Raw genomic sequence first — 144179 nt, forward strand, 5'->3', positions numbered from 1 at the left:
AGTGGAACAGAAAATTTCCATGTACCGTTTATCTAGTCTTCCCAGTGTGAACTTTCATCATCTTTGCTTTATCTCTCATTTTTCCTCCTGAACCATTTGAATGCAAGTTGCAGAACCAATGCCAAGTCACCACTAAATCCTCCGATGTTCTACAATTCGTATCCACTCTGCTGACTCGATGAGTCCCCACACCCTCCAAACCATTCAGGCTGAAGGGTTATAACTCCTCTCTCCCTGTGTTTTCACATCAACATTAGGCCCATGCTTCTACTGACTGAAATATCTCTGAGATGTTTCAGGAATTTAAAGCAGCTCCTGGAGTCCTCTGGCAAAGGTGGGGAGGCGGGGAGGGGAGGGGAGGGAAAAGGGCAATCCCTATTGTTTACTCTGTCAAGGTCTCGGTTTTCTAATGTGCTTCGATATCTGAAGCTGCTCCAGCATTAAAAAAAAAAAAAAAGACTGCTCCCCTACCACCTTAGCTGCTGACCTAATTTAGCTGAACATACTCTATTAAATATTCATTAAATATCAGTTCATGGAAGCACTATATCAAAATGGGTACACAAGGGCAATGCCCACTGGGCTGGTTTCCAGTAAATCAAAAAGCACAGTGCAGAATTAGGGTGGCTGGTGCTCTAAAGTGTAACATGAATTTGACTATTTGGAAAGATGGTTGTACACAATAGCAGGAACCAATTTTCTATGTTTTTGATGGGTTAGAAAGCAGAATCAGAAACATCATAAATACAGCATAAGAGAAGCAATGTTTCATCTTCCTATGTGGATATGGAAATAAATTTCCTTATTAAAGCTTAACATGTTCAGCTTTCATGTTTGCAGTTGTTCATTTCCTTGAGCATCAAGGGCAGATGCAAGTATTGTGGAGGCGGAAACTTTTACAATTTGGGGGTTTCTTGTTATGAAAATAAAACTTAAAATTATGAACATAGAGTGCAAAGATAAATACCTATAGTGAGAATTTAAATCTCAACAAATAAGACAAATTTTTAAAAGCTGACAAATATCATGTCATAAAATCAATAAATAACTTTTAATTAATATACCTCTATATTTTCCTGCATATTTTAGCTGCATGCTCTAGCCCTATGATGATATTTTAATGTTATTTTCTACATAGAGAATATAAAAATTATTCCGTCATACCTCTACCATGAGTGGATAAAATTTCTATCAAAAACAAGTAAACTGACTCCTTTATCAGGGCCAGCTATAAGCAGTGCTCTGCTCAGTCGTGTCTGACTCTGTGGCTCCATGGATTGTAAACTCCCAGGCTCCACTATCCATGAAATTTTCCAGGCAAGAATACTGAAGTGGGTTGCCATTCCTCCTCCAGGTGATCTTCCCAACCCAAGGATCAAACCGTAATCTCTTGAGTCTCCTTCATTGGCAGGCAGATTCTTTACCACTAGCAGCATCTGGGAAGCAGTAATTTAAATTACTCTTTATAAGGACATATAAGTATGTCCTTCACCCTCTAGTCAGTGTAGGCAAAATGTCCTGTGATAAGCAACACGGTGGGAGTGATATATTACCTCAAGCCTTCTCTTGGAGGAACTTTGATCAGTCTTCCTAAATATGAAGCCTTTTGCTAGAGTGAGGGTAGAAGAACAAGAAGACCTTGGGACATGGGGGAGGAGGAAGGATGATGAAAAGGGACAAGAGCATAAAGAAAGAAGCAGAAAACAGAGTTAGATGAGAGGATGCTGAGATCATCTTCCGGAACACTGACTCATAAGGCCTTTGGTAACATTTTCTCTTCTCCCATCACAACATGAATCTGAATGCCAAGGACCGGACACGCTCCCATTGTTGAGAAACAGATCTAAAAGTAAACACCAAGCAGACAAAAATGGGTGATAACCATGATGAGCACCACTTTTCAGCTAACTATAGAAAGATGTAAGCACAGATGGAGGAGGATAGTTTATCTTTACTGCTGCACTTGAAAAATAAACACCAGAAATATAAATGCCATCAAAATGTTGACTCTTCTCAAACCAAAAATTTTGGTTTCATATTCAAAGCCATGTCTATTTAGAAGAAAAGCACATTTATTTGGGTTTTGTGGTTTGGGGAAAGGACTGCCAGAGAGGAGTGGAAGCCACAGTGGAGCATTCCTGGACAATCCATTGCAGGCCTGCGGAGATCACCGTGCAGGCAGTTCCTGCTCCCCTAATAGTCAAAATAGCAACAGGACCACAAATAATTCAAAGCCTGAAACATTTTCTTCCCTCCAGTTCAAACTCTCCTGCTTCTATTAAATGGCTCCAGCAATCCTGCCTCCTCCACAAAGCCTTTCCCAACTGAAACCCTGGCAACTCCCTTTGAACTCTACTTTATATAAACACACAATTCCCATGGTTCCCTTATAACGCCGTTAAATGCACTTGCTCTGTGGTTGGAACGTAATGCAAATCCTTTTATGCTGCATTTGTTCAATGCTTTGGCTCTACAGCCTTCATATCCGGTAGGCCCTTCTGAAGTATTCTAAGTTCCACATCCAATTCACTGAGCATTTTGCTTAGCAAAGCCTCTTATACAGATAAGTATTTACTGTTAATGCTTTAGGGCAGATGAGAGACAAGAGGGCCATTTTAGGGACAATAAAATAATAGTAAACAAAAAGGACCCTCTTCATGACGTGTATTTCACCTCCACCACCACCCCCAACTCTTCACCATACTCACCCTCCTTCCTTCTTTACTTAACTATTTTTTCTTTTAATTAAAAAATGCTTCATAAATACAGAAGACTGTATGAAATATAAGTCTTCATTTTCAAGAAGAATGAACACCTGAGCACCCACCTTAAGAAATTCTGATGGAATGGACCTTAGACAGTCATTGTGTGTTCCCTCCCAATCACATTCTCAGTAAACACTGATTTTCATATCAGTCATTGACTTGCTATTCTTTAGATTTTTCACTATATGTGATTTCTAACAACACATACTTTAGGTTTTAAAAACTCAGTAACAATCACAAGCCTATCTGTGTAAGAAAAATATCAATATTGCTTCTGATAGAGGATATCTGCCCGCAGAAAATGAGCTGAAGAGGACTTCTGTCATAGCGTGCCTTCAGTTTCCCTGTGAACCTACAAATCTCACTAATCAGGAAGCAGAGCAAAACAGACCGGGAGGGAGGGAATGCCAGAGCTAGGGCATGTTTGGTGTGAGTCCAGGAGGTCTGCAGAAGAAGGGTCAGGAGGGGATGAGCTCTGCCTTCTCTGCTTCTAACTTCACTGTGGCCGACCTCTTCCTCTCAAGACTGGGTGAAAGATGCTCGAGTCACAGGGTAAATGCCAGGTTACTGAGGGATGCTGAAGGACAGTCAATCTGGCTAAATCTAGGTGGCCCTTCATATAAAGCTCCCGGAAATATCTTCCAGCAAAACTTCCCTGACACCCACACGTCCATTGTTGTGAACAGGGTCACCCTTCTACCTCCCTTTGCACTCTGTGCTAATCTCTATCCCCAACTTCTGCCTCAACTGTAATCATCTGATCAGTTGTCCACTTCCTCGCTGAAATGGACACTCCTTGAGGGAATAGATCACAGATCTTACTCGTTTTAATAAGTCACCTAATGTCTAACTTACTGATGTGTACAAATTTCTTTGAAACCAGATACCAAAACTTGATAAATATAAGGCAGAATATATAGTCTCACTATGCTGCCTCATCAAGAATAGGAGATTGGGCATCCCTCTTTGGTGAAAGTGCTTCTGTGAATTCTCTTTGCATTCTCACATTTAAGCAGGCATTTCATTACTGTCTTTTACAGGGGTAAGGAGACCTTTCCACAGTGATGTAAGTGAAATAAAGGTGTCACAAATTATTATTGCCTTCATTTGTGCCTAAACCAAACATGAGTGTGTTGTACTAAGTAAATAAAAGTATAATTTATCTTCTACTTTTCCTAAGACAACTAGTAGTTGTTTTTACTTTAATAATTAGAAGTGAAAAATGTACTAAGGATGACACTTTTATTTATTTATTTATTTTAATTGGAGGCTAATGACTTTACAATATTGTAGTGGTTTTTGCCATACATTCACATGAATCAGCCATGGGTGTACATGTGTTCCCCATCCTGAACCCCCTTCCCACCTCCCTCCCCATCCCATCCTTCAGGGTCAACCCAGTGCACCAGCCCTGAGCACCCTGCCTCATGCATCGAACATGGACTGGCAATCTGTTTCACATATAATAATATACATGTTTCAATGCTATTCTCTCAAATCCATCCCACCCTCACCTTCTCCCACAGAGTCCAACAGTCTGTTCTTTACAGCTGTGTCTCTTTTGCTGTCTCGCATATAGGATCATCGTTACTATCTTTCTAAATTCCATATATATACTGCATTGGTGTTTTTCTTTCTGACTTACTTCGCTGTGTATAATAGGCTCCAGTTTCATCCACCTCATTAGAACTGATTCAAATGCATTCTTTGTAATAGCTGAGTAATATTCCATTGTGTATATGTACCATAGCTTTCTTATCCATTCATCTGCCGATGGACGTCTAGGTTGCTTCCATGTCCTGGCTATTATAAACAGTGCTGTGATGAATATTGGGGAACATGTGTCTCTTTCAATTCTGGTTTCCTCGGTGGACACTACATTTTAAATAACCCTTTCTAACCATAGTTTTCTATGCAATAAGCACCTTTACTGATTTAACTAATCTATAAAATAAGTTAGTAAAAATAAGATATCTAGATTATCAGATATTACCCCACCACCCAGAATTAACCTAGTAACAATGTTGTATATCCTCCCAGATTTTTTTCCACAAATAATGAGATTATTCTGGATATGCAGTTTTCTAATTGGATTTTTAAAAATCCAGTATATCCTAAATATACTTCCCATCTAAATAAATTCACTTCAAAAGCAGTAATGTTTAATATTTATATATGTATCTATATATAGTATACTAAAATTGTAAACATATGTAATAGAATTATAATAAACAAAGGAAAATAAACCCAAAACTCAGAAAAGTGGATGTTTTTACAGGGTAGAGATTGGATTTGTGAAGGGTTTAGCCATGATTTTAAAGGTGCAAATATTTTTCATTATTTTTTACATGATATATATAAATTTATATATAAATATACTATTTCATAGTATAGATAAACAAAAATTTATTCACAATAATCTTCTTCAAATAAGCATTTAAAATTTTCTAATCTTTCACTAAACAAAATCCTAATGAATGTTCTTACAGTAAAAGTTAAAAAACATTGTTTTTTTTTTTAACTCTAGGACAAATTTCTAGAAATAGAATTGTTGAGTCAAAGGGTTTGCACAATTTTAAGGCAATTAACACACTGCTGAACTGCCATTTAGGAAGATTATGTCACTCCCAGCAACTTATGAGTGTCCTTTTTACTCAGCCCTCACCAACACTGAGAATAACTTCAACAGTACATGAACCGAGAACTTCCAGATGTACAAGTTGGATTTAGAAAAGGCAGATGAAACAGGGACCAAATTGCCAACATCCGCTGGATCATAGGAAAAGCAAGAGTATTCCAGGAAAACATCTACTTCTGCTTCATTGACTACACTAAAGCCCTTGGTTGTGTGGATCACAGCAAACTGTGGAAAATACTTAAAAGACAAGGGAATACCAGACCATCTTACCTGCCTCCTGAGAAAACTGTATGCAGCTCAAGAAGAAACAGAACTGGACATGGAACAACAGACTGGTTCCAAATTGGGGAAGGAATACAACGAGGCTGTGTACTGTCACCCTGCTTGTTTAATTTGTATGCAGAGTACATGCGAAATGCCAGGCTGAATGAAGCACAAGCTGGAATCAAGATTGCTGGGAGAAATATTAGTAACCTCAGGTAGGCAGGTGACACAATGGCAGAAAGGAAGAGGAGCTAAGGAACTTCTTTACAAAGGTAAAAGAGGAGAGTGAAAAATCTGGCTGAAAACTCAACATTCAAAAAACTAAGATCATGGCATCTGGTCCTATCACTTCATGGTAAATAGATAGGGAAAAATTGGAAACAATGACAGAGTAGTTTCTTCGGCTCCATGAACTGCAGCATACCAGGCTTCCCTGTCTTTCACAATCTCCCTGAGTTTACTCAAACTCATGTCCCTTGAGTCAGTAATGCCATCCAATCATCTCATCCTCTGTTGTCCCCTTCTCTTCTTGCCCTCAATTTTTCCCAGCATCAGGGTCTTTTCCAGTGAGTTGGCTCTTCACATCAGGTGGCCAAAGTATTGGAGTTTCAGCATCAGACCTTCTAATAAATTTTCAAGGTTGATTTCATTTAGGATTGACTGGTTTGATCTCCTTACAGTCCAAGGGACTCTCAAGAGTCTTCTCCAGCACAATTCAAAAGCACCAATTCTTTGGTGCTCAGCCTTCTTTATGGTCCAAATCTTATATCCACACATGATTACTGGAAAAACAATAGCTTTGACTATACACACTTTTGTCAGCAAAGTGATATCTCTGCTTCTTAATATGCTGTCTGTTTGTTACAGCTTTTCTTCCAAGGAGCAAGCGTCTTTTAATTTCATGGCTGCAGTTACTGTCTGCAGTGATTTTGGAGCTCAAGAAAATAAACTCTTGTCATTGTTTCCATTGTTTCCCCATCTATTTTGCCATGAAGTGATGGGACCAGATGCCATGATCTTCGTTTTTTGAATGTTAAGCCAGCTTTGTCACTCTCCTCTTTACCTACATCAAAAGGCTCTTTAGTTCCTCTTCACTTGCTGCCATTAGAGTGGTATCATCAGCATATCTGAGGTGGTTGAAATTTCTCCCAGGAATCTTGATTTCAGTTAGTGCTTCATCCAGCCTGGCATTTTGCATGATGAACTCTGCACAGAATTTAAATAAGCAGAGTGACAATATACAGCCTTTTCATACTCCAATCCCAATTTTGAACCAGTCCCTATTACATGTCTGGTTCTGACTGTTGTTTCTTGACCCACACACAGGTTTCTCAGGAGATAGGTAAGGTGGTCTGGTATTCCCATCTCTAAGCAATTTCCATAGTTTGTTGTGATTCCCAAAGTCCAAGGCTTTAGTGTAGTCAGTGAAGCAGATGTTTTTCTGGAATTCCTTTGCTTTCTCTATTATCCAGTGAATGTTGGCAATTTGATCTCTGGTTCCTCTGCCTTTTCCAAATTCAGCTTGTACATCTGGAAGTCCTCAGTTCATATACTGCCAAAGCCTAGCTTGAACGATTTTGAGCATAACCTTGCTAGCATGTGAAATGAGTGCAACTGTATGGTAGTTTGAACATTTCTTGGCATTGCCCTTCTTTGGCACTGGAATGAAAACTGACTTTTTCCAGTTTTCCAAATTTGCTGACATATTAACTGCAACACTTTAACAGCATCATTTTTTAGAATTTTAAATAGTTCAGCTGCAATTCTGTAACCTCCACTAGTTTTTTTTGTAGTAATGCTTCTTGAGGCCCACTTGACTTCTCAGTCCCAGCTGGTTTTAGGTGAGTAACCATACCATTGTGGTTATCCAGGTCATTTAAGATCTTTCTTGTATAGTACTGTGTTTTCTTGCAACCTCTTCTTAATTTCTTCTGCTTCTGTTAAGTCCTTACAATTTCTTTTCTTTATTGTGCTCATGCTTGCATGAAATGTTCCCTTGATATCTCCAATGTTCTTGAAGAAATCTCTAGTCTTTTCCATTTTATTGTTTTCCTCTATTTCTTTGCCTTTAAGAAGGCCTTATCTCTCCTTGCTATTTTTCTGGAACTCAGCATTCAGTTGGGTATATCTTTCCCTTTTCCCCTTGCCTTTTGCTTCTCTTCATTCCTCTGCTACTTGTGAAGTCTCCTCAGACAACCACTTTGCCCTCTTGCATTTCTTTATTTTGGGGATGATTTTGATCACTGCCTCCTGTACAATGTTATGAACCTCTGTCTATAGTTCTTCAGGCACTCTGTCTACTAGATCCAATCCCTTGAATCTATTAATATGTCTCCTCCACTGTATAATCATAAGGGATTTGATTTAGGTCATACCTGAATGGCTGGGTTGGGAAGATCTGCTTTAGAAGGATTAGGCTACCTACTCCAGTATTCCTGGGCTTCCCTTGTGGCTCAGTTGGTAAATAATCTTCCTGCAATGCAGGAGGCCAAGGTTTGATCCCTGGGTTGGGAAGATCCTCTGGAGAAGGGAAAGGTTACCCACTCCAGTATTCTGGCCTGGAGAATTCCATGGACAGAGGAGCCTGGTGGGCTGCAGTCCATGGGGTGGGAAAGAGTCAGACACGACTGAGCGATTTTCACTTTCACTTTTTTCCCTTTGAATGGCATAGTGGTTTTGCCTACTTTCTTTAATTTGAGGCTGAATTGTGCAATAAGAAGCTGATGATCTGAGCCACAGTGAGCTCCAGATCTTTTTTCTGCTGACTGAATAGAGGTGCTCCATCTTCGGCTGCAATCTCATTTAAGTATCAACCATCTGGTGATGTCCATGTGTAGAGTTGTCTCTTGGGTTGGTGGAAAAGGGTGTTTGCTATAACCAGCATGTTCTCTTGACTAGTTCATTTTGTACTCCAAGGCCAAATTGCCCACTATTCCAGGTATCTCTTGACTTCCTACTTTTGCATGCCAGTCCCCTATGAAGTAAAGGATATCTTTTTTGGGTGTTGGTTCTAGAAAGTGTAGTGCTTCCCCGATAGCTCAATTGGCAAAGATTCTGCCTGCAATCCAGGAGACCCCGATTCGATTCCTGGATTGGGAAGATCCTCTGGAGAAGGGATAGGCTACGCACTCCAGTATTCTTGGGCTTCCCTTGTGGCTCTGCTGGTAAAGAATCTGCCTGCAATGCAGGAGGTCTGGGTTTGATCACTGGGCTGGGAAGATTCCCTGGAGAAGGGAAAGGCTACCCACTCCAGTGTTCTGGCCTAGAGAATTCCATGGACTGTATAGTCCATGGGGTTGCAAAGAGTTGGACACGACTAAGTGACTTTCACTTTCTAGAAAGTGTCGTAGGTCTTTACTGAACCAGTCTACTTCCGCTTCTTCAGCATCAGTGGTTGGGGCATAGTGTTGGATTACTGTGACGTTGAATGGTTTGCCATGTAAATGAACCTAGATCATTCTGTCACTTTTGAGGTTGCACCCAAGTACTGTATTTCAGACTCTTGTTGACTGTGAAGGCTACTCCATTTCTTCTAAGGGATTCTTGTCCACAGTAGTAAATATAATGGTCATCTGATTTAAATTCACCCTTTCCTGTCCATTTAGTTCCCTCAGATGTTGATGTTTAATCTGATCATCTCCTGCTTGACCATGTCCAATTTACCTTGATTCATGGACCTATCATTCCATGTTCCTATGCAGTATTGTTCTTTTTAAAAAAATTATTTTTGTCTATACTGGGTCTTCAGTGCTGTGTGGGCTTTCTCTGATTGTGAGGAGTGAGGGCTTCTCTGCTGTGCTTCACTTGTTGCAGAGCGTGGGCTGCAGGGCACACGGGCTCAGTAGTTGCAGCTCTAGAGCATAGGCTCAATAGTTTTGGCCTATAAGCTTCATTGCTCCACAGCTTCTAGGATCTTTCTGGACCAGGGATTGAATCCTTGTCTCCTGCATTGGCAGGGGGATTCTTTACCACTGAGCCACCAGGGTGCCTTGCAGTTCTTTATAGCATCTGAATTTACTTTTTCCATCAGGCACATCCACAACTGAGCGTCGTTTCCACTTTGGCCCAGCCGCTTCATTCTTTCTGGATCTATTAGTAATTGCCCTCTGCTCTTCCCCAGTAGCATGTTAGACACCTTTTGATCTGGGGGGCTCATCTTCTGTTGTCATATCTTTTTGCCTTTTCATACTGTCATGGGGTTCTTAAGGCAAGAATACCAGAGTGGGTAGCCATTTCCTCCTCCAGTGGACTATGTATTGTCAGGACTCTTCACTGTGATCTGTCTGTCTTGGGTAGCCCTGCACGGCGAGGCTCATAGCTTCATTGAGTTACACAAGCCCCTTGGCCATAACAAGGCTGTGACCCATGAAGGGACAAGATAGTGTACTATGGCCATAAGGAAAGGCATGTAGATCTAGATAAAACAGACTAGAGAGCCCAGAAATAGATACATGCACAGAGTGCACTGATTACACAAGAGCAGTGCAATTCTTCGGGGAAAGTTCACAGATGATAGTGGAACAACTAGATATCCTTATGAAAATTAAACAAATAAATCTCAAATTTGTACATCACTCCCGACTCCAGTATTCTTGCCTGGAGAATCCCATGGATGGAGAAGCTTGGTGGCCTACAGTCCACGGGTCACAAAGAGTGAGACACGACCGAGCAATTTCACTTTTCCATATATAAAAAGTATTTCCAGATTATTCACCTAAAAGATAAGACAATAAAGTGTCTAGAAGAAATGGAAATACAATTTTACACCCGTGGAGCAGATAAAGATTTCTTAGAACATAGGAAACACTAAACAAAAGTGTGATGCATCACACTTCAATAAAAAGAAGTTCTGCACATTAAAACATACCATTAAGAAAACAAACAAATTCAGACTGGGGGAAAATATTTACCATACACATGTCTAACAAAGGATTTTTATTCATAATACACGAAGATCTTTCACAAATCAATAATAAAGAAATATAGCCAATAAACATGTACAAAAGATTGAAACACTTTACAAAAATGATATATGACTGTCTAACATGAACATGAAAAGGTGTTCAAAATAACTCTTCATGAGAGAAATAAACATTGAAACCATAAGATACCTTTCCACATTCATTAGAATGCCCACAATCATAAAGGTTAAAAATACTAAATGCTAGTGAAGACTCAGGGCCACTAAGAGCTCTCATATACTGCCTGTGGGAATAAAAACGATTACAACCATTTAAAAAACAACTACTTGGGGACTTCCCTGGTGATCCAGTGGTCAGGACTCTACACTTCCACTGCAGTGGGCCTGGGTTCAATTCTTGCTCAGGGAACTAAGATCCTGCAAGCCACACAGCATGGCCAAATAAATAAAATAATAAAAAACAATAGTATCTTGACTGTATCTTTTAAAGTTAAATGTACATCAAATCTATAAATCCATTCTTATGTATCGATCTAAAAGAAGTAAAACCATACATTCATAGAAATACTTGTACATGAATATTCATTGCACTGTTGTTCAAAACAACCAAAAAGTCAAAACAACTGAAATGTCCATCAATGGAAGATGGATAAACAAAGTGTGGTATATTCGTACATGGCATATTACTTGGTAATTAAAAGGCAAACCTACAGATACATAAAGTTCCACGGATGAATCTCAAAAATGTTATGATTAACAACAAAAGCTCCCTGAATTTTATTATATATAAATTGTATCTCAATAAAAAATTAACTTTATAGAACAAACTAAAAAATAATGCTGGTAGAAAACAAATTATTTAACTCTAATAACACAGACTTTTAAAAAATATAATATCCTTGACCTAATTTATAGGCAAGGAAAAGAGGACAGTGTGAAAATGCTCATATGATTAAGTGAAAACATTTTCATACATAATATATGTTGTTTACTCTTTAAATGGAAAGATAGCAAGGAAATAAATCATGTTATAGTTTACAAAACCTAGGATTTGTTCTGGAGAAGGCAATGGCACCCCACTCCAGTACTCTTGCCTGGAAAATCCCATGGACAGAGGAGCCTGGTGGGCTGCAGTCCATGGGGTCGCTAAGAGTCAGACACAACTGAGCGACTTCACTTTGACTTTTCACTTTCATGCATTGGAGAAGGAAATGGCAACCCACTCCAGTGTTCTTGCCTGGAGAATCTCAGGGACAGGGGAGCCTGGTGGGCTGCTGTCTACGGGGTCGCACAGAGTTGGACACGACTGAAGCGACTTAGCAGCAGCAGCAGCAGCAGCAGGATTTGTTCTAAAGTGATTTGTCTTTTTTTTTTTTTTTTTTAGCTCCTTGACATCTGGACTCCCTGCCTATTCCTGTGAAATTTCAGCCTTCTGCTTCAGAAGCCCCAAATTCAGATACCCACTTTCATAAATTCCATTGCTGGATACTGGTAATGGGAATTTACCCCAGCGACAGCTATGGCAGTAACTCCGGGAATTCATTCACAACTGTAGAAGGAGGGTGGTCTAGTAGCCAGTGTCAGCAGTGGGCAATGCCTGCCAGGTGACTAAGAGGGGCAAACCATTCGTTTGGCGTTTGGTAACAGTGGAAACAGTATTCCCACCAGCAACCTTCTGCAGGATACTGTTAGCTTCGAAGCTATATGCTTAGCTTTATTCTTCCCATTTTTCTAGAGTTTTCTCCAGTGTTATAAATGATTCTGTGAACTACTCAGTACCCTTTCAACAAATTTCTTTTCTACCAAAATCATCCAGAGTTAAGAACTTCAATGGAAAAATAAAATAATAAAAGCACTCTAATACAAGTAATGAAATAATGCTCCTTTCAGATAATAAAAATTTTACAAATAAGTAGAAATTATTTCTTCTTTAAAAAAAACTCACTAAAAGTACCTTTTTAAAAATACCTTGGATTCCTTTTATACTTTCAAAGAAAAATGTTTTTTACAATGTTGTTTTAAAAGGGATGACATTTTCAAAATATTCACTGGAAAAAAATTAAGACATCTTCCATAATAATGCACACAATGGATAGCTGAGATTCTAAAGGAATATCTTGAAATTAAGAAATTGTTAAACAGAAAAAAATACTTTCATAGCTAACGTTCAAAGAAGGAAGTGTCTGTGGCTGATGTACTTAAAGGATAAGTTTGATAAGACGCTGTCATCATTTGTGTCACTTTAGAAGCTTGGCAACATGCCAAACATCTTACCTTTCCTTATCAACTGTGAATTTATCAACCATCGATTTTGTTGACTTTTTTTATATCTACTAAAATCTCCACATATATAAACTATTTAGTTAATGAATTTCATAAATTTACTATTTGCTCTGTGAATTGGTACTTTTATTTTTTGAATAAATAAATCTATGTTTTCTGTAAAACATCTTTTGAAGAAATGATATATAGACCCATAATTTTCCTATCCAAAATTTTTTTTAATTTTGTATCTATTTTCATCAGTCCAAACAAAAAACTTTTTTTGTTTTTGTTGTTCTTTTTATTTTTGCCTATTAATCCTTTGCATCTTCCATTCTTATGTTTATAGCCCTCCCCCGACTGGCATCCCTTCTGTGCTTAAAATATTCTTTAAAAATACAGAGTTGTTTCACATAGAAGATGTACATATTCCCTAAAATGTAATGCAATTTCATTGTTTCTTATCTTACCCTCATGAAGCTGACATCTTAGTGAAGATAAATGACAAGTTCACACATAAAATAAGACAGTAAATTTCAGGTAATCATAAATGTAATAATGGAAAAACAGGGTGAGGCAGTCATGTCTGAGTTACTTTACAAAAGTAATCTCTTCTGAGAACATGTTATTTGATCTGAGACTTGAAGTATGTAAAAGATACTGCTGTGAAGAGCATGCAGATGAAGAAAGCACAGGCTCTGAGACAAGAACAAGCTCGACCTGAGACAGAAGAGACAGCTGCCGTGTCTGAAGCACAAGCAGCCAGAGAAACCTGGTCATGGCTGAGGCAAGAAAGAAGTACAGACTGGGTCAGAATGACAAAAAGTTAGGGAAATTAGTTAAGAGATCATCTCAGTCCATGTGAGATACAATGGTTTAGAAAAGAGCAATGGGACTACAGATATAAGCTTGTGGAGCCAGAGAAGCCCAGAGACAAAAAAGTTTCAAGAAATGTCAAAAATGAGGTTTCAGTCAATCATCTCAAATGTTACAGAGATACATGAGGACAGGAAAGGGGATATTGGGCTTGACAACTTGGAAGGTGTTAGTGACACAAGACGGACTGAGGTCATTGAAGAATGAATGCAAGTTTTTCGTTAAAAATACCAGATTGGATCCTCATTCTCTTTTGGTCCCTTCAAAAATCCCTTGAAAATGACATTAAAAAGACAGAGAAAATTCATAGAAAGAAAGAGAAGAGTTTCGAGGATGAAATTTTGGAGTTTGGAATGCAAGCCTGTTCATAGTAAGGGTCAGCCAAATGAAGGAAGATTAATTCAAAGCTAGCAGTGGAGAGAGAGCAGACCAGTAATCCATTTTGTACTGTGAGACCACTGAAATACTAATAAAGAAGCTGGTGGTACTTGATGCCTCTGGAAGTGAGGTTTAGAGAAAGCGGAGTTGAAAGCGGAAGACTAGCTAAAAGTCTGTCTGCCAGTCAGACCTCTGGATCCTCTCCTGGCCTCAAGCAGAAGCCTAGATATTCACTCACTGGAAAAGGTAAAAATCAGAGAGGGTCTCTCAAACAGGGAACACGAAGCACAGTTGAAGACAGGAGTCCTACATTGAAAATACAGCCCCAGCCTTCTTCTCCCAGTGACATTTCAGTCTATTCCCTCCAGGAAGGTGGCCAGAAGCTTCTTCTCTTGGGATCTAAATAGTCATTTTGTTTCACACTGCAAGAGCCCCAGTGCTGCTAAGTCGCTTCAGTCGTGTCCAACTCTGTGCAACCCCATAGATAGCAGCCCCCACCAGGCTCCCCCAGTCCTGGGATTCTCCAGGAAAGAACACTGGAGTGGGTTGCCATTTTCTTCTCCAATGCATAAAAGTGAAAAGTGAAAGTGAAGTCGCTCAGTCATGTCCAACTCTTCACGACCCCATGGACTGCAGCCTACCAGGCTCCTCCGTCCATGGGATTTTCCAGGCAAGAGTGCTGGAGTGGGGTGCCATTGCCTTCTCCAGGAGCCCCAATAAGGTCATCTAATAGGAAAGACTATAGCCAACAAGCCCTTTCCATACTGGCGAATTTTCCATTAAGTATTCAATGATCCTCTGTTAAAGAAGCATCAGACATTTAAGGAAAGTAGCCATTATGAAACACAGAAAGCAAAACAATATGGGAAAATATAGCTCAGAGGAAACTGTCAGTGCAGTAGATGTAAACACGAAAATTTTAAATCTATGAATATTCTTAGAAAAATAAATGAAAAATTATATTCAGGAATTAACAGAGTGATATACAAGAAACATTAAAAGAGTGTGAATTGGTTTATGAGAATTATGCAACATCTTTTCTGCATAACCACACTAAAAATGCACCATCTGAGGATATTTTGCTTTCTTTAGGTCAATTGTGATGCAATTTAATTTTTGTTTTCTCTTTTATAATTCTTATCCACACATAACTTGGCAGTGTTTTTTTTAAAAAATAATTTGACTTTTTCTAGTTTCTTCAAAGCATTCAACTTTATTGTCTCAAAAACTGAAGCTCCTATCTTTTTGTACTTATATTTTAATGGTGTACATTGTATTTAACTAAATTGTCTATCAAAAGTAAGGCCACATCTCTGTCAATGTAGGAACTTAAAACTTTATCGTCATCGTCAGTTATAGAAACAGGCACTTTTAGTGTACTGTTTATTTTCTACTTTGGTTAACTGTATGGTCATGCAATGGCTTTACGCCCCTCAGACTGACCTGAGCCGGTTTAGTACCTCTGAAATAAAGGCCACATACTGGGTCCTCTGCAGCCACTACATCATCTCCAAGGTAGTTTCAAGTTGACCAAAAGTTTCACAATTTCACACTTGAATGCATCCAAATCTATCAGATAGATGATAAGAAGTCTCCAGAAATAATTTCCTGCTAGCATTGTTTCAGAATTCAGATTTTAAAAGATACTATCCTCTCCCTTAAGGACAAATTCCTAATGAAATGAATTATAAGACACTTTGATACAATGAGCTCCAAGAGCAATCTGTGCTCCTGGATGTTTACTCTGGAGTTAACAGACTGAGAAACAAAAATAGCACATGTATGTGGGCTCTAGTGTATATTTCACAATACATATTAGTATTAGAAAAAGTCATAGTTTTTAAAGTATTTATTAAAGTATTACTTTTTATTACTTAAAGTCATACTTTTTAAAGTATTAAAGAACTATTTTAAAGTAAAATAAAGTAATATTTTAAAGTAAAGTACTTATTTAAGTAAAGAAATATTCACTATGAATAGTGAACTGTCATTTGCATCATAACATATAACATTATAATATCACGCACTGTGCTATTTCAAAATTATCTGTTTTTCTGCTGTATAAGACCTAGGCTTAAAGGCAATATGCCTACCGTAACTTCTGACGCAAAGTTAGGCCCGCAATAAATATCAGTTGAATTAAAATAAAAATTGGCATTGTAATAAAGAGTGCAGGTTTTTTTTTTTTTAATGTAAGTTCAAAGTACAATGAGCAGATGGGGCTAATAACTGTAAAATATTCTCTTATGCACAATTGAAGCCAGGTTAAAAAATGAACCCAATCATATTTTACTTCTTCAATAAGAATAGAAGGGCCTATATATAAAATTACCAAAAAGAAAAATTGTTAAGTCTTCCAAGTAAGCATCACACACCAAATAGTTATCATATACTCAAGGAAAGTTATCAGAAATTAGTAAAAATGTCTCTAAATATCTAACACAGAATCTTCTCCATTTCCCATTTTTATGCCATTGCTATTATTAAGGTTTTTTTTCCCTTAAGAATATCTGATGACTCTGCAATTGATGCTTAGAAATTCAGTATACAAAATTCATGCCTCCCCTATTATTAATTATATATTTTATCCAAAAAATAAATAAGTTGAAATCAAATCCTTTATAATATTGATAAAATTGGTTTTATTGTATTTTCCATAGATAGAAATAAGGTTTTTGGTGAAAATTTTCATTGCAAAGACAATCTACAATTGAATTGGTAACAAACAAAATTTAACTTTAAATGAGTCAAGTGTTCTACATCTGAAACTCAATTTCATAAACATTCAAGATTAGTGAATTTTGGTAGGAAAAAAAGACTAACAGAAAGGAAAAAGACACCTTTTTAACACAGAGCAACGTAGAGGTTTCTTTTTTTTTTTTAATTTCTTTGGGAAAACACACAGTATAGTTACTTTTTAAAAAGTCCTTTAAGGAAGACTTCAGTGTTTCAAGTCAAGTAGACTTCAGACTAAAAAATATTTTTAAGTTTGCCAAGAAATTGAAGCATTAAAAATAGTCTTATTTATTTAATTTCATGTTTAAGGAAACATTTGACAGATAAGTTAACAAAATGCAAAAAAAAAAAAAAGTTTACCTGCAGTTTTATATAATAAATTCTAGATCTATAAAAAATTTCCTGGTTTTACACAAAGGCCAACTTTTGACCTTCATTGATCCATTTCTATGTTAAAAAAATACAGTATCAAATCTTTCTCCCTCCCCCCCAAAAAACTAGAAGAAATATTTTAAATTCTGAGTGTGTGAATGTAACTATGCATATTCTCAAGTGTACAAAGCACACAAACATCACTTTACTGGAAAAATTATTTTCATCACACTGTAAACTTTTCTTCCTCTACATCTGGACATTTCAAAATAGTCTTTGGTATTACTAGTTATTGTGCTTTGAAATGGAAACTTAAGGGATTTCTGTAGCAGTGCTACATAGACATTTTAAGATATAAATAAGAAAAAAATGCACTTGGAATAAGTTACAATTAGCTGCTTTTGCATAATTTTCAAAAACTACAGTGTATGCCTAGTCACAGTTTTATGAGAAAGAATATCTCCTTTTTCAACTCCTTAATTTTAAGGAACACTTAATCATTTTGGTTAAAAATCCATTTTTGGAGTGAGTCTGATGGATTGCATGACACTAAGCTTGGATGCTCTCCACTTGCTGAAAGGCACATTTTAAAGAATGGATTATACAGAAGTTGGTCCTAGAATAAAAAGAAATAAAACAGACATTAAGTTTCAAGACTCAGAGTTAACTGAGAAATATAAAAAACACTTCAAGGTCTCAGGGAAGCTTAAGGTAGACTTAACAGAATAAATATATACCATTCTTAACTTTTAATCTTTCTAAGATCTACTATGTCTGATTAAATCTTGTTGGTTTTTGGTGTAGGCAATGCAATTTATGCCACCGATGTTTGATTCAAAGAAGGTGCTATATAAATGTTCTAATATTACACAAAACAATGCGCAGGTAAGAACCGCAAGATTCTAGCTAAGCTTTAAAACATATGCTTAAAAACAGGGGGGCAAAAAAACCACCTTTCACGTATTCCCTCAAATCTAGATTCATGAAAAAATACAAAAATTGGGAAGGAAAGTATCAGTTTAGGTATGAAAAGTATGACTGTCACAGGAAACATTATAAGAAACTCCAGAAAAACAAATACAACTATTATTAATAATCCATAGAAAGTTGATCTGCATAAATCATGCTCTAAGACATTTTACAACCAACCATTCTGCTCTAAGAGTATTTAATTCATTGATACCTTCTTTCTTAACATAAGGTAGAGATACATAGCAACAAAGTTAACAAAGACAGAGAAATTCTGGTGGATAACATTAATGTACTGTTTCGTATATTTTCCCAGACAAGCAATAGGGCTACTCAGAATAATTATATAAAGGGGTGAATTAACTGCACTGAGGTACCTTCTGGATCTCCCATATCTGTTCTCCAGTGGGAACTGTTTTGTGACCTTTGTAGGCACATGCCTTTAGCTGAACACCACCTTGTGCAGCATGCAGACACAATTCCTTTTGGATGTTATGCCGAATTTCATGTTGGGCAGAATACTCAAAGTACTGTGAAAGAAAGAATGCCGTTATTGACAGAAGCACCCTGTATCCTCAGTTGCAAAACTGTCAGCAAAAAAGAAAAAAAAATCAGCAACTCACTGAACAATAGGTATCATAATTACAAACTGAGTTTGGGGAACAGAAAAGATTATATACTTTCTCCAGCCTATCACCAATAGTTACTTAATTAAGAAGGTACTATCTTCCTCCCCATGTCAGAAATTGGATGCTATCAGGTAGGATGGAGGCTAGAACAGGTATGCCATAGACAAGAGCCTGGAAACTTTTAGCAAGCCCATCGTTCCTTTTTCTCCCCACAAGTGTTCCTTCCCTCTTATTCATCTCAATTAATACTACTTTCATTGAAACTAGTAGTATTTAAACATGGTACTCTTGGGAATTCACTGATGGTCCAGTGGAATTCCCTGATGGTCCAGTGGTTAGGCACTTTCACTGCAGTGGCCCAGGTTAAGTCCCTGGCTGGGGAATTAAGATCCTGCAACCCTCATGCCATGGACAAAAAAAAAAAGGAGAGGCAGTTTTTCATGCCTCAGTTCCCTTGCCTGTAAAAGGTAATTTAATAGCTCCTAGGTGGCACTAATGGCAAAGAACCCACCCGGCAGTGCAGGAGAGGTAAGAGACATGGCTCTGCCTCTGGATCTGGAAAGGGCACGGCAAGTATTCTTGCCTGGAGAATCCCACGGACAGAGGAGTCTGTCCCTAGGGTCATAAATAGTTGGACATGACTAAAACTGCTCAGCACACAAGTGCACACATAAGGTTATGACTATAAATGGGTTAATATGTGTAAAACATTTAGACCAGTAACTGGATGTGGTAAACATTCAATTCATGTTTAGCTATTGTTACTATTATTGATGCTTCTCTCTCTCCACACATCCAGTTAATTAGCTCCTTAGTCTTTCTGAATCTTCCTCTCAGATGCTACCATCCTACCCATCCTTACTTTCACACCCTCATTTCTCTTGTTCAGGCACTCAAAATCTCTGCTGCAACACCTCCACTTGTACCTCCAACTTCCACTCCTATAACACAATCCAATCTTGCTGCCAGTTTGTCTTTTGTAACATAGATTTGATCCCTTACGTTCCCTGCTTAAGTGAATCACTACTGTTGCTAAGATAAAGCCCTTACTTCTTAACTGGTATGTGAAATCTTCCACTTTCAGTCTTACATCAACCATTGTCCCGGTTATACACTGTTCCTGTCACCCAACCCTACTAAAGCAGGACATGTGTATCCATAACTCCAAGACTCTGCTTTACGGTGCTCTCCCTGGAACACCTCCCTGGATGCTTTTCTGTCTAGCTAACTCCCTTTGACGCTTCAAAAGTCAACTCCAATATTACCTTCCTTCTTTAGTTTTCCCTGAACTTGTCCTGTGCACAAACTTACACTCTCCTCAGGGTTCCCAGAGTCATCAGAGGCAACTTCCCCAGCACTCTATTAGAATTATGGTGTAGCTAGCTGACTTCACTGTAGACCAAAGTCAGGCAGTGTATCTAGTAATGACAACCATTATAAATCAAATATTTCATAATGTTGACATTCCAAAGAGAAAATGAGTGAACATAATTGATTTTCAATAGGGAAGTAATTAGTCTTAGCACTAATATTTATTGAGCCCTTATTATGTGCTAGGCAGGGACTGTTCTAAACCCTTTACGTGTATTAGAGTAGGCACTCCACAAACATTAGCTGAATTAATCTTGAGTTCCCCTGGCCTTAGCCTCATGCTTAATTTATCTCCTTCCACAAATATACTATCAGTCATTTTTATAACTGATAGCTCTTCAGATAGAGACTGAAAGCTCTTCAGATAGAGACTGAAAGCTCTTCAGATGGAAAGAAAGAAGACTTTCTTTCTTCAGATTGAAAGAAAATGGATTTAGATCAGGAAAACAACATTCTGTCTGTGCTTTAAAAAGGATAAACTTTAGGACCTCAAAGATGATGAGAAAGGCTGACCAGTACTTTACTTCACTAATAGTATTTTTTTAAAAAACATTAAAAGGGAAGTTATAAGGAATGGAAAATAGTTGAAGATACTTAGCCAAAGAGTATGTAATTAGCTAGCTGAGAACACTGGACAGACTTTAACTTAGAACCAGGACAAAACCGCAAGAAGAGAAAGGGGAAGAAGCAAGGCCTTGTGTAACACAGTGGTAATGGGTTATCCTACACTCTGCACTACACCAGTATTTAGTCAATTTAGTCACATAATCAAAATACTTATTTTTCACTTGGCATATTCAAATACCATTACAATGGAATTTTCTGCTACAAAAAAATATCATTATCTGTCAAGAGAGTAGAAGGAAGCCTGAGGAAATGACCGAGTTAGATGATATCTCAGAGACATCTACCACTCAAGGAACCACAATTCCTAAACTAGTTTAAATGCAGTGCTTGACTGAAAATAACATTTAAAGGAAATAAATCAAAATAAAATCAATGGCCATGTCAGGGCAATAGAAGCCAGAGTTATCTTCTTAAAATATAAACCAGAAAATATTATTCTTCCACTCAAAATCCTCAAGTGGCTTCTGTCACACTTGGGATTAAATCCATGATCTTAACATGACCAGCAAAGTCCTATATGACCAGCCCCCTAATCCATGTCTCTGACCTCATTTTCCACCCTCTTTTCCTGGACCACTCTACTCCAGCCACACTGGCTTTGTGCCTGCTTCATTTACCTGCCACTGGGCCGCTGGCTTTGGATCCCTCTGCCAAGATGCTCTCTTCCTAGGACACGGTTCCTCTCCTAACTCCTTCAGGCCTCCAGGCTGAGGTCACCTTCTCAAAGAGGTCTTCTTGAACCTCCAAAAATTACTAACCCCCCCCACACACATTATTTCCCTACCCTATTTTATTTTTATTTATACCGAAAATTACATATTTATTTTTTCCTTTCCTTTTAGAATACAAGCTTCACGAGACAGAGACTTGGTCTTCTTCACTACTATAAGGGTGTGAGTTACATTATAGACTGTCAAACAAACAAATACTTGTTGAAAGAATATGTGAATTATTTAACCATTCCAAAATTTCTAAAAGATGCCCCCATGATATTTGTAATTTAAAAATTGTTTTAGAGACAGAACTATAAAAATATCTTTATGGCAATGACAGGAGAAAAACAGAACAGCGTATAAAATATATCTTCAATTTTTATGGTAAAATAGATGTAATGCTATAGAAAGCCTGAAATAAATTTATAAATATTTACACTTAGTGGTAAAGAACCTGCCTACCAATGCAGGAGACTTAAGAGACGCGGGCTGATCACCAGATTGGGAAGGTACCCTGAAGAAGGAAATGGCAACCCACTTCAATATTCTTGCCTGGAAAATTCCATGGATACAGGAGCCTGGCAGCTGCAGTCCATGGGGTTGCAAAACAGTCAGACACAACTGAGCACGCACACACACATTTAATGGTAAGATTTTTACAAATGAGGAAATATTTCTCATTGCTCCAAACCCTAATTTTTACTTGGATAGTCCCGTGTTATTTCCAAAAGAAGGCAACTATTTGTATAATTATTTTTTCTTTTAAAATATGGTGTGTAGGGAAATTTCCAAATAGGAAGATATATACTCATATATCTGTGTATATGTATATACATGTAAGTCTGTATATATCTGTGTATCTCCATCCTATTTCAGAACTATATCTAACCATCAAGCAATGGATCCTATTCACTACCTATAGCTTTTGGGCATCAGCATCATCTACCTTCAGCAAGTAGACTGATTTGGATGAGTAAGCATTGGAACTGAATTAAACTGAGGCTGAGTAGAAAAAACATGGAAGTATATGGACCAGGAGATAAACTGGCCCTTTCTTCTTAAAACTGATATCATCAAAGTTCCATCCTGTTAACACAGGGCATCTTGAGTATTCATTAATAATACCATGAAAATCCGCTATGCACATCTTGGACTCTATACCAACACACTTGCAATCCTGCCCTCCCCCAAAAGACATACTAGCTCCTCCCCTTAGGACAATGTTCTCACTCCCACCAGCTATTTCACTAACCCTTATGTGTACCTTTCAAAAAATGTCCCCAAATGTCACCTTTCCCAGGCAAATGTATGGGCACCCTAATTCAGGTGCCCTCCTCCATACCCCCAGAGCACTCTGAAAGTTTTATCCCAGACCTTACCATCCTGACTGTAAATGCCAGTTTTGAAACAGCAATTTCCTGAAGGAGCTGAAATCTAAATTGCTTGAACCCTGCAGCGTACCTGGTATGCAGGGGTCACTTAGTGAATTTGTTGAATTAACAACGGAGAGAAAGAGTCTAATCTTCCAGGAATTAACTTGTAAAAGGCAAGAAAAGGAAGCTGAAACCTGGAAATAATATTTTAATATGTTCTCTATCCATAGTGACATATGACATTTTAGTCTTAATTAGTAAAACAGTAAAAGGGCAGTAACAAGCAAAGATGTCACCAATCAAGGAGAATCAAGAACATACATATTTTTTTAAAAATCTGTTGAGATAATATTGTGGCCCACAAAAGTACAGTATGAACATGATGTTCTTCGCTGTCTAATCCAGTTAAGTATAGCCTTTATGTATAATTTAGCAAAATCACCATGCTAACAGTCATGCAACCTTAAAGGTTCACACAGAAGATCCCGTTTTTGTTTTTATTTCAGATGGCATTATTCTATTATAGTCTCATTTGCCTTTCTACTGAATGGGTAAGCAACCTCAAACTGTTTCCAGAGGTAGAGTGAAAATCAAAATAAAGTACTCTGCAACTTCAATATTAACTATCTAACTTACTCTAAAAGTATTTCACATACCAGGTTACCTGAACATGAAATTGATATATGGGTTCTGAAAGCCATGCAAGAGCTTACTTGTGGTTGCAGGTACCAAAGAGGAGGCAGGATTTTGTGTGCAGTGCTCACCTGGTTTCCCCCAAGTCCGTGACACGTGTACAGAATCAATGGTTTGCCTCCTTGATTATTCTCTCCAACATCCAGACATAGAGGCTGACCAACACTTTTAATCTAAAGGGAAATTTTCAAGTTATAAAATTAAAAAATCTACGTGGTTTATATATTTTCTCAACTAATTTCTGAAAGTAATGTTAACGTAAAAATCTCAAAAGCAATAAACCAGAAAGGATTACAGCAATTTTTCTTGAACCACATAAATATTGGTGGCAAAGAGTACACCAAGTAAAAAGGAACAGGAAAATACTCACATATCCAGATATAACAGGATTAAGGTCTGGCACATACACTTCTGGATAAATATTGTTCAGATACCACGTAAAATTTTTACACTGAAGGCGGTGCTTTATTTCAAATCTTTTTGAAAGATCACCAAATGATTTCTGGAGGAAGATGAGAAGTGAAGGGGAATGCTTAATTAAAACAGCACTGATGAAGTACTTCAAATGCTACTATTTGTACTTACATTTAGGTCTTTAAAAAAAAAAATTCTGGGTCAAAATGTAATATGCAATTTAACGACAGTCACCATTCATTCAGGCAACAAGTATGCCTGGCTGCTCACTTCTGGCTTCAAAGAGAATCAAGGACCACTACAGTGCTGCCCTTGTGCTATTTTATTCTTCCTTTGTGCCACAAACCTCTTTCATGGGACAGAGATCCTAAATGAAATGCTGAAGGCAAAAAATGGTAGTGGGGACATTCGAAATGTATCCTAGTTTTATACACTAAAGTGGTCTATAAAGTGAGGTGTGAGAAACAGCGCCAATGTACCATGTAATTTATATCTCTTCTTCAGTCAAGACCACAAAGATAATAATAATTTTTATACTTTAGGAATATTTTTTCTAGTTTTAAGGGTGCTGCTTACTCCTAACAATATTTCCTAATAATATCCTAACAATAACAATGTTTTAGTAGAAAAAGTCAAGTTTTTAATATTTTATTTCCCTTTATCTTATTTAAAAAGGAATAAGAAAATATTTTTTTAAAAGCACTTCTAAGTTGAAAAGGTATTTGATATAGGCAAAATTTTAAAGAAAAATTATGAGTACCTAGATATGTGTAAAAGTAAATACTCCAGCTTATCAGTTCAACTAACAAAAATATTTTCTGTGCCAACTTCAATGTTTTGAACCCAGGGGTCTTAGCAAAAGGTAGGAAACTCTAAAGGATTTCTGGGTAGGTAGCTTATATATCTTATCATGTAGGTCTATTTGCCCTAGGTAAAAATGGGTTTTCTGGGTCACTTGCCACTTTGTGGGTGACAAGAAATCATAAGCTGTAGTAGTATCCACTCGCCTGCTTAGCCAAGTACCTTATACAGTATACAAACTACCCCATTTGTGTCGGTGGCCCTGGGTGAAGGGCTAGCAATTCAGTCCAGTAGTGCTCTGATTTTGCTTGGTACTGCATGTTATAGGGAGATACTAGAGACCAGAGAAAAAGACAAATGAGGTAACCAGACCTTTATGACATCCGAGGTGTTGATGCCCTTTAATCCCAATGTATACTTCCTTACAAACTTGCATGGTTTCTTACAAAGAATCGGATGCCATTTACCAAAGCATGTCCTTAAACTGTCTAGTTTAGTTACCACATCCAATATTGAAACTGTTGGGACTCAATTCTAAGGCAAGATGATTCTACAGAGCTTTTATCTAGGACAGGTCAATAACAACCACAGTGCCATGCATTTGTTAGTACTTATTTCACAGCTGTTTCGGGAGACAGGTAAGTATTTTATATCAAGACAGGGAAGGAGAGAGAAGAAATGTGGTGGAGCATACACTCCATGTCTGGCCAACCTGCCAATCACCCTATAAAGTACCATGAATGTTTTATAGTCTCAGGGGGCTTTGCCAAAGTCACCCTTCCGGAAAGTAGTGGAGCCAGAACTGGAAACAAAAAAGCTTGATATCTTGGTTCATTCTGTCACATCTGACACTGTCTCTCTAATTCAAAATGCCACTTGGCACCTTGATTCAGGAGTTAATCACATCACCTAAAACCAGCTGAAAGCAGTTCCACTTAATCTTATTTTCATTAAGTAAAATATTGAACCAAAGCAGTCACAAAAACTAAATATCTTTCACATTAAAAAAAAAATCAAGTAGAATGCCTCAATTTAAAAAATTATTCATTTTTAATTGGAAGAAATTGCTTTACAATATTGCATTGGTTTCTGCTGTATATTGCCTCAGGTTTTAAATTCAGTTTACTTGACTTTTTTTTAAAAAAAGAGAATAGAGAGAGAAAACTGGCATCAGTTAGTTATATATTTTTGAGTTAAAAAGACCAGCTTCAAAAATAATTTGTTAAAAAATGTTTTATCCTTGAGTTGACTCAAACAAGTCCAAGGACATGTGAACTTGCTGTGGATTTTTACTGTTAATTGTTAGTTCTAACTTACTTGTTTAACAATTTTTGCTGCATCTGTGTTTCTCCTATAAAATATTTCCTTGTATTCATCCATCCAGACTTCTGCAAGGCGAACTTGGTTGCGAGCAATCACCTGAGTGCCTTTTGGGAAGGTATGAGGGCTTTTGCTGCGAAAAACATGTCCAACAACAGAGCAAGGCATAATCTCCAACTGCCCACCACATTGCCATACCTGATAATTAATGATATTTGTTTAAATTTACAGTATTTTAGGAAAATCAAAGTGTTGCTTTTAAGTTCACCTTTAAGATACTAATAAAAACAAGAGATTTATTACAGCTTTACAACAGCTTTCTCTGTTCTCTCTCTTTACAGCTTTCTCTGTTCCCTGCCAATTCAACTTAAGTTCTTAAAGAACTATCGTTAGGCAGTACAGACACTAGAGACAAAAAAAGTAAACATATTTTCAGAAACTACCTCAATAGAATAGTGATTTCAGATCGCTCATAAAAATAAATTCTGAAATTTCTTTTTTTTTTTTTTGGTCAAAAATTATGCAAGTTCTCTAGTATTCACAGAAGACCAATGGCTCTTCTGCATTTGACTTCCACAGCAGATTTGGAGTAAGTGGGCCCAAACTCTACCTCTTGTACATTCAATTTTGTGATCAAGAAAACGATTCCAGACAGTCATTTTTCTAAAACACAACCTATTAAACTTTGTCATTATATATATTAAAAAATATCATGCCATTTAAGAGGGTCAAAAAAACTTATTTGCTTTAACTCTAAATAAACTGGCAAATCGCTAAATCAGTACCTGCTCACTTAGATGTCTTGACAATCTGTTCTGCTATAAATGAAAAATCTAAACATCATGTTTAATAGTATGTGCTAATATTAGGTCAGTGATCACCTTCTCTCTTTTAAGCAAGTGAGAAAGCTTAGCGATGTGTTCAGTTCAACTATGCTTGAGATTCAACATGTGCTAGGGGCTGGGAATACTCAAATGAATAAAACAAGACCCCTGCCCTTAGGCCGCTCAAACTTGGTAAGATAATCATTGCCATTGTATGATGAAACCAGAGCCAAAACTTAAAACTTCCAACTGTTAGTTCAGTTCTTTTTCTACTACATTCCAGCCTAAGTGATGAGAAATGAATGACAAAGCTATTGAAGAAAATGAACTCATGAAATCAAATACATACATGTAGAGAGCTAAAACCTTTCTCATATTAACTTTTAGTATGTATAGAAAAAAAGCTCATTTAATCCAAAGAGTTAAATTCAATGTTCTTTAAAATTATATGTAAATGTTTTTCCATTCTGACTCCCTTGATAGTCAACCAATTTCCTGAAGCACTAGATTTAATTATATTTATCTTGGCTGGAATTCAGTAGCTACAAGTGCATTAATTGGTGTTAGTGACTGGACACAAGCATTTAACTGATTCCTCTTGTTACACTGGCAGCAATGAATAAATATATTGCTACATTTTAAAAGAAAATATGTTGATTCTAAAATTTCTAACAATTTAAGAAAGCACAAAAGTAAAGACTACATACATCTATGATAATCTGTATCAGCCAACTAGAAATATATGTTCTATTGTTTAGTATGTGAACTATATTTATAAACTTACTCTGAAAGACATTTCTATATTTTCACCTCCCCAAATTTCCATTTCTTCATCATAAGTTCCAATATATTCAAAATAGTCTTTTGATATGGAAAAAAGGCCTCCTGCAAAAGTGGGTGTTCTGAAAAATAATCCATTGTCAAACTTTGTTATACAACCAAATAAGAAAAAAAGAACTATTTTAAGAGCAACTGAATCAAATTTACAAATAAAGAGAGATCACAATTTCAAGGCTTTATACAGATTAATAAAAACTAAAAATGCAATCTTCAAAGTCAAGTTCTGGGGGATGGGGAGGAACTATGTTAAGTATCCTTCCCTAGCAGAGCAAAATTATTTTGTCTTTTAACTAAACTTAAAGATTCTTAAGTAATGATTATAAGGAAGACATAGTTAGAGCTCACTTAATTTTACTTCTTACTAGGTAACATTGTGTATAAACAAGCCTATAAATAAAGTACTTTTTTATTCCTTCCATACAGAATATTCTTCATTTTTGTTAGTGTGAATCACCTTGGTGGAAATTACTGTAAAAAATACGAAGAAAGCATAGACATTCAAACAACTGACTATATATAAGACTTTGAGAACAATCGTCTTACTTGATTGGATATGTCTCATCCTTCCTTCTTTGCTTCTCATGATCAGGAAGTGTTTCCCAGCCAAATGAAAGGCTCCAGTCAAAATTCCCACGGTTATGGTTACTTCCATAAGGAGAAGGTTTGTTGAATTCAAATGTGTTCAGATCTATGGATGCAATATCTGGGCTCACGACAGCAGTGTAGTTCTCAGCTATTCTGGCCAACAAAGGTTCTAACCAACCATAGAAACACTCACCTGGAAAGAACACAACTTTAATTAATTTTAAAAAATCACTCCAGGTTTTTTTTTTTTTTTCTTTTTGTATTTTAGAAGAGAGTTTGCAGAGAAATGAGAATATCTAAGTCATTATTATTATTATTTTGAACATTTATATAAGGGAGATTTCTTAAAGGTTTCTTGTAATGAGATAAGGGTAGGATGAAAACAAAAAAAAACAGGCAAGATTAAGCATAGCTAAGGAGAGACATTATTTTGCCGACTAAGGTCCATCTAGTCAAGGCTATGGTTTTTCCAGTGGTCATGTATGGATGTGAGAGTTGGCCTGTGAAGAAGGCTGAGCGCCGAAGAATTGATGCTTTTGAACTGTGGTGTTGGAGAAGACTCTTGAGAGTCCCTTGGACAGCAAAGAGATCCAACCAGTCCATTCTGAAGGAGATCAGCCCTGGGATTTCTTTGGAAGGAATGATGCTAAAGCTGAAACTCCAGTACTTTGGCCACCTCATGCGAAGAGTTGACTCATTGGAAAAGACTTTGATGCTGGGAGGGACTGGGGGCAGGAGGAGAAGGGGACGACCGAGGATGAGATGGCTGGATGGCATCACGGACTCGATGGACGTGAATCTGAGTGAACTCCAGGAGTTGGTGATGGACAGGGAGGCCTGGCGTGCTGCAATTCATGGGTCGCAAAGAGTCGGACACGACTGAGCGACTGAACTGAACTGAAGAAGCGATTTTGGGGGAGAGGGAGTGACATTTTTTTAACTTAGAATAGAAGTAAAATAATACTGATATATTTAAGTTTCACACTGTGTATTTCTCTTTAAAATGTACTATGAATCAAGGGTGACTTTTTCCTACCACCTAGCTCCAAAAATATTCTGATATACTTAAAACTTGTCTCCCTGAGTAAGGTATAGAAATGGAAATCTTCATTTCTCTGACAAGGTTGTAGGAGAAAATAAGTAAAGGAATCAGAATATTCTGATTTTAGCAATTGGAAAAGAACCATTCAAACCAACTCAGCACTAAGGAAAGGGGATGAAGGAGTGGCACAAAAGGTCGGATTCTGGCCCCAGGCCAGGCTCTCACATCACACACAGACTTCAGGAGATGTGGCATGTGCAGTCCTACCCAGGACTTTTCATCATCCAGCCATCCGCAGTCACGGCCCAGGAGGACCCTCAGACAAATCTGCCTGGAGGGGAAGAATGCCCAGTCTGATATTACTGTAATTTTGGAACAGGAGAAGGAATACAGGAGAAGGGGCCATTTCCTTTTGAAAACACCTCTCTTGGATTACCTTTAGACTTTATTCTTAAATGCCTGGTATTGAGAGAATACCGGATGTGAAAGCTCTAAAGAGACTCAAGGAAATCCAAAAGCCCTTCTGTAACAATTAGTGTGTGCTCAAAACCATTTGCTTGGTCAAAGAGCACCTGAGGGCTGGCCAATCCAAAGCTAAACACTCATACAAAGAGTAAAACTCAGGAAGCTTGGAGCTCGAGGGGCTACGTGACATTTGAGTAATACCAATGGTGAACATTAGACATTGACTCTAAAAATAGTCTTCAAGTACTATATTTACAATCATTGACGCTGGAGAAAAAATTAAAATACAAAGAAAAAAACCCAGCAGCAATGAAAACAAACAAAAACTAACAACATTCATGGGAAACACACAGGAAGCTATGAAGGGACACCTCTCATTTGGCACAAGAAGGACTTTATGAATCTTTGAAGGGGAAAGAAAAAAACTGAAATATAAAAAGTAAAAGTGTGAGGACTGGGACAAAATTTATGACAGAGTTGACCACACACACAAACAAAATTTTCACTCACTTTAAAGTGCAATAATCAAGTATAATAAGGAAAAACACTTTTTTAAAAAATACAAAACAGGCATCTGAAAAACTGTCCCAGGCATGGATAACTCACTGGGGAAGCTGGTCACTGGAAGACATAAAGTTAAAGAACTTCAAATACAAAGGAGGTAAGATCTTTAAAAAGTGAAAGGAATTTCCTACCCAGAGCTATAATCTGCTTGCGCTATCATTGCTATAATCACCAGTTGGAAGAAAATGCTATTAGACATTTAAAGAAAAGGTTTCCTTACCTTTCGAATTAGAGGGAGGGAGAGGGAAAATGTTTCAACTGTGTTTCTCTATGCATACTTACAGTGAGCGTCTAAAAATGTGAGCGTTTCAGCTGTTGCTACTGTTGCTCCTAGCAACCTTGCAGTGATCAGACCTTTTCTCTCTTTTTGTCTGACTATTTTTACAATAGAAAATTGTTTTATATATTCCTCTAGTTTATCATGCAAGTACTCTGTAAAAGAAAAAAATCAAGATTAACTCATTTCTAAGTTTATTTTACATGTAACATGAAAGCTAACAAAGAAAGCACAAGGCAATGATTCCTCTATGTGTATAATCTTAACAGTTGTACACATCCACCCCTTAAGATAAAAAATATTATATCCTTAACTCTACTGAAAAAATTACATATACAAATCTTAACTTTTGGATGATTATAATGCATGACATTATAACACATAGTCATCCTGTCCATGTCATGTCAGTAAATACAATGTGTTTGGGAGGAGTGAGAGACTTCAAATGGAATAGACCCCAGGAGTTAAGAACACTCATTTAGAGGCCAGAGAAAAGAGACAAAGCAAAGAAAGAAACTGAATTTGGCCAAAAAGATATTTGATTCTCTTTTTAAAAATTTTTTAATTCTTTTTTAAATTGGTATTTAAATCTGGAAAATTATAGAAAAATGTGAAGTCTCAAAAAAATTCTCTGACATTTAACCAGTGGTCAAAATAACTTGAAGACCAAAATCTTGAGAAAAATACAAGTAGAAAAATGCAGGACTACAGTAGTTTGGGAATATTTCTACAAAGAGTCAGCAAAAAAATTTTGAAAGCTCTAGAGTCTCCTGACACAGATTTTTTCATGCAAATCAGTAATGGGGTTATAAGCAGGGAAAATCTGAGTTATGGGTGTGTAATTTAAGATCTCAGTATTCCTATTTGGATGACATACATACTAATCAAGAGTTAAAATAATATGTAAAAGAAACAAATGTCAGTCAAGTTACTCAAGTGTTGTCCATATTTTTAAACAACTTCTTAGGCCTGTTTTTTCACATTAAATGCTTGATTCTTTGTTGAATATATCATGTAGTTCTTCACGTGGCCTTCTTGGGCCATCACACAGACTCAAAAAGACTTGGGAATATTGAGAATGCCAGCAAGTCTCCTGGGTAGATGTTTGCTTCTGCCAGATTTCAGAAGCAATTGGAGGTGACTTTGACTTAATCTGTAATTATGCATATTTTTTAATTCTCCTGTGGTGCAGAAAGGATAGTTGCTTATTTAAAGCTTAAACATTCATGAAGGAGGTAAGAGTCCAGGAATAATATTCGGGGAAAAGTAAGTGCTATCTAAACGTTACTATCTCAGAGTAACAGATTAACTCTTTTAACACCTTCTAAGTACCTCAAAATTAATTCTCTGAAAGACAAGTAGGATTGTAATTTGTCTTAAAAAAATATAACCATAGATATTTCTGCTTTAATGATAAATTCACAAAGCAGAAACTTATAAAATAGAAACATTTCAAATATCTTTACGGGAATCAATTTTTTAAATGGAGTCACTACAGATTCCTTCAATAAACCCTCTCACTGTTCACAAGTTAAGAAATTTTATTCACCCACAACTTTTGAATTTCCTGTAAATTCTTACCTGCCTTTTAAATTTAACCCCCATCCACACTCCCAATTTTATGAATTTAAAAACACAAAACCATGAAGTCAAATTTCCTGGGTCTGATTTATAGCACCATTACTTTTAGCTACGTGAACTTAGGCAAGTTATTTTACCTTTCTCTACCTCGCTTTCTTTACCTATAAAATGAGAATAATAGGATTTACCCTCATAGGGGATTGTTGGGAGGATACAATGAAAGATTAGTTATACAAATAAAATATTTAAGACAGGGACTAACTAGCACATTGGGCTTTCCTGGTGGCTCAGATAGTAAGGAATTCACCTACGATGAAGGAGACCCGGGTTTTGTCCCTGGGTCAGGAAGATCCCCTAGAGAAGGAAATGGCAATCCACTCTAGTATTCTTGCCTGGGAAATCCCATGAACAGAGAGAAGCCTGGTGGCCAATAGCTGATGGGGTCACAAAGAGTTGGACACAACTTAGCAACTAAATAACAACAAAACTAGCACATGGTCTATGCTCTGGAAATGTTCATTATATTTTGTTTGGTATCACTGGGTTTTAGCTATCTGTTAATTAATAACCCACATATTCATGCTTTTTCGTCAAGCAAATTGAAGTCAGGGACTATGGTTTCTACTTCACAAGCTCCTTTACAGTAACTAGGTATACATTTTCCACAGTGGGTACTCCTTGGATAGTTCTCTGACTGAATCAAATAAGACAATTACACTACTATGCAAAGATAGCCCTTTGTCAAGAAAATATTTCCAAATCTATTGTTGACTGCTATAAAGAATTAAAAAAAAAAAAATATTCAGACACTTTAACCAAATAGCCCTGCCGTTCCAGACTAAAGATATAATTCAAAAAAAGGAAAATAACATAAGTACAAGGGTATCTATTGCAATATCATGTTATAGTAAGACTAAGGGATGCACAAATTATATGGTTAAGCAAAACGTATCTGGTTCATTACTGCCATTAAAAGTAACTTTTGAAGGTAACAGAAACAGGCTAATAACAATGTGATGTGAAAACGTCAGATTTCAAAACTGGATTTCTTTCATGGGTATAATTATATAAACATTATATATTTATTTAGATAGTGATTAGGAAAGAAAAGATTAAAATGGTTGAAACAGAAAGATTATAAATGGATATCATCCTTTATTCTGATTTCCTTTCATTCTATTAATCTTGCTGTGCAATTAAATAATATGTTACTTTCAACTGAAGGCTAGCTAGATGTAGCCTTACTGTGTCCCTGTTGTCCCACTTCTTTAAAAATCAACAAAATAAAAATTATCTGAGAAAAGAGCTCAAGAAACCAAAGCAAAAGATTTCTAAAATAAAGTTCTGGGTTTTTCTTTTTTTTACATAAAACACACAAGAGAACTTAATCAGATATCACTTAAAAATCCATGGACTTTGGTCCAAATAGATACAAAGAATTAGAAAAATACAGAACAAATCAAGCAATAAATAAATCAACTGATTACAATTGGATGGTGAAGCAACCTGGCTCAGAGGTTTAAAGATTCAAATCAGAAATCTGGACGTAATGTAACTTGAATCCAGGGAACTTGAATAATAAAGCTTCTCTATTTGGTGGATAGGTTTTATAGCTAAGTCAAAGATCTCTGATTATGAGCAATCTTATTCCATCTGGATGTTAATTTAGCTCAATAATATAACCTCTATTCACTTGGGCTATTTTATTTTGAAACCATAGGGATGTCTAGAATTGTATGTAGAAATATTTAAATAAACCAAGTTAATAATTTTGTGCTTTATTCACTTACTATCATGTCTAAAATCTGGATATATCCTATAATTAATTGATGACATATGACATAATAGGCAACTTTTCCCCCCCTCATGGTCTACAGCAATGGGAAAAAAGTGAAAGTGTTCGCGGCTCAGTCATGTCCAGCTCTTCAACACCATGGACTGTAGCCCACCAGGCTCCTCTGTCCATTGAGTTCTCCAGGCAAGAATACTGGAGTGGGTGGGTAACCATTCCTTTCTCGAGGGGATCTTCCCAACCCAGGGGTCAAATCCAGGCCTCCTGAATTGCAGGCAGATTCTTTACCATCTGCACCACCAGGGTAAGCCCTATAAAGTAATGATTTACCTAATGATAGATGGTGCTTGGAATTTGATGGAAGAATGTCATCATTTTACAGATAAGGAAACTGCTCACTGGTGTTTCCAAAAAGCTGGAATTTGAGTTTAAGAAATCTAGTTCCAAACTTGGGCTCATTCAGGAATAAATTTTGCATTCATTGAAATAATCTGTACCTGTTTGATACCTAAAATATTTGTAATGTTTGAAAATTCAGCAAATTAGAGTATTTGTCCAATTATCCTGTGAGTCCAACTGACAATGTGTAACTTGGCAACTGACTATTGACTTGTAAACTGAAGTGAAAATTCATTAACGATTTTACCTAGCTTTGTAAGTGGTATTAGAATATTTAAAAGAACCAAAAATAAAACAGGATAACTCCTCAGTAATTTTTAACTACTCTTATATTATTTATTAATATATTATTTATATTAATTCATCTAATCTTTAAAACAACCCTAGGAGTTATATATGCTGACTTCCCTGGTGGCTCAGAGGTTAAAGCGTCTGCCTGGAATGCAGGAGACCAGGGTTCGATCCCTGGGTTGGGAGATCCCCTGGAGAAGGAAATGGCAACCCACTCCAGTACTCTTGCCTGGAGAATCCCATGGAGGGAGGAGCCTGGTAGGCTACAGTCCATGGGGTCGAAAAGAGTCGGACACGACTGAGTGACTTCACTTTCAGATCTCCCTGGTGGCTCAGACGGGTAAAGCATCTGCCTGCCGTGCAGGAGACCCGGGTTCGATCCCTGGGTTGGAAAGATCCGCTGGAGAAGGAAATGGCAACCCACTCCAGTAATCTTGGAGAAGGAAATGGCAACCCACTCCAGTAATCTTGCCTGGAAAATTCCATGGACTGAGAAGCCTGGTGGGCTACAGTCTATGGGTCACAAAGAGTCAGACACGACTGAGCAACTTCACTTCACTTCACTTAGGAGTTATATACTAATATATTTCTTCAATTCTAAACCATATAATATATACTTTTTATAATCAATGATATGTTAGTTTAGTTGACTGTAAGGGTCTTTTTTTCTAATGATACATAAACTAATAATGTATCTTACAATACATTTGATGAAATATGACATTTTCCCCATTTTACAGACAGAAAAACTGAGTATAAGGGGGTTAAATAACTTGCCCAAGTTGCATAGCTTGTTAGGACCAGAAATGGTATTCAAACCAAGGCAGCCTGACTCAAGGCTTAAGTATGTGCTCCTAGTCATGTCTTTAAAAGAAACTATAAATAATGGCGTTTCACACATTTATAAACTCCAAAATATCTGAATATGGACATCTTTGGATTCTCCTTCTACCCATCATACACAGCATCCAAGACACTATATTCAGGCTCTGCGGTGGCATACAGAGAGTAAATACAACCAAAAAGACTTTGGACAGCACCACATGGATTTACTCAGGAAATAATCTAATTTGCATGTGCTTTCTTACCATCTACACTAGCATCATCCACCAAAATGATCTCCTTCAGCAGTATGGCAGGTGAAGAATATAGCACACTGTAGACAGTTCTAAGCAGCGTGGACCACGCTTCATTATGAAAAACTATTATGACACTGGTGGTAGGCAGGGGAGGACAGCGCTTAAATTTTTGTTCAATACATCTAGAAAAAGTCAAAGTAGAAGAACGATAATGAATTTTATTACATTATTTCACAGCTATACCATTGCTAAAATTATCAGTTTTAATCTTTAACACAGTAGAAATGCTGGTGCATAGTTTATTTCTATGTAAGGTGATCTTCAGTTCAGTTCAGTCGCTCAGTCGTGTCCGACTCTTTGCGACCCCATGAATCGCAGCACGTAATGCTATATAAAGGCAAACAGATTGAAACAAAAGTTTTACAAATAGACCACTCACCTAGAGATCATGTCCACTGATATTGACCACATGTCATGGATTAAAACATGCTTTTGTAAGCTTTCTCAATAATATAACTTTAAATATAAATAACATTTTAGATAAGAAAAATAACCTAGAAGTGAGCCAAACTGTAAAACGGCAAATAATTGTAACTGCTCAAATTTAAAAAAAAAATTTTTTTTCTTTCATTGTAAAAATGATGCCTTTCTCTTAATATTTGCAAATTTTAACAATGCAACTTTATTAAATTAATACTCATCTTTATAGAGACTATCTTAAATTAGATATTTGCTAAGTATGTAATATTTTCTGTTTAATCAATTTCCTTAACCTGTACCTGACCAAAAGGGAAAAAAAATTCGCTTTCGACAAAGACTACTTTCTTATAATGATCATCAGAAGCAAAAAGTTAAGTACCTACCATATATCACATGACTTGCTGTGTTAAAGATTTTGCTCCAGTAAGGAGAGAGACCCTAGGTGGCTTATGACTGATCTGCTAAAAAACATTAGTTATAAATAGATCTTGAAAAAATAAATAAATAAATAAATAAATAGATCTTGAATTCCTTTTTATAGCAATGTCACCCTCAAGGAAAATAATCTTCATCTGAACCCCTTGGGATGTGGGTGGGTCTGTACAATCTCCAGCCTTTGAGACTAGAGATGACCACAGTCCCTCCAGCTGAGGTGAGTGAGGATCAAACGAAATAACATATAGGAGAGGCCTCAAAACACAGTAAAATCAGACAGAGTGAACCTGGGACATAAAATATGTGTGGTTTATGGTAAAGATAAAAACAACTGGATCTTTGATAACCATAAACGATTGTACACTTTTGGAAAATGGACTATGAAATCCTCCCACACAGTCAAATACCACTATAAACAGTGTGTGAACAATCAGTGATGGTCAAATCCAAAGGTAGGGAAGTAAATCATTGTCACTCGTGGAAATAAGAGCCCAGCACACTTCCATTGCTTTGCCAGGGCCGATGGAGAAACCAGAGCCCCCACGATGGTACTAGAGGCCTGGGAAAGCAGCCACCCTAAAAGAGATATTCTACAAACTCTCACTAATTACTACTTTTATAGCCATATATCAGTATGAATGTGTTTCAGATCCTTTTCTGAGAGATCGTTAGGTTGAAATATTTGTAGTGATGAAGGAATTAGATTAGGTGTAAACTATTGAGAGGGTGTCAATATCACTGAGTAGGAAAAGAGGAGGAAGGTTATGCAGGAAATTGATTTTGCTCTCTAGGACGGTCGTGATTTTAAAGTGTGACATATATGTACGCTGCTGCTGCTAAGTCACTTCAGTCGTGTCCGACTCTGTGCGACCCCATTGACGGCAGCCCACCAGGCTCCCCCGTCCCTGGGATTCTCCAGGCAAGAACACTGGAGTGGGTTGCCATTTCCTTCTCCAATGCATGAAAGTGAAAAGTCAAAGTGAAGTCGCTCAGTCGTGTCTGACTCTTCGCGACCCCGTGGACTGCAGCCTACCAGGCTCCTCCGTCCATGGGATTTTCCAGGCAAGAATACTGGAGTGGGGTGCCATTGCCTTCTCCTGACATATCTGTATAGCCAGAAGAAAATAATCACATTCATACACACTGGTAGATGAAAACAAATGATTTGTTCTAAAGTGAATTTTGGATAAACTACTCATCTACTCATTAAAAATAAAGTCCAAACACAACCAACCAATTTATCTATCCTTGAGTTAAAATTACACAGAAACAAATAGCGAAATGTAAGTTTGTATTTTTAATACATGAAGTTTTATAAAACAACAAAGTATAAGTAAAAATTATCAAAAACTTCATACTATAGTATTCTTTTAAGGAAAGAGAAAACCTTGTTTGTTGTCTTATAAGCATTTGGGGGAGGAAGCTTTGAGATTAAAAAAAAATTCCCTATATTTATTTGCCATGTGACTAACTAATATAGTATTAGTTAAGAAATATAAAGTTTTTGATGATTTAAAGTAGGAAACTTTACAAAAATTCACACTAGTTAAATGTTATCTCTTTAATTTCGCAAGACTTTCAGTTTAAACTAGGGTTTATTTGCCTAACTGATAAGTACTAATATCAAGTAAAAGTGTCATTAATGCAAGTGATAATAAAATTTCACAATATGATTCATAAACCTCATTTATTTTGAAACAATTAGCATGCTCAATTTATGCTTTAAAAGTTGTTTCACATGTCATTTAAAATAGTGAAATTAAAATAACTTGCCAAAGTAATTACAGATTCCCACTCAAACCATTTGAAAAAGTTGGCATATAGAAATGTGCTTAAGTTATCAGTCACAAGACCATCTGGCTTTGGGAGATCCATATTTCTAATGAGCATGTAAAAGGTTAGCAATTCTTCAGAAAATGTTTTTATTGCTGATATAAGTTAAAACTGTGGAAATATTAAATCTTCAGCTCTTCACAGTTCTAAGTATGCATTACTTTCCAAAAATTTTTTCTTTGTCTGTTTAGCTATTTTGCACTTACTTATTAACATTATCGAGTATTACTATAGATTCTCAATGCTATATTGGGGAAAAGGCTTATCCTAAGCTCATTTTGTCATGTCAAAGAACAAAAAGCATGCTTCTTGATTTGTGATGGGGATTACTTTTCAATCAACACTTCTTCCAAAATCAGTAAAGTGCCATAGTGCATTTTAACCTATCAGCATAAAAAAGGAATTATACAGTGCCCCGTTAGAAGAGGTAGAATATTTTCCACTCATTTGTTTTTTCACACATTCATTTAAAATAATAAGCAATTTAACAGTGAATCATATACATTAGAATAGAGCAACAGAAATCTAATTTACACAGCTTCAGTATGAGGGACTCATAGTTGGACCAGGTATTCATGATAACAGATCCAGAAAAATATGAAGAAAGCAATAGACCTAAGTCTACCAAAGTACATTTCTTCAGCCACACTTATAAATTTAATTCTCTTATAACTAGAAAGCAAAATATGCAGGCACTGTTTACAGTCTGTCTATCTTGCACTTTTAACAAACCTACAGATTGCCTGAAAGTGCTAAAATTCGTTTTCACCATTTCAGTTCAAATAGAGTATTTGAATACTACCTCAAAGATAACAAAACAGTTAACTAAGAACAAAGAGTCAGCACAGAAGAATCTGGGGTGGGGGAATGTTAAGCAAAATATATTTGAGATAAACATGTAAACAAAGTAACAATAAAAAGCAATTCTGGCCTTTCAGAAGCTAAAGGGAGAAAACTCAATAAATACAAGAACTTGTTCAACAATATCCCAGAGAAAGAATTGCAGTTGAATTAGTAATAATGACAATATTGGCTCTTAAAAGAAAGGTTACAAAACACAGGGCATTCTGAAATATAATTATAGCACTAAAAGTAGCCACCGAGTCTGTGATTTAGCTCATAAAGTATCATTATCTAATAGCTACAAAATCTTGGCACATTTTTAATATTTCTATTCTATAGCAACAAAGAGAAGAACAGAAATAACTCTTCTACCTCCCATATTTCCCATAAAATCCACCCCATATTTCCTGCTTAATAGATGAGAAAACTAAAGCTTTTAAGTATAAAGGATTTCCTTATGTTTCTATAGAGTTCAGATCTAGAATTCTGTTTCCTAATTTCTAAGATGGTAATTTTTCATGTATGCAATACCTCACCAATCATAGATACAGAAATCTACCCTCAATAATTATAAGCAAAAAATCACTGAAACAGATTAAACAATTGGTATTTGCTAATTCTTTGCTTCAAAGTGGCTAAAGAACAAGTATCACCTTAACTAATGCCCCTTCCAGGCAAACCCTAGAGATAAATGCTAAACAATTAATATACTTCAACCTACTCAGGAGGTCGAGTGTCTGGTCCAAGATCTCGGTGTAAAGAAATCCTGTCACTTGCAAAAGCATTAAAACAGTGTTTTGCTTCTCCGCGTTCTTTTTCCTTCTGCTCTTCAGCACTTAAATTGGTTGTTTTGAACGCTTTACCAGAAGCACCAGGTGCGTTAGAATCCTGAGGTGGGCGGTCAAGAACAGGTTTCAATTCGGCTGCTGTATAATATCCTTGCAAACAGGGTCTCTCACCAGCATCAATGTTTTGCCTGACAGGTGCTCCTATTTGCATTTTTGGCATGGCATCTTTAATATTGTTTACAGCTTCTATCATTAAATCAAACATCTTGTTTTTGTTTTTCATGTTTCTTTCCATCCTTGATTCCTCTTTGGAATACTGAACACTTACTTCTCTTTGCATTAAAATCAAAAATATTATAAAGAAAAAAACTACTGCACCAAGCTTCCAGAATTTTTTATGGTAATGTCTTTTAAGATGTAGTTTCACTAATCGTTTTAGGTGAGCCATTCTGACATGAAAAGCTTGTCACTTGACAAACAATAGTTACAGTTTCCTCTGTTATGTATATTTTTTATCATAGATTTGCTGGCAAGAAGGTTTCCTTAAATTATAATACCTGTAAACAGAAATGATAGATGGTATTAGTAGCTATTCATTCCTATAGGCATGGTTCACTTCACTCACTCAGACAACAACTGAACATAAGCTGTAAACAATATACTCTTAATGGTTAATAACAGTCAAAGGTATCTTGGCCTCAAAAAATTACACTTTTTGGAGACAACTGCTATCGTTAACTATAATCTATTGGGGGTTATAAAATATTAGAGATTTCACTCCGGTAAAAAAATACCTTATGTGTTAACTCTGGCTACTATCTACCATATAATATGCATAGGTTTTATAAATATATTTTGAGTTTAAAAAGAATTTTAGGTCAATAACTGAGAGGCCAAAGGACTTCATTAAATTGATTGTAAAGAAAGGGGTAATCCAGAAGAAAACAAAAGTACAGTGACAGGTACTGTCAGATACACATCTAAAATAGTGGTTTTTAAGATGTTCACCAACAATCTGAAGTTCAACTAAATCAATTAAAATGATAAAGCAGCTTCACCACCAAGTAAACCGGCATCCTCCCAAATTTGCGAACCTGATAGTGCTTGTGAATTTGACATAACCAATAAAGACTGGAAAATTAAGATAATGTTATATAACGGCTATTTTTCATAGCTCACACAAACACAAAATCTAGTAGCCAAAAAAAAAAAAAGACAGTAAGTTTCATTTGAAGTGTCTCTAAAGAGGTGATAGAAATCATTGAATTATACAACCAGTATTTGGTGTGATAAAATCCTGCCTGTAGATGATCCTAAGAACAAAGCAGTATGTTTATCAAATCCTAATACAGGCCACCAGAAGCAGAAGAAACAAAATGTAAAAGAGGACATTGACTACAGCCTGAATCACAGTGAAGATGGACTTTCTTCACAATGCTTAAAAAGTTGTAATGTGAAGGGTTCAGTACGTGATTATACACCATGCACCATTCTAGTCAGTCAAGTAATAAGCAGGGGCAAAGGGGCAAGGAAAATGCCAGTGCTCCCTAATCCTAAACATATTTTAAGGAAAATGTCATTTATAGAAATAAAAGCTAGCACTTGATTTAATTAAATTCTTTTCCAAAGTTATCACTAGATTTAAAATAAGAAAACCAAATTCTAAGATGGATTTTCCAGTCTTTAACAAGAAATTTTAAGCTGGATAAACAAAATAGGCAGAACCTGCAAACTCAGTTTGATATACTGTTTCTCACTGGACTGCTCTATATGTTTTCAGTATAGAATGAACACTTTGGTTCCAAAAGGTACCTCAGTTATGATGTTTATTGCCCATAAAAATGAGATTCCAATATTTCTCAGCTTGGTTGCTTCAATGGTATCATGTAAAAATTAAAATGATCTCTTAAGCTTTTGACTTCCCTGGTGGCTCAGACCGTAAAGCATCTATCTACAATGCGGGAGAGCCGGGTTCGAGCCCTGGGTTGGGAGATACCCTGGAGAAGGAAATAGCAATCCACTCCAGTACTATTGCCTGGAAAATCCCATGGACAGAGGAGCCTGGTAGGCTACAGTCTGTAGGGTCGCAAAGGGTCGGACACGACTGAGCGACTTCACTTTCTTTCCTTCTTAAGCTTTTAACATCACTTTAAGATATAAGGAGTTTCAGAACCACCCAACTGTGGTTATATCATTTTTACTCTATCAAATGTTGTGCTAGGCTACGGCTATGAAAGGAAAGATACCTTAAAGGTAAGCTTCAAGGAGCAGAGGCCAATAAGAATGATGGCACTTCAACAGGCAATGAAGCAGTGTGATATGATGGAGACTATGAAAGCACATGGAAGATAAGGAGAAATGTTAGGTAGAATTTCCCAGAGATATCACCCAGCCATAAGCAATTTTTAGGCTGGTGGACAAAAGAGAGAGGAGAGGGAATGGCAGGTGCAAAGGTCTAAGAGCAAGAAAAGATGTGATCAGTCCTTGAGTACAGCAGAAATGGAAGCCACAAGCAGGAAAGGGCAAGAGGTAAGGCCAGAAGGTCAGTTAAAGATCAGCTCACACAGTAAATTTGGACTCCACCAATTTTGTCCTGAATGAATGGAATGGAAAGTATTGCATGACTTTAAGGAAGGACCATAATCATATTTATATTTTTGAAAAATCACAAGTTCCTCAGCACCAGCAAAGGTAATGTGTACCAAATCATTGAGGGGAACAGGAAGAACGAAGAGGGCTGACTCAAGAGACTCAAGGAACTGAGATCAAATAGGACTTTGTGAACGAAAGGGAAAAAGAGGAGGTGGATGGGTAAAGTGATGCCTATAACAGAAGCAGGAAATATAGGAAGATAGATAGATTGGAGATGGGATGTTCCGTTTTGGCCATGACAAATTTGAGATGCTAGTAGGATTTCCAAGGTGAGTTCTCATGAGTAAAAAGATATATGGTGGTGGTGGTTTAGTTGCTAAGTCATGTCCTACTTTGGAACCCTGTGGACTGCAGCCTGCCAGGCTCCCCTGACCATGGGATTCTCCAGTCAAGAATACTGGAGTGGGTTGCCATTTCCTTCTCCAGGGAAAAAGATACATAGGACTGAAAATTAGGGAAAGCTCTGTGCTAGAGATGAACGTTTGACAGTCTTGGGGTACAAAAGAGTTCACCTACAGTGAAGTAAAGAAGGCCAGAGAAAAAGCTACATTTAAGGGTTGGGGGAAATAGTGTAAACAGTGTCAGACTTTATTTTTGGGGGCTCCAAAATCACTGCAGATGGTGAGTGCAGCCATGAAATTAAAAGACGCTTACTCCTTGGAAGGAAAGTTATGACCAACCTAGACAGCATTTTAAAAAGCAGAGACATTACTTTGTCAACAAAGGTCCGTCTAGTCTAGTTTTTTTTTTCCAGTGGTCATGTATGGATGTGAGAGTTGGACTATAAAGAAAGCTGAGCGCAGAAGAATTGATGCTTTTGAACTGTGGTGTTGGAGAAGACTCTTGAGAGTCCCTTGGACGGCAAGGAGATCCAACCAGTCCATCCTAAAGGAGATCGGTCCTGGGTGTTCATTGGAAGGACTGATGTTAAAGCTGAAACTCCAATACTTTGGCCACCTGATGCGAAGAACTGACTCATTTGAAAAGACCCTGATGCTGGGAAAGATTGAGGGCAGGAGGAGAAGGGGATGACGGTGGATGAGATGGTTGGATGGCATCACCGACTCTATGGACATGGGTTTGGGTGGACTCCAGGAGTTGGTGATGGACAGGGAGGCCTGGTTCATGGGGTTGCAAAGTCAGACACAACTGAGTAACTGAACTGAACTGAAGGGTTGGGGGAGGAAAAGGAGAAACTGGAAGGAAAGAGCAAGGAATATGAAAAAAGGAGAAACAAGGAAGAACAGACTGACATAATGTGTCCACATCAAGTGGATACAATCTGCATACTACCCTTGAGAGATGTTAATTGTTTGACAGTGGTTGATCTTTAAAAGTAAATGTCATGAGACCTGGTCTAATGGACTTCAGTGCAAAACCAGAAATGAACTTTTCGCAGAGAATCCAATAGGTGAGTTATAGTCATGCCCCTAACATCTTTGAGCTTAGGATCTAGGACACATTCAAACAGGGCAACAATGATCCACGAAGTTCCAGGGAGATAAGGATAGGAAAAATTCTGAGTTTTCACAGGATAATGGTCTCCAACCTACAAAATACAACCTGATCACCCTTCTTTCTTCTAATGGCCTCCTTAGTTCCATTCTTCTAATTCTCCATCCTACTCATAAACATGTTTTCTGGCATAGTGTTCACGCTTGACAATAGATGTAAATTAACCTATGTTCATCCTCCTTTCTGTCTGAGACAATCACCAAAAATCCCTTCCTCTAGAGCTACATAGTGAGCCTAGATTTCTTCCATAGCCAGAATAGGCTTGATTAGGAATTTGAGAAGGAATGAGCTGGTCTCATTCCTTAGAATGTTTTAACACAATGTAGAACAAGAAAGAGTGCTGGGAGAGTAGAGAGTAGAGGGAGATGACATTACTAGATCTTTCTATAATAGTGATGGTTTTTTTCTAAAAAGTTTTATGCCAGCAGTTATATCTGTGGATAGGGTGGGGAATTAGAAAAAAGGATAGAATTAATGAGGCCATTGGAAGTGAGTTCTTTTTTAAGGATAAACTATAAACTAGAGGAGTTCATCAATAGCGCAGTAATCCTCCGCAGTCCATGCGTTTATCTACCTAAGGGAGTCACTCAGTTAGGATTTAGTGTAGGATATCTCTACTAGGAGGGTCGAGAAAAGCATGTAAAGGACATGAGTTTACTCCCTTACTCATGGTTGTTTTTTTGACATTTACCCAATATTGGTGACATAATGGGTACCCAATAAGTGTTCGTTGACTAGAGAAGGGATGAAAGTAGACCAAGATTTCATTTATTATCATAAATAATAGAAATAGTTAGCTTTTGTTAAACGTCAAGTCCCACATACTTTGACACTTACTACACAAGTGTACATACCTTCATTTCACTGACAAACATTGAAAGTCAAATAATTAAGTGGCTTGGCCAAGGTCATTCAAGCAGCATTTCCCCCAACTGATGTAAAAGCCTGAGATTTTCATTGAATTGTCTGAAATAAGGTCGCTAGGGTCAAGAATTGATGTTATAAATGTAAGGAAATAGGGGAAAAATCTAGGGGGGAAAAACTACAAATAGTCTCTTAACAACTCAAATGAGGTTTTCTGGACAAATGAAATTTTAAAGAAAAAACTATTTTCAGAGCATATTTTTGGAAATAAAGATTGAGGAGGATGAGACTAGATTTTTACAACAGAGGGTTAAGAAACTGAGACTGCTTAGTGGTAGAGTCTACTAAAGTAGGAAGATGATGGTTTGCTTTTCTCAGATTTCTAAGCGAATAGATTTTTTTATCGATTGCTGATCAGCTGAAGATTCCAACATAGTTCCCTCAGGACTGTGTATACTGTGCTCTTCTTTGCTGCTAATGTACAGTATCAAGCTTCCATTAATGATAAATTACACTCGACATGAAGCATCTCCACCACTGATCTTCAACTCTGGACACACATGAGGAGAAAGCTCTTTAAAACTGCAGTGCCTTAGGCACCATCTCTACAGAGTCTGATTTTATTTTACTTATTTTTATTATTTATTTATTCATTTATTTTTGACACTGTGGCTTTTATGGAGAGGAACTCCAGCTGTTTGGATCACTGTGTACTATTACAAAGAGACTTTTAAGGACTTTTTTATAGCTTTACTGAAATGTACATGATACACAATATGTTGTACATATTTAAAGTATATAATTTTTTATTGTTCTTGTGGTGGAGCCTAGGCCCTGTTTTTGTTGTTATTTTAAACTCTCCAGATAATTCTAAAAGGCAGCAAAGGTTAAGAATCACTCATTTAGGTAACAAGACTTTGGGCAAAACTAGCGCCTGATAAGGAAGCGACTGCACCTAACCAAAGACAACCACATTATTAATTTCTAATACTCTAAAGACAGGTTTTCAAAATAGACTCTTGATATAAATTAGGCAGGTTATTTTGACACAGAAAGATAAGATAAAATCCAAAGCAAGAATGACCCAAAGTTTCCTGGAAAGGCTAAGGGATTAATTGCTGATATAAATGAGGCATTGAAGTTATATTCCAAATTATGATGCTGTAAAACCATTTTTAAAATAATATTTTATTCCCATAATAACGATGGAAAAACTGAGACTGTGAACAATAAAAGACATAATCCTAATTAATTAATGAGTAAGATGAAACTGGTGGGAGGGAGGGGGTCTTAATTCCTATTCCTGGGAATAATACCATGTCCTTAGACCATACTACCTGCCAACCTTGATGATCAGTGTAAAAACAGCCAATGAACCAAAACAAATCTCTCCTAGAACCAACTTCTAATTGGATTATTAAGTCTGAGAATTAAAAACAAAAACTCAGCACAACAGCAAGCTCAGGATATTTGCACATTAGAAATGATTAGCAGACAAAGGCTTTGTTCTTGTTCTCTTTCTAAAATCTTTAAACATACCTATCCAAAATGGTCACTTGCTAATTATAAAAGATCACATTCACAGAAGAGAAGGGAATACCATAAAATAGTTTTTCAAAACTAGAATAAAGTAATTAAAATTCAGATTTTCTAAATTCTAAATCCTTATAAATGTCTAAAGTTAGAAAAAAATTAAAATTCAGAGAAGTTCTGGTCTTAAAAAATTAATCTATATCTTAATATATATGTAAACATTACAAAAAGGTATTAATAATAAATAAAGATACCTATAAATGATACTTTGAAAGGTTAAAATAATATTCACAATTCTAACAGTCTGTGAGACTGGCTTAAAATCAATGAATTGTACTCAAGAGTAACAATATGCTTCCATCTGAACAGAAAAGAAAACAAAATCTCGTAAGTTAAAATAATCTAACTACAAAGTTGTGCTTCCAAGTATTTAGACCATGGCTTCTTAAACTATAATGTGACAATAAATCATCTGGGGATATTGTTTAAATGCAGATTCAGACAGGAAAATATCAAAATAAGATCCATCATTACAGTCATTATAGTCATTATTGTCCCTCCAAGTGAAAAAGCACAAATTGTAAGAATATTAGTTGTTAGTTTAATTTTAAAATTTCAACTAAAACAATCTTCTAAAGCAGTGGAATGCAGAACTTCATAACTGTATATAAGAGTAACATTTAACAAAATAAGCAAACAGTGGTTCTTTCCATATCTTGCTTCTGTATTTGTCACAGTAAACTTTTACAATTTTAGGGATTCAAGGTCTGGTTTCAGTTGAACTTAGTTGGTGCAAAGCCTAATTGGTATATAAAACTTGCTTACAACTTGAGTTAAAGCATGCTATAAAGAGTTAAGAATAACTACACAAAGCAAGAAATTACAAAACTACATCTTCAAATCATAGCCTAGATTGTAGATTAGCAAAAGTACACTATTGTGAATTAATACTCATTGGAGCTTTTCCATGCATTATATCTAGATTTCCTCATTGAATTTAAACACAAAATTCGCCCTGATAATAAAGCCTTAAGCCCTGATAGCTCAGTTGGCAAATGCAGGAGACCCCGGTTCTGTTTCTGGGTTGGGAAGATCTGCTGGAGAAGGGATAGGCTACCCACTCCAATATTTTTGGGCATCCCTTGTGGCTCAGTTAGAATCTGCCTGCAATGTGGGGGACCTGGGTTCAATCACTGGGTTGGGAAGATCCCCTGGAGAAGGGAACTATCCACTCCAGCATCCTGGCCTGGAGAAATCCATGGCCTGTATAGTCCATGGGGTTGCAAAGAGTCGGAAACAACTGAGCAACTTTCACTTAAGTCGTGGGCAGAAATTTTAAGTGCCTGTCATCTGCTGTTGAAAATGTTAATGAACAGAGGAATGATAGGAAGTCATTTCTGTTTGTCTTTATTGGTGGAATAAAATTTCATGATGATTTGCTACTTATAGTTTCTTAGTTCTGATTATGTTTAAGTCCACATTCACATCCTTGTCAACGATTCTGAGCAGGAAGTAACTTCCGGATGGATGACAAGTGACAGACACTAATACAAAGCAAACTACATGGAGACAGCCACACACAGCAGACAAACCCCAAGGATCCCAGCTAAACACCAAGTAAAACTGTGCTGGGTGACTGGAAAATGCCACCAGCAGACAACAAAATGCATGAAATTGTCATAAAGTAGGATGACTTTTGTCATAAAGCAGGATGGCTTCTGAACCAAGTTATCTACAGGTTGAGACAAAAGCCTAGTGATAGGTTTGACTTCCAGTGACTGTGAAGCACAGGCTTTAGTAAGGAAAAGAGCATGGTCAGACATTCAACTTCTAAACCATATCTGGTCAGATAAACATCTCCATTAACGTACATTAGGTGAAAGGTTGTAGATCTTGATTTGTGGACCAGCCAACCTATCTTTATAGTTTGGAACAAAAAAGTAATAACGGAGTTACACTTACCCATGAGGGTAACCAGGTAGGGAGGCTCAAATACTACCTCCTGCCACAGCTGCACCTATGAATGAATTTCACATAACACATGAAAGTTATACTAAGTTGATTATTTGTGGCATAAGAATCCTCCTGCAATGCAGGAGACCCAGGTTCAATCCCTGGGGCAGGAAGATCCCTTGGAGAAGGAAATGGCAACTCACTCCACTATTCTTGCCTGGGAAATCCCATGGACAGAGGAGTTTGGTGGGCTACAGTCCATGAGGTTGCAAGAGTGGGACATGACTTAGCTAGTGAACCACCACAGCTAATGGCTTTGGGATTAGCAAGGAAACAGAAAGTAGATTCTCATTTGAACAAGGAAAGGTTAATCTATTATTAAAAGAGAACAGGAGTAACAGGGAATTGACTAGTAGGAGTTAACAAGAATTGTAAAGAACACAGATATGGTAGATATAAGGGGCAACCACCACCCCTAAGCTGAGCTGAAGGCCCAAGAACTATCCCATCACAAGGGCTGAGATCCAGAGATCTTAATGGAGATGGGAGAGCCCTGGCTCCCTAATACTGAAAGAGTCATGGGGTGCCCTAGTGGAGACACTCCCTCTGGGGTCCTGAAAGAAGTCATTCCTAGCAAGGTATCAAACCCCGGAATTTGCTAGTTGCTCAGGGAAACTTCTGGCTGCCGATGGAGCTGAAGAGCTGTCCTCGGCAGGAGTCTAGTGTATTTTCATGTGCACCTTGGGCCAGTGTAGCTCCAAGCTAGTGCCTGAGATAAAAGTTGAACAGCCAGATCTCTCGTGGGTTTCCAGTATATACACGGTAGGGCTATTGAAAAGTATAGCACAAGAGCAAAATAACTATATTCCACCAAACAAGATGCACCCTTCTCACAAGCGAAGGGGAAACCTCAAAACGAGGAGACACAGAGTGCCAGTAGCCATTGTATCCACTGTTAGGACCCTGTGAATTACTTCTCTAATTCGGTCACAGTCCCACCTAACGTTCAGTCACCTAAAGACTAAATTATAACCTTAACTTCTAACAACTTCTAGTGTGATATTAGAAAAAAAATGGGAAGGAAAGAAGAAAACCGGTAGCAGATACAAACACACACATACATACAAAAAGCAACAGAAACGTGCAAAGCTACTACAATCCTCACTTATCTCATTGGCCACAAGACCATAACTGATCTTCACGGCTTCCTTCTTCCACTATTCATTATGAGTGAACTCTGTCTGCAAGCATTCTGTGCTGTTAATGCTGGCAGATAAAGCAAATCCATATCCTGAATATTTGTCTATTTTAATGAGGATAAATCTCTGCTCCCTCAGTGATGGAAAGTCAGATGTAATCAACCTGTCACCCAGTGGCTTGCTGGTGCCCCTAGGCACTCACTGTTGATTTCTCATTGACTAAGAACTCAGCAGTAGTACTAGCCAGGCAGCTTTAGAAAGAAGTCCATATAGCCTCCGTTTCTGCCACCATGGCTGCTATGCATGGGCCCTCTGCATATGCACTAGGGGAGACAGGAGAAAGGCTACCTGACATCCAGAGTGTATAATTCTGCCCACTTCATTATTAAGAGAAATAGGTGCTCTATGGTGGGCATTCAGATGGGACATGAGTTTCTTCAGGATCTCCCCTTTTTTGAAAAGTCCGTCCTTATACCACTCCCTCAAAATTCCTTGTCACCAATCTTCCAATCTTGTTTCTCCTAAGTCCCTGACCATACAGTTGAACCATGAGCAACTGCCCATGGCGCACTATATACCTTTAGTGCTGACATCTCTCATTTCAGATACACTATATAAATCACATCTACTATTCAAAATTCTGCCTACTGGGAGAATTTTCCTTCTCCACTGCCCTTTACAATGAGGAGAGTTGTAGTGCTATAGCTAACCACTCTTGAATTTGCTGTTTAGTTGCTCAGTCATGTCTGACCTTTGTGACCCCACGGACTGCAGTATGGCAGACTTCGCTGTCCTTCACTGTCTCCCAGTTTGCTCAAACTCATGTTCATTGAATCTATGATGCCATCCAACCATCTCATCCTCTGCCACCTCCTTCTCTTCTTGCTCTCAGTCTTTCCCAGCATCAAGGTCTTTTCTAATGAGTCAGCTCATCACATGAGGTGGCCAAAGTATTTGAACTTCAGCTTCAGAATCAGTCCTTCCAATGAATATTCAGGACTGATTTCCTTTAGGATGGACTGGTTGGATCTCTTTGCGGTCCAAGGGACTCTCAAGAGTCTTCTCCAACTCCACAGTTCAAAAGCATCAATTCTTCAGCACTCAACTTTCTTTATGGTCCAACTCTCACATCCATACATGACTACTAGATGGACCTTTGTTAGCAAGTAATGTCTCTGCTTTTTAATATGCTGTCTAGGTTTGTCATAGCTTTTCTTCCAAGGAGCAAGCACTGCAGTTACCATCTGCAGTGATTTTGGAGCCTAAGAAAATAAACTCTCTCACTGTTTCCATTGTTTCCCTATCTATTTGCCATGAAGTGATGGGACTGGATGCCATGATCTTAGTTTTTGAACGTTGAGTTTTAAGCCAGCTTTTTATTCTCTCTTTCACCTTCATCAAGGGGCTCTTTAGTCCCTCTGGGCTTTCTGTCATAAGGGTGGTGTCATCTGCATATCTGAGCTTATTGATATTTCTCCCAGAAAACTTGATTCCAACTTTAGCTTTATCCAGCCCAGCATTTCGCATGATGTACTCTGCATATAAGTTAAATAAGCAGGGTGACAATATACAGCCTTGACATACTCCTTTCCCAATTTTAAACCAGTCCATTTCTCCATGTTCGGTTCTAACTGTTGCTTCTTGACCTGCAAACAAGTTTCTGAGGAGGCAGGTAAGATGGTCTGGTATTCCCAACAGTTTGTTGTGATCCACACAGTCCAAGGCCCTAACATAGCCAATAAAGCAGAAGTAGATGTTTTTCTGGAATTCTCTTGCTGGGTATCAGCTCTTGAATGATACCAGCGTATTCTGCAGACTCCCCTATAACCAGTCTGTCTCCCAGTTTCTCCAGACAGGCTTGAGAAATACAATAGGAGCTGCTATCAAAGGAGTCCAAGTCATTTGCTCGTACTTTCCAAATTTGCACAAGCTCTGTCCCTTACATACTACTGGGGCTGAGGGCTAGACCTCCCCACCAAATATACCCAATGGCATATTATTTTGAATTAAAGTTACTTATGAAACATCTGGGCTTCCCTAGTGGCTCAGATGGTAAAGAACCTGCCTGCAATGCAGGAGACCCAGGTTTGATCCCTGGGGCAGGAAGATCCCCAGGAGAAGAGAATGGCCACCCACTCCAGTATTCTTGCCCAGAAAATCCCATAGTCAGAGGAGCCTGGAGGGGGCTATAGTACATGGGGTCTCAAAGAGTCAAACATGACTAACTAAAAAAAGAAAAAGAAATATCCAATGAAAGAGGGACCCTTCAGCCCTCCTGTATACCAGAGAGCAGGAAATAAACCTCTCCTGTGAATGGGGGCATGCGCTCCATCTGTAGGTAGAGGACACCCTATTGCCAGAGACAAGGAATCTGGGGCCAAGAAACCTGTATTAAACATACACACACACTTTGTTACTTCTTTAATTACTACAGCCCAAATTGTTTAGATTCTTTACCAACTGAGCACTCAAAGCCTAAGTTTCTTTGTCCTATCAATCCCTCACAAGTTTTATTGTTTCTTTGTGGAAAAAGTATAAAAGATGCCTACTCTGGCCACTTCTTAGGTCCCATCTTCTATGAGAACTCTGTGTGCATGCATTAAAAGTTGTTTCTTTTATTTCTGTTGGACTCTCATGTCAATTTTATTATTAATCCAGTCACAGGGACTCGGGAGGAGCAGAGGAGGACATTTCCCTCTCCCTGACAATACCATTTCCACTTGATGACAGATTGTTGCTGAGAATGGCCAACTTCATGGCAAGGTAGCTCAGACAACACTCAATGATGAGAAGTCTGGTCCACATGATAAACTGACACCCTACATTCATGTATTCAGGATCTACCTGGTAGCAAACCAAAAAATGTTTCAAAGGCTGTGTGTCAAAGGGTGAAGAGTTAGCTAAAGAAGTCAGAGGTTTACTTCAATATCTCAGAAATCTGCACTGTGATTCTGCTTTTGGTGCTTGTCAGAGGCTCTGTACAGCCTCTCCATTTCCTGTAGACACTCAGAAAATCATAGACTCTGCTAGGTCACACAGCCAGATTGGGAGCCCAGTATGCATATGTCCTGGACTTGCTGCACAGCCTTTCTTGTTCTGATCGTCTTTCAAAACTAGCAACCTTATAGGTTCCTCTGTAGACAGGCTGAAGTGGCATGTTTAAAGGTAGTACATGTTGCCTCAAAATCCAGAAGGGCCTTTTGGGCAAAGTGACCACTGAATATCCAGAAATGTTACTTAAGTGTTCTTGAATTTTTGTGAGGCTGAATTATCAATATTACCCTCTGGTAATATACCCTCTGGTTATCAATATTATATTACCCTCTGGTTATCAATTATCAATATTACCCTCTGGTTCTCATATACTTTACTAAGACATCTAAAGTACCAAGTACTTCCTGCTCATTGGATACAATCAATAAAATAGCATCAACAGTAGGCCAGTGTGATGTTTTGTGGAATGTTGGGATGATTAAGATTTCTAGAACAGAAGGACTAACCTGACCCTGAGGCAAAACTGTAACACTATATGGTTGGCCCTGCTAAATAAAAGCAAACTGCTTTTGGTAGTCCTGGTAAATTCATCATATCAGTAGGTACACACCAAAAGCCAGGGGCTGTGCTGATTTGATCAAGTAAACACACTATATCTGGGTCAGCAACTACAGCTGCTCCTTGGACAACATGGGTTTGAAATGAATGAGTCCACTCACACGTGTATGTTTTCAACAGTGAAAACATATTATGTGATCTGAGGTTTTTGGATCTGCGGATGCAGAACTGCCAATATAGAGAAACTATACAGTTAGAAGGCTGACTATAAATTATATTCAGATTTTTAACTATTTGGAAGGTTGGTGCCACTACCTGCATATTGTTCAAAGGTCAGCTGTAATGCGGAATCAGCCAAGGATTCGATTTATGGTAGTCCAGTCATTCTCTAAGATCTATCCAACTTTTGCACAGGCCAAATAGTGAGGTAAATGGAGATGTGACAAATATCACTAGTCTTATTTCAAATCTTTGATGGTGGCATTAAACTCAACAATTTCCTCTGGGATATGGCACTGCTTCTGACCTACTGTCTTACAAGGGAAAAGTCCTAAGGTCTTCCACTTAGGTCCCCTACCATAGTGGTCCTGGATCTGTGATTTAGAAAGCTAATATAGTTATCTTGTATATCTATTCCAATTATACTTTGAGAAACTGGGGAAATAAGATCCACAGAGTGGATCTTCTGACCATCTGAGCACACTGTGAGTCAGGCTTGAGCCAAGACTCCATACATTGCATGGCCATTCTAAGTCCCCATTTTGACTGGTGGTCCACAAGGATATTTTTGGTCCTCAGGAATTAAGTGTGAAAGCTATGATTATTTCCTTTTCCTCAAAATGCAGTTTAACAAATGGCTACAGGTTCCTTTGGGAAAGGCTTCAGTTCAGTTCAGTCTTAGAGGAAGGTTTATGGTATATGCTTGAGGCAGTGACACAGTGTTCTTCCTCGAGGGGAACAGGCCACTACGTCAATCAAATCACTCTCGACTTGGGAACTGACTTAGGTTTGGAAACTGGATGAAAGGTCATGATTCTCAACTGTGGCCACTAAAGCTTTTTGCTACCAGATCTAGAGCTTCTCCTGTGAAATACACAAAATGCCAGAAGTGTGTTGATGACTTTACCCACAAAACCATTCGAGGTTCTGGCCCCATCTGAGGGCCAATACCTTCTGATTACACCTATGTCCCTGCCTTCCTTTATTGCACAGGTAACCCGATTCATCCTTGGTGGTTAAATGCTGCCACTTGGTTTCTGCTGCTATAGGATTCCACCATCTCCACTGAAATTAGGGAGCCATTCTCAATGGGTTACTAAAGATAGCAACTGTAGAACAATGCAGGGGCCCCTTCATTGTTTTTTTCTCAATATCTTAGTGAAGGAAGTGTGCATGGGGCCTTGTTATGGAATACAGTTGGAAGATGGGTGTGCAAGTTGCATACAATAAATCCAATCAAACATTCCTTTTGGAGTCCAAAACTCACAAGTTGCAGATACATGCCTGTCCATGCACTCTCCTTTTGAGGCCTCAGAGTATTAAGAAATAGGGGAGAAGTGAAGATTGCTTGCTCAAACCTTTATCCCTTTGCATTCATCTTTCTACAGGTTTATGCACAACTCATTTAGTAAATACTTGCTCTCAAGCTCTCAACTTCCATTCCTCTCTAGAAAGTGTCAGCAAACTCTCTGGAAAGGGCAAAACAGTAAATCTTTTTTGCTCTGTGGACCATATCATCTGTATTGCAACCCCTCAACTCTATTTTTGTGGTGTAGAAACAGCTATAGGCAATATATAAATAAAGGGGCATAGCTGGTTCTCATAAAATTTTCTCTACAAAAACAAGTGGTAGACTGAATGTGGCCCAAGGGCTGTAGTCTGCCAACCCTCTAGTCTAGAAATTAAAAAAAAAAAAACTTCCACCTCAGCATTTATATATACTTACCCCATTTCCATTAGCTAACACATCCCCAGATATAAAAGAACAAAATAAATTCTCCATAAATCCATAACATTATTTATTTTAATTATGCATAAAAGCAATGTCTTCCTTTAAGATTAGGCCAGACATGTGCCTGATTTGAAGCACACGATATCCCTCCACTGATTCAGTTACCATTTGAAATTTCTGCATCCTTTGGTTAAAGCATAAAAAAAACCCTTTTAATGTATGTTTCAGTTGGAAATAAAACAACGTCAGCCTAAACTTTAATTCTCCTTTCAACAGATGACCTCAAGTAGGGCAATTTTTGTCAGGACGATACCACACACTGAGGCCTATGAAACACATGTTGAATGCCAAGCTCCATGTAGAGAAGGGAGGGGTACCTAATTCTGTGGGATCTGTATTAACACTTAAACCTTCAGGCAAAGGGAAGAGGCTTTAATGGATTTTAAGCAGGGTGGTGAACTAATCAGAACTGAAATTTGAAATGATTGCTCTTGAAGCTGTGATGAATATGGATTTTTTTTCCCCCTGAGGGGAGATGGTTGGGAAAGCCAGAGAGGAGGCTGAAGGCAATTAGGAGACTAGTAAAAGTAATCCAAGTGAGAGCAGAAGAGGTGTGGAGGCTCAGGATATGATTTGGAAATAAGAGTTAGCTGAACTCAACAAATAAATCAGTGTGGAGGCTGGGAAGGTTGTTAAGCTGTGAAGGGCGTTAAAGATAGGTTCTTGGCTTGCTGAAAAAGACCACTTAATGACATGCTTGGGCGTCCCTGGTGGTTCAGTGGTAAAGAATCTGCCTACAATTCAGGAGATGCAGATTCAATCCCTGGGTCAGGAGGATCCTCTGGGGAAGGAAATGGCAATCCACTTCAGTATTTCCTGCCAGGGAAATCCCATGGGCAGAGGAACCTGGCAGGCTACAGTCCATGGGGGTCACAAAAAAGTTGGACACAACTAAGTGACTGAAAAATAACAACATAATCTCTGCTCTGGATTACTTCAGGGGTAGACCTAGAGCTAAAATAATGGAGCAAGAAGCCATGAACATTAAGGAGGTGATGACAAAGTTCAAAAAGATGGGTCATATCTGAAAAAACAAATGTCATGGTCAAAAGCTCAAAGAAAACAATTTGCATTAGAAACCCTCTATGCACTATTAATTGTTCTCCAGAAGGGCCCACTTATCACCAGTATTACCCACTTATTCTTTTACCCTTTATTCTCACCCCATTTGATGCAGAATCATCAAACATGCAAGGTCTCATACTATCCAAAGCTCCATCAAAGTATGGAGAATACTTTGTATGAGTATGAGAATAACCCAATCAAGTATGAGAATAACTTCTAGAAATTTATCCCGCACATATGTTAGTATTCAAATAAAAAGCTGTGAAGTTTTTACATTAAAGCATTCTTTTTAAAAAAATTTCTATTAAAGTTTCTATTATGGAAAATTCTAAAACATAGAAAAGTAAAAAGAAAAAAGAACAGCTTCCATGTTTGTTGTTGTTATTTAGTTGCTAAGTCATATCCGACTCTTTGCGACCCCATGAACTCTAGCCCACCAGGCTCCTCTGTCCATTGGATTTTCCAGGCAAGAATACTGGAATGGGTTGCCATTTTCTTCTCCAGGGTAAAGCATTCTTTTTAATATCAAAAGGTTGAAACAGCCTACAACTCTACCAAAAGGGAACTAGATAAATAAGTAACGATAGAGTCATATGATGGAATAGTAAGCAAAGTTAAAAACAAAGAAGCAACTTTATATGCTGATATGATGTCCATAATATAGTTAAATGGGGGGGAAAAAAAGCAAAATTTATTTGCATTTCAAAAACAGAGAAAATATACACATATTGTTTTTATTTTTATTTTTTTAAAGAAAAAAGCATTAATTGCCTCCAGAGAGTAAAACTGGGTATTTAGAGGACACAGTGAAAGGAAAAGGGCTACTGGATGTAAGGGTGTTCCATCCAAATTAGGGAGCACAAAAACAACAGAAGTCATGGCATCTAATAAACACGAACTCTGTCAGAAATGTCAGCAAAGAAAAAGCCCGAACAATTACTATGGAACAGGACTAGAAAGCAACGGTCCAAAGAGAAACAAGAAGACAGAGAGCTCTAGGAAAGGGACCCATGAATTTGATAGGTTTGATTAGGTGAAAAAAATCTTACTGAGACAGTGTTGGATTATATAGAAAACCATATATGGAAAAACTAAACATGTTCTTTTTTCTTAAGTGAGTTTATGATTAACTCAAAGATTTTTTAAAATTCTACAAGGAAGCATGTTCATAATAGACTTGCTCGGCTCAGTGGTGAACAAGATTTCACAACAATAAATACATACTAAAATGCCAACAAAATGTGAGACTATATTGTGACATCTATTGGGAAATCAAGGTAGGGAGTGTAATGGGTATGTGTGTGAAAAAGCGTAACATTTATCTACCATATGGGCAGTCAGTAGGTAATGTCAAAATAATACATTAAGAAATAGCAGTATAAGCATATTATTTCAAAAGGTAAAAATGGGAAGAAACATCTAAAAGAGGTGAAAGTGACTGCCTTCTCATAGTACGATTGGGGGAGATGAGGGTTGAGAGGATTTCTGTTGCTATTGCAGAATCTTTTAAATCCTACTTAATTTTATTTACATATAAGTCAGGGGAAGTATAGGATTTGGAATGAGACTACTTAGATTTGAATCTTGGCTCTGACATTTCACTAGCCTTGTAGATAGAGGAAAATTACTTATTCTTCAATTTTCCTATCTCTAAATTAGGGGGAAAAAACATGCACTTCATAGAGCAGCTTTGAAAATTAAACAACTAATTCACGTAAGTTCCTAAAATATGCCTGGCACATAACTGCTCAGTAGTAAAATAGTAACTGAGGACTAAAACTTATTGAGACAATAAATATTAACTACTGTTATTTGGTAAAAATATAAAGGCATTAATAACTAAAATCTATTTTTTATACATATGAGTCACATACTAAAGTCTGCTCCTTTTGTGAGGAAACTTTAATTTTATTTAAGGTAATATTCCCAGGTATTAAATAGGACTTTACCTCTTTAGGCTTCAGTCTTCACTTTAATCCATAGCTGGAGGTGGGGAAAAAGACCCATGAAAAAGAATTCCAGTTACAGTAAGAGCTTAAATTGGAATCAGAAGGTAAGTTTTAGCTAGATAGGGTGAAAGAGGAAGGAGAGTTCCAGACAGGAAGAATGACACATGACCTAAAGGCAGGAGGGACTTGGCAAATAAAAGAAAAGAAAAAAAGCTGGTAGAGCTAGAACAATAAAGGACAAGCACAATAAAGGACAGAAATGGTATGGACCTAGCAGAAGCAGAAGATATTAAGAAGAGGTGGCAAAAATACATAGAAGAACTATACAAAAAAGATCTTCATGACCCAAATAATCACAATGATATGATAACTCACCTAGAGCCAGACATCCTGGAAGTCAAGTGGGCCTTAGGAAGCATCACTACAAAGAAAGCTAGGGGAGGTGATGGAATTCCAGTTGAGCTATTTCAAATCCTCAAAGATGGTGCTGTTAAAATGCTGCACTCTTTATGCCAGCAAATTTGGAAAACTCACCAGTGGCCACAGGACTGGAAAAGGTCAGTTCCAATCCCAAAGGAAGGCAATACCAAAGAATGTTCAAACTACCGCACAATTACACTCATCTCACATGCCAGCAAAGTAATGCTCAAAATTCTCCAAGCCAGGCTTCAGCAATACGTGAAACATGAACCTCCAGATATTCAAGCTGGATTTAAAAAAGGCAGAGGAACCAGAGATCAAATTGCCAATATCTGTTGCATCATCAAAAAAGCAAGAGAGTTCCAGAAACACATCTACTTCTGTTTTACTGACTACACCAAAGCCTTTGACTGTGTAGATCACAACAAACTGAAAAATTCTTAAAGAGTTGGGAATACTAGGCCACCTTACCTGCCTCCTGAAAAATCTGCATGCAGGTCAAGAAGCAACAATTAGAACCGGATATGGAACAATGGACTGGTTTAAAATGGGGAAAGGAGTATGTCAAGGCTGTATATTGTCACCCTTCTTATTTAACTTATATGCAGAGTACATCATGTGAAATGCTGGGCAGGATAAAGCTAACGTTGGAATCAAGTTTTCTGGGAGAAATATCAATAACCTCAGATATGCAGATGACACCACCCTTATGACAGAAAGCCAAGAGGGACTAAAGAGCCCTTTGATGAAGGTGAAAGAGAGAACAAAAAAGCTGGCTTAAAACTCAACATTCAAAAAACTAAGATCATGGCATCCAGTCTCATCACTTCATGGCAAATAGATGGGGAAACAGTGGCTGACTTTATTTTCTTAGGCTCCAAAATCACTGCAGATGGTGACTGCAGCAATAAAATTAAAAGACGCTTGCTCCTTGGAAGGAAAATTTTGACCAACCTAGACAGCATATTAAAAAGCAAAGACATTACTTGCCAACAAAGATCAATCTAGTCAAAGCTATGGTTTTTCCAGTAGTCGTGTATGGATGTGAAAGTTGGACAATAAAGAAAGCTGAGCGCCAAAGAATTGATGCCTAGCAACTGTGGTATTGGAGAAGACTCTTGAGAGTCCCTTGAACTGCAGAGATCAAACCAGTTCATCCTGAAGGAAATCAACCCTGAATATTCATTGGAAGGACTGATATTGAAGCTGAAGCTCCAATACTTTGGCCACCTCATGCAAAGAGCTGACTCATTTGAAAAGACCCTGATGCTGGGAAAGATTGAAGGTGGGAGGAGAAGGGGATGACAGAGGATGAGATGGTTGGATGGCATCATCGACTCAATGGACATGAGTTTGGGCAAGCTCTGGGAGTTGTTGATGGACAGGGAAGCCTGGTGCGTTGTAGTCCATGAGGTCATAGAGAGTCAGACAGGACTGAGTGACTAAGAGCTGAGAGCTAGAACACAGAGTGATGATGAGAGAGATGTGCTCTGGGCAAGAACTAAATCAAGCCTGCCTTTAAGCCATCTTAAGGAATTTGACTTACCCTGAGGCAAGGAAAGGCCTAAGTCCAATATTCTGAGAAGATCCCTCTAGGTACCCTGAGAAGAAGCAACTAGAAGGAAGTGCAGAGAGGCAACAGGGAGGACCTGGCAAAAGTTCAGGCAAGAGATGCTAGTGCTAGGAATAGAGAAAAGTCGATGGATTTGAGAAATATTTATTTAAGAGGTAAAACTGACAGAACTTGGTGAAGGGAGGCTTCCAAGAAGGAACCTTTCATCTTTCTTTTTTCTTTTCTGGTCTAGTCTAATCACATTATATTCTTTACATGAAAGCTGATCTCCTAAACTTCTCACCAATACAAATGTACTCAATTGTAGAATATTTGCAAACAAAAGCTGCAAGGCATTTCAATCACAAAATTAACTTTTCACTTCTAAATGGTAAAACCCAGATCCTGGAACAGAACCAAAAGGAACAAAAATAACACTGAATTCAAAGAAATCAGATGGAAATAATAGCTATATAAATTAAATAGCCTAATTATGTTTCCTACTTCCCAATTTCTGCAATGTCTATAAAAAAAGCAAATATACTTCCTGCCCAATGCCTCTCTCTCTTTTCTGCGCCATTTTTACTTCAATATTTTTATTCCATAATAGTTTAAGTGGAAAGAGAAATTTTACATGTTTCACAAATAATTTATTAATAAAAATTGTGTGTGAGTTCACAGGTGAGCCAGCAGACTGTATTACATCACATACGTTAAGTCACATGATAAAAAGACACCTCACCCAGCTCAGGTGTGAAGGAGTCTTTTGGGCCTAGAAAAGAAAACAACAGTTTCAAAGGCCCTTGCTGAATCATCTAACTTCGGAGAAAACAAAACAGAACTTTAGGTCCCGCCTTGATGCTTCAGGCCGATTGCATCTATCTGGGACTTATCACGCCCTGTCCAGAAACCTTCCACCCCCTACAACTGCACAGAAGACTTATCACCCCCTGCCCAACTACAAACACCATCTCAACTAAAAAATACCCAAAATATCCCGCCTGATTAATGTTTCCTTTATCGCTTCCACAAACGTCCCTATAAATATGGAGCCTCCCTGATCCCTCTCCGAGCTCAGCCTGGTCATTAGGCCGACTGTCGCCCCTCCTTTCCTGAATAAAGGTAAACCTACTTCTGTTGAGGTCGTCTTTCCTCTTTCTGCCTCAGCCCGAACTATACCTTACAAGGTGTATGTGGAGTGTATGTTGGTTGGGGTGGCAGTATCCTAAATGATGTGAGATCTCAGTTGACTCTTAAGAATCCGAAAAAGTTATAGAAGTAAACATAAGAGGGAAGGTGCTCTGAGCAGTTCAGAGGAACAAACAAACAACAACAACAACAAAAAAAACAAAACCGATGACATCTGTTGCTGAAATAAAAAATTCTGAGTATAAATCCATAGTTAAACAAGGGCCATATCTGGTGGGGCCATTTTAAGGGCCATAGATTCTCTATCCCGTGAGCTATGAAAAGTCATTACATGATTTGAGGCAGAGGAGAGAGAAGTTCAGGTTTATATTTTTAAAGAGATTAGCACCTCAGGGGTTCTTCTGAGGATGGATTTGAGCCTAACACTATCCACTGAGATATCAGGTGGCAGGTGACTATGGTACCCAAGACAAAAGGCGATAAGACCCTGAACTAGAGCAGTAGAAATAGGAGAGGAATTGGGGGGGGGGGCGGAATAGGTGGAAAACCTTAAAGAGATTCAGTATTCTGATAGTTCTAGAAGTTAAAATAAGAGTAAAAAATGACCTCTGGATTTCTGGCATGACACCTGGGTGGTGATACAGATCAATAACCCCTTCTCCAAAATCCCAGGAGCCTAATATGTTTCAAAAATTGAAACATTTTGGATGTTGTAAAGGAGATACGGTTTACATACCCAGTATAACAGAGTATCCCCCAGCAGCACTTGGATGGTACCATGTAGTCAAACACAGAGGGGCTTCCCAGGTGGAACTACTGGTAAAGAACCCACCTGCCAACTCAGGAGATGTAAGAGAGGAACGTTTAATCCCTGGGTCAGGCAGATCCCCTGGAAAAGGGCATGTCAACCCATTCCAGTATTCTCTCCTGGAGAATCCCATGGACAGAGGAGCCTGGAGGGCTATAGTCCACAGGGTCACACAGAGTCGGACATGACTGAAGTGACTTAGCACACACACACACACAATCAAGCATAGAACTATTTCTTCAGCCAGACACATCCACCAAGCAGAGTAGATGATAAACAGCTTCTTGACAATTCACTCAGGTTTCACGGCAAATGCATTGAATTTTACTGAAAAAAAAGTTAACCAAAAAGCTTTTTGTTATCAGAGACTCTTTTGGTTTTGGATTTGTGGATAAGATACAGTAAATGTACTAGTGCTCATAAAGAAGATACAGGAAGTAAAAGAGGTTGTCTTTTGCTGTTGCTGTTTTGATGGGATGAAGGTTCTGGCTTACACATGTATAATCTCAGGTAATTATGACATCTTAAAGATGTCCAGCAGGCAATGGGATAGGTGAGATGAAAAAACTAGTTTGGACAGTTTGAAACTGAAACAATTATAGGGGAAAAATGTGTACTTGGGAAAATAATCTCTGTTTAGTGCCAAAAATATGAGGCCAACCCAGAGAACGACTGAAGGAGATTTCATCTAACTGCCAGTAGTCACTAATAACCTAGAATTCAGAGTCTTACTTGTCTCTGCTTTGCCATAAGTTAATGCATGTTGGTCTTTTGTCTTTACTGGCACTGATTTGAATTCATTGCTGCTATTGGCCCCATATTAATTGTGTTTTGATTACTCAAATTATATCAAACTAATCATTCTGATCCTAACTAGATGTATAATTAGATAGGTGATTAAAAATATTTCTTTCTCAATAAGATTTTACCATCATAAAAGATCTGGCATAACAAATGTATTTTTATATTCTATGGACAGCAAAAAGTTAAATATGTCTGAAGATGATCTGAGCATTAATCATTTCCAAAATATTAAAACAGTAATATTTGCTTTTGGAGAAAGATTCCTTTTACCAGGAATCGGAAGGCAGGTTAAAATTAAAAGCTCCTATGGAAGGCTTAATCAAATCCAATAAGAGCTTCCAAGCGTACATCCCTACAGGTCCTTTAGGGATCCAATCAAATTTCTCAAATTCCCAACCTAGTCTTTGCAGGGGGGGTGGGTAAATGGTATGATTTCTATAATATGTCTTATGTTTGTTTCATAGTAAAAGGAAAATATACATTAACAAACTACAAACCAAAGAATAAATTTGCCAGTTTACTATAATTTTTTTCACACTCCACCCAGCATATAATTCAGCCATAAAAGTTAGCACTTAGAGCTGGACATAATTCTTTTTCTCTCTCAAGCTTTCATTTGATAACAGTTACCACTGAAATCCCTTCAGAAAAACCTTTCCAGTTTTTTCTATCCCCAAACATACCACAATATACTGAGAACTCATTTAAGATAACAATGATGTACAATAAGTTTTCACGCAGTTCCTAATGTTTGAGAGATTTGGTCTAGCACCAGGTCCTAGAGCCTCTAGCCATCCAATAAATGTTTCATAAGGATTACATTATAATTTTATACATTTTTTAAAAGTACAGTTTGATTTTCTTCCCCGTGAATATGTGTGTGTGTGAGAGAGAGACACAAACTTAGTCAGCCTTAAAAAAATGTAAATTCAATAGGACATCACTATTTTTATTGTAGGTTCCAGCCCATCTGGGCCCATAAAATCAATACAGTGTTTTAGGACCAGTATTTTTTACAGTAAATAATAGAGAACATCCAGTTGTAAGGTTAAGTACTGCCTTGTAAACCTTGCTTCATTTATATACACACATACTTCAGTCTATTGTATTGAAGAATGGAATGCAATTCTGAGGACTGCAGTCCAAAAAAAAATAAAGTTTTAAAAACATTGATGTTTTATTGGCTTAAAATAAAATACATTTTAAGCCAATATAATAAAAGATCAGAAGACTAAATTATGTCATCCAAGTTGACTCAAAAATTAAATGTGGCTCTGAAATACCAAGGAAGGATTAAAAATCTCAAGCCACATGTCATCATCAATACACATGTGCTCACAGTAAGAGAAAAGATTGACAGCCTCACTCAGTCTCCATGGAGTCAGGCATCATCTGGACAGTAGAAATTAGAGTAAATCAGAGCTGCACAAAGAACAATTGACTGTTCTGTAATTACAAAGGACTTACAAACTATATGAAAGACAGAAAGGTAAACATCTTAAGATAAATGAGAAGGTGGGTGGTGAAAAGAAAAGATAACATGGGTCTTGATTGAGTCAAGTCACTCAAATAAGGCCATGTCTACTATTAACTTGCTGGGTGAACTGAAGTTAGAATCTCTTAGCTTCAGTTCATCACAAAATGGACGGGTTGGCTGGACAGCCAAAGTGAGAAGGGGATCCTAAGAATGGTAGGGCTAGAAGGGAGTTCTGACTTAAGTCCTCATTATCTTAATCTAGGGAAGTATTATTTTTTCTATTTTACAGATAGTTTAAATGAGACACACTGTTACTCTAGACAATGCAGATATATTACATTTCTCTCTAGAATTAAAAGCAAAGATAACCTAATAACATCTGGTCCAATAATCAATAAGATTAAACTAATACCAGAGAGCAATGCCTGTGTGCTCAGCTGCTCAGTCCTCTCTGACTATGACCCTGAGGACTGTAGTCTGCCAGGATCCTCTATCCATGGGATTCCCAGGCAAGAATACTTGAACGAGTTGCTGTTTCCTTCTCCAGGTGATCTTTCCCACCCAGGGATCAAATTATCTTCTGCACTGGCAGATAGATTCTTTACCACTGACCCACCTGTGAAGCCCCTCAGAGAGAGCAACACCCATATCTAATTTTTAAACAGTATTTAGCACATATATTTCTCTGTATGGCGAGAAGATTAAGAGGGAAGGTGAGGCTCTTTTATGAAAAACAAAACGCACTGGTTAAAGCGATCATTAATAATAATCTCCTATTGTGCTGTGATGGAATTTTTAATTTTAACTGCACCTTAAAAAAATCATTTGTGTTTCCTAAGGCATTTTATGTTAAGTGTTCAATTTAAACTGTTTTAAAAAACTTAGCTAAGATAGAACTAAAAAAATCTAGACAGTGAGACTGTTTATTATTAAAATTTCTATGTAAAAATGCTAGTTAAAAGCAATGCAAAAAGAAAGATGCTTGGTACAAACTGTTCAGAATGTTTCAACTAATATGTCTGCTAGACTACCAATATTAAAAGTTAAATTTATAGAAATTTATTTGTAGGGCATGATTTTAACCTTACATAGTTCAGCCACAAATTCAAAGAAAAATTTGCACAGTAAAAAAAGCAATAGATTTCCCCACAACCAAAAATTCTCAAATAAAGGCAGCGACTCTGATTTTTTAATAATACAAATTGAATTAAAATGTCTTCAATATTGCAGCATAACTTCTATAGCAAATTATGTTCACTGTTCACTTGATAAGGTATTTTGAAAACCAGAAGAATTGATAACTCCATGGAGTTCTTAAAACAGATACAGTTATTTGATCAATTTTAAAATGAGGTGTTTGGATGAGTTTTTGAGAGAGAAGGAAGTACTTTAATGGGCTTTGAAAGAAAAGAAAATAAAAATCTAAGGTAAGCACCGGTTTTACCCTCATTTCTTAGGCTTCAGAAAAGCCTAATTAGGCAGGGAAAGGAATTTGGGCCTGGCACACCCAGGTTCAGACGTGGCAGGTTCCTGAAACAAAGTTTTTTTGAACCTTTGAGTCATATGCCACAGGCAGACCAAACCCGCGATATGCAGGTTGTTAAGTCAACAGGTCCTTTAACGAGATGGTGTGCGGTCAGTGAGTGGCAGTTGGATTTCCTCCTGACACGAAGAAAATAACTTCTTGATCAAACCGGAAAGTGGGCGCAGCTCTGGCTTAGGGAGCGCACCCGGAAAAGCGCAGAGACCAAACAGAGAGAGAAGGATGTCCGCGTCCCGACCACAGAGCGCCTTCCAAACCACTCGGAAACCATTCGAATGGCTCGGCGGCCGCGGTTTCCAGTTAGGACTGTCTGGGGTCCGGCTGGGAAAGTTGTCTGCCAAGCTCGGCCCTTCCCGCCGCGGGCTCGCCGCTCCGGCACCCGCACCGGGGCGGGAGGAGACCTGCAACCTGTTAGCCGAGAGGAAGCGCGGCCGCCCCGCTCCCGGCCCTTCCCACCTCCCCACCCCACCCCCAGTCCGCGACCCTCAAAGGGACAGGCTCCGGGCGCCCGGGACTTCGGCCCGGGGCTGGATCTTCTGGAGCCTCCTTACAGAGGGCACCGCGGGTGACAGGGTGACCCCCGGGGCGTCACCTCCCCCGGCCTCGGGCACCCCTTTCGGCCTCTCCCGAAGGGCAACTGAAACACCGCTCTCGAGACCATCTCCAACCGGCCACCGGGACCGTCCCGGTCTCCCCGCCACGTGAGCCTCCGCGTCCATCCGACCCCCCTCCCCACCTCCGATGCTGCCCTGGGGCAACGGGTCCCCCGCCCCGACACCGGCGCCGGCCCGCCGACTCACCTGGCGGGTGGGCAGGGCAGGGCAGGGCAGGGCGGCGGGAAGCGGCGGCCCGGCAGGCGCTGGACGTGGGCCGGGCGCCAGGTGCAGGTGGCGGCGGCGGCGGCGACGGCGGCTCCGGTTGCTGTCGCTACAGTTGCCGCTTAGTCCAGCTCCTCCTCCGCCGCCGCCTCCTGCCTTCCCGCTGGGCCTCCGGCGTTGCCAGGAGAGGCCGAACCGAGGCTCCGCTTCCTCTCGGAGTCTCCCAGGTGAGCTCCAGCCTGCGACGTCGGCAGGGGCGAGGCCCCCGCCCCGCGCCTGCGCGCCAGCCTCCCGCCCCGCCCAAGCCCTACCTGAGCGCTCCAGGTGAGGACCGAGGTCCGCGCTCGGGGCGAGGGCGCAGTCCCTGGCCGCGCGCGGCCGCCGCGCGGCTGCTCTGTCCGCGCGAGAGGTGAGGCTGGTTCTCCGTTCCGGGCGAGTCTCAGCCTGTCTACCCTGGGGAGTCCTGCGCTGACCTGATGTCAGGGGTCACCTTGTAACCAGGACACAGTCTGAGTCCTTAGGGAACCAGAGGACCTAGATATCCCTCAGACACACTTCTCTTCCTCTGCGTTTTGCCAGAATGAAGGGGTGCGCTGTCCGGAGATCGGGGTGCCCCGTGCCTCCGAGGACCACCTCATGGCAGTAGCGACCGTTGGCTCGTAGGGTTTCCACGAGCAGAGTTCAGCAGCGTCTGTCACCACTTAGGTTCGTGAGCTACTGGGTGAGCTTCCTTCCCATGCAGTCTTGATTTCATCACTTGACTCACTTCAGCGCAGCTAGTGGTTTCCGTTTCTGCAAGCGCGCGCTCTGGTAGGGGCGCCTCACGTCCAAAGGAGGAGCCTCTGCCTTCCAAAGAAGAGCTTCTGGTATTTGGCAGAGCCTCGCGAATTTGGGGCGCGCCACTCCTTCCTGGGTTGCTATCGAAAGGCAGACGGATTGCCAGATGAGAGGGAAAGCAGCGACAGTAGAGAACAACCCGCTGTCCTTGTTTGCAAAGACGCTGAGGTTTCCTAGAGAGGGCTTGCTTCTCTGCAGTTTTGCTTAAACCCAACATCAGTTGGGAAGTGAGAACGCGGACTCTAGGGAACTGGTGAGGTTTGCTGTTCTTCCCAAGACCAAAAGAAAGAAAGAAAGAAAGAAAAATTTTAAATCCTCCTATGATAGATGCAACTTTCTGTTTCAGTCTTCCTGCTGCTGTTCTGACAAGCATTGACACACCCGAAACCAGGACTTAAAATGACCTTTCTACCTTCCTATGAACTTACCCATTTATTTAGCTCTATCTTGAGTGTACGTGGGAATATTAAGAGGAAAATAGCTGAAAATGTTTCAGTGGCATGCTTAATTACCTGGTGGCAGGTTTTTCCATAAAGTTTACCTGTGGCCTTCCTCCAGCATTTTGGCACGTACTCTTATGGTTCCTGTTTATTGGTATATTAGTGTTATGTGTGACCTAAAGTACTTTACTTTACTAGGTTTACTTTACTAAAGTAAAGGTTTATTCACAAAGAGTCAGACACGACTGAGTGGCTGAACTGAACTGAAAAGTAAACGCTTAGAAATACTGGTCAGTACAGTATCAGCAGGTGTATTTTTAGGACTTGGTTAATCTAACACTGGTTTTAGCGTCCACAGTACTGTTTTATATTACAGTCATAAATCGGGTTTAAAACTTTAGTTAGTTGTATGTTTTATATATTGTGGTACCTGAAGCTGAAACTCCAATACTTTGGCCGCCTGATGTGAAGAACTGACTCATTGGAAGAGACCCTGATGCTGCGAAAGATTGAAGGCAGGAGGAAAAGGGGATGACAGAGTATGAGATGGTTGGATGGCATCACTGACTCAATGGTCGTGAGTTTGATGAGTTTGAGTAAACTCCAGGAGTTGTTGATGGACAGGGAGGCCTGGCGTGCCATAGTCCATGAGGTTGCAAAGAGTCAGACACAGCTGAGTAACTGAACTGAACTGAACTGTTATCTTGCAAGCATCAAGGAACCATTATATGTTTATGACATTTTAATATCTGTGTGTGTGTGTGTGTGTGTGTGTGCATGCGCTAAGTTGCTTCAGCCATGTCTGACTTTTAATGACCCTATGGACTCTAGCTTGCCAGGCTCCTCTGTCCAAACGATTCTCCAGGCAAGAATACTAGAGTGGGTTGCTGTGTCCTATTTCAGCGGATCTTCCCCGCCCAGGGATCAAACCGTTGTTTCTTTATGTCTTCTGCGTTGGCAGGTAGGTTCTTTACCACTATCACCACCTGGAAAGCCCCTTTTATATCAGTACTTGCCTGCAATTTTTTAAGCTCTCCTCCTCTTCCCACAAAAGTTCAGGAGCTACTTATGTGTATTACCATACCAACTTGATCATATTTGTTGTTAGAGCCAGAGCTAAAAACACTACCTAAATTCCACATCACCCAGCTCCTTTTTAAAAAATTTTGCTACTTTCTTTGTTGTTTGCTTTTAAGCAGATATTAGAGTGTTAGCCTTTGGGAAATTTGAGAGAAATACGAAGCCAAGAAACTTGAACCAAGAAATTAATAAACTAAGAAATCCTAAACCAAGGAGTCTGTGTTTCTTATCTGGTACTCCTCATCCCTAAATGAGGCAGGAGCCAAAGACTATCGGATTTTTGATGTCCCACCAAGCAACAAGCAGTTTTCACTAACAGGGCAGGATAGAGCAGATGAATATAGAAAAGTAGCCTGGAATCCAAGGACTGAAATTCTTTGACAGCAATACTAGAAAAGTCAAATAATAACTGACAGGCTACTCTGTTCATGGATTTTTCAGGCAAGAAAACTGGAGTGGGTTGCCATTTCCTGCTCCAGGGGAGTTTCCCGACCCAGGGATCGAACACTTGTCTCCTGTACTCTGGCAGTCTCCTCCACTGCAGGCAGAGTCTTTACTGATTGAGCCACCTGGGAAGCCAGGAGAGGAGCTAGGGTAGACCTATAAAAAGAGAGAACAAGCAAATAGGACCAAAATGCTGCATGAGCGAAGAAAGACCAGGGAAAATCAGAAAGAACTAAAAACCGATGGTCACTTTTACAATGAAGACAAATCATTTAAATAAGAAAAACAATATTTCTTTGTCTGGCATAACTATTCGCATTACAGATACTATTTCATTTCATTCTGAAGCAAAGTCTTAAAATTAATGAAAGTTATTCCTTAACAATAAAATTAAAATGCCACAGGCCCAGAGGAAAATATTGCTATGCTGAAATGTTTAATGTCCTAAATCCAATCAGACAAAGGGTTTTTGAAAGCATCATGTTATTCAAAATTATGGAATAAAGAATTTGTTTTATAAAGAGGAAATCAGTATTTCATCATAAAATAAAACCCAGGAGACTTAGTGTAGACATGCTTCTCAGAAACAAGAATATTTTATATATACATATATAAGCTTTTTTTTTTTTTGGATGCTATGTGAAGCAGGCAGACCCCAGTTCCCAGACCAGGAATTGAACCTGCATCTCCTGAACCAGAAATGCTGAGTCCTAACCACTGGACCACCAGGGAAGTTCCAGAAACAAGTTATCTTAACACTACATGTTTGGCATAAAATGTCAGTTAAGATAGAAAAGTGAGCAGATTTTACACAGGAAGGAAGACAGACATTCTCTCACCTCCGTTCCCCTCTGCCACAGGAAAACACACACACACATACACAAGACTAACCACAAAATGCTCATTTATATGGGTTTAAAATAATACTCGGGCCTCTCTGGTGGCTCATCTGTAAAGAATCGACCTGCAATGCAGAAGACTGCCTGCAGTACGGGAGATGGAAGTTCAATCCCTAGATTGGAAAGATCCCCTAGAGAAGGAAATGGCAACTCACTCCAGTATTCTTGCCTGGGGAAATCCCATGGACAGAGGAGCCTGGTGGGCAATAGTCCGTGGGTTGCAAGAGTCAAACAGCACTTAGCAACTAAACCACTCCCAAAGTAATACTCACTATTTAATAATTTCTGTTAATATATAAAGTAATGGCAAGACCAGTATCCGAAACTTAATAGGTACTCAATAAATATTTGTTAAATTAACAAATAGATCCACTAAATATCATGAAGAAAACAATAATCAGAGTGTCTTGAACTGGGTGCAAGCCCAAAAGAATGCTTTAACCAAACAGTTTGGAGAAATAATTTAGGCAAGTAAGAGTAATGGACTAGGAATCTAAGGGACAAATTTCTAATAACAGTAGTTACCAGTTATCACACACTTATATTTCAAAGGCACTGTTGGAGAAGACTCTTGAGAGTCCCTTGAACTGCAAGGAGATCCAATCAGTCCATCCTAAAGGAAATCAGTCCTGAATATTCATTGGAAGGACTGATGCTGACACTCCAGTACTTTGGCCACCTCATGTGAAGAGTTGACTCATTGGAAAAGACTCTGATGCTGGGAAGGATTGGGGGCAGAGGAGAAGGGGACGACCGAGGATGAGATGGCTGGATGGCATCACCGACTAAATGGACGTGAGTCTGAGTGAACTCCGGGAGTTGGTGATGGACAGGGAGGCCTGGCGTGCTGCGATTCATGGGGTCGCAGAGTCGGATACACCTGAGCGACTGGACTGAACTGATGCAAAGAAACTTACACTCCTATGAGTTACTTGTTTCTGGGCTTACGTTTTCTTTTCCACAAAATAAGACAATGGTATAATGTGATTGCCAAGTTCCTTTACACACTGATTCATGTAAATGCCATGAAAATTGTCAGTGTGGGGGCGGAACCTCTAAAGGAAAACAAAAATGAAAACACATAAATTACTTAACTGAGACTGAAATTTTAATTCAAAAATTAATTATGTAATATAACTAGTGAAATTGTTCAGATTCACTAAGTCCAACTTTAAGTGTTTTGGATTTGCTAACTGTTTAATTTTTGGTTATCCTGGACTTAGCAACTTTAGTTTGAAACATACTGCCTGATTTAAAGTTTAAAAACAGTTTTGCCTTGTGTGGAAACTGGTCTCCAGTGCAGGATCAAAGTCAAACTGAGAGTTTTGACTCAAAGACTAAAAAGATTGAAGTAATTTCTACTAAAAGAATTGAAAAGCTATTGATTTAAAAGGAGAATGGTGCTGGTATCATAGTGAAGAGCCACAAATATGTGAGTGTTGTTTTTTTTTAAATAGTGATTCAGCATAATTCCACATTGTGCTTAAAATATTACGAGTGAAAACATGGATAGATTATTCTTAGTATGAAGTCTCTTGGACATTGTCTTGTATGAGGATTGCTTATGATTTTTCCCTTGAAGAATATCATCAGAACAACCATCTGGGAGTTTCCAAGACATACAGATTTCTATGAGGGCACTTATTGACTTAAGTTGCAACAGAATTATATCTTGTTAATCTTGTATCCTTAATGCTTGGCACATAGTAGGTGCTCAATAAATATTTGATGAAATGGATTGAATAGAGTGCAGCGTTTCAAGCGTTCGAGCATTAGCATAAGACAAAAAAAAAAAAATACTATGCTGAGTCAGGCTAAATTCAATCTAGCAGGTTTTAAATTCTGACAGTGGTACCAAAGGAAGGTTTGTGGGAAAAGAGGGTGATAGTCCTGCATGATGTTAACCTCAGAGAAGTTCTCCAGGTGTCCTTGATCCATTTTTTCCCCACAATTTATCTCTCTATTTTCTGAAAAATGATTGATTAAATTATAAAGCAATTCATGTTAACTATAGAAATATCAGAAAATGCAGATGAATTTTGAAAAATCCACAATTTCTGTCATGAGGATAAATCAATACTAATTACCAGACCTGTTTCTGAGATATATCTTTCCAAAGATATTTTATTGGAAAAAGCTGGGGGAGAGGGATGTGAGATGTGAAGGGAGATAGAGATATGTCTTTAAAATAAAATCTAGATCATTTTGGGATCTTGTTCTGTAAAGTTTTCTGCTTTAACATATACTTCCACATCAATTAATTCACTTCTCTACAGCATTATTTTTAAATTACAGCATTGTTTCTTTTTGTGTAGATGTATTGAATCAGTCATTTATTACTGGATAGTGAAGACTGTCTCCAAATTTTGCTATTGCAAACAGTACTGGGATGATCGTGCTCTTCATCTAGTCACTACTGTCTTCATCTGTTGAAACATTTGTAATGATTTCCTTCTGACTTTTATTTTATATCAGCCATTCAAGATCCTAAACAATGATGACATCACTACAAGAATCTTATCCCAAACAGTAAAAAATAGAAAAATTAGCATTTTCTATTTGTAAGAATCTTAGTTACCAAGCCTTTATGTAAAGGATGTTCATTGTAATTAAAACCTTGTTACTTTAGAAATATGGAAGTGCCCCATTATTTTAAATAAGTTAAATCTTTTACTGTCTCCTGATCAACCACACTTAGTTTCCCACTTGTGAAAATCTGTGCATCTTTTGATACAGTATTCTTCCCTCCATCTCTGCAAAGACTCTTTAACACAGCTGAAGACCCTGGTCTACTAGCAAGCCTCCAAAATCAATCCAAATCACCTTGATATTTTTCCATCCCTTGCAATGGCATAAAATAAACCTCCTTCCTTCCTTGGTCCTTCCTCTTCCTTACTTCAGTATCATGAAGGGAGAATTCTTGAGAGATGCTACCTAGGTGCGGTATCATTTATTGCTAAATAGTTATAAAATCGGTTAAATAATTTTAATCACTGAAGATAGGGATGCTTTTTTAGCAAAATAGGTCTAAGGTATTATACCAAAAAGAAATAGCATCATTATAATTAAGTTTAAGAGAGAAATATTGATTTTTCATGCATACTAGAAGGAAAACTTTGAAGGAAATTATATTTTTCAGTGGCTTTGTTTTTAGTTGATTAACAGAAAAGTCATATGCTTACTTATGTCCAATCACAGAGTTGGAATGCACCTACTCTCTATTCCTGAGGGAGTCAGCCAAACAGCCCGATCCTCCCCTCAGCAAAACTTCAAGAACAGGAGTCCCTGACCAGCAGCTGACATTTGAGGCCACACACACAAAATCACTGCTAGGGAAGGAAATGTGTTTATTTCTGTGAGAAGAGTTGATGGATCACAGAGAAAAGGCAAGAGGGGATGGAGATACTGCAGAAATGGATTTAATAGCCTAGACATGATAAAGAAGGAGTAGAGGACAAAGGACTCATCATGTGGGACAGCCTCTGAAGGCTTAAGAACAGTCCTGGGAACATGTTCCTCCCAAGGCCTAATAATGCGGCTTCACTCCTGGGAGTGCACAGGGAGCAGAGGAGGTGACTCAGGAGCAACGTCCAGTTTCTTTTCTCTCCCTTTCTCCCCCGATTGCAAACCCTATGCAGCTTTGGAATAACCACCTGATTCTGTGGGGAAGCCTTTAGGCTTCATCAAGATCTAGTATGTATTCGATTCAAACTCCGATGATATTCAGCTCTATTGAGCCCTCTACCAGCCTCAACAGTGTCTTTTCTGTGTGTGTGCGAGTGTGGATTAGAGAATGTCACTAATGGGCAGAGAGAGTTCACAGGCTCATGGCTTGTGATGAGCCAAGGGGATGACCCTACCCTCCCAGTAGATGTAAATTCACTCCAGGGTATCCAGGTGGCTGAAGGGAGCCCAGGGTGCATTTCAGCCCTACTTGTCTGTTGACAGGATACCATGATGCAGGCAGGGCTCAGCTCACACAACCTGGTGTCCATTAGGTAAATCTGTTTTCTAACCTTTTGCACATGGAGTATTGTGCCACTTGTGTTGACCAACAGAATATGGTGGAGGTGATGTTCTGTGACTTCTAAGACTAGGCGTTAGGAGACTTTTCACATTCTGTGTTTAGTCTCTTGGAATGTTGGTTCTTCGTATCATGAAGAAGCCTGAAATGGAAGACTCTGGGGAGAGAGAGAGGCCCAAATGTCCCAGATGCCCAGCTGAGCTCAGACCCCAGCCATCCATCAGCTAAATGTAACTCTGTGTCAGAGCCCAGCTAGATACCAGCTGAAGAATCATCTCAGTCAGTCAGTCACTTCAGGCGCTCAGACATGTCTGACTCTTTGTGATGCCATGGACTGCAGCGTGCGAGTCTTCCCTGTCCATCACCAACTCCTGGAGCTTGCTCAAACTCATGTCCATTGAGTCGATGATGCCACCCAACCATCTCATCCTCTGTCGTCCCCTTCTTCTCCTGCCTTCAATCTTTCCCAGCATCAGGGTCTTTTCCAATGAGTCAGTTCTTCACATCAGGTGACCAAAATGTTGGAGTTTCAGCTTCAGCATTAGTCCTTCCAATGAATATTCAGGACTGATTTCCTTTAGGATTGACTGGTTTGATCTCCTGGCAGTCCAAGGGACTCTCAAGAGTCTTCTCCAACACCACATTCAAAAGCATCAATTCTTCGGCACTCACCTTACTTTTTGGTCCAACTCTCGCATCCATACATAATTACTGGGAAAACTATATCTTTGACTAGAAGGACCTTTGTCAGCAAAATAATATCTCTGCTTTTTAAAATGCTGTCTAGGTTTGTCATAGCTTTTCTTCCAGGAGCAAGTGTCTTTTAATTTCATGGCTGCAGTCACCATCAGAAGTGATTTTGCAGCCCAGCAAAATAAAGTCTGTCACTGTTTCCATTGTCTCTCCATCTATTTGCCATGAAGTGATGAGACTGAATGCCACGATCTTAGTTTTTTGAATGTTGATTTTTAAGTCAGCCTTTTGACTCTCCTGAACAACCACAAAATCATGAAAAAGATTAATTTGCTCTTTTAAGTCACTAAGTTTCGAGGGGAGTTTTTAAATTTATTTAACAAGTTCATCTACATTTGGTCTCTCAACAAGAGCAAGCACCTTTTATTTTATGTTTGTGCTCCCTTTGTACTCTCCCTGATCGTACAGAGAAAACTTCTGACATGCAGTTTGGATTTATTGGAATTTTGAAGTCTAAGCTTAAAATGACTGCACAAAACATATACCATAAACTATATATTTTAAAGAATATGTGCTTAGTCAGAGACAGTTTTCTCTTCCCCACCCCAAATCTTAATAAAATGTGTTAAGAGTGAGGAAAGAGAAGAGAATCAAGGTAGGCTAGGGATGAGGGCATTAAAAGGATGCTTGAGAAGAAGTCCTGTAACCTCGTTGTGCAGGAATGCCATATCGCTCAACTGCATGGGCCACCATTCACAGAATGATGTGCAGGAATGCAGACTTAACACTAAGAGCCAGACTGCTGACGGAACTCTCAGAGCAGAAAAGAAGCTGGCCTCGTAGGCTCTAATGTGGATAGCAGAAAGACCCTAAGTTTATTCCTTACCTAATGTTGAGTTAGAACAGAAAATGTTTCCAAAAGCCTTCTTGGGGCAGTCAGATGTAGGACACCCCCAAAGCCCTCTGGTGCCCCAGAAAGATTCAGAGAGGCCACAAAACATTTTTCAGTGTAAGAAAGAAGGGATGTGAGAAAGAAATTATCCTTACTTAGGTATAGACATGGAAAGGGATTTCCAGGTGGCTTAGTGGTAAAGAATCTGCCTGCCAATGCAGGAGACACAGGTTCTGACCCTGAGTCAGGAAGATCCCCTGGAGAAGGAAACGGAAACCCACTCCAGTATTCTTGCCTGGAAAATCTCACGGACAGAGGAGCCTGGAGGTCTATAGTTCACGGGGTCAAAAAAAAAAAAAAAAAGACACAACTTAGCAACTCAACAACAACAGGCATGGAAAAATAATTTTGCATTGCTTGTTATGTATCTGACTCTGTCTTCAGAACTAGCATCCACTACAAAGCCTTCATAGTAATAAGCATAAAATGATGCAAAAGAAATTTATATTGAATGTTCAACCTCCATGGGATTTTCTCTGGTCTCTTATGTTATAAAACTGCATGCTGTCATTGCCAATTCATATCAAAAAGCATGTTATTCACAACTCGTGTCTTTTATAAACTTTCTTCAGCGATGATGATGAGGATGTACACCCCTTCACAGTAAGTTTTTCCATTTCCTGAGATGGCATTTCTCTCTCTTACCCCCAACTCCCCCAAATAAAAGAGAATGATGGATAGGAAACCATGTGTGAAGCGAGTGGGAGGAGATAATGGGGCAGGAATCCATAAGTCTGTGGTTTATGTCACACACACACACACAAAAAAAAAAAACACTGGTAAGTTCTTTGGATGATAAGGAATTTACTTATAATCTGTTGCAATGACTTGCTGTTCTTGTACTGAAAACATTTTATCTCCTATTTTGACCTGCAATGTGGGGAAAGGATAACATTTACTTAGTAATAGTTTTGTACCAGTAATTGTTCCTACATTATCTAATTGAGTCTCCATAAAATCCCTTTGTCTTTCAGGTGAGGAGATCTTGGGAAATAGCTTAAAGATGCACAGTTGAGAGAGCTGGATTTAAAAGCAGGTCTGTCAGACCCAAATACCTGTGTTCTATAAACTACATCATATGAGAGAAGTTATAAAATCATTTTGCCTTAAATCCAAGGGTGAATAACTCAGTATCTTTAGCTTGTCTTTAAGCATTCATTGACAGTTTCTATTTTCACATTAAAGATAAGAGTCTCTTTTAGGAATCAACTTGCCTGACTTCAGGCTCTACTACAAAGCCACAGTCATCAAGACAGTATGGTATTGGCACAAAGACAGAAATATAGATCAATGGAACAAAATAGAAAGCCCAGAGATAAATCCACACACATATGGACACCTTATCTTTGACAAAGGAGGCAAGAATATACAATGGAGTAAAAGACAATCTCTTTAACAAGTGGTGCTGGGAAAACTGGTCAACCACTTGTAAAAGAATGAAACTAGATCACTTTCTAACACCGCACACAAAGATAAACTCAAAATGGATTAAAGATCTAAATGTAAGACCAGAAACTATAAAACTCCTAGAGGAGAACATAGGCAAAACACTCTCCAACATAAACCACAGCAGGATCCTCTATGATCCACCTCCCAGAATTCTGGAAATAAAAGCAAAAATTTAAAAATGGGATCTAATTAAAATTAAAAGCTTCTGCACAACAAAGGAAAATATAAGCAAAGCGAAAAGACAGCCTTCCGAATGGGAGAAAATAATAGCAAATGAAGCAACTGACAAACAACTAATCTCAAAAATATACAAGCAACTCCTGCAGCTCAATTCCAGAAAAATAAACAACCCAATCAAAAAATGGGCCAAAGAACTAAATAGACATTTCTCCAAAGAAGACATACGGATGGCTAACAAACACATGAAAAGATGCTCAACATCACTCATTATTAGGGAAATGCAAATCAAAACCACAATGAGGTACCACTTCACACCAGTCAGAATGGCTGCGATCCAAAAATCTGCAAGCAATAAATGCTGGAGAGGGTGTGGAGAGAAGGGAACCCTCCTACACTGTTGGTGGGAATGCAAACTAGTACAACCACTATGGAGAACAGTGTGGAGATTCCTTATAAAATTGCAAATAGAACTGCCTTATGACCCAGCAATCCCACTGCTGGGCATACACACTGAGGAAACCAGAATTGAAAGAGACACATGTACCCCAATGTTCATCGCAGCACTGTTTATAATAGCCAGGACATGGAAACAACCTAGATGTCCATCAGCAGATGAATGGATGAGAATGCTGTGGTACATATACACAATGGAGTATTACTCAGCCGTTAAAAAGAACACATTTGAATCAGTTCTGATGAGATGGATGAAACTGGAGCCGATTATACAGAGTGAAGTAAGCCAGAAAGAAAAACACCAATACAGTATACTAACACATATATATGGAATTTAGAAAGATGGCAATGATGACCCTGTATGCAGGACAGCAAAAAAGACACAGATGTGTATAGCGGACTTTTGGACTCAGTGGGAGAGGGAGAGGGTGGGATGATTTGGGAGAATGGCATTGAAACATGTATAATATCATGTAAGAATCAAATTGCCAGTCTATGTCTGATGCAGGATATGGCACGCTTGGGGCTGGTACACAGGGATGACCCAGAGAGATGTTGTGGGGAGGGGGGTAGGAGGGGGGGTTCATGTTTGGGAACGCATGTACACCCATGGTGGATTCATGTCAATGTATGGCAAAACCAATACAGAATTGTAAAGTAAAATAAAAAATAAATTAAAAAAAAAAATAAAAATAAAGATAAGAGTCTCTTTTACTTTTAAGTGATACATATACTTCAGTTGCAAGTGAAATACTTTTACTTTTGGACCAATGATTCTTAGCTAAATCTATCTTTTCTCTAAAGTGAGAAGATACAATAAAATTCATCAATATAAAAAATTAAATTGTGAATTTTGAAACCTAACTGTATTGGACCCCATATAAACGCACTGCTGCTGCTGCTGCTGCTGCTAAGTCACCTCAGTCGTGTCCGACTCTGTGTGACCCCATAGACGGCAGCCCACCAGGCTCCGCTATCCCTGGGATTCTCCAGGCAAGAACACTGGAGTGGATTGCCATTTCCTTCTCCAATGCATGAAAGTGAAAAGTGAAAGAAGTCGTTCAGTCGTGTCCGACTCTTTTCGACCCCATGGACTGCAACCTTCCAGGCTCCTCCGTCCATGGGATTTTCCAGGCAAGAGTACTGGCGTGGGTGGCCATTGCCTTCTCCACTAGACAAATGGAATTGCAGTGTATGGATCGTGTTTAAGGGATCATTCTAGAAATGTGTAATATAAAACTATTCAGTAAAAATAAAAATCCTTATGCAAAAATGTATTTTACAATATCTCGGTGAGTTTTCAAAATAACCTTTCATTTTTAAAGATTGTCTAAAGCAAAAGTCCTGGGACAGCCTGTCAGTTGATTTTATGGAATTTGACCCTTAGTAGCATCACAAAATAAAATGAACTAGAGTGACTAGTTTTGCCATTTTTATATTTTTAATAGTAAACTCTGCCATAGTCTCATAAATATCAGGAAATAATGTCCCAGACCACACAAAAGTAGATGATTATAAATGACTGAACAATATATTACTTTTAAAACATTTTGTTTAGATATAATCATGGCAGTAATTGTGTAGACCTTTGCTTTTTATTGTTGTATTGTTTATATGTTTTTACCAAATATCGAGCAGTTTCAAAAGAACATTTAGTAAAAATGTGCAATATATAAAGAATCACAATGCAGTGAACAGCTCTCTAGCCACCACCTGCTTGAAGAGAAAGAAGATTACTTTCATTTCCCCTGTGGGACCCTGTCAGGTTTGAATCAAAGCTTTGAATTTTGTGCTAATTATTGTTCGGCTTTTCTTTAGTTTTGCCTCATAGGTTTGTATGCCTAAACAAAATACTGGTTAATTCTGTATACATTTTTGAACTTTATATATTATGGAAATATAGGTATAAGATTTTGCTAATTTTTTTGCTGTGTAGACAAGATTCTTTTGTATTTTTGCATGTAGCTATAATTAATTTTCACACTGTATCAGGTTAATCCATTCTGCTCTTGATAAACATTGGAAAAATCTCCAAGTGCACATATGAGAGAGAAAGAGATCACAGTGCTGCTAAAAGTATTCTTTTAGTTTTCTTCTGGTACATGTGAAAGAGTTTCTCTTGAATAAATATCCAGGAGTAAAATAGCTAGGTTACAGAAAATTTACCAGATAGTGCCCCATTGTTTTTCAGAATGGTTATATAATACATCCCTATGGCTCCTTTACTGAACTATACATACACATATAATTTTATGTATGTATGCCTATGTATATAATATATATAACTTTTTAATATATAGTACTTCTTTTTTGAAAATAATTTTATATATTAGAAATCTAAATAACAGTATTAGTGCTGCTTTTTTAAAGAACCAAGAATTGTGAAAGATGTGGTTGATTGGGAATTTTTGTTATTAGTTGCCAGGAAACCAAATATTAAGGAAAAAATGGGAAGAATGTTTTAGTTATGTCTTAACAGATGGAAAAACAAATGTATTTATCTTTCACTTGCCTTCTATTATACTACTGATGCCTTCGTTTCTAGGACTGAAATAGGCATTCACTCTACTCGCAATCTTGATCTTTGGTCTAAAGAAGTGAAAGGGCTGATTGCTGACCTTCAAAATAATGTGTTATGCAAGAAACCAATTTCAGGGATGGAAGGAAAGCTGTACTTTTTTAACTATAACTCCTAAAAATCATTGGAATGGGAACACTGGAAAAGATTTCAATACTGTTTGTCTCTTCCATAACTTTTTTCGTGCATTTTTTCCTCTTGTAGCAGTTCTCTACTTTAAGTTGAAGAGGGTTCATTAACTGTCCAACTGGGTATATTTCAAATACTCTGAAAGTTTAGATGTTACTTAACTAAAATCCTTTGAGTATAATACCACCAGAAGCACATGCTTCTCATTTATATCTAATAAGTTTTTGTTAATCAGTGCAGGCCTATAAAAGCATGTTGTTCTTTGGAATAAACATTTTGTAAAATGCTCCCCCAAATTTTCTTTTCACTCTCTTTGTGTCGACATTCTACTTTTCAAAACTTCCTAATCTTATAAGAACTCCACATTATTTAAATTAGAATCAAGCAAATGGTAATAGTATCTTGAAGATTCGTTGAGTGGTATCCTCCCAAATCTTCTGCTCAGTTGATTAATGCATGCACCCTTGATGGTCTCCTGTGCTAGGACGAGAAAGCTGCAAAGCCCTATTTTGAAATGAAGGTACAGTGGTTTAGATAGTTCATAATGGGTTCATTCCAGTGGGGCAATGTACTCAGTAATATACATTACTCTCTAATGTATTCCTAAAAAGCCTTTATAATATGCTTTATAAATACTAAATAAGTAAACAGTTATTAATAAGAAATCATTGCTATTAACCTAATGAGGAATAATTGGACATTAAATATCATGATAAGAAGCATATCAAAGGTCTCTTTGTGACCCCATAGACTGTAGCCCACCAGGCTCCTCTATCCATGGAATTCTCCAGGCAAGAATACTGGAGCAGGTAGCCATTTCCTTCCCCAGGGGATCTTCCCCATCCAGAAATCAAACCTGGGACTCCTATATTGCAATCAGATTCTTTACTGTCTGAGCCACCAGGGAAGCCCATCAAAGGTCTCCACAAAAATTAAATGGAGAATTGCAGAAATTTTTTGAGATTTCTAAGCAAAATATATATGGGCCCTAAATTATTTGGTTGATGAAGGGCTACTCAGTGCAGAGATGCTTTCTAACCTACAATCTAATATTGCAGTGCAAGCATGCTGCTGCTGCTGCTGCTGCTAAGACACTTCAGTCGTGTCCGACTCTGTGCGACCCCATAGACGGCAGCCCACCAGGCTCCTCCATCCCTGGGATTCTCCAGGCAAGAGCACTGGATTGGGTTGCCATGTCCTTCTCCAATGCATGAAAGTGAAGAGTGAAAGTGAAGTTGCTCAGTCGTGTCTGACTCTTCGCGACCCCATGGACTGCAGCCTACCAGGCTCCTCTGCCCATGGGATTTTCCAGGCAAGAGTACTGGAGTGGGTTGCCATTGCCTTCTCTGGCAGTGTAAGCATATCAGCCATAAAAAAATCAAACATCCTAAGTTCAAATAATAGTAATACTAAGAGGGAATAGTAACAAGTGTGTATTATATATACTAAACATTTTACACACCTTATTTCATTTAATTTGAACAAAAGCCCTGTGAGGCAGGTAGTAGTATTACCATGTTTCAGGTGAGGAAACTGATATTTAGAAGATTATGTAGGCTACAAAGCTACTGAGCAGCAGAATGAGGATTCAACACATGTAAGCTGTTACAGAAGCTTTCATTCTTAATCACTGTGTAATTTGGAATGCTCTAATAATATGTGTTTTGCATTAGTAGCTTCCTTCTCACAACTAAGAACTCTGATGGCCCAAACAGTAGGTGTACACACTTACGTCTGAATGAAGTGCCTACTTTGTATGCTGTGCTGTGGGGAGTGATAAAAGAACTTATTCAAGGATCTTACAGAGTTGATGGGATAGATTGTAAATGCAAATACATATAATCAAAAGCAAAATATGACAAGTGCCATAAAAGACATATTGTAGTGATGCACAAAGGAAAGAAACCCTATTGGTTAAGAGGGCCAAGAAGTGTCTTTGTAAAGCAAGTGATATGAATCTTTTGAGATGAGGTGAAATACAAAGTCAAGATTTTGGACAAAGCAGGCCCTGCAGCTAAAAGCTTAAGGCATGTTGTAGGCAGACCCTGTTCTAGTTAAAGGTGGTTTGGCTCAGAGAGGTTATATATAAAGACCTAGCTATTGGGGAAAACAATTTGTGCTAAATTATTAGACAAGGGAGGGTCACGAAGGTTTGAAGCAGGAAGGATATCATTCATTCAGCAAATATTATGAACATTTGTCAGTATGTACCAGGCACTCTGCTAGTCACTAGAGTGAGTAAGACCAGACCGTCCTTTGCCCTTGATGGGCTTCCCTGTTGACTCAGATGGTAAAGAATCTGTCTGCAATGCAGATGTGGATTTAATCCCCGGGTCGGGAAGATCCACTGGAAAGGGAATGGCAACCCACTCCAGTATTCTTGCCTGAAGAATTCCATGAACAGAGGAGGCTGAGTGGGCCACATTCCATGGGGTCACAAGGAATCAGACATGACTGAGTGACTAACACTTTCACTTTCATTTCCTGCCCTTGACAGGCTAATGGGGGAGAAAGAGGCTAATTTTCCCTATAACTGAAATAGTGATGACTTGTGTACGAAACAAGAACAAAGACTTGAGCAGAACTTAATTTTAATGCTTTGGTTTGTATTTTCTCTGCTAATTTTTAAAAATAATTTTAGAATCTATTAAAATTTATTTTAAATACTATTATATAATTATCTTTTTCTATTTGTAAAAAGTATTTGTATAACAGATCTGAACCTCATTGAGTATATTCTTGATAATGGTGTCTAACAAAGGTTTCTTTTTTTTTCTTTGCTAGGAAAGGATTTTCAAATTCTATCTCTACCAGTATTAAAATTGCTATTTGATCATTTAAAGGATATCATTCCATGTCATAACTCTGTGAGATAAATTTTAGAAAGACTAAGACCATTTTTTATAGTTTGGTTTGCTATACAATACAAACTGCTACTGTGATACATATTGAAGGGATGTCTTTGGAACTTCTAAATTTGACTCTGATCCCTCTGAACACAGCAGCAAAATACAAGGTTTCAAGTTGGAAATTTTGTAATAAGCAGATAATACAAATATAGGAAAGTCAGTTTTAAAAGAGGTCAACAGGAAAAGTATATAAAACTGTCCAACTATTATCAAATGCTTTTATGAAAAACAAAATTTATGGTAAGAACTACTTCTATTAGAAGTTTTTATAGGCTTAGAAATGTAAAACTCCAATGTTTTCGAAACTGAGAAAATATAAAAGACTACTGAATCTATTCTGAGGTAATAATATCTCAGGAGAAAATTGCAGTAAGGTAAACACTCCACCATCAAACAGGCGTTAGGACACAGACTGATATGTGGTGGTAGTGGTGAGGAATCTTTAGTTAAGACTAAGAAAATCAGACTGCAGCCAAACTTTCAAAAAAATTTTAAAGGAATATATTGATGCTTCAGTTCACTTCAGTTCAGTCGCTCAGTTGTGTCTGACTCTTTGCGACCTCATGAATGCAGCACGCCAGGCCTCCCTGTCCATCACCAACTCCCGGAATTTACCCAAACTCATGTCCATCGAGTTGGTGATGCCATCCAGCCATCTCATGCTCTGTCGTCCACTTCTCCTGCCCCCAATCCCTCCCAGCATCAGGGTCTTTTCCAATGAGTCAACTCTTCACATGAGGTGGCCAAAGTATTGGAGTTTTAGCTTTAGCATCAGTCCTTCCAAAGAACACCCAGGACTGATCTCCTTTAGGATGGACTGGTTGGATCTCCTTGCAGTCCAAGGGACTCTCAAGAGTCTTCTCCAACACCACAGTTCAAAAGCATCAATTCTTCGGCCTCAGCTTTCTTCACAGTCCAACTCTCACATCCATACATGACCACTCGAAAAACCATAGCCTTGACTAGACAGACCTTTGTTGGCAAAGTAATGTCTCTGCTTTTCAATATGCTATCTAGGTTGGTCATAACTTTTCTTCCAAGGAGTAAGCGTCTTTTAATTTCATGGCTGCAGTCACCATCTGCAGTGATTTTGGAGCCCCCAAAAATAAAGTCTGACACTGTTTCCACTGCTTCCCCATCTATTTGCCATGAAGTGATGGGACCGGATGCCATGATCTTCGTTTTCTGAATGTTGAGCTTAAGCCAACTTTTCACTCTCCTTTTTCACTTTCATCAAGAGGCTTTTCAGTTCCTTTTCACTTTCTGCCATAAGGGTGGTGTCATCTGCATATCTGAGGTTATTGATATTTCTCCCGGCAATCTTGATTCCACCTTATGTTTCTTCCAGCCTAGTGTTTCTCATGATGCACTCTGCATATAAGTTAAATAAGCAGGGTGACAATATACAGCCTTAACGTACTCCTTTTCCTATTTGGAGTCTGTTGTTCCATGTCCAGTTCTAACTGTTGCTTCCTGACCTGCGTATAGGTTTCTCAAGAGGCAGGTCAGGTGGTCTGGTGTTCCCATCTCTTTCCGAATTTTCCACAGTTTATTGTGATCCACACAGTCAAAGTCTTTGGCATACTCAATAAAGTAGAAATACATGCTTAGCTTCCTTTAAAATCTCAACACATGATACTGACAAATGGTGAGACAGCTGACAAACTGTGTTAATTGCCAACATTATATAATTACTGTTTACTATAAACATTTCACTCAAATAATTTTTTCATCATCGATAGTCATATACATCTAGCATTCTTCATGCTTTGAAATATATATATATACATATATATTCTTTCTCTTTTCAGGATCAAAATAGAAATTTTCATGTTCCCTACTATATCTACTTTGCTGCTGCTGCTAAGTCGCTTCAGTTGTGTCTGACCCTGTGCGACCCCATAGACGGCAGCCCACCAGGCTCCCCCGTCCCTGGGATTCTCCAGGCAAGAACACTGGACTGGGTTGCCATTTCCTTCTCCAGTGCATGAAAGTGAAAAGTGAAAAGTGAAAGGGAAGTCACTCAGTCATATCTGACTCTTAGCGACCCCATGGACTACAGCCTACCAGGCTTCTCCATCCATGGGATTTTCCAGGCAAAAGTACTGGAGTGGGGTGCCATTGTCTTCTAAGTTAGTATAAATATTGAAGATTTTGTTTGCTCAAATAAATTGTATTCTCATGAGAGAAAGAGCTCCTCAGCGAAACCTTCTTTTTTTTTTATTCTTTCCAATGATATTTGGAAATATCATTATACCAATGATATCAAATATCAAATACCAACAGTATTTCATTCCACTATTCATTTGTCCTGAAATTTCACAGCAGCAGAAATTCCACTATATATTATCCTTTTATCTGATATCTACCAAGAATACCTTTGGGGCCTCACTGGTAGCTCAGGGGTAAAGAATCCGCCTGCCAATGCAGGAGACAAGAGTTTGATCCCTGGTCCGGGAAGATCCCACATGCCACAGAGCAACTAAGCCTGTGCACTAAACTACTGAAGCTTGTACACTCTAGAGTCCGTGCTCTGCAACAGGAGAAGCCACTGCAATGAAAAACCCACGCACTGCCACCAAGAGCAGCTCCTGCTCACCACAACCAGAGAAAGCCTGTGGGCAGCAACAGAGGACCCAGCACAGTAAAAAATAAATAAATAAATAAATTTAAAAAGTAATATCATCTTTGGTTGCAATTTATCAAAAATATCTAATAGTGACTTAACAAATAGTTTTTTTATTTTTCTGATATAACAAGTCTAGAAAGAGATGGTTACTATCTTTGGCCTGCTGCTGCTAAGTCGCTTCAGTCATCCGACTCTGTGCAACCCCATAGACGGCGGCCCACCAGGCTCCCCCGTCCCTGGGATTCTCCAGGCAAGAACACTGGAGTGGGTTGCCATTTCCTTCTCCAATGCATGAAAGGGAAAAGTGAAAGTGAAGTCACTGTCGTGTCCGACTAGTAGCGACCCCATGGACTGCAGCCTACCAGGCTCCTCCGTCCATGGGATTTTCCAGGCAAGAGTTCTGGAGTAGGGTGCCATTGCCTTCTCCATCTTTGGCTTACTCAACAGTATAATTAATAACTTACTTTTTTTATTTTTCTGCTCCACCACCTTTGGCATGTCAACTTTTCTACCCCTGCTCGTCATATCAGGGTCACAAAATCAAAATGGTCACTGCCAGCCAGCACTTAAGCCAGAACAGGATGGTGAAAGCGGCTCCCAGCTACTTGTCTCTTTTTGTCAAAAAGGCGAAAGCTTCTCAAGGAACCCCTTCAGGGACTTCTCCTTATGTCTCAAGAATGCCAAAAGTTTCAAAGGGGGCTGGGAAAGGACGAAGCAAGATTCTCATGATTGACTTAGACCACTGTGAGACACTGCAAGGGTGAAAACATTGACACTTCAAGGAAAATGATAAACCTGTCAGTAAAGAAGGGACAAAAAGGGTCTGTTCAAATGCCCTAGATCATTTGGACAAATGTACAATTCTTAAAAGACTGGGATTGTGTCTATTCCCTTCCTTCTGTATGGGACCTACATCATAACAAAAATAGTTGACACTAAATCCTTTATTAGATAGAGACATTCATATGATATAGATATATACACTATATTCTATATACTAAGGCAGTATCTCCAGATCTCACTCAGTTGTTCTAAAAGGAGAGGTTCTATGCAAAACTCTTGTTGTTTTTGTTATTTTTCAATCACTCAGTTGTGCCTGGCTCTTTTTGACCTCATGGACTACAGCATGCCAAGCTCCTCTGTCCTGCACTATCTCTCGATGCTGGAGGCTTATATATGTATGTATGTGTGTGTAGTCTTAGCTCAGCTTGCTATAACAAAACATTATAGGCTGGGTGACTTAAATAGCAGCCATTTATTTCTCACAGTTCTGGAGGCAGGAAATCATGATCAAGGTGTTGCTGGAGTCGATTCCTGCTGAGAATGCATTTTCTGGTGGCAGATGGCCTGCCACCTTCTTATTGTGCCTTCATGTAATGGTGAGAGTGCTGTGATCTCTCTTCCTCTTCTTATAAGGACAATGATCCCACTGTGAGCGCCCCTTTTCATGACCTCATCTAAACCTAATTATCTTCCAAAGGCCCTACTTCTAAATATCATCACAGCGGAGGTTAGAACTCCACATGTGAATTTTGTGGGAAGGATAAAAGCATTCAATCCATAGTGTGTATATGAAATATACAATACTGCATATATAATTATATATTGAGTTAGCCAAAAACTTGGTCAATCCAACATAATATTACATAGATATGTAGATTTTGGTCCCATGTCTTCAAGTACTTACTATACATTCCTGTAATCAACCAAATGGTAGACAGTGAAATATACTAACAGAAAATGGATCTAGCTTTTAAGGTATTAAACCTGAAAATAAATAAATAAACTATAAACACAGATCCAAGCTGAACTAAAATGTTATGAAATTTATCAACCTTTTACCTGGTATTTTTTATGTATTTGCAGTATAAAGTATTTTACTTAATCTTTCCAACTACCCTGCCAGGAGATTATGGACGTCATTTTAAGGATTAGGAACTGAAACACTGAGAGTTTAAGGAACTTATTCAAGGTCCCTGTGTCATAAGCAGTGGATCTGAAGTTTGGAATTTATCTTTTCTTCCTCCCAAAGCCATGCTTGCACATAGTACACACCCTACCACATGTTGCTTAATTCATTGAATAAATGAGCGCTTTCCTGATTTTACAATGTTGCTTTGTTTTACCTTTTCATTTCTAGCTTTCTCACTGGTGACTTAGGTAAATAAATGATAGGTAGAATCAAGATCAGATTATAGAGAGATGATCCAATAATGACAGGTCAGATTATTGAGAGAGAATGTTAAGAGTGAGGGGAACTGAAGGGTGAAAGAAGAGCCAAGAGGAAAACTTGGGATTAAGAAGGGACAAAACAGGAAAGGGGAAAGAGAAGAAAGTGAATCCCAACTTGGCCTTTCTCTGGGCTGCAGATCGATGAAACGGCAGGATCCCACTCGTGGCTCTGCTTTCTCTGATCTCTGGCCAAGCGTGTGGCTTGGCGTTGTACATCTAACAGTTAGCAGGGTTCTGGGAGAGGCCCATGTTAGTGACTGAATTACGCTTTCCGGAGCTATTCTTGTGTTCTAAGCCTCCCCTGAAGGTCTTTTATGGTTAATCTCAAACCACATAAATATTTAACTCTCTTTTTAGTTACATTCCAGAAGCCTGTTCTCAAACAAAGCACAAGTTAATATTCTAAATTTCAGTAACCACTAGCTGGTATTAATCTGCCCAGTGTCACTGTCTTCCTCCTCCTCAAGTGTGTTTAAATCATTTCGCAGCTACTTTTACCTTATTACTCAGGCAGCACAGATTCTCAGATATGGAAAGGAGCTTAATGTTCTAACCACTCAGCCAATACTTCAATTCACCTCTCCCAGTCTCCACCCCCATCTCCCTCCCCCTGCCCCACCCTGCTTTTCAAACATCCTTCTAAGATGTCTGTAGCTATATTTAAATACTTCTAGTCCAGGAAATTCATCATTTCTCCAGGTGGTGGTCCTTTCCTTCCCTGGACTACTCTGACTTCTAGAGAGTGCTTTCTCATTTAGCCTGTCAGCATAAGCGAGGTATCCCACAGAAATAAAAAGCTGGAAAATGTCTGTGACTGTTTTTTTAACCACAGAGGCTTACTTCTTGCTTATACTGGGTGCCTACCACAGGTCAGCTTGGCTCTGCACCATATCAGTTTCCATCTGGGATTCAGGCTAATGTCCCTCTCAGGGACATTGCAGATCTCATGGCAGAGGAAAAGAGAGTGGAGAGTCCCGTGCTGGACCTTAAAGTTTTCAACACGAATCATGTGAAAACCTCCCCTAGGAAGGGACAAGGCAGGAAAAGACATGCCCCAGAGAAACAGCAAATACTGTGAATAATAGTGCACTCTGCCACATAGCTAGTTAGTTGTTAGTTCAGTCTCTCAGTCGTGTCCGACTCCTTGCGACCCCATGAACTGCAGCACGCCAGGCCTCCTTGTCCATTACCAACTCCTGGAGTTCACTCAGACTCACGTCCATCGAGTCCGTGATGCCATCCAGCCATCTCATCCTCGGTCGTCCCCTTCTCCTCCTGCTCCCAATCCCTCCCAGCATCAGAGTCTTTTCCAATGAGCCAACTCTTCACATCAGGTGGCCAAAGTACTGGAGTTTCAGCTTTAGCATCATTCCTTCCAAAGAACACCCAGGACTGATCTCCTTCAGAATGGACTGGTTGGACCTCCTTGCAGTCCAGGGGACTCTCAAGAGTCTTCTCCAACACCACAGTTCAAAAGCATCAATTCTTCGGTGCTCAGCGTTCTTCACAGTCCAACTCTCACATCCACACATGACCACTGGAAAAACCATAGTCTTGACTAGACGGACGTTTGTTGGCAAAGTAATGTCCCTACTTTTCAATATGCTATCTAGGTTGGTCATAATTTTCCTTCCAAGGAGTAAACATCTTTTAATTTCATGGCTGCAGTCACAATCTGTGGAGTCAAAATCCTTTTCCTGCTAACATCTAACCTATGGTCCTTGCTCATTGTTCTTCCCTCCTACCAGTTTGACAAATATTAGAAAACTGCAGCCATGGTTCCTTTGAGTTGTCTCCGTTCTAGTCTTATTAGCTCCAATTTCTTCATCAACTTGTTCCCTATATCTAGTGGCCTCTGCCAATGTCCTCTTCAGAGACTATTCAACTGAGTCCCCTGGTGAGAAAATTGTTGGTTGATGCACCAGAGGAAAGCATCCCCTGACACACTCCCCTATGGGGTGATGAGTTTTGGCTGGTGCTGAGCATTCTAGACAAAAAACAAAAAACCTTACCTCAAATAATATCTTATCTAATGGCTCTTCCATTTTTTCATCAGCTTAGACCCTTAAGCTTTTCACAACCCCCCAGGCCTTTTGGCTATTATACATTAAAATGTGGAGATCTTTGCGTACTTCTAGAGAGCAGATGTCACATACCTGACTATATTTTAGTTAACTCAGCAATTTGAAGAAAGCTGTAAATGGGGTGGGTGGCAGGGGGTGGGGGGGGAGAGTTGCATAGGCAAAATTGCCCAAACTTCCTATCATTGCATAAGACTGATTCAGAATGTGGACTATGGAAATGATTGATGTTAGATCAAACCTGACACCATGAAATACTACTATGTGACCTTGGGCAAGTTACTTCACCCTGAGCTTTTGTTTCCTCATGTAAGGAGATTGAGATAATAGATTTTCTTCTTCCGGGGGTTGTTGAAAAGACTAAATGACACAACAGAGGGGACCAGTTACCACAATGGGGTCTTAGCCCTCAGATTTCTCTCTGCTGTACTCAAGGAACAGGTCTTCCAGCATCCCCTAAGCACTGTACACATACCTCCATCCTCTTCTGAAGATGTCCTCCAGGCCTTTTAAAACCTCTCATTCCCATGTTGGCATATTCTAAGCTTACCCAGTATGTCTCAGAGTGTTAGCTAAGCATAAGCTGCACTGGGGTCACCTGGAGGATCACTTGGCCCTACTTCAGATGTACTTCCAGAATTAGAATATGGAACAGGTGAGTCTGAATTTTAACAAGCTCCCAGGTAGGGCTGCTAGATAAAATACAGAATTTTCAACTAACTTTGGAGTTTGGATGAACAATGAGTAAATTTTTTCTGGTATAGGCATGTCCCATGAGCTCTTTGGGACATATTTATAACAAAATTCTTCAATATTTAACTGAAACTTAAAATTAACTGCATGTTCAATATTTTTAATTGCTAAATCTGGCAAACCTATCCCAGGGATTCTGACATTTACGAAATTTGAGGACCACTGGCTTAAGAGGTTTGGCAAAAATGTCAAATTCAATTTTGTACATTCCCCCTTAAGGGGAAAAAATAGGAAAGAAACAAGCCCATAGAAATAATGTATATATCCCATGAATCCCCAAAACAAATATGCTGAAGAGCAAGGATGCAGTTCTCTCTTCTTCAGAATAGGTTAACTTTTGTTCTTGCAGCTACAATAAGCAAAAGTAGACAGTCCAGCAGCCAGAGAAGACTCCATGTCTTCTCTTATACTATTTTGTTTGTGTATTCTTGCCTGGAAAATTCCATGGACAGAAGACCAAGGAAGGCTACAGTCCATGGGGTTGCAAAGAGTCAGACACAGCTGAGCAGCTGAGCACACACACAGGCATTCTGTATGTATGTAGCTTTGGGCTGGGCTTTACATCCTCTCTCTCTCTCTCTCTCTCTCTCTCTCTCGGCTTTTTTATTTATTAATTTTTTTGCTCTAACAATCCCATACTGGTCACACATACTCATCTTCCACTGGGCACTTCCTCTTTCCCTCTCCCAGAAGGCTTCCTGGGTTCATCTTCCTCAGCCTGTCCCAACTTCTCAAATATCAGAATTCTTCACCACATAGCCACCTTTCTCCTTCTAACATTTCAATCTGGTCTTTCCCAACTTCAGTCCTGAGGTGGAGACTTCCTAACTCAAGATCCATTCTCTTATGTATAATATAGTAATGCATTATGGTTTGTCTGTATTTACAAAGTCCTTCAGGTAAACATTATCTTACTGATCTTCACAATAACCCCATAATTTAGGCAGATGAAGCTCTGAGGCTCAGAAAGTTTAAGAAAAGTTGGGACAACAGTCTAAGGCTTTTAATTCCTAGAGCATGACCCTTTCATTCATTAGTCATTTCAGGATAGTAATTAAAGCACAGTTATGGGACCCTGGACAAGCTTGTTTGTTTGAACTTCTCTAAGTCTCCATTTCCTCATTTGGAAACCTAGGTAAACAATAGTACCTACTTCAGGAGGAACTTGATTGAATGGGATGATACAAGTCTTAGCACATATCAACACTTAGGAAATATTAATCATTATTAAGTGAAAATATTAGCCATTATTGTAACTATCCTTTGGGCTACTTCCTTTCCAGACCCAGCTCTTCTCAGTGTTGTCTTTCAGTAAATAGAGATGGAAAACGGGAAATATAGACTAAAATTAGCAAAAAGAGAAGTATCGATGGCTACAAAAGGAAACAATGATGACCTAAGCCACATTTTCTCTTAGCAGATTCTTCCTCTTTCACATTACCCTCCTCCTTGAATTCCCACAATTTTATGTTTTGTCGCTGTTCCGTCACTCAGTTGTGTCCGACTCTGCAACACTGTGGACTGCAGCAGGCCAGGCTTCCCTGTCCTTTACCATCTCCCAGAACCTGCTCAGACTCATGTCAAGTCGGTGATGCCATCCATTCATCTTGTCCTCTGTAGTCCCCTTCTCCTTCTGCCTTCAATCTTTCCCAGCATCAGTCTTTTCTAATGAATCAGTTCTTCGCATGGGGTGGCCAAAGTTTTGGAGTTTCAGCTTCAGAATTAGTCCTTCCAATGAATACTCAGGACTGATTGCCTTTAGATTTGACTGGTTTGATCTCCTTGCTGTTTGAGACTCTCAAGAGTCTTCTCCAAAACTGCAGTTCAAAAGCATCAATTCAGCACTCAGCCTTCTTTATGGTCCAAATCTCACATCCATACACGACCACTGGAAAAACCGTAGCCTTGACTAGATGGACCTTTGTCGGCAAAGTAATGTCTCTGCTTTTTAATATGCTGTCTAGGTTTGTCATAGCTTGTCTTCCAAGGAGCAAGCGTCTTTTAATTTCATGGCTACTGTCACCATCTGCAGTGATTTTGGAGCCCAAGAAAATAAAGCCTGTCACTGTTTCCATTGTCTTCCCATCTATTTGCCATGAAGTGATGGGACCAGATGCCATGATCCTAGTTTTCTGAATGTTGAGTTTTAAGCCAGCTTTTTCACTGTCCTCTTTCCCTTTCATCAAGAGGTTTTTTAGTTCCTCTTCACTTTCTGCCATAAAGGTGATGTCATCTGCATATCTGAAGTTATTGATGTTTCTCCCAGCAATCTCGATTCTAGCTTGTGCTTCATCCAGCCCAACATTTTGCATGATGTACTCTACATTTAGGTTATGTACAATTAAAAACATAGCCCTTCTATACTAGATTTAGCAGTCTGGAGAACAGCTGATTAAAGTATTAGGGTCTTTAGTCAAAAGCAGGAATTCAAGTGTACTACTAAGAAGATTCATTTTAATTGTTTGCATCTTGTCTAACTTGCACATTTATACTAGCCTCGTTCACTTTTCTTTTGTTCCACGGTAATTATGGTATCCAGTGCCAGCTTTTTGGAGACCCCATATTGTCACTAGGTACATCTTTTTTTCCCCATTAAGATCTTAATATGATAATAAGTAACATGATATCGTGACAACCCCAGTGGATGAAATGAAAGCCCCATATAGGCGTGACCTCAAAGCACTTTTTTGCATTACATCTATTAAAATGATTTTCTTCAGAAAATGCTCAGGCAATGCTGCTGTGGGTAATGGGAAATAAATGGTGGGTTTTGTATAGGAATAATGCATGTCAAACTGTTGAGCAAGGAAAAGAGAGGCTATCTAGACCAGTTAAGTCTCAAGTTAGGGTCACTGTACAGAACAGAGACATTCTCTTTTCATGACTGGATCAACACTTTGATTACTGCTGCCTTCATCTTTGAGGCAACACACGACTATTTGAAAGAAAAATCAGCAACATGCTTGAGGCACAACAGAGCAGATTCCTCCAAAAAATTTTTTGATAGACAGTGATCCTTTTAGGAAAGCCTAAAAGTGATCATCAGTAGTAGGAAAAAAAATAGAATTCTACAAGACTTTGTTATGTTTATTTTTGGTTTAGAGTATACAGTTTCATTTTGTTTTGAATTCTAGTTTTAGAAGGTAGAGGATAGGTGGACATAATAATCTTTTTTAAATTTAGAAACTCCAAATGTCTTAATCAAATTAGATTAATGCCACATAGGGATTATCTGCCTTTTGCCATTGAGATATAGGTATCATGATCCCTTTACTTCTCTGTCTGGAGAATGCTGATTTTTTTTTTTTTTTCTTCTAAGATATGGAATTTGTCAGCTTCATTGCTCCTTCATGTCTAACAGGTTGGATTATGCTCAAGAATTCTATATGAGGTTTCCCATGAAAACCATCTCAGAAACCTCTAGTAGCTCAAATGCTCTGTTTTTGAATGGTACAAGGAAGTAGAATATGCCTGGGGCATATATTTGACCTTTCTCTGCCTGCTGAGATTCTCATACTTTGCTGAGGCTCATTTTATTTGCAATCTTGTCAAACAATCCAATTTCACAGATAACTGAGTAAACAAGTACCGTGTGCAAGGCATTCATTCAGAAAATATTTTCAGCCTCTACTATGGATTATGCATGTGAGATGTACCTACAAGAAAAAGAAGAGAAAGACTTAAAGAAGAAGAGGGAAGAGGAAAAAATCCCTGCTTTCAAGAAACTTCAAATCTTCCTGGGAAGAAGACATGTAACCATAACAGGAATGTAATTCACGTGCTGCCTCCATGTACTGAGGGTAACATGGAGTAGATCCTTGAAGGAATAACATGGTATTACTAGAGAAAAGGAAAACAGATGCTGGCAGGCAAAAACTACTGCTGAAAAATACGGCCTAAAACTTGAGTTATGCCCCAGGAAGAGATAGGTTGAGTTGAAGCACAGGTAGTGGAAAATGCATGGATTTTGGAATTAAACATAATTTGGATCCTGTTTTTGCCAATAAGCTCTGTGACCTTGAACAAGCTATTTTGCCTCTCTGAACCTCATCTCTCTAAGTGTTAATGTAAATGTCTGCTCAAACCTCTAGTCATTTTCAAACAATGGCTCAGAGTATCTGGTGCCAACACTTAACATTAAACTTGGGCAAATATCAAACCTGTCAGTGCCTCAATTTCCACAGTCTTACCAAGCCTACTTCCCACAGTTGCTGTGAGAATTCAAGTTAATTATATGAAGTGCTTAAAAGAGTGCCCACACGTAAGCTCTATGATCATTTGCTATTATTCAATTCAGTTCAGTTCAGTCGCTCAGTCGTGTCCGACTCTTTGTGACCCCATGAATCGCAGCACGCCAGGCCTCCCTGTCCATCACTAACTCCCAGAGTTCACTCAGACTCGCATCCATCAAGTCAGTGATGCCATCCACCCATCTCATCCTCTGTTGTCCCCTTCTCCTCCTGCCCCCAATCCCTCCCAGCATCAGAGTCTTTTCCAGTGAGTCAATTCTTCGCATCAGGTGGCCAAAGTACTGGAGCTTCAGCTTTAGCATCATTCCTTCCAAAGAAATCCCAGGGCTGATCTCCTTCAGAATGGATTGGTTGGATCTCCTTGCAGTCCAAGGACTCTCAAGAGTCTTCTCCAACACCACAGTTCAAAAGCATCAATTCTTTGGCGCTCAGCCTTCTTCACAGTCCAACTCTCACATCCATACATGACCACTGGAAAAATCATAGCCTTGACTAGATGGACCTTAGTCAGCAAAGTAACGTCTCTGCTTTTGAATATGCTATCTAGGTTGCTCATAACAAGGAGTAAGCGTCTTTTAATTTCATGGCTGCAATCACCATCTGCAGTGATTTTGGAGCCCCTCAAAATAAAGTCTGACACTGTTTCCACTGTTTCCCCATCTATTTCCCATGAAGTGATGGGACTAGATGCCATGATCTTCGTTTTCTGAATGTTGAGCTTTAAGCCAACTTTTTCACTCTCCTCTTTCACTTTCATCAAGAGGCTTTTTAGTTCCTCTTCACTTTCTTCCATAAGGGTGGTGTCATCTGCATATCTGAGGATATTGATTCCAGCTTGTGTTTCTTCCAGTCCGACATTTCTCATAATGTACTCTGCATAGAAGTTAAATAAACAGGGTGACAATATACAGCCTTGACGTACTCCTTTTCCTATTTGGAACCAGTCTGTTCTTCCATGTCCATTTCGAACTGTTGCTTCCTGACCTGCATACAGATTTCTCAAGAGGCAGGTCAGGTGGTCTGGTATTCCCACTACCAAGTGTTTAATGATGCAACCCATTGATTGAACCCAGTTCTCCCGCATTGCAGGCAGATTCTTTACCAGCTGAGCTATCAGGGAAACCCTAATGATGTAACATGAGCCATTAAATTAGCATCCTAACTGGATGGCAGACACCCAGTAAGCTTTTTAAAATTAAATACAGAGCAGTGTGCTGAAAGTTGTGAGAGAGATAAACTTGTATTTTTGGGAGAAGATAAAGAAATGATAGCCTAGTTGTAATATTCACTGGTAACCATGACAAAGACAGTAGGTGAAAATATTGCAAGAAAGAACACATAGCTCAGAAATACAAAAGGTCAGGAAGAAAAGAAAAAAAGAAAAACGAATTCCCCTGTGGTCCAGTGGGTAAGACCTGGCACTTTCATGACTGTGGACCTAGGTTTGATCCCTGGTTGGGGAAGTTGGGGAATTAAGATCCCACAAGCCACATGCATGGCCAACGCACACACACTCACACACACACACACACACACACACACTTAAACTATGATGGAGATATTACCTTAGAAGCATAGGAGTGTAGGGGAAGAAAGGGGTATATTTTCCTGGGTGGAAGAGAAAATAATGATCCTTGAGTCAGCAATGCAAGGATAAACAGGCTATTGCTGGGTGGACTAACATAAGGGAGACATTTAAAGGCAATGCAATAGGAGAGTGCAGTGTGTATTGCAGAGAAAAGCAAATAATTCATGGTAGATGAGTCATAAAGTACGAACTTGGGGCCATCACATGACTGAGGGAGATAAAAAGAAAAGAAGCTTTTCTGGATGATGCATGCTGGAGATTGTTTTTGTTTTTCATGCTCTTTTTTCCTTGCCTTCCTCCATTCTTTCTTCCTTTATAATATTTGAAATTAACACCCATAATGTGCTAGAGAAACATATCTTCCCTTATATTACTGCTGACATGATATAACTTTGTTATGTGAGAACTGATATGATATGATAAAGATTTTTCCATGTTACAATAATCCCCTTTTCCCCCCAAATGAGTCTCTTTCACTAAATATCTTGCTTATGCAGCGATCATAGTCTCATGTTCCTGGTGGGCAGGGACAGCATACAATTCTTTTTACAGTCCACTGGGATTTATAACTGCAATAAATACTTGCAGTGTTGAATTGAATTGCTTTGAGACCTTAAATGCTCTAGAAAATATCCTCTTCACAACTTAGTGCCAAATTCTTTCAGAACTAAAAGCTGGATTTTTTTTTAAGGGAGTGTAAGCTTGTAGAGATTCTTTCTCTCTGGTTTAGTAGCATCTACATGATGATTTTCAGGGTCATCGAACATTCAAAGGGCTTCTTGGGTCGCTCAGTGGTAACAAATCTGCCTGCCAGTGCAGGAGATGCGGGTTTGATCCCTGGCCCAGGAAGATCCCCCAGAGAAGGGAATGGCAACCCGCTCTAGTATTCTTGCCTGGGAAACCCCATGGACAGAGGAGCCTGGCAGGCTGCAGTCCATGGGGTCGCAAGAGTGGGACACGACTGAGTGACTAAACAACAAACATTCAAAACTGAGTGTTTTGTTGACCTTAAATCAATACCCATCACTGTTTCCATTTTATGTAGTAAATTCTTTGGTTTTTCACACTTTTATTGTGAAATGATTAAAGCGAAAATCAAAATTTTATCAAATTTATTATAATAGAATTTAAAATGAGGTACAGACTTCAACCTAACAACTCTACTTCTAGAACTTATTTACCCATTCTTACATGTGCACGGGAAGCTTTGTTTGTAGAAAAAGAAAGAAGCAAGTAACAACTCTCTATCCTTCAACAGATACCTGATCAAATAGATTATGGTACATTCATATAATTAAATATTTTGCATTCATTAGAGAGAATAATGCAGACCTACACAGGCTTATTTGGATGATCTCTAGGACATATATTTAATTTCAATATAAAAGAAATAAGAAAAAGTAAAACTAGGTAAAAGCAAGAAAATTCCCATTTGTGAAACATAAATATTTTTTATACCTTAATTTATTACATACAAATGCTGTATGTGCGCAGAAAATTTCTGAAAAGATAAGTGAAAATACGAAGGATGATTACTTCTGGAGGGAACCTGGGAAGTAGGTATACTTTTATTGCAAATACTTTGTATTCTGCATTTTTGCAATGCCAATGTATTTGCCATTATAAGTTATTTAATTAAAGGAATGGAAAAAAGCCATTTTTGGTAAATTCTATAGCAGCTTTCTGGAGAGTAAGTAACATACAATCTTGATATGAATGTCTATATTTATATACTTGGTTTCATCATAAGAGCATTTCCAAATAGCTCAAGTATATATATAGGATTATCTTAAAGATCTCAAAATAAAGACAATTTACTTTTGTTTTCAAAGGAAACATATTCTATACACTTTGGGAGACAGAGAGAGAGCAGTGCCCCAAAGAGCAATCCATTTGCTTTTTTATATTTTGTTAAACTGAGTACAAACTAGGAAAAACTGTTCTTCCAGACTACACAGTAAAATTGCTTTTATTTTCCTATATTCAAAGGTCAAAAGAGCCTGTTGCTCTTCAGCTCATTTGAGTACAGTTTCTCCTTGCTCTGGAGCACAGTGGGCTCCTGGGGAAAGAGGCCAACTTTTCAGTTTCTGCTTTTCATGGTGTCTGTCCTCCCCTGGGCTTCCGTGCAGGTCACTCACACAGATAAGCATTATGCCCAGAATAAAACTGGCTTTGTTTATCTGGACTAATAAATGAATGGAACCAGTTATTTTCATTGGCTTGGTCTGGAAGGAAACCAAACTAATTTCCACAGACCTTAAGTTGGACCTAAACCAAGTTCCTTGTCCTTATTAGTAATAAGAGCAATAACGATGAAAGCTTGTAAAAGTAAAAAAAAATTACAAAGATAATATGTATTAACTACTAGGAATAGGAATTTGGCTAAAACTAAAAACTGACGCTGGGGGCTCTGAAAATTCTGAGATGTACTTCATTTTCATTTCAATGGGTTTGAGGCTCACAGGTCAATGGAAACTTTCTTTTTTATTCTAGTGGCTCCAGTTTCCTTGGGGCCAATTACCCTAATTAAGTTATTCTGCCTTGTGCCAATTAAGCAGGTACTATTTGTGTGGTCTCCTCAAAACTTTTGCACAGGCTTCTGTTTTACTCTGGAAACTCTAATAACTCACAGTTGCATTTCTAGGGTTTCTGACAAGGCATCATACTTCACTTCCCAATTCATTAATGGCGCGGTGAGATTCTGACTTCCATTATGCACATATGATAAAAGATTTTACCAGCGATCTTCACTCAGTTGATGAAAGCAGTTACTTCTGCCCAAAGGGTATAGCTGTCCCCAGTCAAGATTCATGGTTGGAAATGGCAACCCCCTCCAGTATTCTTCTCTGAAGAATTCCGTGGACAGAGGAACCTGGCAGGCTATAGTCCATGGGATCACAGAGTCAGACACGACTAAGCAACTAACACGTTTTAGTTATACTTCCGATATTGCCCCTAAATATATTCCCATTAAAATATTTAAGAGTACTATCTTGCTCAAAGATAGAGACAGTTTCTTAGTCCTACTTCCAGGACTATTGTTTATAGTTTTATGATTTGAAAGTTATTTATCTATTTTCCTCAATGGTTAATGTGGATATATTAAGAACGGAATAACCTCTTACTGAGAGGATTTTTAAAGAACTTAAATCATAATTTCCCATAGTATGCATTTTTAAATGAAAATGATTTGTTCTTTCTGTGATTAAAGAGTAATGCCTATTTATTGTAAAACAAAACAGACAATTCATTAAAATGTAAAAAAGAAAAAAGAAACTCACCCATATTCATAAGCACTCAAAGAAGCCACTATTTTCATGTACCTTCTTTCAGACATTTATGTGGATAGACTTTAAATACATACACATTTTTTAAAGACAAAGATGAGGTCATACCATACTGTTTCAGGTAGCAATATACTCTGAGCTATTTAAAATACATGAAGATAGATAGATGATCAGATAGACAGATTATCTCCACATCACTATTTATAACACTGCATAGTACTATTGTACTTATTTCACCAATTCACTATTTATTAATATTTAAGTAATTTCAATTCAATTTTAAATAATGGAAATATCCACAGATGTTTGATATCTCTTTTAGAAGATCACTGACCATGAATATTTAAAATGTTTGAAATGTATTTTCAGCTTTCCCTCCAAACATGTTAAAACCCAAAGTGTGATTTCAATATATCCTTAAAGAGTAGTTTCTACTTCACAGGAAAGTTATCTGGAAAGAACCTTTGGGTGACAGGTGGTGAGGAGGGAAAGAGCTCTAAGAGATGAAGACAATAAGAGACTCATTTCTTAAAGAAAAGTCATCTGTGAGAAGATAGAAAAAGGAGTATAGTTTGGAGCTTTTCTTTAAAAATCGTGAAAAAGATATGAGTTACAGGAAGTCAGGCACCAAATTCAGAGAAGTTGCTGAGAGAACGCTCTTGCAAGCCAAGTTACTCAAAGGAGAGAAACCCAAAATGTTTAGCTTTAATGAGCAGGAATTTTACTATTTTGTTCTGGAGATTGGATAAGACAGATAATCTTGCCTACATCTATTTTCAGATTATAATATTCCCAGTTTTTTAGTGAGCCATAAAAACAAAGCCAAGTCTGCCTTTTCCTATTTAATTGAAAAATGCATTGTCTTCTTTTTCCCGCACACATCTTCAGTTTGGACCAGAAGGTACTGAGTTAAACCTAATTAACAAATGTTCTCCAGGAGAAAGTACATATAGAAATAGAATTTATTTTGAAAATATTCCAAAGCAAATTAAGATACTTCTCAAACTTCTTCTAATATTTAAATCCAGATGTGTTTATTAAATGGCTAAAACTACGGAAGTTACTAGCTTCCTAAAACAAGCTCTCAGCAAACCCATTCTCCAGGGGGTCTTCCCAACCCAGGGATTGAACCCATGTCTTCTGCGTTGCAGGCAGATTTTTTACAGTCGGAGTCACCAGGGAAGTCCTTATTTCCTCAAGGCACTCCTAAATGGTGCTCACTTATCAGATGCTGCTGCTGCTGCTGCTAAGTCGCTTCAGTCGTGTCCGACTCTGTGCGACCCCATAGACAGCAGCCCACCAGGCTCCCCCATCCCTGGGACTCTCCAGGCAAGAACACTGGAGTGGGTTGCCATTTCCTTCTCCAATGCATGAAAGTGAAAAGTGAAAGTGAAGTCGCCCAGTCATGTCTGACTCTTCGCGACCCCATGGACTGCAGCCCATCAGGCTCCTCCATCCATGGGATTTTCCAGGCAAGAGTACTGGCGTGGGGTGCCATCGCCTTTTCCAATTTATTAGATGAACTCCTTTCAAAATTAATGATTGATAATAGTTCAGCTCTATTACTACTCCAGATAACCAGAGAAATTTAAAAGGGACCCTTCATGCCCCAGTGGAAAGAAAATCTATTCCATAAATAGAATTCAGGGTTCTTGCAACAGAATATTTTTAAGTAAATGTCTAAGTTTGCCAAACGAGGCAAAAGTTCCTGGTTTCTATTCACATTTATAGACGCTGGTAGGGAGATGTAGGAAGATGCAAGAGACACTGGGTTCACTGAGATTATTCCTTGATATGCATCTTAACTAGATTTCCCAGGTAGTGCTCACGGTAAAGAACCGGCCTTCCAATGAGACACGGGTTCGATCCCTGGGTCAGGAAGATCCCTGGAGGAAGGCATGGCAACCCACTCCAGAATTCTTGCCTGGAGAATCCCATGGACAGAGGAGCCTGACAGGCTAGTCCGTGGGGTCACACAGAGTCAGACATAAGTAAAGCTACTTAGCACGCGCACATGGATCTTCACAATTTAGAGCCAGTATCATGATTTTCTCCATCCTGAGTTCCCGTCAGAGGGCAGGGGGGAACTACAGTGGTGGAAGTCTTGATGGCAGGCAACATTTTTTGGCCACAATAATACATATCCCCCAATGTTTTTAAAACTATTGTTCACTATATTGACTTTTCAACTTGAGATATCATTATTGATTGATTTCCCTGAATTTAAAATGATGATCAAGGGGCCTGGGCACACCTCACAAATATAGGTCCCTTTTTCAAGCTTCCCACTGTACTTATAGCACACTTTCAAGTTAATTCATTGCTTAATACATACCACTCACAGCTGTGCCACACCATGTTTTGCAACTTTCTTCTCTTTTCTTGTAGTAATTTTTGTTTTTCCTAGACTTAACAAAGTCCTGTACTATTTTGTGTCCTTAGCCTCTCATGTACCCATTATTCACACATCCTCAAATTTTCTAACACTGCTATTAAACTTCTAGTAAAATCAGACCCATTAGGTGACATATCAGTGCTGCCTTTTTCATGGTAAAAGTCTCCATGGAGCTCTCTATCCTTCTGTGCTCCAGGCCTGCTCCATTGCAATAGTCCTGGAAATTTCCTCCACCCTCAAAATGGATGACCATGAGCATCCATTCTCATCTGCAATCTACCCCTCAGTGTTTTAATTTCATGCCTTCCTCTTTTTTTTATTTCCTCCGTCATTTGGAAGAAGCAAAGTGGTCTGTTGAAAACGGACACTTGAGAGATAAACATGTCGAGGGATTACATGTCAGAAAATACCTTTACTGGGTGCTCTGGTCTGGTTGTGGTTTGGCACTGTACAGCATTCAAGATTGGACATCATTTCCCCTCAGAGTTGAAGGCAGTGTTCCAACTGGAACATGGCCCATGTTGCTGTTGAGAAGTTCAGTGGATTCTAAATCCTTTTAACAGCTGATTTTTCTCTCTGGAAAATATTTAAGGTCTTTATCTCTGGCTCTTTGATGGTGAGCCTTGATATAGATCTTTATTTCACTCATTATGCTAGACCCTTGATTGTTGCTATTTAGTTTCTAAGCCATGTCCAACTATTTTCAACCCCATGGACTGTAGCCGGCCAGGCTTCTCTCTCCGTGGGATATCCCATGCAAGAATACTGGAGTGGGTTGCCATTCCCTTCTCCAGGGGATCTTCTTGACCCAGGGGTTGAACCTGGATCTCTGCATTGCAGGTAGATTCTTTACCATCTGAGCCACCAGGGAAGCCCCCAAGCCTTTCATTTTCCTGTCACTTCTATTAATATCTTATTTTCCATCTCAGCTTTTTATTTAAATTTCTGAAAGTTTCCTTCAAAATTTGTTATAATCCCTCTGTTTTTATTTGTATCATTGCATTCTTTTTCATTTTAAAAATCTTTTTTTTCCTAAATGTTCTTTGTAAAAATAGCACTCTTTTCTTGTTTCATAAGAGTAAAACCTACTTTTGTCTCTGAAGATACTACATATAGAGACTTTTCCTTCTTTTCCATGAATGGTTTCTGGTATGTGATGTAATGGTCATGAACTTGGACTCTGCAAACAATTCAAATCCCAGTACTGCCACTGACTATGACAAGTAACTTGGGCAAGTTACCTGACCTCTGTTTATCAGTTTCCTCAGCAAAAAGAAGAGTAATGAGAGTACTCACTGCATAGAGTAGTTTGGAGGTTCAAATGAGATTAGTATGTAGTACTCATTTAGAACAGTACCTGGAAAATGGTAAGCCTATATGTCATTCATGTACTTCCTCTGAACCCCTTCCCCCCTTTTATTTCTGTTTTGTTTTAGTCTTTATCTTTTGTGTTACTTTCTTCCCATACCTGATAAACCTTGGCAATGTGATCATATTTAAGAATGAGGAGCTAAAAAGCTGACTGGAAGCTCTTTGTGTGCCTTTGGGCTCCTGAATCGCCATGTTGCAAATCTGATTCCTTGAAGCCTTCCTGCTGGAGAGGCCACATAATGACAGAGATGTTCCAGGAGCACCAACTGTCAGAATCACCACATGCAACCACATGAGCCACCCCAAGTGACAGCCACCTGCTGAGTTCAGTTAACCTCCAAAACCATGAGAAATCCTAAAAATAATAAATGATTGCTGTTGATTCACATCACTAAGTTATGCAATAACCTATGCATGACTTACCCGGAGGAGAAAATGGCAACCCACTTTAGTATTCTTGCCTGGAAAATCTCATAAACAGAGCAGCTTGGCAGGCCAGAGTCGCAAAGAGCAACTGAGCTTACACATACATAAGTTAAGTTATGTAATTTAGAAATAATACATAGAAGGGGAATAGGCTCTAGCATGAGTAAAGGCCCACCTTTGATCAGATCCTGTCACTTGTAAGTTTCAATTAGTTGTTCAGAAACAGCATCTTAATCTCTCTTCTCTGGAAGTCTACTAGACAACATCCTTGTCTGATTCTCTATAGACTTTAAAACTGCTTATCTCTCTATTCAGTTCAAAATAGTCATAGAATCATGACTGGGGTACAATAGGAGATACCCCTCTAAGACATAGTAATCACTTGTTTTCTAAGTATTGAGATGTACTGTGCTTAGTTGCTTAGTCATATCCAACTTTGTGGCCCCGTGGCCAGCAGCCCACCAATCCTCCAAGGGGATTTTTCAGGCAAGAATACTGGAGTGGGTTGCCAAGCCTCCAGAGGATCTTCCTGATGCAGCGATTGAACCCAGGTCTCCTGTATTGCAGGCAGATTCTTTACCATCTTAGTCACCAGGGAAGCTCACGTCCTGAGATAAAGCATGATAATAGACAACCTGCAGCAGTGTAATTGGTATCTAGACAGACAACACTCTTTTCCACTTTTCATCTTATCATTTTTCTCACTCATCTAAATTCATTCTTCTGCCAGAAACAGGAGTTCAGGAAAGAGATTTCTTGCAAACTCAAACAGTACTTAAAATTAAGGAAAAAGAAATTGAGATGAGAATGCCAGAGAAATCCTCTCAGAAAGTAAAAGAATCCTTTGAAAAGAGATGCCCACCAAAACTGGCTTGACTTTTAGACACGGATAGTCAGCATTAAATGATGTGCAACGTAATTGCTGAGAGTATATTTGCTTAAACCTTGGTGCAGCTATTACTCTGTGAAGAGAGATTTTTGGACTTTGAATACCTTGAAAGAGACTTGTGTCTAAATGTATTTCTTTCAAGTCAATAGAGGTTGTTTACATTTCACTGCTCATTTTATTTCTCACTGAGAACAAGATTAGGCTTCCCCAAAAACTCTTGAGAGTCCCTTGGATGGCAAGAAGATCCAACCAGTCCATCCTAAAGGAGATCAGTCCTGGGTGTTCATTGGAAGGACTGATGCTGAAGCTGAAACTCCAATACTTTGGCCACCTGATGCAAAGAGTTGACTCATTGGAAAAGACCCTGATGCTGGGAGGGATTGGGGCAGGAGGAGAAGGGGACAACAGAGGATGAGATGGCTGGATGGCATGACCGACTCGATGGACATGAGCTTGGGTGAACTCCAGCAGTTGGTGATGGACAGGGAGGCCTGGCGTGCTGCGATTCATGGGGTCGCAAAGAGTCGGACACGACTGAGCGACTGAACTGAACTGAAAGAAGCCATTGCTACAAGGATGGGTAAAAGCAGATAGTAATCAAGGAGATCTCACAAGCAAGAAGGTAACTAAACATCCAAAATGAAACACAAATTTAAATAGCTATAAACCTTGAAATCAGCCATTCAGAATGTAACTCTCAGATTCAGCTACACTTAAAGAAAATTTTACTGTTTATTTGAACTGTTTCAGAGCTCTGAGTTTAAGATAAATAACATAGTAGGTTAGCAGGGAAAATTTTTTATCTATCCTAATCTTATTCAATTACAGTGAACTATGGGGAGCTATCCTAAGTTGTCCAGAAGTTATTTACTGAATCTACTGTCATCCCCATTCACCGTGTAAACCCTAAGCCTCAGCAGTTAACTGCTGTGTGTAAGAACATGCAGAGGGTGAAAATCTATTCTGTAAGTAATTTATATTCAAAGAAAAGATTTATACATTTTAAAATCTTACACTGCCAACAAATAATTCAGCCACCTTTAAAAACAAAATTTAAGGCAGGGGATAAACTCTTTATTTTTTCTAAATTGTATTTTCTATCACTTTAATTTTTTTTTTTTTTTAATATGGAACCCAAGTCCCATCACGCTTTTTTTTTGGCCACACCACAGCATGTGAAACTTCCCCGACCAGGGATTGAACCCAAGCCCCCTACAGTGGAAGCTCAGGGTCTTAACTTCTTAAGACCTCCTGAACTCACAGCCAGTTCTGGACACAGCCTGTCTGCTGATGGGAGCAGCTGTATCCCTGCCATGTTAATTGCTTGACCTGAAGTCTCTCAGCACTGGAGCCTTCAGGTTATTAGGTAGGGCCAGGTCTTGACACTAATGAACTGGAGGGAAGGTTTCAAAATTCACCCATCAGCCTCTGCGTGCCCCAACATCCACGCCAGGTTTCGCTCCCAGGATTGGTTGCTGCCAGTGCCTATGTCCCCAGCATGAGCCACAGGCAACCTCCACGTCTCCAGGAGACTCTCCCAGACCAGCAGGTAGGACTGGCTAAAGTTTTATCAAATTACTGCTTTTGTTTTGGGCATGTGGGATTTAGTGTGGGCCTTTTAAGGCTGAGATCTCTAGTTCCCCCAGTCCCATGGGACTCCTGAAATTAAACTCCACTGGCTTCAAAGTCTAATACTCTGGCAGCTCATCTTCCCTGTGCAAGACCTTTGGGCCAGGGACCCTGACATGGGGCTCAGGACTCTCACTTCTTTAGGAAGAACCTCTGCAATATAATTCTCCAGTTTGTGAGTCACACACCTGGGTGTGTGGGGCTTGAGTATGCTGCCAGTCTGCCCTTCCTCCCCATCTCGCCGTAGTTTCTTCCTGATGTTCTTAGTTGCAGATCTTTTCTGGCAGATTCCAGCCTTTCTCATCGATGGTCCTTCTGCAGATCGTTGTGATCTTGGTGTGGAGACTCAGAGATTTTCCTACTCAGTTACCTCTGCCAATCTCGGAGTTGGTTTATGGAGCCAAATCTCTCCCCTATCAATAAAAAAGGTTAAGATGATGAAGTCAAACCCGCATCTTCACTCCAGAGTCATCTATGTATCATTAAGCAGTAACACATTTTATCAAAGGAATATATGCTTCCACTGGTGGCATTTTAATCATTGACAAGTATCCTTAGGAGAACTTTTGTGTTTTCCTCCCTTTTAGAGAAAGGAAAGGAGACAGGGATGGGATGGTAGGATTTAAGGTAAGCATAGTTTGAAGGAAAGGAAATCCTCTCTTGCCATATGTCCCCCAGTTTATTTGTATTTAAAAAACTCTACCTGTTTTGTGAGTTTTGTGAAAAAGTTGTTATTGAATGTGGATTGTTGTGAGGAAATAGACGTGTATTCGTCTTTACGTGCATATCTACCCACATTTATGCGTATGTGTGTTATGAATTTGCCACTAAAAATATCAAACATCCATGGGAATAGTTGTCTGTCTCGCTCTGTAAAATATCACTATCAAGGCCAAGGGCCTGAAGTGCTGGGAAATGGAGTGGGATGGCCTCATGGAATAGCAGGAAAAAACTCTCACCATTGATGAAGGGTCCTAAACTGAGTTGCTTCCATAACACAACCACATTTAGTTGAGTGGTTGAAGCCTTTGAGATTTTGAGATTCTCGGGTTGAAGCCACCTGAGATTAGGCAGCTTCAAGGGCCAATTCCACTTAGAATGTCAAGAAAAACACCTCTACATCTATCTCTCATGCACTGAGCCCAAGGAGCTTCTCTAAATGAAAAGAAACACCTTCCTCCCCAACCCGAAAAGAGCCAACTGAGAGTGGGCCAGTCATTCTCCCTATACTTGGTTTTCTGGTTTTCTCTCTTCCGAATCAAAAGAAGTTGGAAAATTGAGGAGACCTAAAGACATTTTGGTTTTTCCTTGTCTTGGAATAAAATTATCTGCTACGGAGGAATGATAAAAGAATGAAACTTATTAAGGGCTTTAGGATGAAACCCAGTATATGAAACTTTTTAGCACCAGCTGGTTATTATTTCTGTGATTAGCCTGAGATTAAACTTATCTTTGAAGACAACTTCATTGCAATTTTCAAGAGGAGAAAAATCTGGGCTCATTCATTCCTTTTTTATTCAACATAATTCATTATTTATTCAACAAATACTGACTGATGGACTTGGGGGTGGCATAGCACCTCCATGTCTTTTTGTTTCATGTTAGATTATGAAGTGAGTGAGAGCCTAACTCTGACAACTCAATACCTAATACCAAGAAAATGGGAAATCAAAATGCAGATGGGGCTGGGTTTTTGTTACTTCCTAATATTTTAGGAGCCTTCCCTGGTGGCTCAGCTGGTAAAGAATCCACCTGCAATGAAGGATACTTGGGTTCGATCCCAGGGTTGAGAAGATCCCCTGGAGGAGGGCATGGCAACCCACTCTAATATTCTTGCCTGGAGAATCTCCAAGGACATAAGAGCCGAAGGGCTACAGTCCATGGGGTCACAAAGAGTCAGACATGACTTGAGCGACTAAGCACAGCACAGTATTTGTAGTGGCCCCGTCTCCTTCCAGTTGAATTTCCTGATGAAGTTATAGGAGTTTCATTGTACAATGACTAGGGGACTCCTGGGTCCTTAGACCTTTAGAATAAATGATCAGGGCAATGGATAACAGTGGTTCCCTCATGCTTATAGTAAAGAACTTTGAGTGGGAAAATTAGGGGGCCATTTGGAAAACTCTGCAGTGGCCACTGGACTGGAAAAGGTCAATTTTCATTCCAATCTGAAAGAAAGGCAATGCCAAAGAATGCTCAGCCTACCACACAATTGCACTCATCTCACAGCTAGTAAAGTAATGCTCAAAATTCTCCAAGCCAGGCTCCAACAGTACGTGACCTGTGAACTTCCAGATGTTCAATCTGGATTTAGAAAAGGCAGAGGAGCCAGAAATCAAATTGCCCACATCTGCTGGATCATTGAAAAAGCAAGAGAGTTCCAGAAAAACATCTACTACTGCTTTATTAACTATGCTAAAGCCTTTGACTGTGTGGATCACAACAAACTGTGGAAAATTCTGAAAGAGCTGGGAATACCAGACCACCTGACCTGCCTTCTGATAAATCTGTATGCATGTCAAGAAGCAACAGTTAAAACTGGACATGGAACAACAGACTGGTTCCAAATCGGGAAAGGGGTACATCAAGGCTGTATATTGTCACCCTGCTTATCTAATTTATATGCAGAGTATATTGTGAGAAATGCTGGACTGGATGAAGCACAAGCTGGAATCAAGATTGCTGGGAGAAATATCAATAACCTCAGATATGCAGATGATACCACACTCATGGCAGAAAGCGAAGAACTAAAGAGCCTCTTGATGAAAGAGGAGAGTGAAAAAGTTGGGTTAAAACTCAACATTCAGAAAACTAAGATCATGGCATCTGGTCCAATCACTTCATGGCAAATAGATGGGGAAAAAATGACAAACTATTTCTCTGGGCTCCAAAATCACTACAGATGGTGACTGCAGCCATGAAATTAAAAGATGCTTGCTCCTTGGAAGAAAAGCTATGACCAACCTAGCGAGCATATTCAAAAGCAGAGACAGTACTTTGTCAACAAAGTTCTGTCTAGTCAAGGCTATGGTTTTTCCAGTAGTCATGTATGGATGTGACAGTTGGACTATAGAGAAAGCTGAGCACTCAAGTATTGATGCTTTTGAACTGTGGTGTTGGAGAAAACTCTTGAGAGTCCCTTGGACTGCAAGGAGATCCAACCAGTCCATCCTAAAGGAAATCAGTCCTGAATATTCATTGGAAGGACTGATGCTGAAGCTGAAGCTGAAGCTCCAATACTTTGGAGTTCACCTGATGCAGAGAACTGACTCATTGGAAAGACCCTAGTGCTGGGAAAGATTGAAGGTGGGAGGAGAAGGGGATGCCAGAGGATGAGATGGTTGGATGGCATCACCAACTCAATGGATATGAGTTTGAGTAAACTCTGGGAGTTGGCGAGGGACAGGGAGGCCTGACGTGCTGCTATCCATGGGGTTGCAAAGAGACACGACTGAGTAACTGAACTGAACTTACTCCTTGAGCTCAGTTTCCTCAGGTTTCACATGGGCATCACAACAAAACAAAACCAACTTCATAGAGTTGGAGATACCTTCCACCCAGAACGTGATCATCACATGTGAGATAACACATCCAAAGTCACTAACTCAGAAACTTGAACCAAGTTCTGTCTAGTTCAGTTTATAATCGATCTAAAGTGCTGGCAAAATGCCTCACCAGTTCAAAAGGTGAGTTGATTTGTTTCTCCCTGGAGCTACCCACCACTCAGGTGTTTTGAGAAATGATATTATGGCAGTAAAATTAGATGGCTCAGCCTGGCCTCCTTCCTAGAGTCAAGCCCTAGAAATTACCCCCTGGTGTTTCTGCTGGTCAGAAACAAGTTCATGGAGAATTAAAGTCTTACTCTCATTTGATTAAGACATTTGACAAACATCATCATATAGTTCCACAGGCACTAGTCGTTAAGGGATTTAAGGCACTGAATAATGGAAAAACCTGTTGATACAAGTTTCAGACCTAGAGTGACTTGAACTGGCCTGTCTGGCTCTTTCACCTAACTTGGCTGCTGATTCTCAAAGATGTAAACTTTAGGGGTATGTTTCGATCATATGTACCTTGAAGCGGGGCTTTCCTGGTGGCTCAGTGGTAAAGAACCCACCTGCAAAGGCAGGAGACACAGATTTGATCCCTGGGTTGGGATGATCCCTTGGAGTAGGAAATGGCGACCCAGTATTCTTGGCTGGGAAATCCCATGGACAGAGGAGGCCAGCGGACTATAGTCTATGAGGTCACTAAGACTTGGCCATGACTTAACAACTGAACAACAATAACAACAACACAAACTCAAGCATATTGAATAGCCCTGCCATTTTGACAAAATTGAGGATGTGACTTGTATGCATTTGTCTTTTGTGTCTAATAAGAGAGACAGAAAGTTCCATAAGAGCCAGAACTGTGTTTTGCCTGATACATCGAAGGTGCTCAATGAATGAATAAATAAGTGAATGCTGGCAAAAACCTGTGACAAGATTAATGTGATTGTATTTGGGGAATTTTGAATGATGAGTGGAGTAAGAAACAGAATAAGAAGAAATGAAGCCACATTTCTTACATTTGTTTCATTATTAAATACAATGTAACATTGTTTGTTACATTATTAAACATAATTTGAAGAGAAACCAACACACCTGGGAAGGCAGAGCTTGAGAAGCCTGCTGACAAATGGAGCCTGATCACCCAGAGCTTGCCTTATCTCTGGCCTTGGTGTTAAGATAACATATTTCCTTACAGCTGAAATCAGTTTTTCTATTATTTGCAGTCAAAAGCCTCATAACTGACTGTACATCAACGCATTTACTTCCACTAAAGCATATTCTTTCCAGTAACCAGAAATGCACTTATCTCCCACTCCAGATGCTCCTTCCTATATTGGAAGATCTAGGAAAGCTCAATTAGTCATCAGATGATTCTCTCTCTTCTCCTCCCTAAGGGTGGAATCCTTTACAGGGAAATAGGATAGTTATAGAATTATTTTTCAGATGAGTTTAACTACATGTTTAGAAATCCTGTTGAAATATTGCTACTCAGAAACTGTCAGTCTTGTTGCTGGGAAATTCAGTTCACTTTAGAGCAAGACTTTTTTCCCCTCTTGGACAATGGTAAAAACCCTTTGTCCTTGTTCTTTCCTTTCATGCTGTTTGTATAAATCATTTGTCTAAGAGAATTACAACATGAACCTTACATGTAAGAGCAAAGGTGGCTCAGAGGTTAAAGTGTCTGCCTCCAATGCAGGAGACCTGGGTTTGATCCCTGGGTGGGGAAGATCCCCTGGAGAAGGAAATGGCAACCCATTCCAATATTCTTGCCTGGAGAATCCCATGGATGGAGGAGCCTGGTAGGCTACAGTCCATGGGGTCGCAGAGTCGGACACGACTGAGCGACTTCACCTCACCTCACCTCACCTCATATTTTTAAAAGTAAAAAGAAATAGGTGAAATGAAATCTAATGATAGATTTTATTTATTCCAAATATCTAAGATATCTTTTCATGGAAATTCCCTGGCAGTTCAGTGGTTAGACTCCACACTTCCACTGCAAGAGGTGTGGGTTCAATCCCTGGTCAAGGAACTGAGATCCTACAAGATTTGTGGAGCAGCCAAAACAAAAAAAAAAAAGAAAAAAAATGTATGTGTGTATATACACATTTTTTCAACATATACTCAATATAAAAGTATTGGTGAGTTATTTTACATTCTTGCATTTATACCAAGTCTTCAAAATTCTATGTGCATTTTATATTTACAGCTCTTCCCAATCTGGACTGGCCACATTTTAGGTGCTCAACAAAGAGTGCAGTTGTAGCTAGACATGAATCTCCTTTTTTTCTGTTTCATCCCAAGACATATTTGATTAGGTAATTGTATTATCTTGTCATTGCAATCATCATTAAACTGGTGCCATTCCATCCCGTTTTTCTGATCTAACGCAGCTTTATGTATAATTTCTAACAGAGATGTAAGCCAATCTTCTCAGTAGGTTTGGAGGAGGCTATTTCTCTTTATCCAAGGATTTCCCTATTATTCTTTACTGAATATCACTTTTACTGATATTAGATGGAAATAATATAATTCATTTTAGAAGCTCCTACATTTAAACTGTGTATTGACCAAAAGTAGACATGCATGGAGTGTTTATTTATGCCTGGTAAGCAGAATAACTAATGCAGCAATTGAATAGTCAGTTCAAAAGCAAAGTTTGCTAGTAGACCTTTTGGTTCCGTTCAGTTCAGTCGCTCAGTCATGTCCGACTCTTTGCGACCCCATGAATCACAGCACGCCAGGCCTCCCTGTCCATTACCAACTCCTGGAGTTCACTCAGACTCACGTCCATTGAGTCGGTGATGCCATCCACCCATCTCATCCTCTGTCGTCCCCTTCTCCTCCTGCCCCCAATCTCTCCCAGCATCAGTCTTTTCAACGAGTCAACTTTTCTCATGAGGTGGCCAAAATACTGGAGTTTCAGCTTTAGCATCATTCCTTTCCAAAGAACACCCAGGACTGATCTCCTTTAGAATGGACTAGTTGGATCTCCTTGCAGTCCAAGGGACTCTCAAGAGTCTTCTCCAACACCACAGTTCAAAAGCATCAATTCTTCGGTGCTCAGCCTTCTTCACAGTCCAACTCTCACATCCACACATGACCACTGGAAAAACCATAGCCTTGACTAGACGGACCTTTGTTGGCAAAGTAATGTCTCTGCTTTTCAATATGCCATCTAGGTTGGTCATAACTTTCCTTCCAAGGAGTAAGTGTCTTTTAATTTCATGGCTGCAGTCACCATCTGCAGTGATTTTGGAGCCCCCCAAAATAAAGTTTGACACTGTTTCCCACTGTTTCTCCATCTATTTCCCATGAAGTGATGGGACCAGATGCCATGATCTTCGTTTTCTGAATATTGAGCTTAAGCCAACTTTTTCACTCTCCTCTTTCACTTTCATCAAGAGGCTTTTTAGTTCCTCTTCACTTTCTGCCATAAGGGTGGTGTCATCTGCATATCTGAAGTTATTGAGATTTCTCCCAGCAATCTTGATTCTAGCTTGTGCTTCTTCCAGCCTAGCGTTTCTCATGATGTACTCTGCATATAAGTTAAATAAGCAGGGTGACAATATACAGCCTTAACGTACTCCTTTTCCTATTTGGAACCAGTCTGTTGTTCCATGTCCAGTTCTAACTGTTGCTTCCTGACCTGCATATAGGTTTCTCAAGAGGTAGGTCAGGTAGTCTGGTATTCCCATCTCTTTCAGAATTTTCCACAGTTTATTGTGATCCACACAGTCAAAGGCTTTGGCATAGTCAATAAAGCAGAAATAGATGTTTTTCTGGAACTCTCTTGCTTTTTCGATGATCCAGCGGATGTTGGCAATTTGATCTCTTGTTCCTCTGCCTTTTCTAAAACCAGCTTGAACATCTGGAAGTTCATAGTTCACGTATTGCTGAAGCCTGGCTTAGAGAATTTTGAGCATTACTTTACTAGGTATGTTTATGTGATTAATTTCTGGCCAAATGGGTAAAAGTAGAGGTTGTATCTGAAACTTCAGAAAGTATCCTTATAAAAGGGAGGATTTCTTCTCTTTGTTCCCTTTTCTTCCCTTTGTTCCTTTCTGCAAGCTGGAATTCAGGTATGATGGATGGAACTGAAGCAGTCATTTTAAACAATGAGACAGAAGCTGTGTATTGAGGATGGCAGAGAAAGAACAGGAATCCGGGTCTCTTATGATCGTCACCACAAATGCCCTAGAATATTTGCCCAGGCTTTTAGAAAATAAATGCATTTATATTTTTATTTTATTTATTTATTTGCTTTTGGCTGAGCTAGGTCTTCACTGCTGTGCCCAGGCTTCCTCTAGTTGCAGCAATCAGGGGCTCCATTCTAGTCAAGGTGCTTCCTATTGTTGTGGCTTCTCATTGCAGAGCACATGCTCCAGGACACTCAGACCTCAGTACTTGTGATGTGCAGGCTTAGTAGTTGTGGCTCCCAGGCTCTAGGGGCTGAGCTTAGTTGTCCAGTGGCATGAATCTTCTAGGACTAGGGATTGAACCCATTTGCCCTGCATTGGCAGGAGGATTCTTAACCACTGGTTTACCAGGGAAGTCTTGCATTTCTGTTTTGTTTGAGCTACTGTTGTTATTTATTTTTTGAAACTTGTTGCTGAACCTAATACAAGATGACTGCTGTTATTAATAGAATAAAATGCAAGGGAACATGATTTTTAATCTGTAAATCTGAAAATCACTGTATAAATGTTGATAATAATTGTCATCATCATCATTAAATTATTACAGAGAATTAGATGACTTCTAGAAAACTCTGCTTGGATCAATTTATTTAGGCCAATTAAAAAATAGAAGCAGACTTCTTTACTTTGGTTAATTTAGTTAGCTTTTATCAGTTATGAATATTTATATGCTTATCATATTGATGTTTTAAAACTTGGAAGAAATACTCACCTGGGTTATATGAAGAAAATGCTTAGAACTTGACAAGACTATGACTTCTTTTATTCATTTATTTTTACCTTAAAAAAGATCTTTGTTACAAAAATCAATGTAGTTTTTGTAGTTAAATTACAAGACTTGAGTAAATTAAAAGAGGTGAGTCCCTCCCCTTCCTAATCTTTTCCGTGCCATTTTTAGAATTAACTCATTAAAATTTTAGTTAATAATTTCTTGTGAGTAAATCTATTTTTTGTGTGTGCAGTCAGATAGATATACAATTTATCTTTACAAAAAAGATGGAATTATTTTTGCAGGAAGTTCAAAATTGGAAAAAAAAATTGCAACAGCTTGGTTTCATTTTCTTTTCCAATTTAACATCTCTTGAACATCTTTCCAGGGCAATATATATCCATTTAGCTCATTTTAAAACAACTTCTAGGAAGTCATTTTGCTTCCCAGGTGGTGCTAGAGGTAAAGAATCTACCTGCAAATTCAGGAGAGGCAAGAAATGTAGGTTCAATCCTTGTGTTGGGAAGATCCCCTGGAGGAGGAACTGGTAACCCACACCAGTAATCTTGCCTGAAAAATTCCATGGACAGAAGAGCCTGGCAGGCTACAGTCCATGGGGTTGCAAAGAGTTGAACACAACTGAGCAACTGGGCACTGGAAGTCATTTAAACATTTTTTGTTCATTTTTGTAAAATTAGTTGCAAAACAAATGAGATTGTCCTTAAAGTAGTAGTAATAGTAGCAACTTCTTGGCATTGTGAAGATTTCATTAGGTAATTCAGGGAAGTACTTTATAAAATGTCTGGTACACAGTGAGGGAGTAATAAATATAATGTGTTAAGCTCAATAATGATGATAATTGAAGTTGACCATCTTTCCTACCTCAATCTTAATAAATTGATATTGTCAGAGAAGTGAGTTCTTACCCCTGTATATAAATATATAAAACATTACTCACTATATATAATATTCCTCATCTTATATGTTCATTTTAAAGACCTCACCTGGGCTCTGTTTTATGGAGGAATGGGTGTGATGTTCTAGGAGGATTGTCAGACTGTCCAGGGTCACCCTGGCCATGACTAGCCAGTTCAGTGCCAAAACTGAGCATAAAACACAGTCCATCCATTTGCCAACTGGTGAGGCATCTAAGAAGGCATTTAGCTTCTAAGGACATTTGAGAACCTAAATGAATCCTTATAGAAAGGAGAGATACTTGCTGGGTGGGGCTTACTGGGCCTTTGAGACAGTGAGGATTTAAATAAACCTAATTACTCCTGAGGGCTTCCCTCGTGGCTCAGAGGTTAAAGTGTCTGCCTGCAATGTGGGAGAGCTGGGTTCGATCCCTGGGTTGGGAAGATCCCCTGGAGAAGGAAATGGCAACCCACTCCAGTATTCTTGCCTGGAGAATCCCACTGAGGGAGGAGCCTGGAAGGCTACAGTCCACGGGGTTGCAAAGAGTCGGACACGACTGAGCTACCTCACTTCACTTTACTTTAATGACTCCTGAATAGCTACCAGGCAATCCTGACACAACCTGCCCTGAAGAGAGAAGTCACAGGGTGTGGTGGGCAACAAGTCCCTAGGAGGAGCTGACAAGGGTTTTAGGAAGGGTATTGACTGAAGCTGACTGAGGGCTCTGGGGCAGAGGAGGGGCTGTGACCAGAACTGTCACTCAGAAGAGGAAAATGATAAATCTACTTTTATGGATGCTACCCTTCTCATTGTAAATCTCATAATTTTGCCATTACAGATTTTTTAGTGTGATAACACTAGAGCCTGAGAAAAGACTAGGTAAGGATTTCAGAAATATATTTTTTTAAATGCAAACACATAATTCTACCTTCAGAAACATTAGGCGCCCTTGTTAAAAATAAGTCCAAGTGTACCTTACTTCTACTGGGGTGTTCAGGAACTTAACATGGATCTGAAGTGGGTTGTGACAGGCAACAAATCACCATCTAATCCTCTTCCACTGTATCTCTGATTTCTTGTATAGCTGGAACTTTGAATGGTTCTAACTGGATCAGAAATAACACTGAACTCAGTACAGTGTCAGATACAACTGAGCGCCTTCACTGTCACTTTTCACTTTCATGCATTGGCGAAGGAAATGGCAACCTGCTCCAGTGTTCTTGCCTGGAGAATCCCAGGGACGGCGGAGCCTAGTGGGCTGCCGTCTATGGGTCGCACAGAGTCAGCCATGACTGAAGCAACTTAGCAGCAGCAGCAGCAGCAGCAGCAGTACTATATACTTCTTCCACTCCACCAAGAGCCTCTGAGGCCCTGAACCCAACCCTCACTCCTCTCAAAAAGCTCTGTGCCTTGAAGAAAGGACACCTTTCTATAAAGCATCCACCAGAAGGGGAAGCCTTATGAAAACTGACACAAAGATGTTGTTAGTGGAGGTCTTCCCTGGACTGGTTAACATGGGCTTGGATCTCAGCTAAAGTGTCCTCTAGCACCATCATTCCTGTTTAAGTAATGCCATTCTAAAGCCAACAGACTCATGGAATCACAGAATTTAGAACCAAGATTGAAGAGTCTGACGGGCTACAGTCTAATGTTGCAGAGTCAGACATGACTGAAGCGACTTAGCAAGCACACACACACACAAATATCTTAGAAATGACTAATCCCAAATTGTTTTATAAATGAGAACTCAGCCATAGAGAAATAAAGGGTTTTGACTTAATTAAGTTTAGATTATAATATTGTTGAATAAAAGTTATTATTATCTTTATGAGTTTGCTCATAGACTCACTTTTACTAATGCATCACAAAAGCTGATGTACTTAATCTTAAAAAATTTTATTGGAATATTGTTGATTGACGATGTTTTATTACTTTCATGTATACAACAAAGTGATTCAGTTATACTGAATATATATATATTTTTTCAGGTTTTTTGCTCATATAGGTTATCATCAAATAGTGAGTCGAGTCCCCTCTGCTATACAGTAGGTCCTTGTTGGTTGCCTATGTATATCCATGTGTATATGCTAATCCCAAGCTCCTGATTTATCTTTCCACACCTTTGATTCCTCCTGTTTGGTAACCATAAGTTTTTTTTTTTTTTTTCCTTTTTTTAATTAATTATTTATTTTTTTACTTTACAATATTGTATTGGTTTTTCCATACTTCAACATGAATCCGCCACGGGTGTACACATGTTCCCAATCCTGAATCCCCCTCTCACTTTCCTCCCCATACCATCCCTCTGAGTCATCCCAGTGTGTTTGTTTTTAACATCTGTGAGTTGTCTGTTTTGTAAAAAAAAAAAAAAAAAAGTTCATTTGTATCATGTAAAAACAATTAGACTCCACACATTAGTGACATCATATGATATTTGTCTTTGTCTCATTTCACTTAGTATGATAATCTCTAGGTCCATCTGTGCTAAGTCACTTCAGTTGTGTCCAACTCTTTGCAATCCTGTGGACTGTAGCCTGCAGAGTTCATCCATGTTGCTGCAGACGGTATTATTTCATTCTTTTTATGACTGAGTAATATTCCATTATATATGTCTGTGTGTGTATATCACATCTTTATCCATTCCTCTGTTGGTGGACAGTTAGTTTGTTTCCATGTACTGGCTGTCGTAAATAGTGCTGCAATGAACACTGGCGTGCATACATCTTTTTGAATCATGATTTTCTCCAGGTGTACGTCTAGGAATGGGACTGCTGGATCATATGGTAGTTCTATTTTTATTTTTTCTTATATACTTAAGAAAGTTTGAGGTTTAAGCTATAATTTCAAACAGATGGATGAAAATATAGTAATTCAGCTTGCTGTTTAAGTCATTAAGAATGTTTGGTCCTCAGGATACACTTTAACATCCTGCTATTTTACTACTATTCTAGGTTTTTAACTAAAATCTTGTGGTCACCTCCTCTGAGAAGTTTTTCCTTTCCCCTCCAGAATAGTTTGGGTATTCCTCCTACATGCCTGCCCATGACCTTGGGCTTTTTGGCTGATTACATTTGTGACAGTATCTCATAGTTGACATTTATAATTTTGGTTTCCTATAATCCATAAGCTCTGTGAATATGATGATACTGGATATTTCTTTACACCATGGTATCCCCAGTAGTTAAAATAGTGTTTGGAACTATTAAGAGGGCTAAATAAATGTTTGCATAATGAAAGATAAAAGGGAGCAAAAACAGAGGGTTGCATGAAGAAATCGGGATAACAAAATGGATTTTTTTTAAAAGTATGTTCAGGAACAAAATTAAAGCTAAAAATGAATGTAAAGAATTAAGTAGTTCCCTAATTTACAAAGTTTTAAGATTTCCAAGTAAGTGTGACAGGGTATGTAATATAAGCCAAGAGAGTTCCTCAGGCATACTTCATGAGTCTATTTGCATGTGGGGGGTCTGCCACTCTGAGGTGACCACCACATGATTCCTGTCCCCAACAGTTCACACTTTCATGTATCGTACTTCCTACCACTAGTTTCTGGCCAGGACCTGGGACCTGCTTCTAACCAATGAATATGGCAAAGGTAATGAGGTGTCACTCTTGTGATTGTGTTACCTTTATATAAGACTCCCATTGTGTACACGCACACACAAGCACACATGCTCACAACCAGAGACACACAGAGAAAGTATTTTGGTCCAAGTCAGCCAGCAATTAAGTTGTGAAATTGTGATTCAAATCTATACTTAACAGTTTCCCCCTAACAATCTGACTTCTAACTTTCATGCCATATTTTAAGCCCAGGGATGCACAGACAACTGTCCTATTTCACTTCTATTATTTTGTATTAGAAACATGAATATGCTATGCTTGTTTGCTAAGTTACTTCAGCCGCATCTGACCCTGCGACCCCATGGATTGTAGCTTGCCAGGCTCCTCTGTCCATGGGATTCTCCAGGCAAGAATGCTGGGGTAGGTTGCCATGCCCTACTCCAAGGAATCTTCCTCATCCTGGGACCAAACTCGCATCTCTTATGTCTCCTGCATTGGCAGGTAGATTCTTTACAACTAGCGCCATCTGGGAAGCCCAAATATGCTATGGAAAAATATATATATAAATATTGGGAAAATGTGAAAAGGCAATTTGCAGATGAGAACTCCAAATGGTTAATAAGTATATGTAGAGGACTTCCCTGGTGGTTCAATGATAAGGAATCTGCCTGCCAATGCAGGAGACACAGGTTTGATCCTTGATCTGGGAAGATCTACAAGCTGTGGAGCAACTAAGCCCATGTGCCCCAACCACTGAGCCTGTGCCCTGGAACCCAGGGGCTGCAGCTGCTGAAGGCTGTGTGCTCCACAGGAGAAGCCACCACAATGAGAAGCCCATACACTGCAACTAGAGAAAAGCCTGCACAGCAATGGAGACTCAGCACAGCCAAAAATAAATACAATTTAAAAAAATTATACAGCAGAATGGCCATCCTCACTAGTAATCGGAGAAGCACAAATCAAAATGGGATATCCCTTTATACTCATCAAATTAAAACTTTCAAAGATACCAAGTGCTAGGTAGATGTGGGAAACTTTGTATTAGGTTAGTATTTGTTCAGAACTGATGAGATCAGTTTGCAATACTTGGAGAAATTTAGCACGTGCATATTCCAGACCGAGCACTAGATTCTACTACCTAGTCTGTAGGAGCTGGGAGCTAGGTGTCAATCCAGATCTATTATTACAGGAATGAATAAGTAAAATGTGTTGGATACATTCTGTGGAATAACACAGAGTGATCAGTAGCAATGAATTGGTACACATAGCACCATCTTAAAAAATATAGCACTGAGTGAATAAAAAGTATGACAGAATTAGGTCTGTTACAATACCACTTACATAAATTAAAACATGCATATTATATTTTTCAAAGATATTTACATATTTAACAACATCAAACTCATTAAAATGGCCATATGTAGGGAAGGGGAAAGTGGATGTGAGGTTGAGGGAAGGGTAATCAGGAATGAATTGAAAACACATGTAAAAGAAAGCAAGCAAGAGCCCTTGACCAGACTAATGGTTGTTCATTATGAACTAGAGGTATGTTTAACTCATGTCTCAGGCCTTGAGGTCCTCAAAAGAACTAAAATGCTGTGGAATGAAGCTCTATTGTTATTGGCTAAAGAACCTACATCAATCTGGGATATTTCAAAAAAAAATAATATGGGTACTTTTTATTGGGAGAGGAGCCACATCATAATGGCACTCTCAAAAGCTGAGGGGAATAGAGGGAAATTGTTTCTAAAAATAAAGTGGGTAATTTCTTAGATTTGTGCTTGGAGAAAACACAGTGACTAATGTTTTGGCAAGGTGTTAAAATTGTGCATTAGTCTTGTCTTAATGGAAGAGAATCTTTTTGATGAAAATTTTCCATTTGAGCTAAGCAATCTTGTGGTAGATCATTACTCTGCATAAAAGAGTAAAAGAGCCAAAAGAGCCCTTCAGCCTGGATTTCATGGTGCATCCCACTCATTTTCTCCAACCCAAGCTATGGAACCTGTGCTTTCAGGTCACTGTGGATACCCAGCTTCACAAGGCAGGGCACACCATTGAAGTTGTTTTGCTTTATATGGTCAGTCTGATTTCCGAAGGAATAAATTACTAGGAATATTTTATTTCAGTTCAGTCACTCAGTTGTGTTCAACCCTTTGTGACCCCATGAACTGCAGTATGCCAGGCCTCCCTGTCCATCACCAGCTCCCAGAGCCTACCCAAACTCATGTCCATTGAGTCGGTGATGCCATCCAGCCATCTCATCCTCTGTCGTCCCCTTCTCCTCCTGCCCTCAATCCCTCCCAGCATCAGAGTCTTTTCAAATGAGTCAGCTCTTCACATCAGGTAGCCAAAGTATTGGAGTTTCAGCTTCACACCAGTCCTTCCAATGAACACCCAGGACTGATCTCCTTTAGGATGGACTGGTTGGATCTCCTTGCAGTCCAAGGGACTCTCAAGAGTCTTCTTCAACACCACAGTTCAATAGCATCAATTCTTCAGCGCTTAGCTTTCTTTATAGTCCAACTCTCACATCCATACATGATTACTGGAAAAACCATAGCCTTGACAAATGGACCTTTGTTGACAAAGTAATGTCTCTGCTTTTTAATATGCTGTCTAGGTTGGTCATAACTTTCCTTCCAAGGAGTAAGCCTCTTTTAATTTCATGGCTACAATCACCATCTGCAGTGATTTTTGAGCCCCCCCAAATAAAGTCTTTCACTTTTTCCCCATATATTTGCCATGAAGTGACGGGACCAGATACTATGATCTTAGTTTTCTGAATGTTGAGCTTAAGCCAACTTTTTCACTCTCCTTTTTGAATTTCATCAAGAGGCTCTTTAGTTCTTCATTTTATGCCATAAGGGTGGTGTCATCTGCATATCTGAGGTTATTGATATTTCCCCCAGCAACCTTGATTCCAGCTTGTGCTTCCTACAGCGCAGCATTTCTCATGATGTACTCTGTATAGAAGTTAAATAAGCGGGGTGACAATATACAGCCTTGACGTACTCCTTTCCCAATTTGGAACCAGTCTGTTGTTCCATGTCCAGTTCTAACTGTTGCTTCCTGACCTGCATATAGGTTTCTCAAGAGGCAGGTCAGGTGGTCTGGTATTCCCATCTCGTTCAGAATTTTCCACAGTTTATTGTGATCCACACAGTCAAAGGCTTTGGCATAGTCAATAAAGCAGAAATAGATGTTTTTCTGGAACTCTCTTGCTTTTTCAATGATCCAGCAGATGTTGGCCATTTGATCTCTGGTTCCTCTGCCTTTTCTAAAACCAGCTTGAACATCTGGAAGTTCGCAGTTCACGTATTGCTGAAGCCTGGCTTGGAGAATTTTGAGAATTACTTTGCTAGCATGTGACGGAGAAGGCAATGGCAACCCACTCCAGTACTCTTGCCTGTAAAATCCCATGGACGGAGGGGCCTCATAGGCTGCAGTCCATGGGGTCACGAAGAGTCAGACACGACTGAGCGACTTCACTTTCACTTCTCACTTTCATGCATTGGAGAAGGAACTGGCATCCCACTCCAGTGTTCTTGCCTAGAGAATCCCAAGGATGAGGGAGCCTGGTGGACTGCCATCCATGGGGTCGCACAGAGTCAGAGACGACTGAAGCGACTTAGCAACAGCAGCAGCAGCAGCAGCGTGTGAGATGCGTGCAATTGTGTGGTAGTTTGAGCATTCTTTAGCATTTCCTTTCTTTCGGATTGGAGTGAAAACTGACCTTTTCCAGTCCTGTGGCCACTGCTGAGTTTTCCAAATTTGCTGACATAGTGAGTGCAGCATTTTCACAGCAGCATTCCCTTCCAAATAGTCATACACATTTGACATTATTTAGATATCAGGCTCAGAATATAATTTCACTCTAGTGTTTCAGAAACACTAGACTGAAATTGTAAATGAATTTCTAGATGAATTAGAAATGATAAATGAGTAAATAAACAAATGAAGGCAAACCAAACAAAACAGAAAATATAGGATACATGATCTTGCCTTCAATATAATTATCACCCTTGGCTATAAATTTGAGGAAGAATGTCCCATAATAAATGTCATCATTTCAAATTTTTTTTTTTTGCCAATTTTGATAAGTAGCAGGTAGATAAACCAGAAAAAAAATAAAGTGAATGAGAAGTTACTTCATTTGTTTATTCTTTTAGGAGATAATGAAAGCCCTAAACTTAGACATGTTTATAAACTCAGTGTGCCGTTCATTGGTGTCTTCTTTCTCTGCCTTCTCTTACTTCTTTCTGCCACGATGCTTTTAGCTTGTAGCTGTCCCCCCTTTCCTTGGCCATCCCCGTGACTCTTGCTGTCACATTCTCTCCTGTGGGGAAAAAAAAGTCCATGGACTTCATGACCACCACTGAGAGGGGTGATTTTCTCCCGATTTCCGTGCGTGTGTGTGTGTCCCCAAACACCCAAGGAAAATTCTAAAAGCTTCATGGTATCCTTTCTGTTCAAAATTAAACTGTCACAATTTTTATTAAGGATTTTTCTATCTACTAATAGATATGTGTATCTCATTTGGAGTTCATAGTTTATTTCATTCTACAAAGTGATCAACCAAAAGCAGTAGAATTTTAGCAGTACTTATTTTATTGTACAGTTCTTGTATTTGACTAGTGAGTTCAAAGTAAATTTGTTTTTCTTTTCTGTCTTCTGCTAATGCCAAAATTTTCAGAGGCTACCAAAATCTGAATATTATTTTCTCCTAGTCACAGCAACAGCCAAATTTAGCACTGGAAATTACAAATATTACTTAATCTGAAGAGGTAGCAATAGAACTTCCTAGATTTTTTTTCTCATTAGAATGCTACTCTCCAGATACAGAGTGTTATGAATGAGACTACATCCATAGACTTAGCAGCAGAATTGTATCAAAATCATAGTCATTAATTTTCCTTGGACATCCTCTAAACCTGCCGACAGTACCTGCCAATAGTACTTAAAAGTCAACCTGCCAACAGAAACCTTTCATATACAAAAACACAGTATTCCATCCCTGGTAGGTATTGTGTAAATACCCACAATTTCTCTTTCCTTAATCCTCAAGAGAGCCTTAACTAGTAAACATTTTTATCTCACTTTTACAAATAAAAGAAAAATAATAGTAGTAGTAACCATCTGGTCCCACTTAGTCAGTATGAAAGAAGATATAACTGCCTACTCAGGCTGGAAACAAACATGTGGTGAAACCATTTCTGAATTGGTCTGCATTCTCCCAACTTAGTCGCCCTTAAGCATCAGCCACCATCGCTCTTTGCAGGAATGCAGTGGTTAGAGTTAAGGAAGCCTTGAGTCATCTGGGCTCTGCACCGTGTCATGCACTGTCCATTCAACCCAATGACCACTCAAACAGTGTGAGGACCACTGAACGCCTTCACCACTTGTTCTCGCTGTGTAAGCACAATCGGAAGGGACCCAGGAGACTGACACAAAGTCTAGAAAGTATAAGCTGCAGTTGTGCTGGGCCCCTACACTCACTCCCTTCTAAGCCAATCATGTCTTAAACCAGTTTTAATGGAAGATCCTTGTTCATTTTTCAGGTTATTTTCCTGAAAGGGGCACAAAATGTTAGAGGATAATCTTCTAATTCCTACCTTCATTTCTTCAGTGTTATTAAGTAACAATGGGCAGTCAACCCTGACATCATACTGAGATGATACTTTTGTGTAAATTTAACATCTTCATTATACTTGTCACATATATTGTATTATAATTTTATAGGTCATAGCCCCCACAAAAGAACCCCGTTCCTTTAAAAATGACAAGCCTTTGGGAATATTTCTGAGCCACATTCAGACAAGATCACCAATAAATTTATAGGTGATAATTTTCATGAAGAAAATTGTCAAACATAATCAGATCATTTTATCATCTGTAACAGAAGGTAAATAATCCATACTTGATACATTCTGTAGTAATTATAAAAAACTTTTCAATGATGGTATATGCAAACATAAATGTATACCTAAATTTTTTTTCTGATATACTTATTAGAAGGACTATAATGAAAATTAAAAATTTAAAGTAATTTTTAAAACTTGATTTGAGAATGTCCAATGGAAAGCCACTATTAAAGCATAATATGACAGTAATGAAAATATCTATATTTCATTAAATTCAAACCATCCTCCTTACATTTTCTACCTTAAAAGTCAACAATTAACCCATGTTATCATAGTTTATTTTGTACTTTATTTCAATTTAATACTTGCAAGAGTAACTTATCTGAAACTTCTCTGTAATATTTTAAGTTTCAAATTTCTTGCTAGGTTTCTGAAAATACTGAATTTTCTTTCCCTTGATGTATAAAAGGAGTTGCTTTTTTTTTTTAAAGTACATGTGAAATGTGAGTGGGCTTTTATACTATCTTGATTTAAATTAGAAAGGTACAGAGAGAAAAATACAAAAAGATAACTATCATGTAGAATATTCAATTAGTTCATTTTGTATTTCTTTTTTCCTCTCTAATGAACAAGTAGAAAATAAATCTTTGGCAGTCCAAAGGTGATTATAAAGTGTAACCTCCATCATCAGATCACCTAGATACATATCACTTGACATTATAATGTGTCTGTGTGTGTTAGTCGCTCAATCATGTCCCGCTCTTTGTGATGCCAGGGAATCTTCCCAACTCAGGGATTGAACCTGGGTCTCCTGCATTTCAGGTAGATTCTTTACCATCTGAGCCACCAGGAAAGCCCCAGCATTATAATAAAGGCAGTACATAATGTTGTTCCAAAGATCAGCTGAAAAGCTGAAGTTTTCATCAGTGGCCGTGATGAAAGCTCCTCCTGATTTGACTGTAGTTGAAATCTCAAAGACTTATGCACTGAGCAACAATGAAGATACTGTATTATCAACTAGGATTATAGCAAAACACCACAATCAAAAATCCGTTTCAGCTCATAAAAGAAATGATTATCACAAGGAAGAAGTAACTGCTTGATTTAAAAAGCAATCACAGAGAATATTTTAAAGTAAATATAAACTATCTCCACCCTACCCCAGAAGATGTTAAAACCACATAGAAAAATGTCTAAAGGAAATACAATAAGCTCACAGATGAAAAACCATTTATAGGATCCATTTTAGGATGTGCACTTTGCTAAATGATCTGCAAAATTAGAAAAAGTGATTCATTGTAGAGATGCATTATCTGAAGAGTACACAGTGTCCAGAAATTCTGTTGCTTCTTTCATCACAATCAATGTAATGTTTGCTTTAGTAAGGATGGGAAGTTATTTAAAGGAGGAGGAGGAGAAGGTAAAAAGCTGCAGAACTAGTATCAAGAAGCAAAAGGCAGTGTCAACAATGTTCATTTTGCAATGTGGCAGGGAGATTATTAAAATATATCCTTCAGCTAACATATAAAAATTAAAAATCTAATTAAGCCTGGAAAAAAGTTTGTTTCCACAAACCATGTGCTCTCTCAATACTATTAATAGCTGTTTAAATTTGGCTCATGAAAAAGCTGAAGTTGTATTTCTCATATGCCACTATGCATGTCAGTTAATTCTGCAAAGCTTTGCCAGTTTCATTTCATGCACACTTGTGTCAACAATTTGTAAGAGTGGTTCTTGTCATTTTATGTTTTAGTAAACCTGATATACATGTTATTCTCCCATCAGTGACAGTGACTCACTAACTGATCACGAAATCTTTTCTAAGAGACCATGTTAAGTGCTAGAACCCCTTTCTAATGGAAAGTTTTTTCTTTAATATTTAGTTAATTAACAATGTTTTGTTAGTTTCAGGCATACAGCAAAGTGATTAAGTTATACATACATATGTATCTATTCATTTACAAGTTCTTTTCCTGTTTAGGTTATTAGAGAATGTTGAGCATAGTTCCTTGGCTGTACAGCAGGGTGGTCTTGGTTATCTATTTTAAAAGTAGTGATGTGTGTATGTCAATCCCAAGCTCCCAATTTATCCCCTCCACCATATTTCCCCTTTGGTAACCATAAATTTGTTTTCTAAGTCTGTGAGTCAGTTTCTATTTTGTAAATAAGTTTATCATTTTTTTAGATTCCACATATAAGCAATATCATATAATATTTGTCTTTTTCTCTCTGACTTCACTTTGTATGATAATCTCCAGGTTGATTCATGTTGCAGCAAAAAGCATTATTTCATTCTTTTTAATGTATATATGTCGTTCATCTTCTGTATCCATTCATCTGTTGATGGATATCTAAGTTGCTTTCATGTCTTGGCTATTGTAAACAGTGCTGCAGTGAACATTGGTGTATGTATCTTTTTGAATCATAGTTTTCTCTGGATATATGTTCAGAAATGGGATTGCTGGATCATATGATAATTCTATTTTTAGTTTTTAAAGGAACTGCCATATTGTTCTCTGTAGTGGCTGTACCAATACATTCCCACCATCAGTGTAAGAGGGCTCCTTTTTCTCCATACCCTGACCAGCATTTATTGTTTGTAGTCTTTTTGATGATGGTCATTCTGACTGATGTGAGGTGATGTCTCATTGTAGTTTTGGTTTGCATTTCTCCAATAATTAGCTATGTTGAGCATCTTTTCATGGGCCTCTTGGCCATCTGTATGTCTTCTTTGGAGAAATGTCTGTTTAGGTCTTCTGTCTATTTTTTGGTTGAGTTGGTTTTTTGATAATGAGTTGCAAGAGCTGTTTGTAGATTTTGGAGATTAACCCCTTGTTGATCACATTGTTTGCAAATAATTTCTTCCATTCTGTGGGTTGTCTTTTTCTTTTGCTTATGGTTTCCTTTGCTGTGTCAAAGCTTTTGAGTTTAATTGGGTCCCATTTGTTCATTGCCATCACTCTAGGAGATAAATCAAAAATGACACTGCAGTGATTCACCTCAAAGAGTGTTCTGCCTATGTTGTCCTCTAAGAGTACTATGTCAGGTCTTATGTTTAGGTCTTTAATCTATTTTGGGTTTATTTTTGTGTATGGTGTTACAGAATGTTCTAATTTCTTACATGTGTAGCTGTCCAATTTTCCCAGCATCACATATTGAAGAGACTGTCTTTTCTTCATTGGGTAGTCTTGTCTCCTTTGTCATAGAACAATTGACCATAGGTTCATGAGTTCATTTCTGGGCTTTCTATCCTATTCCATTGATCTATATTTCTGTTTTTGTGCTAGTAATATACTGTTTTGATGACTTAAGCTTTTAGTGTAGTCTGAAGTCAGGGAGCCTGATTCTTCCAGCTCTGTCTTTTGTTATCAATATTGCTTTGGCTATTCTGGGTCTTTTGTGTCTCCATATGAATTTAAAATTTTTATTCTAGTTCTACAAAAAAATATTCCATTGGTAGCTTGATAGGGACTGCATTGAATCTGTAGGTTGCTTTGGGTAGTATCGACAGTTTCACAATATTGATTCTTCTAATCCAAGAACATGGTGTATCCTTCCATTTGTTTAGTATTATATTTCTTTAATTGGTGTATTATAGTTTTTGAAGTACAGTTTTTTTGCCTCCTTGTTGTTGTTGTGACAAGAGTCACTCATGTCTGACTCTTTGTGACTCCATGGACTGTAGCCCACCAGGCTCCTCTGTCCATGGAATTTTTCAGGTAAGAATATTGGAGCAGGTTGCTGTTTTCTGCTGAAGTGGAAAGGTTTCCAGGGGGATTTTCCTGACCCAGGGATCTAACCTGCCTCTCTTGCATATCCTGCTTTGGCAGGTGGATTCTTTACCATTGCTCCACTTGGGAAGCCTAGGTTTATTCCTAAGTATTTTATTTGATGTGATGGTAAGTGGGATTGTTTCTTTAATTTCATTTTCTGATCTTTTTTGTTAGTGTATAAAAGTGCAAGAGATTTCTGTGTATTAATTTTGTATCCTGCAACTTTACTAAGTTAATTGATGAACTATAGTAGTTTTCTGGTAGAATCTTTAAGATTGTCTATGTATAGTATATGTCATCTGCAAATAGTAACAGTTTTGCTTCTTTTCCAATTTGGATTCTTTTTATTGCTTCTCTGATTGCCAAGGCTAACACTTCCAAAACTATGCTGTATAAGTGGTGAGAGTGGACATCCTTGTCTTGTTCCTGATCTCAGAGGCAATGCTTTCAGCTTTTCACCATTGAGAATGATGTTAGCTGTGGGTTTGTTATATATAGCCTTTATTATGTTGAAGTAAGTTTCCTTTATGCCCACTTCCATAGAGTTTTTATTATAAATGGGTGTGGAATTTTGTCAAAAGATTTTTCTGCATCTATAGAGATGATATGACTTTTATTCTTGAATTTGTTAATGCGGTATATCACACTGATTCATTTATGGATATTGAAAAATGCCTGCATCCCTGGGATAAATTCCACTTAGTCGTGGTGTATGATCCTTTTAATGTACAATACAGTACATTCAGTTTGCTAATATTTTGTTGAAGGCTTTTTGTGTCTATGTTTATCAGCAATACTTGTCTGTAATTATCTTTTCCGTGTTATCTTTCTCTGGCTGTGGTAGCAGGGTGACAGTGGCCTCATAGAATGAGTTTGGGAGTGCTCCTTTCTTTGCAATTTTTTGGAATAGTTTCAGAAAGATAGTTGTTAACTCTTCTCTAAATGTTTGATAGAATTTGCCTCTGAGGCCATCTGGTCCTTTCCTGAACTTCTGTTTGTTGGAAGTTTTTAAGTTACACTTTCAATTTTAGTACTTGTGATTAGGCTGTTAATATTTTATATTTCTTCCTGGTTCATTCTTGGGAGATTGTACCTTTCTAAGAATTTGTCCATATCTTCTAGGTTGTCCACTTTATTGTCATATAGTTGCTTGTGGCACTCTCTCACGATCCTTTGTATTTTTGTAGTGTCCATTGTAACTTCTTGTTTTTCATTTCTAATTTTACTGATGTTTTACTCATTCATTTTTCATGATGAGTCTAGCTAAAGGTTTATCAGTTTTGCTTATCTTTTCAAAGAACAAGCTTTTAGTTTCTTTGATCTTTTCTATTCTTTTCTTCATCTCTATTTCATTCATTTCTGCTCTGATCTTTATGATTTCTTTCCTTCTGCTAACTTTGATTTTTGCTTGTTCTTCTTTAGTTACTTTAGGTTGTTTATTTGAGATTTTTCTGGGTTTCTGAGAAAAGCTTGTGTTAGTCTAATCTTCCCTCTTAGAACTGTTTTTGCTGTGCCCCATAAGTTTTGGGGCCTCGTGCGAAGAGTTGACTCTTTGGAAAAGACTCTGATGCTGGGAGGGATTGGGGGCAGGAGGAGAAGGGGACGACAGAGGATGAGATGGCTGGATGGCATCACCGACTCGATGGACGTGAGTCTGAGTGAACTCCGGGAGTTGGTGATGGACAGGGAGGCCTGGTGTGCTGTGATTCATGGGGTTGCAAAGAGTCGGACACGACAGAGCGACTGAACTGAACTGAACGGAACTGAGCTGATAAGTTTTGGATTGTCATGCTTTCATTGTCGTTTGTTTCTAGGTATTCTTTTTTAACTTCCTCTTTGATTTCTTCAGTGATCTATTAGTTATTTAGTAGCATATTGTTTAGCCTCCACTTGTTTGTGCTTTTTACAGTATTTTTTCCCCTTGTAGTTGATTTCTAATCTCCTAGCATGTGGTCAGAAAAGAGGCTTGGTATGATTCCAATTTTCTTAAATTTACTGAGTCTCAATTTGTGGCTGTGCATGTGAATCCATCCTGGACAATGTTCCTGGTACATTTGAGGAGAACATGTTTGCGTTTGGATGGAATGCTCTACAAATATCAGTTAAGTCCGTCTAATCTAATGTGTCATTTAAGGCCTGTGTATCCTCATCAGTTTTCTTCTTCTGAAGATGGATCTGGTCAGGCCGGCTCTGCACTGCTCTGCGGAGGCTTCTCTGGTTGTGATGTGCAAGGGCTACTCTTCCTTGTGGTGCTCGGTCTTCTCATGGCGGTGGCTCCTCCTGTTGCAGAGCACAGGCTCTAGGGCATGTGGGCACATACGCTCGGCAGTTGCGACTCACGGGTCCTAGAGCGCACAGGCTCAGTAGTTGTGGAGCATGTGGAATCTTCCTGGACCAAGGATCAAACCTGTGTCCCCTGCATTTGCTAGTGAACTCTTATCTCCTGTGCCAGCAGGGGAGTCTTGCTCATTGATTTTCTGTCTGGATGGTCTGTCCATTGATGAAAATGGAGTGTTATAAATTCCCCCACTATTAATTTCTCCTTTTATGGCTGTTAGTCCAGTGGGAAGGAGAAGGGACTTCAGTTTAACGCCTTCCTCAGGGGATTCTGACACAGCCCCCAGGGGTTATAAAACCCTTACTGTTTTGAGAATCAGTAATCTTTGAATAAGAACTTCACAGATGGCACTAGTGGTAAAGAACTCACCTGCCAATGCAGGAGACAGAAGAGGTGTGGGTTTGATCCCTGGGTCAGGAAGATCCCCTGGAGAAAGGCATGGCCACCCACTCCAATATTCTTGCCCGGAGAATTCCACGGACAGAGGAGCCTGGCAGGCTACAGTCCATAGAGCTGCACAGAGTCAGACATGACAGAAGTGACTTAGCACGCATGCAATCTTTGGATAAAGACAAAAATCTATGTATTTACTTCATGCCAGGTTAACAAACTTCAAGAACATGGTGACTATAGGCTACATTCACATGGCATTCATGATCCTGCATTTGGTAGAGCTTTGAGGGATAGCTATGTTTGTCTGTCTATCTCCCTATATATTTTCCCTTGTAGCAGGGAAAGAGTTATCCCTATTCACCACTTGGTTGTGATCACCAGCCTAAGAAGGCTGTCCAGGGGGTAAGGGTCTGGTCAGGCCACAGGATGGAGACGTTTCACTTTGGTATATTTGCTCAGCAATTCTAACCAAAAATAATAAACCAAAAATCAAAGTCATATGTTTACAGTAGTATTAATTGGAGTCTCAGGTCCAAGTAAATAATCTAGACCTTTCACTCAGATGGTTGGCTCATAGGAAGGTAGAAGGAAGAGGTCAGGCCAAATGTGGCTGTGACCATATTCATTAGCACCTGAAACAATTAGCTTTAGTAATCAGACAGCTGCTGCCTGACTGTCTTTCTGTCCCAATGAGGGAAAACGATATGACAATGCAATCTCCTTATAGATAGGTGTCATTATTCCACCAATGGATGCTCTCGTAGGCTCCCTCTCCCTATTCAGAATCTAGGTATTTCTCTCCCCAGGTGCCAGGAGTGGTGGCTGCAAATGGTTCACACCTAAGCCCCTCTCCAGGAATTTTCCTTGACCTAAGATTGTCTCCTCTCCTAAGGGGAGGTGAAGAGCAGCCCACACATAACACAGGGCCAGGAGGAGGGTGAAACAAAGTGAGGAATAAGCCTCAATGCTAGATTTAATAGCGTGTCAAAAAACTCAGAAATCAAGATAAATGATATTTTAATGCACTATTTTTAAAAATCAAGAATGAAAAGAATCCATACTACTCAAAATATCACAATTTTAAACAGAAACAATATCAGTAATAACCTATTTCTCCTTTTACCTAAGGATCCAATATAACCCTGCACAGCTCTGTTACTTGTTCTTTTTTCCCCCCCTTTTTTCTGAGTAGGTGAACCACACCACATGACTTGTGAAATCTTAGTTCCCGCACCAGGAATCAAACCTAGGCCTTTGGCAGTAAGAGTGTGGAGCCCCTAACCACTAGTGTGAAAATGTTAGTTGTTCAATCATGTCTGACTCTTGGCGACCCCATGGCCTGTAACCCACTAGGTTGCTCTGTCCATGGAATTCTTCAGGCAAGAATACTGGAAGCCATTCCCTTCTCTAGGCATCTTCCCAACCCAGGGATTGAACGTGGGTCTCCAGCATTGTAGGCAGATTCTTTACCATTTGAGCCATCAGGGAAGCCTATAACTACTAGAACACCAGGGGATTCCCTTACTTATTCTGTCTTTATTCAATATGTTCATTGCACAATTTTGCATTAGTTTAGATTTTTTAAAAATAGTGCAATAAAATATTATTTACCTCGGTTACTGAGTTTTTTGGCACCCCTAAATTTTGTCCTTGAGGCGAGGCCCTCCCTCGACTCACCCTAGTTCAAGCCATGGTAATGTATCAATGCCTGGCTTGTTTGCCCCACAGGAAGATGATGCTGAAGGGTCACCTAGCACCACAGTCCCTGTGGGCTCAGCTGAGACCTGTCTTGTGACTTCATCCCAGTCCAGTCCTGCTTCCCTCAATCCCATAACAGTGTTATCCTCAAGAGGACTGCTGCAGGCAAGTCTGAGTCTTTTTTCCTAAAATATCCCAGAGGACAGGTGACAAGGGAAGCTCAGAGAGGCTGAGGGACTTGCCCAAGTGCTCAGAATTCCTAAGTGGTGGAGATGAGAACCCAGGTTAGTATAATTGAAAGCTAGTGCTCTTCATTGCAACATCCTATGGTTCTAGACCAGGATTTGGGACAATAGTCAAGTAAGCCAAAGTCAAACCCAGAAACTAACAACCCCCATGCACTCTTCTACTGAAATTCCTAATTATGGACTGGAAATCATGCTTTCTGATTTTCATGAAATAAGCCTCTGATTGTCAGACCATGTGGCAGGCAGAAAAACCCACCCGCAACTTTCCAAGATACCAATATCCTACCCCAAAACCTACGAATATGTTTGCTTACATGGCAGAAGGGACTTTGTAGATGTGATCAGTCAGGGATCTTGAGATGCGGAGATCATTGCATTTGCTGGTGGGCCCAACATAAACACAAGGGTTCTTATTGGGGCAAGAAGGAGGCAGGAAAGTCAGAAAGAGATGGGATGATAGAAGCAAAGGTTAGTCACGAGACCGTGGGCTTCTGCAGTCTCCAGATGCTGGAAACATCAAGGAACAACTCGCCTAGAGCCTCCCCAAAGAAACACAGCTCTGCTACTACCTTGATTTTAAACCTTATATAGGACCTGTTTTAGACTTCTGACTTTACAGAAGTATAAGAAAATCAATGTGTGTTGTTTCAAGCCCGCAGTTTGTGGTGATTTTTTACTACAGCAATAGGAATCTAATAGACTCCTAAGGCACGGCTTTTGCCCTGACATCATGGCGTCACTCACATCACTCTAAGTTGTCACGGATCCCAAACAGAAATTAGACAGAACCACAAAGGAATCTGACAACGTCTTCTCGGTTGTGTAACATTTTTTTAATTAAAAAAATAACTTGAATGTGTGGAAGGATGGATGATCTGTTCCGACTCCAGATGGTCCTGTTCTCCTGGTGACAGATGGAAGTCCAGGACAGGCAGCGCCCATCGATCCACACGAAAGGAGGGGAATAACTGATGTAACAAGGCCAGCAGAACACAAGAACTCTTCAAAGCACACTTTTTACTTTTCTGATTCTTAAGAGATCCCTTTTGGTTGAACTGTAGATCTTCCTTTCCTATTACAATTTTAGTTCAGAACCAACTGCTCTGTTTTACTTCTTTCCTTGCTTTACTCACAGAGATGAGAGTTTAAGATCCTCCTGCTATTTGAGCAAAAGTAGACATTTTGTTGTTCTTGTCATTGATTAGATTTGGGGTCTGAAGTGTCATCAAGCTTTAACATGAAAATCTGAATACGGAAGAGATTTTCTTTTTTAGATTAGTTATATGAAAGAAGGCTTCTTTGGTGGCTCAGATGGTAAAGAAGCTGCTTGCAATTCAGGAGACCCAGGTTTGATCCCTGGGTCAGGAAGACCCCCTGGAGAAGAGAATGGCAACCCACTCTAGTATTCTTGCCTGAAAAATCCTATGGGCAGAGGAGCCTGGCAGGCTACAGTCCACAGGGGTAACAAAGAGTCGGACGCAACTGAGTGACTAACACTTTCACTTTCTTTCAGATGAAAGAGGACAAAATACTTTGTCTAGAAGCCAAAACAAGAGAATTTGGGGCATCAGGAAAATATCTTGAACAGAAACAGAAAAGAGCAGGGCTTCACTCCAGGCAAGGAAGGGGTTCTAGGATGGGGACAGACAAGGAGAGAGAGGAAATCACCATGTATATATGAGTAGGGGTTGTTTTCATTGTTCAGTTGCTCAGTCCTGACCGACTCTTTACAACTCTATGGACTGCCGCATGCCACGCTTCCCTGTCCCTGTTTCCCAGAGTTTGCTCAAACTCATATCCATTGAGTCGATGATGCCCAAACATCTCCTCCTCTATTGCCCCCTTCTCCTCCTGCCCTCAATCTTTCCCAGCATCAGGGTCTTTTCCAGTGAGTTAGCTCTTCACATCAGGTGGCCAAAGTATTGGAGCTTCAGCATCAGTCCTTCCAATGAATATTCAGGGTTGATTTCCTTTAGGATTGACTGGTTTGTTCTCCTTGCAGTCCATGGGACTCTCAAAAGTCTTCTCCAGAACCACAGTTCAAAAGCATCAATTCTTCAGCGCTTAGCTTTCTTTATAGTCCAACTCTCACATCTATACATGACTACTGGAAAACTATAGCTTTCTCTAGACAGACCTTTGTTGGCAAAGTGGTATTTCTGCTTTTTATTTTTATTATTTTTTAAATATTTCTGCTTTTTAATACACTGTCTAGGTTTGTTATAGCTTTTCTTCCAAGGAGCAAGCATCTTTAAATTTCATCACTGCAGTCACCATCCACAGTGATTTTGGAGCCCAAGAAAATAAAATTTCTCACTGTTTCCATTGTTTCCCCATCTATTTGCCATTAAGTGATGGGACTGGATGCTGTGATCTTCTCTTTTTGAATGTTTAGTTTTAAGCCAGTTTTTTTTTCAGTTTTTAAGTTTTCACTCTCTTTCACTTTCATCAAGAGGCTGTTTAGTTCTTCTTCACTTTCTGCCATTAGGGTGGTATCATCTGCATATCTGAGGTTATTGATATTACTCCTGGCAGTCTTGAATCCAGCTTCTGCTTTATTCAGCTGGCACTTCACATGATATACTCTGCATAGAATTTAAATAAGTAGGGTGACAATATACAGCCTTGATGTACTCCTTCCCCAATTTTGAACCAGTCTGTTGCTTCTTGACCTGCATACAGGTTTCTCAGGAGGCAAGTAATGTGGTCTGGTATTTCCATCTCTTTAAGGATTTTCCAGTTTGTTGTGATCCATACAATGGCATAGTCAATGAAGCATACGTAGATATTTTGGAACTCCCTTGCTTTTTCTATAATCCAATGGATGTTGGCAATTTGATCTTCGGTTCCTCTGTCTTTTCTAAATCCAGCTTATACATCAGGAATTTCTTGGTTCGTGTATTGCTGAAGCCTTGCTTGAAGGATTTCAAACATAGCTTTCCTAGCATGTGAATGAGTGCAAGTATCTGGTAGTTTAAACATTCTTTGGCATTGCCCTTTATGGGGATTGGAATGAAAGCTGACCTTTTCTAGTTCTGTGGCTACTGCTGAGTTTTGTAAATGTGCTGATCTATTGAATGCAGCACTTTCACAGCATCATCTTTTAGGATTTGAAATAGCTCAGCTGGAATGCCATCACCTCCACTAGCTTTGTTTGTAGTAACGTATCCTAAGGACCACTTGACTTCACACTCCAGGATGTCTGGCTCTAGGTGACTGATCACATCATCATGATTATCTTAATGACCTTAATTTGGTCATTAAGACCTTTTTGTACAGTTCTTCTGTATTCTTGCAACTTCTTCTTAACCTCTTTTTCTTCTGTTAGGTCCTTTCTGTTTCTGTCCTTTACTGAGCCCATCTTTGCATGAACTGTTCCCTTGGTATCTCTAATTTTCTTGAAGAGATCTCTAGTCTTTCCCATTCTATTGTTTTCCTCTATTTCTTTGTTCACTTAAGAAGGCTTTATCTTTCCTTGCTATTCCTTGGAATTCTGCATTCAGATGGGTGTATCTTTGCTTTTCTCCTTGGCCTTTTCTCAGCTATTTGTAAGGCCTCCTGAAACAACCATTTTGCTTTTTTGCATTTTCTTGGGGATGGTTTTGATCACTGCCTCCTGTCCAGTGTTATGATCTTCCATCCATAGTTCTTCAGGTATTCTGTCAGATCTAATCCCTTGAATCTATTTGTCACTTCCATTGTAAAATCATAAGGGATTTGATTTAGGTCATACCTGAATGGTCTAGTGGTTTTTCCTACTTTCTTCAATTTACATCTGAATTTTGCAATAAGCAGTTCATGATCTGAGCCACAGTCAGCTCCCGCTCTTGTTTTTGCTGACTGTATAGAGCTTCCCCATCTTTGGTGGCAAAGAATATAATCAATGTGATTTCAGTATTGACCATCTGGTGATGTCCATGTGTAGAGTTATCTCTTGTGTTGTTGGAAGACGGTATTTGCTATGATCAGTGTGTTCTCTTGGCAAAACTCTGTTATCATTTGCCCTGATTCATTTTGTACTCCAAGGCCAAATTTGCTTGTTACTCCAGATATCTCTTGACTTCCTACCTTTGCATTCCCAGTACCCTATGATGAAAAGGACATCTTTTTTTGGTATTAGTTCTAGAAGTTCCTATAGGTCTTCATAGAACTGTTCAAATTCATCTTCAGCATTAGTGATTGGTGTACAGACTTGGATTACTGTGATGCTGAATGTTTTACTTGGGAACAAACTGAGATCATTTTCTCATTTTTGAGACTGCACCAAGTTCTGCATTTGGGACTGTTCTGTTGACTATGAGGGCTACTCTAATTTTTCTAAGGGATTCTTGCCCACAGTCGTATAATGGTCATCTGAATTAAATTTGCCCATTCTTGTCCATGTTAGTGCATTGATTCTTAAGATGTTCATGTTAACTCTGGCCAACTCCTGTTGGCCCAGCTCCACTCTACCTTGATTCGTGGGCCTGACATGCCAGTTCCCCGTGCAGTATGCTCTTTACAGCACTGGTTTTTACTTTCACCACCAGACACAACCACAGCTGGCTGCTGTCTCCACTTTGGCTTAGCCTCTTCATTCCTTGTGGTGCTATTTCTCCGCTCTTCTCCAGTAGCATACTGGACCCCTACCGACCTAAAGGGCTCATCTGTCTGGGTCATACAGTTTTGCCTTTTCGCACTGTTCATGGGGTTCTCAAGGCAAGAATGCTGAAGTGGTTTGCCACTCCCTTCTCCAGTGGGCCATGAGGAGGAGGAGGGAGGGAAAGGGGGCAAGGGGAGGTGGGTGGGACCCTGACCAACCTTGCAATATTCTTGCCCAAGTGCATGCTCGCAGGATACAGTTCTACTCATGGGAGCAGAGACATCACTGGGAAAGCTTAGCTTTTATCCAAATGTGCATCTCCTGTCCCTGAGGGCTGTTAGCTGTACTTGTTTTCTGCTTCTCCTGAAGTTTTCACTCCATCAGCTAACATCTTATTTGGGTCCTCCCTGAGAAAAGGAGTCCTATCAATTCCCTTAAATTTTGCTATGTCTCTAACTTCTTCTCACCTCACAATGCCCCAGGACATATACAAGCTCAAGAGAAAGGAGGTGGTGGGGCAGGGGTGAGGGAGTCCTGGACTTAATGGAGGTAGCGTAACAAGCAGTCCTTCAGGCCTAAATGGAGTCAGCCTGATTGATTCCCCTTCCAGCATCTCCCTGTCTTTCCCATGAGCTGGGATAGTAGTTGATGACTTCCTTTTACCTGATAATAGTATAATGTGTAAATGTAAGGGGTACCTTGCTCAGAGGAAGGAATATAAAGGTCAGAAGTCCTTGGTATGCATCAACATATTTGTAATTGCGTACTAACCAATCTGGAGAAGCAGGGGTCTTTATGGTGGCTTTCTTCCTGATGTGGACATGTTCTGGCCTGGGCAGTTATCATGTTGCTGAGACTGTCAGCAGTACAGGCTCCACTAATCTCCTGGTTAAACTGAAATAGTGTAGCCCGGTAAGGTATAAGTCTGGTAGAAAGAAAACAGGTGGAAGAATTATGATTTTGAACAAGTAATTCATTACATTGAAAATTATTTTATGAGTTATTTTCTCCACTTTTTAAAACTAAAATTTGTGCTATTTTGTATAGTTGGTCATCTGGGTAGCTTTTTTTTTTTTTTTAATATTGGCTTAAGTACTGTGGAGTGAGAGGCGCAAAAGATCAGATGATGTGCTTGTTGAGCCCATGGGGTTGTCTGCTCAGCAGTGTTCTGATCCGTTGGGCACGGTGGGTGACCTGTTGCACTGGGTGGCCTCCCTCCTCACTGGAGTGGGGTGGGGGCTGAGTTAAGGGACTTATACTTGAGTCTCTGCATGTGGCTAAGTCTGTAACATGGACAGGAGCAGTGAAATGTCTGTGAGAGCTGAAGAAAATGTCTGTGTAGTGAGGATTCAATTTGCTTGGTGCAGAATCGGTCTTCAGTGAGTATTGAAGAAGGTGAATACAGACATGGCCAAAGCAGCAGAGGTTGACAGTCCTGCCCACCTTTCAGTCCCTGGTTCCAGTTGCTTCCTGCTTCTTAGCTTCAGTGCTGACCTTAGTAAGCCTCATGTTCCTTGGAACTTTACCTTTAACTCAGGACATCTTATATTGGTTTCTATTTCTAGCAAACTGTGATCACTGTTAATAATGAGGAGCTTGGAATTAACTTTGAGATAAACATGAAAAAAGTCTATAGAATTTGTTCTCTTTATATATGTGTGTGTATTTACAAGTGTGTGTGCATGTCTGCATAGTGTCATGTGGGCATGTATATAGGTATATCTGAAGGCAATGGCATCCCACTCCGGTACTCTTGCCTGGAAAATCCCATGGACGGAGGAGCTTGGTAGGCTGCAGTCCATGGGGTCACTGAGGGTCGGACACGACTGAGCGACTTCACTTTCACTTTTCACTTTCATGCATTGGAGAAGGAAATGGCAACCCACTCCAGTGTTCTTGCCTGGAGAATCCCAGGGACGGGGGAGCCTGGTGCCTATTCTTGGGCTCTCTTATCTGGCAACAGAATATCTTCTGTTGATTTATTAACAAATTATTGACATTATTCTTAGAAAACATAACCTGTTAACAATTCAAATCACTTAGTCTTACTCCTTTATTCTGGACATAAGGCACAGAGCTCAGGGACACTGATGAATTTATCTAAATCATATGCTGCTAAGTCACTTCAGTTGTGTCTGACTCTGTGTGACCCCATAGATGGCAGCCCACCAGGCTCCCCCATCCGTGAGATTCTCCAGGCAAGAACACTGGAGTGGGTTGCCAGTAGGCATCCCCAATTTGGCTGCCTTCTTTTTGACTGGACCTTATTATCCATCGCACAACAAACAGACTGCTGGGTGAGGCCCAGGTGCTCAGTGATGACTGAATGCTGTGTTTGATAAGCTAAGCTCATAACACCTGCTGTCAGTGTTTAACCCCTTATCAATGCCAGGTACTTTACATATGTTTTCTTATTTCATACTGTCAACAATTGTCTTTTCATTCCCCTTAATTAGGTGTTAGGAAATTGGGACTTAAGGAATGAAAGAAACTGTCCCCAAATCACACTGATAAGTGGCAAAGGATGCAAAGTTAGGTTGTCTGACCTCAAAGCCTCAAATGCTCTACTGCCTCTCTTTTCTCAGCCATAATTGGAGGCAAGTGAGAATAGGACATTTGCTTTATACCTGATTTAACTCTCAGTTATAAAGACTTCACAAAACAACATGGATCTGAATCATAATGTTCTGAATAGCATCAGTAGCCTAGAAAATAAGGTTATACGTGTGCTCAGTTGCTAAGTCATGTCCAACTCTTTGCAACCCTATGGACTGTAGCCCACCTGGCTCCTCTGGCCATGGAATTTCCCAGGCAAGAATACTGCAGTGGGTTGCCATTTCCTTCTTCATGGTATCTTTCCAATCCAGGGATCGAACCCTCATTTCCTGCATTGGCAGGAGGATTCTTTACCACTGAGCCACTTAGGAAGTCCACAAAATAAGATTAGGAAATCATAAATGGTTCAAAAATTGTATGTCAGTGTTGTTACAATGTGGAAATGCATGGATTTCTAGCTGCTATTTTCGCTATGTATTTTCAGAGTGTCTGAAAAGTCAGCATATCTTATATAGCATTCGTCTCAGCGTGGCTCAGCTGTTCACATGGGCTTTCCTGGCATGTGTTATTGTTCTCCCTTCTCCTATATGCCCTAAGGTAGGACACTTCTGCCACCCACTGAAGTTTACTTCTAAAAAGCTAATAGCTTTAGGGAATAGCAGAGGGGTTAGTTATTTTTTCAAGTTACTGTGGAGAAAAGGGAATAGAGGAGGTTCTTCCCAGATGTCTGATTTCTAGTCAACATGCTGCTTGAGTCCCTAGTTGAACATACTATAGCCATCCTGTGCCTAAAGGAGGAAAACACTCCCGCCTCACGTCGCTATGGTAACTGATGCTCAGCAGGCAGTTGCAGTTTCATTTAACATAACTGGCTTTTAGAACTTGAGGGGTAAGTATGCTTTCATGTAAGAGAAAGGGGACGACAAGTGATTTAATTAATGTGCTTCAATTTAACATAGGGATATAGGTCACTTTCACTGTTTGACCGTAGCATGTATAGCTCTGTTTTATATGTGTCAGATCTAAAACATCAAAAGGTGAAATATTTCTCTCATCATGTGTGAAGTGCACAAAGTGGGCTGAAAAGGAGACAGGGGTTGTGTTGGAGCCTTTGCAAAAGGTTTTTCACTTTATAAAACCATCTCGGCTTGAGAGTGTGCAGGAGAATTGCTTCCTCTTCTCACATCCACAAAGGAGGCCTGAGAGATGGGTTGCTAGGCAACCCCACATGGAAGACTGGGGCGCTTTGAAATTAACATAGCTGACCTCCCCATCATCTCTGCAGCTCTGCTATTTGAAACTATTTTGTGAGGCCGTAGGACTCAAGAAAATAGATATAAAATGTAAATACAAAAATAAAGAATAGGGGAAATAAATCTGACTTTTTGAAGAAATGACCACAATTCACTCAATGAAAAAATGAAAAAAGGCAGCAGTTTGAAAAAGCAGGTTGAGGGGAAAATGGTGTTAGTTGCTATAAACCAAAAACTGGTATTTTGTTTAACAGTCTCAGAAGAAAATTTTACTGTTTTTAGAGATGTCTATTACTCCCATGTAAACCAACACAGCAAAGGGTCTGAAAATACCTAAGGGCAAACAAAAAATAAATCCATTTATAGTCATATATATCTACTACATATTTTATTGAAAAAGAAAAATTAAAACACTTCATCTCTCAATCCTCAGCACATGATGTTTTGCTTAAGCTCCAGTCTCATATTCTTTTTCCTGCCAAGGCATCATTAATATGACACTGGTTGGTGTGGGAAGGTAGAGTATTTATCTTGCAAGTAGATGAATATTTGGAAGGAATCTGCAAAGCTGGTCTATGGAGCAGAGCATACCCTCCTGTCATCAATAAATTATTCAGTTTAATTTTTAAAATACTTCATACCACTGGGAAATGCTTATGGTAACATTTTAAAATATGTTGTCAAATTTATAAACATTAAAACCAATCATAATTGATGGTACTAGGAAAAGTGGGGGGAAAATCCTGAATTCTTTTCAGTACATTTGTTTTTTGTGAGTCTTAGGGTGAAGCAATTCTGAAATTATTTCCTTGATTGAAGAAATGAACAAATATGA

The 144179-nt window shown here is 39.0% G+C and overlaps 1 protein-coding gene across 1 annotated transcript; it reads right to left on the reverse strand.

Annotated features, from left to right (window-relative positions):
* Positions 1-16726: 16726 nt before the first annotated feature.
* GALNT3 (polypeptide N-acetylgalactosaminyltransferase 3) lies at positions 16727-68148 on the reverse strand. The gene is made up of 11 exons (XM_040229259.1): positions 67087-68148; positions 40174-40797; positions 35871-36043; positions 30725-30874; positions 28330-28564; positions 27731-27848; positions 26120-26320; positions 23958-24089; positions 23659-23760; positions 18559-18711; positions 16727-17828 (listed from the first exon to the last, which is right to left on the reverse strand). Exons 2-11 carry the CDS (start codon positions 40686-40688, stop codon positions 17706-17708), a joined length of 1902 nt encoding a protein of 633 aa, XP_040085193.1. The 5' UTR covers positions 40689-40797; positions 67087-68148; the 3' UTR covers positions 16727-17705.
* Between the last annotated feature and the right edge of the window lie 76031 nt (positions 68149-144179).

This window comes from Oryx dammah, unplaced genomic scaffold, assembly GCF_014754425.2.
Source record: "Oryx dammah isolate SB20612 unplaced genomic scaffold, SCBI_Odam_1.1 HiC_scaffold_27, whole genome shotgun sequence".
NCBI classification, from domain to species: domain Eukaryota; kingdom Metazoa; phylum Chordata; class Mammalia; order Artiodactyla; family Bovidae; genus Oryx; species Oryx dammah.

Coding starts and splice junctions, on each gene's coding strand:
- GALNT3 (XM_040229259.1), bottom strand. CDS start 40,688: ATGGCTCACCTAAAACGATTAGTGAAACTACATCTTAAAAGACATTAC. Junction 24,090..26,119: donor CAGCAAAAATTGTTAAACAA/GTAAGTTAGAAC, acceptor ATCTTCCTCCAG/AAATCATTTGGTGATCTTTC. Junction 18,712..23,658: donor ACGGACTTGGGGGAAACCAG/GTGAGCACTGCA, acceptor TTTCTTTCACAG/TACTTTGAGTATTCTGCCCA.